We start from the raw sequence: 144,179 nt of genomic DNA, 5'->3' as shown, positions 1-144,179 counted from the left end.
CACAAGCCATGAACTATAAATCCTAATGACACCTGTACTTGGAAGCTGCGTCTTTTTAAATGCATGCTATAGAAAGCAACCGCTAAACAGATACTAAAAATGAACCTGATTTTTGTGACTCTCTGTATCCCAAAGAGCTGCATTTGCATGGAGGGGTTTGCTTTTGCCTGACCGGGGGTGGGAGCTGCCCGTCCCCGCAGGAGAAGGGTGTTCCATTTCCCAGGCAGGCGGGGAGCTGCCCCGTCCCCCCACTTCGGACAGACGTCTCCTGCCCCCGGACACCCGTCCGCAGCTCTGTCCGGCGGTGACCGCCGTCTCACACCACGCAGAGCAGCAGAGCTTCCGAGCTAGCGAGGAACGGCTGCTCGGTGCCAAGCTGATCTCAAGGGCAGGAGATGCGAAGCCGTTTCCAAGTCTGGACAGCCAGAGACAGCCTCACACAAACTGCTGGGCGCGAGGGAGGCCAGCGGTCCCCGCTGCCTTACTTGGTGAAACGAACGCTTGGCTGAGCGCTTGACTGATCCTCAGAGAGGGCAGAAGCTATAGCAGGAGATTGGCTAAATAATTCTACGTAGGAAGATAAGTAAGATTTTGGCGATGTACGCCTGCCTATGAAGAGAAAGCCCACGTGCAAATATACACATGTAGTTATTAAAGTGAAACAAGTGACGCCAATTCTTCTGTATTACAGCCATGGGTAAAACTTGTTCTGGTTTTCCCAAAAGTCAGAAAGTAAAATCTGCATAAATTGGTTTTTGCCTTAAAAACCAGCCCAGGCTCACGTACAAGCTGTCAGTAACAGACAAAAAAAACCAAACCCTCATCTGAAACAAATGCTGGTTATTTCAGAAGATTCATTCTTTGGTATTCCAGGTAGCTACAAATTTATTCTATAATGAAAACAGATAAAAAGAAAGAGCAAAATCATTCTGTGGAAGGTTAACGTTCAAGAAACACAACAGAAAGGCAGAAGCTACAGCAAAAGATTAGATCTCAAAAAAGCTCATGACAGAGGAAAAAGACTAGATGGTAAAAGCAAACAACCAGCCTGGAGAGCACGTGGCAACATCTCAGACCTACTTGCACTTACTGGCATGTCTAAGAAGTGAACTCATCAATAAAGCCCATAATGTTTGCTCTTCATCATTGATTTTGAGGCCAGAACGATCCTGAACAGTCCGACAGATTTACATCAACCGTTAATGTTGAACCTTGGAGACTGTGAAAAACATGTCTTTGTCTCCTAAAACATTGCAGTAAAGACTCTCCCAAAGAACACCATCACCACTATTTGCACTACAAAGCTCTTCCTCAGCAGACATTCATTAGCGTGGAATGCTGGTCACAGCGCTGGACTACCCTCGGGACGGCTGAGCTCAGCACTTCAAATTGGATGCTTATTTGCATCTCCAGAGACAAATTCTTCTTTAGCTTGCAAGCCCCCTGGCTTTAGCGAGGCAAGCGTTTTAGGGTTTGCCCCAGCGCCTGCAAAGCTGACTTGGAAGTCTCTGAGCAAGGCCCCTCCTGTGACTTCCAGCACCCTCCTTTTATAGCTGAGTAATGCAGTAACAGGGAACGCAGTTATGCTTTGGAAAAAATAATTATGCCTAGAGAGGCTACATTGATTGCTTCCACCTACTCTGAAACACTCGGCACAGTGCCGCGTATAAAGATCAATCTCCAGAGGAGATATGCAAACTGCACAGGGGCCATTTAAGGCTCAAGTCGGCATACGAATCTGAAGGTTTGAGGTTATGGCAAACAGACTGTTTCTGTCACCGTGTTTATGTCAGTGACCAAGACAACACTATAGTGAATGACATGAGCCATCATACTCTGGCGGTTACTCCAGAAATAAAACGCAAACAACTTCTGCTATGTCTGCGCAGGATATGGTACTGGGTGTATGACTAGCTACTGCGTGTAGGCAGCACAGAGTCAGGCCCAAGACAATAAAAACACAAGTAATACTACTTTAATTGCAAAATAGGAAAAACTGTTGGTAATTTAAAAAACGTGAAAATCTTTCTTTCTCCAGCTGCTCTTAGAGCTGTTTCTTTTGAAAAGGTAAGCAAGACCATGGATCGCATCTGACAGTGTCCAGGCAATCACACAGATGTCTTTAACAAATTAATCTTTACCGCAAGAACAGGGAGCTGAAATACGTATCAGGTTACTTTACAACAAAACCATCTCCAAGTAGATGTATCCAGAAACGCTCCTTTAACTTGTAATATTTAAGGTCACCCTTCTTCCTTGAGATAGAAAGGTAATATAATAAACAAGAGGGACTGCCACAGGGACAGTGGCCCCACCTGGTGACACAGAAAATTCCCTCTGTATTTTACAACTTCTCTCTCTGCTCCCCTTCTCACTGGCCAGCCAAGAGATGCTGCTATGGCCTCAGGACTCGGAGAAAAGAGATGAGCGGACACGCTCTTCATATTCTTTGTCTTGGTGTAGGTCTCCAGATGTTACAGTGGAAGAGAAACAGCAACAGTTGTGAGAAGAGAGGACAACTGAGCTGTGAAGGATTGTGATCCTGACGACAGTGCTCAGGAGCCACGTTCCCTGTGCTGCAGCACATGTGGCCAGGATCCCCGCAAGGGATTTGTGAGTATGCACTGCTGCTATTGGGCAAGGCAAACATAACGTTACCTGCACAATTACAATCCACAGCTCACAAAACCCTGCTTCACACTTACAGGACCAGCAATGAGTTTTGATACAACTGTCTGATGCAGTTTTATCATCATGTCATGTTCCCAGGAACCTCATTTACAGTGACCTTGCTCAGTTGAGTCCCTTGGTTGCCATGAAGGATCCAATGCTATCAGGGATATCCTTAAACATATCAAGATACAGCTAAGAAACATAAACAGTAAATGAAATCACGTCCTAAAAGAACATATTTGCACTAAGCAGGAGGAATAGTATATACAATAGCTACAGGCTGGATAATCCCTTTGTGGTTTCCCTGCTGGTAACAAAGCAAGGGAGCGCAGGGAATCTTTCCGTGCTGCGATCTGTTGTGTCTGATCTCTACAAACAAGCCTGGCATCTCTTCTTTAACAATCTCAGCATAGGTTTGTCAAAACTCCCCCCACTGAATGCTTCCCAGGGTGCTATGGGCACGTGCCAGCAGCGTTGCCCCAAAGCCTTCCTTGTTCTGGGTGGGCTCTACCACTTTTCTTCTCCCTGGGCTCCTTGGCGTGCTTTCTGGGTGCAAAGACATGGATTCTTGCCTTCTAACTTCAAAGAGCTTAATTGATGCCCCTAAGGAAGGAGCTGAAGTGCTCTGATCTGCCATCTGGAGATACTGATCTCTCCTCCTTGACTGCAGTTCAGACAATCCCTGCAGCTGGCATAGCTGGCCATGCCAGGGGAAGGAGGAGGCACCCGGGGGCCACTGCTCTCTCCTGCTCCAAGAGCCTGTACGACCAGGTGATACCTGGACCAGGGAATGGAAGCTGCTGACAGCTAACATAGGGAGGTGTGGGGGGGGGAGTAGTATTTTCCAGCCAAACAGGTTTCTCAAACCAGCTTCCCACGTGACTGCAAAAAAGCTTGTGCAGCGTACGTGAGGCAGCAGTGAAGGTTTGGGAACAAGCAGCCAGGCACAGATGAGCCTAATCCTTTGACTGGCAATGAAGCACTTATTTCGGAGAAAAAACAAAACAAAAAACCACCCCGGCTCCTTATGAGGTGCCTGAAGCTGGGTGCCAGTGATTCTGCACAGCTTAAAAATGATGCGGGGGCAGATGGCGTGGAATAAGAGGCTCAAGCAGAAATCCAGTTGGTCCCTTGTCTTGACTTGTGGTGTGCCTCCAGCAGCCCGAACGAGCATAATATACAAAAAAAGAAAAATCAGCTTGCATGGTTTGCACTTGCCACACGTGGACTTACAGAGATTAATTTATATTGATGAAATGAATCTGAAATTTTGGATAACATCTCTGTGTTGACAGTATAACCAGCTCCAGCAATTCTGGCTTCAACAAATCTGAGATATGTGTATATTAAAGAAGAATAAGCAAGCCAGTTTAGGAAGTAGCAATAGCATGAAGTTTAATACAAGCTTACTATCCAGTTTTGCTTTGTTTGAAATTTGAAAAATGGAAGGTATTTTTTTCATTCTTTCTTTTTTTCTTTGATTCTTTAACTATACTTTTCAGTTCTACCAGGAAGAACAAATTGAAATGTCAAATTATCATTAAAAAGATGAATTTCAAAGAATAAATTGTTCCAACAAAATGAGGAACCAACGAACATGGGAAATATCAATATACACCTTATAAAATTTCCAGGTTTATTTCTAGAAGATTAAGCTTCAGGTAAGCATCCAAATTAAATCACGTAATTTCAAAGGAGAAAAAAGGAAAATTATGGTAGTCAAGAGACTGCAGTTATAACTGTAAAACAAAACTCAAAAACTTTGGTAGTTTTTGGGACCTTATCATAGCATAAGAGAGAAAAATTGTTGGAAGATTGGCAGAGGAGTGAGAGTAGAGAGGGAAGACAGAGTGTCCACCTGACAGAACAGAGAGATAACATGCTAGACACATGTTAAAATAAAATATATATCAGTAGCAGAGCTAACAATGCCATCTGCTAAGTCTTCCTTGCACATCCCACTACAAAATCAGGTATTCAATTGCTTGACGCTTTGCTATAATTTATTGATTTGAGGTGACAATCTCAGTATCAGGTGCCCGTCTTTTAATGGAAACTTCCATCCAGTTCAGCTATTCCCAAGCCGGTCAGAGAAAGCAGTTTGCTCATGCTAAGTACTCTGGTGTTCTTAATTTTGAAAATAGCTTTTCAATTAGGAACACACCATCATCTTGTGGAAATCTGCCCCAACTCCATTATGCACCATACTGAGGGCTTCATACCGTGCCTAAATTTGCCCTGGCCACTTGCACGGGGCATAATTTTATCATGAGGTGCAGATAGACCTATTAATTTTATTAAAGTGACTGCTTATATAATGCTATTGTAGGTCAGCGTAGGTCTTGGTCTGCTGGCTGTTGTGCTGTTATGTGAGCTGGGAAACCAAACCCAGGAGTGATCCCTTTTGAGTCCTGAGGGCACAGTACATGGTGGCACATGTTGGAAATTCCTACGACAGTGGTAAAACGCTGACAGATTAATCTACACCTGGCCCCTGAACATGCCTAGTATGTCTCACCAAACTATAAATCAAATATGTTTTTACAAGTTTTCTTCTTTTAGAAAGCACTCAGCAAATATTTTGAGCTCAAATCAGGATCCCTTTTCTCATAAAAGCGCCAAGCCCTTTTCAAACTGTGTCAACTGAGGTGCAGATTAAAGTATCAGTTGCTTAAGCATCTAGAGGAGCACCACTACAAAGAGAGAGCCTTGCAAAAGGTAAGTCAAAGAGCTATTACCCATTATCACTGCAGAAAGCCTGTAAACTTCTTCCAAACAGCTGCCGTCACATTTGATAGTAGTGGATTTGCACGATAGGGCTCTCCGAGCTCCGGTCTGCCCTCACCCACTTGCACTGCGCGACTCCTACAAGAGACTTAACCTCAGAGGATGAAACCAACGTGGTGCAGGGCACAGGAGTGTATGTACGCATGCATGGACACACATACACATCTCTTTTTCCCCCATTCAGTGAAGCTGGGAAGGAAAATGACTTCCTATCCTAAACTGTTTTCAGACAAGGCTATCAAAACAGCTAAAGAACAGATTTTTTTAAATGATTAAATAAGCTAGGACTTTCCAGCCTGGAAAAGAGACTGCTTAGTAGGGAGATCTACAAAACTGGAAAGAACAGAAGAGATGACTTGGGATTGATTTACAGGAAAAAATATTCAAAGGTAATAAATATCAAGGCACCGACTCTGGCTCCAACACCATCCCGCTGTCCTGTATTTCCACCCCCACCCCCCTGCCTCCAAGACACACATCACTGGAGGAAGGCAGAATATTCAGTGCTTGCTCCATTTTGAAGATACAGGAGACAGGATGCAAGGCTAAAGGAATTTTAGGTCTTCCTTGGCACAGCTATTTCTGTTTTACAATGCTTTTGAACAGAGAAGCCTGAAAGGAAGATAGACATAAGTATCAGCCAGTGGTGGTTTAAAATATTTTTTCTACTACAAAATAAATTTGAGTTTATTTGATCAGTCAGCCTAGTTTTGTCATCTCTGGTCAGGAAGCGGCAAACTTAGTAAGACTTGCTATGTAACACAAACATAATGCAAACTTTCTCTTCTACTTTTAGGCAAAATACTGGGCAGGCTTATGTCATTTCATAGCTCTGTGCCAAAAACTGCTATTCCATTTTACCCCCACAAGGAAACCCGAGTTACATATAATGCATATAGAGCTATCTCAGAAAGAGGAGTATGGCAAGGATACCATGAAATTCACAGTTTAGGAAGGTGTAAAGTCCTGTCCTCTTCTCTTGAACTCTACCCTGTCTCCTGTCTGTTAACAACACCTCTCAGGCTCGCTTAGAAGTTACTATATAAGCAGCAGTCTGGGAGCGTAGCCAAGCACGGGGCGGTTGAAGTTATATCCCCTGTTTAGTCCACGGGCACAGTAATTTCTTTACTCTTCTTTATAAAAGAAGGCAGAATGTTGTAAGGGAGGATATACCAAATGGTAAGGAAAGGCAGCTCAATAAAACCCTTCAACATGTAGCCATTTAGCACTAATAAGACTGATATACCTGAACTTGTGAAAAAAACTCTTATTTATTTCTCAGTTACCAAAATGCATACAGCACTCATGGTGGTTTTTAGCTTGCTCCCCAGGCAGAGCTGTGAAAAGCAGCAGTGACTTGAAGAACCGAAGGAACAGAATATTTCCTGAACTTTTGTCATGTGTTTATTCTGCTGCTGAGACTGTACCAGAGACAGATAGAAAAATATTTATTTATTGCAGGTTACGGTCTTCCCCCCGCCCCTCTTGCAAATCTCACAGAGCAGCTAATACAGCATTAACTCTCTCTGTGAATTCTATACTACACATGAAGATAAGGAAGAGGATGCACAGCTTTTGGGATCCAGCCACTGATGATGTACCACAATCAATCTCAGAGGTGAATAGGAAGACTGAACACAGGGAAAGGGCCACTGTGGTTTGTAAGCCTGTACACTGTGACAACAGCCAAAAATACCTCTCATTTTCAAGCTCTGAAGAATCAAATGCATGGTATTGTGTGTGAACGATGTGTGACAGTGCAGCAGAGCCAAGGACACACTAGCAAGAAAATGTGATTACTGGAATAATCTAATCCAAGTGCACAATTAACTTGCATACATTTCAGTGAAACCTGAGCATACTTGGTGCCAGGGTCCTAGGAAGGCAAGAGTCAAAGGAAAGGCAACATTGGGATTTCATGGACTTTTTATAAGTCCAGTTTGCAAAAAGATAATAACTAACATTCACATGATGGGAAGTTCAGGGAACAAATTCCCTTTCATGCTGTTTCAGAGCACTGAGGATCTCAGATTTTAACACTCAACCTAGTGAGAGAAATCCTTTTGCACTTTCCATTTTCTCCTTCTTGTTTTTTTTTTTTTTTTTTTTTTCATCCTGTCTTTCCCTCCCTGAGCTCTGATTAATTCCCTGCCTCCTTCCTCAAGGTGCTTTCCTTCTACCTTTATTGTCTTTCCTTTTCTTTCTGATTTCCCACTTCTTGACTGCAGTTCTGAGTCGATTTTCAACATCGCTCCTGATGGGTGAACATGGAAGTGTGCAACACACTGCTGCTGAATGCCCAGGAGAGCAGGCTGCTGCCGAGGGACAGACCCCAGTGCGGTCCCATGGCACAGCTTTGTTTTCTGTTCCCAGCAAACCTCCTGAAGTGGGAGGGTGGAAACTGGCTAGCTCAGCTCAATCCAGGAGAAAAAAAAAAAAAAAAAAAAAAAAAAAGAAGGGTTCTACCTTGGCGTCTTGAAGTAAGACAATTAGGGTGCATCCGACAATTGTGCTGCCTGCTCCACGGGGAACACTGAGCTTTTGCTATCGAGACAACAAAACTCAATTACCTAAAAAGTCAGAAAATACATTTTGGCAAACATTTGTGTGAATTCTGCTTCGCAATTTGAAGTCCAGAAGGGCCCACGAGAACTACAGCTCTGCTATGTGACCATGGGCACTTATCAAAGCATGTTTAAAGACTGCAAGAATAAACACATCGAATGAACCTCACAAATACTACAAATGAAAAGGTATCAAGTCCCCAAAATACTGCAAAGCTACCTCCAAAGTGCTGCCACAGAATCCTTGTCATCCTTTATAAAAGCCTTGTGTAATGCATCTGTTTCAGCATTTAGCCATTTGTTAGAGAATTTATAAATGGATTTACTTTTTGTCGCAGGCATCCTGGTGAGAAACCTCTTGTTAACAGAGACAATGGCAATTTCTTCTATGAAAACCATCTTTTAAGTTCACATCAAAGATACACTGAATAGACATTAACATTTCAACAGCTTTTTAAAAAGCTGGCTTATAAATGAAAAACGTCAGGATCACAGTGACTCCTGAGCAATTTAAGTCCTATCACTCGCACTAAGAAAAACGCACATTCATTATGAAATGAACAGAGGGTGGGACTGGTTCTACCAGGCTTAGTCATGCTGAACAGGGTGTACCTAGACAATTCCCCCATGGGACCCTTCTGCAAAAAGTAGTACAGGCCTGCTCAGATTAAATTGAGAAAAGAAATGTAATGAAACGTTCCCTTTTTAACGCCTTAAAATGCTAATCTGTTGCTTCTAATGAGACCAAACTGGTGCACTTCTGGTGCAGTGCCTAGATCAATCTCAGTCACCCGCAGATCTGTGTTTTCCTTCTGGAGCTCTAGTGCACAGTGGAAAAAAGACGTATGTACATAGGAAGAAAATATGTAATAAATATGAGCCAGCCTTCCTGAATGCCAACTGCAACAACACTGCCTGGATGGGAAAGGCCTAACTGCTGGTGCTCCGTAGCTGGCTCAGACGTGCGCTTGGCCAGTGAGATTTGCGTCTCTCCGGTATGAAGCAGCAGACCCATGAGACAAAGAAATCCAGTTCTAATTCAGGCTCTGGAAGAAGGTATGCTGTAGGGCTCATGTGGAGCTTTTCTTTGCCAGTGTCATCCCTTGTGTCGCAGTTTCACAAACCTGTCATTTGCTTCTGACTTCCTGTCCTTACCCCAGTTTCCAGTCTCCAAACTCTTGTGCTCAGCCCCACTTTTTCCATTCAGACAACCCCAATCTTTTCTTCGCTTGCCGCAGTGGTCCTCCAACACACAGCAAGCTGCTGTATAGGTGCCTTCTCCTCCACCCCGTCTAAACCAGCCCAGCCTAGCTCCTTGGCTGCATACCCATCACACCTGCTGTCCTGCACTGAAGCATGCCCCTGGGGGCAGGCTGTCAGCCAAACACGGACCCTGGATGCTTCTTATCTCGTCTGCCCTGAAGTTGCCAGATCACCTTTAGGGAATATCTGATGTTAACAAGTCAGCAGCAACTGACACAGGTAGAGGCTGTACAGAGAGCTGGATCCAACTGCACTGAAGGTAAGCTTATTCTAAAGGACTATCCAAACAAAATTTCAGTACTTTCAGGAAGCTTCTCCTGGAATATGGAGAGGGTCACTCCAGGAAGGAGCCCGAAAGCACGCAAGCAGCTAAGTAATGCAGACAGGCATCCACTGAGAACTCCTTCAGCTCACGTCTACGCAGCTGCATAAATACAACCGTTGTCCGTACCCCTTTCCCCCAGTTTAGTTCTCGTCCCCACTGAATTTGAACCTATTTGCTCCTCCACACTGCCTTGGCACCAACAAGCGGGTCAACTGAACACGCACAAGAGAGAGGCTTCCTGCGCTCCTCTCCAGGGCTTGGCCAGGTCCCAGCCCGCAGCAGCTGGCTGTGGCCGCCAAGAGGAACTCTGCTTCGTCTCCGCAGCCCTGGGACAGAGCGTGCTCAGACATCCTCTGTCGGCAGCACTTGCAGGCTCGTCAGAGCTAATTGCTAGGAGAGCCTAAGCAAACTGTGATGTCAGGGTCTTTGGAGATTTTAGTTACTAAGAGCGAGCGAGTTTCTACTGAGCACACACACACAAAACTGAGAATTCTTGTGGGAGTACCAAAATCTGAGCACATTTTCACAAACACAGTAGAAGACAATTCCCCAGCGAGCTACAGGCAACTGGGAACATTTCAGTAAGAAGACTTAGGCAGTGTTAGCAGCACTGCCTACAGCCATTCTATCATCCGTGAGCTTGGAAGCGCAGAGGAGCACACAAAGGTGTGCTTATTTATGATGCATTTATTTATGCAAATGACAGAAAAACTGAGGTTAGGAGGGACCTCTGGGGGTCATCTAGTCCAACCTCACAGTCAAAGCAAGGCAATCTTCGAAGTTAGATCAGGCTGCTGAGGGCCTTGCCCTGTCTTGCTTTGAGTATCACCACAGATGGAGATCCTGAGGTGTCTCTGGCAAAACCCACTCCACTCACACAGGAAGAATTTTTTTCCTTACACTCAAACAGGTCATCTTCTGTTGCAGTTGGTGACCATTGCACCTTGCTATTTTGTGTGCACCTCTCAGAAGAAACTGGCTTCTCCATAAAAGCTCCTGTAGGCAATGGAAAACAAACCCAGTTTCTTCAGCTTCCCCTCGTCTATTGTGTGCTCCTGCCGTCTGTCCATCTTAGTGGCCCTCCACTGGACTGCCTCCAGCTTGTCAGCAATATTTGTAAGTATTTATAAAGCTCTCTTGATTGCACAATCCCACAAGAACACGCTGACTTAACAACAGTAAAATAAATATTATGAATACATTTTACGGATCCTTCATGATTCATTAAAGAAAATGACTGCTAGCAAAGTAGTTGATCTGGGCAGTAACAACAGCAGAGTACAGGGCAGTTTCTGCAGGCGTGTTCTACAATACGGTTAAAAAATAAAGCTTGTGTAAGAACGTAAATATCAGGCAGCAAATGTCCTGAGGAGTTTGGTAACCCTAAAAAGAAATAACTGAAAGCACATCTGGTGTAAGTGCAGGTTACAAATTTTCAGTTGCAATTTCCTTCTGTTACCACTGAAAGCACAGCTACACATTTCCGTGAACTGAGACGATTTTGATGCACTTCTGAAAAATATTTCAGAAAAGAAGGCCTCATTAATCACTTTCTACGCTTTGGCATTGGAAACCCTCCATGTGACTGAACGCCGGTCAGTTTGTTTGAACTTGTGGCAACAGAGCAGCTCTCCAAATTATCCAACCCCCGCCTTGGGACAAAGCAACTGATGAGAACTTCTCCAGCATAGCAAGGGCAGTTACCTTATCCTGTGGCATTATTTTGTAGCCCTCCTTTTATGGATTTGTCCGTCTACAGTTGAGTTCTCCTTGCCCTCATGAAGCCTGTCTCCTCTCTTTTCATTATGCAGAGAAACAATGGGGAAAGCGGGGACCATGTGGCAGCAGTTATGATACTCCCAAAGGAGAATAAAAATTATGTATCTCTGACAACGCTTGCCATCGCAAGTAGCAGGGCTGCCAACCTCACTCCCATATCCATAACACCAAAAACTGTGTTAGTGGCTTTGGGGAAATGCAAGTCCAGGTTTCCCGGAAACAACCTTCCTCCACAGAACACTTGAGGAGGGGAAGCGGACAGAGGAGCTGCATCAATACTGCTGGATGCTACTTATCCGCATGACACCAGAGGTGCCACTCTACCCCTTTGGTTGTGCCCTTGTGGGTCAAGTGCCCATTGAAGGCTCTGCACTCTGATGTTCTTTCACGACCCGTAAGATTGACCCTACTTCTCCAACTATATTTAAAATAATTTTTTTATCTAAAAAATTAAATCTTAAAAATTAGACTATTTTGGATTAGGCTACAAAGGCTGGTAAAAGAAATGCACTGAAAACAGTATTTGTAAATCACAGTCTGTCTGGTAGGTAAAGGACTGTAGTCACGGTGCTGAGCAAGACTGACAGAAACCTTGCGATGTAACTCCAAATATTTATCGGTGGTACTCTTCTAAAATAATAATAAAAACCGGCAGAACAAAAGAGTACTTTTGAGAACTAGCAGTACGATGCATTTCAAATTGAAGGGCTAAGTATGTTGACGTTGGTGAACAACGTTGTATGTAAGTATGTTGACGTTGGTTTTGGCTGGATGAGGGGAAAGTCGTGGATGTCATCTACCTTGACTTTAGCAAGGCTTTTGACACTGTCTCCCATGACATCCTCATTAGGAAGCTGAGGAAGTATGGGCTAGATGAGGTGACAGTGAGGTGGATTGAGAGTTGGCTGCGGGACAGGACTCAGAGGGTTGTGATCAGCGGCACAGAGTCTAGTTGGAGGCCTGTAACCAGTGGTGTCCCCCAGGGGTCAATACTCGGTCCTATTTTGTTTAATATATTCATTAATGACCTGGATGAGGGGACAGAGTGTATCCTCAGCAAGTTTGCTGATGATACCAAACTGGGTGGGGTGGCTGACACCCCAGAGGGCTGTGCTGCCATCCAGCGTGACCTGGACAGGCTGGAGAGCTGGGCAGAGAAGAACCTAATGAGGTTCAACAAAACCAAGTGCAAGGTCCTGCACCTGGGGAGGAAGAATGCTAGGCACCAGTACAGGTTAGGGGCTTACCTGCTGGGAGATAGCTTGGAGGAGAAGGATCTGGGGGTTGTGGTAGACAGTAAATTATCCATGGCCCAGCAATGTGCCCTTGTCGCCAAAAAGGCCAATGGAATCCTGGGCTGCATAGGGAAGAGTGTGGCCAGTAGGTCGAGGGAGGTCATTCTCCCCCTCTACTCGGCACTGGTGAGGCCACAACTGGAATACTGTGTCCAGTTTTGGGCTCCCCAGTTCAAGAGGGACAGGGAACTGCTGGAGCGAGTCCAGCGAAGGGCAACTAAGATGATTAAGGGCTTGGAGCATCTGCCTTATGAGGAAAGGCTGAGAGAGCTGGGACTCTTTAGCCTGGAGAAGAGAAGGCTGAGGGGAGACCTTATTATGGCGTACAAGTATCTAAAGGGTGGGTTGAAGAAGGATGGAGCCAGGCTCTTTTCATTGGTTCCAAGTGACAGGACGAGGGGCAATGGGCACAAGTTAGAACACGGGAAGTTCCGTTCAAATACACGGAAACAGTTCTTTACGGTTCGGGTGACAGAGCACTGGAACAGGCTGCCCAGGGAGGTTGTGGAGTCCCCTTCCCTGGAGATTTTCAAGACCCGCCTGGATGCAGTCCTGAGTAATGTGCTCTAGGCAATCCTGCTTTAGCAGGAGAGTTGGACTAGATGATCTCTTGAGGTCCCTTCCAACTCTGATAATTCTGTGATTCTGTGATTCTGTGGTGTAAGTACTTTTAAGGGCTCAATAAGATTTTCCATTAAACATATACTGTCTACTACTGTATTTTTAACATCATTAGAAATAATAAAAAAAATAATAGTACAGAAGCAGCATTGCTAAAGAGGTGATAGAAAAATATTTTCTCTTTCATTTTGTCGGCTTCTATGTTCTTTGTAGCAGGAAGTTTTTCTGTCTGTCTTGGTACAGTCATTAATATCTTTGCAGTTAGTCTGCCTCTTTTACACAATAATGCAGAAGAGAAAAAAATGGAAGATGAAAATGTGGACATTACACTGCTAAAAAGCTTCTGGATTTGGGGATAGAAGGAAAATCTGCAGATGTTTTAAACATATTTTTGAAGATCAGTTATGAAGGTGTCTCTTCTAACTCCTATGCATTTCTGACATATCTAAATAACAGATGAAGACTGCCGCTGAAGAGAAGCAGAGCTCGTGCTTGATTTGCAGCGTTACCTAAAAATCCGTAACAGCTGTCCCATCTCCCTCCCTATCTTTGCAAAACAACTGTTGAGCTCTCCTAACAACTCCCTGCTTCAGCTTCACATATTCCTTTCCTATCTGGCACAGTACCTTCTGCTATGATTTCCAAATGTCCTCTTGACACACGCTTGTGCACGTACTGCTGCATCTGCTACTAATTAGGGAGGGAAATATCTGGATTGAGAATGAGGCTCTTCAGCAGGGAAAGGAAGCCTGCAAGTTAAAAACACCTTTTCACTCCATTTCTATTAATTTTTATACACACCGAAACAGAAAGAAAAGAACCCGTGAACCTTCTCCAGAAGGCCAGCATATCTGTGCAAACAGATTCAGGTTTCTTCCCCAGATGCTGGAAAGTGATTTCTTCTGCTTTCCTTTGAGCTCCCAGTCAGATTGGCATTTTTCCACATACCTGTCCACGACGGACCTTTTCTATCAACAGTTGTTAAAACTGTCTAGGCTTGCACAGACTGAACAACAAACTCATACTGCCTAATCCAGCCAAAAATTATAGCATGTCACTGTGGAACAGAAACAGTAGACAAAGTTATCAACATGTCAGCAAATACGCACAACAGCCGAGAAAGCCCTTATAACCTACATTAATTTAAAAGGCTTTGAAACATTTCAGAGCTCAGGAACAGGATATTTAGTGCCAATAAAAGTGTTGTGCTAAATTAAGGTACATTCTTGTTAATGTCAAAGCAGTAAATATGGTGCTGTTAATGCCACAACATTCCCCTAAAGGATACGTACTTCAAAATACAGCACCCATCATATTCAGTAAGTTTGTACCCTGACTTGTAGAATGGATTTCAGTATCCACAAGCAACAGAAAGATGTGGTCGTCTATGTAACAGTCAGCAAAGATGAGATTCATTTAATCCAGTTTTAGATGTCCACAATGTACACAGTACAGGCAACAGCCCTTGCAATCAGTGGAGAGAAACAGGTGCAATTCACATAACATTGTACGGACATCTACTTTAGGATGAGGTGAATCATGGTTGAAGTGTGCCTGCCATTCCTGTGTTACTGTCGATCCATCTTCTAAAGCATCTCTAGCTACAGATGTCTATAACTTCCCCAGAAATGTTAGGTAAGGAAGATTTACTTTCAAAATCCAGGTGATTTGAGTCCCAAGGTGACAATTTTTTACTGCAGACACTGGACAGACCAACTCAAGGAAACGCTTTGCAGGACCTGCAATTATGGAAGAGCTGGTAGGGAACGCGAAGACCTACAGCAGCTTCGGCATGAGAGTTTCAGAACAGGTGGAGACAACACAAGTTGCTGTATGGGAAATTCTGGTTAGACGTAAAAATTGTTTTTTTCCCCCATAGTGAGGGTGGTCAAGGACAGCAACAGGTTTGCCAGAGCGTTTGTGGAGTCTCCATTGCTGGAGACATTCAAAACTTGACAAAGGCCTGAGCCACGCAATCTAACTTCAAAATCCGCCCTGCTTTCAGCAGGCGGTTGGACTAGAGACCTGAAGATTTTTCTTCTGATTTAAATTATTCTGTGACTGAACATTTCCATGACTCAATAGGGACCATGCAGAACAGCTGCTTAGCTGTTAAACAAGCAGGCTGTGGTTCTTCAGTTTAATAACACGGGGTTCAGAGATTTAACTGTGGATAAAACCAGTAGTATCTGGAGATGTGGTGCGAACTTCTAGGGCTCTTCAGAAGTAAGTTTTCCTCACAGAAAATCACTCCTGACACATTAAAAGACCCAAGATGTATTCTTCCCTGCTGCTGCAAAGGAACACAGAATTGGTAAACTCTAAAGTAAAAAAAACATAAGACAGTCTTACAGACTCTGCCCCTCTTGATGAGCCAGCATTTTGCGGCTTTCATGGTATACAGCATTTTTTAGAGCTTTCCTGAGTTTGATTTCCCTTGTATTGGTATTCTTACGCTTCCCATTCTTCAGCTCTCTTTTATGCATTTTTAGTCTCTTTTCCAGACATGGAACTGCTGTCCAGTTCATTCTTGACTTGAACTGCAATACTAAAAATTAATTTATTTTATCTCTCTATATGCATGTGAAAACAGATTAAAATATTAGGGTGAATATGCAAAACCATATAGTTAACACATACATATACATATACATACTTGCTGCTTCTGTTTCCATCTAGTGGCCAAATGATGTTTAATTTTTCCTAATCTTCCATACACTAGTCTTCTTGTCCTATTCCAAAGAGTTTTACCCAGTTCACAACTGAGCTAGAAGATGAGTATTTGTAGAACAATGTACAAAATTCTGCTGATTCACTGCAGGTTTTTCACCATAACATTTGGAAACAGGCTTCTTAGACATCTGGCAGCAAGACTAGGAAAATGATAGTTGCACATCTCTAAACCCACTAAGAGCGTTTCCAACAGTAAATCTTACTATCTCCCTGGAACATCCTACTATTCCTCATAAAAGAAAACAAATCTGGAAAACATTATTTTAAATGCTTGAGTCTCTGTCAGTAAAAATGGTGCCACTCATTAAGAACGAAAGGCCATAATTATGAGAACTCTAAGTCCTGTTGACAAATGGAACAGCTTATCACGTCCAGGACGAATGTTATAAATCAACAATTAGTTACAACAGGCAGAGTTAGGGCCTACTATTGACATAGAAACAAACATCTCCAATTTCCATGACAATACTGCATGCAGATTCCAGTTGTGTCAGCTCATAAGATCATGTCAAGGCATCATGAGCCTGATGGACTTAAGCCATGATTTGTTTTCACAGTGGAATATGTCTACGTTTTAGAGAATCATCTTAATAAAGACCCTTATTCACTCTCCAAAGCATAAACAAGACTGCCCAGCTTGTGACTGCAGATAGAAAGGTCAATCACACACTCAGCATGGTGAGAAACTTTACTATTTCCTAAATCCGAACAGAGTTTGTTTGCTTGTTTCCGGAGGAAACCTAACTCAAAGCATTAATACATTTTATGTCTGGCAACCCAAATTTCAAAAGTGCAGGAACAGGTTCCTATGCTGACTGTGGTAGGGATAGACTTCATATATGGAGCTTTGGATGTTCACCAACTAAAGAATGTTCCTTGCCTTGTTGTCACACTGTTTTATGTTAAAAATACATAGTTGCTGCAAATTACTTTTTTCCACTAGAAAAGAAAATCCTAAAATACTTTTTTGCTGGAACCCATTTTGTATTAATATGCAGGGAAAAGCAGCATCAGACTTTTTCATTTACCCCTCCTTTTTTCCAAAAAAGTTTCATACTCAGTTCACCTTTTTTAATTGCTCTGGTCTTCCAGTATTTTCTTTGTTTGCATTTCCATGTTTTGCTCAGAGAGCACTCGGAGCCATGGAGCTGGCAGAATTGGTGTCCTTCAGCACAGCTTACCATTTTCTAACGTTAGCTTCCCTGAACCACTTAACAATCCTGGCAATTTTCCCCCAAGCAGTAAAATAAATCCAGGAAGAGCCTTTAATTTTGAGTGTTGGTGGGTGCAAAGGGTTCTCATCTCCTTACAGAATGAAATTAGGGCCTAACAACCATACTTAATCCTTTGAAATGTAAATGTTCTGTCAGAGATTAATAAATTACCTTTATAGGACTGTAAACTGCAGTACAGAGCATTTATGAAAATTTGCTCCTACAAGAATTTAAATACTAATGCAACTGAAAATCAGTAAACTCTGAATGTTGTTCATTCTGAATACAGATACGCTGTTCCTACCTTTCAATTTAATACGTATCAGATGATGTAATTGTCATTACAATCACCAAAAGAGTACTGCAACCTGTGTGGGCACACCTACATACAATTCCACCTTGTACAGAGGGCTTACTCTCTGTTTATGAAATGGTTGGGTATCAGGTCCTCAACTGAGGTCACCTCTGACCACCCACCATCTCAGCCCACCTAGGATCACACAAGCACAGAACAATTTAAATGGGAAGTCTCTTTGGTGGCTATCTAGTTCACCTTCAAAGCCAGCCCAACTTCAAAGTTAGATCAGCCTGCAAAGGCCCCTGCCCAAGACCATGTTGAATATCTCCAAAGACAGGGCTCTGGCAGCCTCTCTAGTATGCTCCAGTGCTCAACCACTTGCTGGGGAAGAATTTTCTCCCTATGTCCAAGTGGATGTTTGCTGTTGCAGCTCATGACCACTGCCCCTTGACCTTCTGCGTCTACTTCCAAGAGGAAACTTGAGTCATAAGCCCGATCCGCCGTCTTCAGGTTAAACACGTCCTGTTTCTTTAGTTTCCTGTACATCAAGTGCTCCAGCCTTCCCGTCCACATAGTGGCCATCCACTGGGTGCTGGTCTGTCTTTATGTCTTCTGCTGGGGTGTTGTGCACCGTAAGAAAACCAGGCACAACACAACAGCGTGGAACAGAGGGGAATGATATCCTCCCTTGACCTGCCTGCAATGCTCTCGATAGCGTGGTCCATGGTGTGGCTAGCCTTTAACCTCACCTCTTCTCCTTTGCTGTTTTCTCCTCCCTCATGTAGCACTGAACAATCTTTCAAAAAGCACCCTGGTGTGAGGATCTGTAGAGAGCACACCCTCATGAATTCACCATTGTTAAACAGCATGATCCATACTGTAACACTTTTTTCTTTGCACATTTTGCATATTTTTTTCAGGTTTCAGGCATCCTTCATATCATTCCATAAACGCATCTCTCTGTTTCAGAAAAGCCAAAGTATTCTCATAAATTATATATGGTAAATAAGTGAAACTGTCAAGATGTTACTTGCCAGGAATTTTTGATCTCAGCAGACTAAGAACTAATAAAATCTGAAGAGTGACATAAGCACCACAAACAAAACCTCTCTACTTCATTCTTTCAGTGAGGCGAATAGTATCCGAAGTTAAGTAAAACACAAAATAAAAACAAACACAAGAGAACTCTTCTTCCACCACTTCCCAAAACACCAGATTTGACTTGAGTTCACAGGGATCTATTGATCTTCCCTCCAGTAAATGAAAAGGCTGTTCACAGAGTTACTGGATCATAAGCTATCAGTATAGTGCATACTTTAAAAGAACCACCTTTATTACTAATATGATATAAAAATGCAAAGCCCAGTAAAATGGCAAACCTGTCTCTCTATTAGGATTTTAGTCTTGTTCTCTGCCAAGCCACCACATTCTCAACTATCGCTTTCCCCTTAAGATTTCTGCAAAATTACTGTTTCTCTCTGTTTTCTACAGCAGTTAAATGAAAATAATACTCGTGAAACAGGTTGTTGTGTTTCTAGACCAAATCCCTATTAAGTATTTTGATATTCTCAAATGCAAGGTCCTCTATAAGAAGCATGTTCGGCTACCACATCTGCACTGTATATGAAGACACCAAGAGCTTTCTAAAGATCATTTATCATAACATGCTGCACTACCACTACTACTAAACTATTTTACTTATTTTTAATGAAAGTGTAACACTAGTATAGGCTAGGAATTATTTGTTTTTAAATTATATTGCATCTTGCCTTGGATGGGTGACCAGGTCATAATCCTCCCACAGCTGTGGCTGGTGAGATTGCTTTAAATTAATGGGCACTGCTAACAATTATTTGAAAGCAGCTCGCCCCGTTAAAACAGTGTGGTGACTCAAAGCCCACAATTTTTTTTTTTCACCAAATGTGCTAAGGTTTTATTGATAATTATTTATCCAACATTACAGTTAGCTGTACAACTTTGCCTTTAACATAAATGAAGAAACTGGAAAATTAGCCAGCTGCACTTACGAAAAAGTATGAAACGAAGAGTGAACACTGATTTCAATGACTTTTTTCCACATAATTCCAAAAAGCAGAGAGAGAATTTGGATTTCATAAGTGATGGCAGGTTTGAGACAATTCATTATGTTCCGTATTATCTTTGTGGGTAAACTGTTCAGCTGCTTATTTTTGAGGGGAAAGAGAAAAAAACAACACAAAACCCCACCCTTAACCTCCAATTCTCTAATCATACAAAATGCACTAAAAACATTAGATAGCCATGCCTAAAGTCTTTTCTTTTACGCCTAAAGTTTTTCCCTTAGAAGAGTTATTTTCAGTTCTTCAGCTACATCAGACGGCACCAGCTTGCTGCCAAGACCCTGTGTTCTTGGACGTGGCTGCAGTTCCTGAGGAGGGATAAAGACTCCTCAGCTGGAAAAACCTGTCTGCAGAAGGAACTACCAGAAAAGACACTGAGTGCTGCCCATCCTTGTTCTGAAATGTTCTGACGTTTTTCTTCTGGTGTTTTTTCCTCCATGCTTTTTTTTTTTTGTTGCTTGTTTTTTTTAATTTTTTTTTTTTTTTTTACTCTAACTGGAATGGTACTCGTTTCATACCAAAAGCAGAAAAGGAGCCAAGGACTCCCTCAAGCTGACTAGAGACTTGACTATTTCCAGTATTTTCTGTGGAAATAGCACAAATACCAGAATGCAGGAGGACATAGCAACACAGGAGCTGCCCAAATTCTGCACTATGTTTCTATTACTCCCGCTTAATAACTGAACTATCATTTGGGCATATAATGTCTTTAAACTCTAGCATAAGGTTGGCAGACAAAGGAAACATCCATTGAAAAGTAAGACTTTTGAGACCCTGACTCTTTTATTGCTTTCTTTTAAAAACTGGCTGTGTAGTATTTCTCTCTATTAACACTATTTTTGACCATATTACTCCAGACAACTTGCATCAGATGCAGTAATTAGTACACAATGGGCTAGACCCAACCAGAATGGCTTTCAGTGTGCTGCATGCACTGGGACACAGTGTAAAATTAGCAAGGCCAGCGGGCTTCTTACCTCCAGGGTTTGGCTTGATGCAATCTGTGCACTGCCATCAGATCATATCTGCACCCATCATCCCAGCTGCGGCCTGCGAGAGCGCACGACACCTTTGTTGTTGGGGCTGTTGGTTCTTCGTTTCAGGACATCGATTTGAGGGGCATCTGAGTAAAAGCTTGGGGAAGGCCACACCGAGGGAGACCTCCACAGAATCCGTTCCAGAGCTTTGCTCATCCTTGTTGGCCCTTCTCTGCATTTTTCCAGCTCTGCTGCACGTTTTTGGGGTGGGGCTGAGTGGAGCTGCAACGGGCAGTGAGCTGACCCAAAGCCCAGCTCTGAGTCATAATGTTTGGAGCCCATGAATTTACATGCCACATTAGGGTTATATTTTGCTTACAAGCATCATTTTACATTTATCTACACTGAGTATCGCTTGCTGATTTATTACCCAGGCACTTGCCTTGTAAGGACTTTCTGCAGCTCTTCAGCTGGCCCTTCGTGGTTGAGCAGAGCATCAGCAGACTTCTCGTTTTGCAAACCTCAGCATTTGCCTCCTTTGCAGAGTTGGTTGTGAATACGTAGAAAAGAACAGGTCCTGGCACAGATGCCACCTCCCCTCACTGGCGCCTGCTCTCTGTTACCTGGCCTGCTTGTCCATGCAAGTACTGCTTCCCTTATACCTCAAAGGGATTACCTTTTCCTTACACAGATTTGGACGGATTCGCTCTTCCTATGCTTGCTTCTTAAATAGGTACTGGTTTATGTTTGCACACTAATAGTAATTCAAGATGAAAAAAAAAAAAAATCTAATCAATCGCATTCAATGAACTAGATTTTATATATTTTCCTGAACTGTTGTACTCTCCCACATGGCTTGGCTTGGCACACTGTGCCTGCTTGTTTTAAGGAAGAGCTTTCAGCCTCTGTCCAGAAAGATGGCTCTGTATCCAGCCCAAGAAATGTAATTTTGGGGGCTTTATAAGTTTTGTAAACACTTTTATTCACTTGATTCTGCATGCAATACGAAATTAAGCTGGAGGTCTCAGTAAGCAACAGAAAGAGGCGAGAAACTAATTCACCAGGAAGAATGAATCCTGGTTTGTGAAATTGTTGTGATCTAACCCTCTCCTGGAAGCATATATTTTAAACTTCCCATACTATTTCATTTTTGAGGACAAAAGATGGTTTTCAGTTTCCACAGCTTTCAACACACACCATTTCAAGTACACCAAAAATAATTTTAAATAAAAACGAAAACACAAACATGGAGAAAACCCTAGCCCCTTCCAGTAAGAAACCTCCCACAACACCAAACTGAAATGCCCAATATATATTTGTCTCCTCTAGAGAGATTTCATTTGTTGTATTTTGCTGTGTTTTATGAGCAACAAACTATTTTAAGCATCTAAATTGCCAACATGATTCACACTGATGATAAAAGCCAGCAGAACACATTTGAACTTTGCACACATCCATCTCCTCTTGTTTTTAATGGTTTAGAACTGCCCTAATGTATTTACACAGGTTAGGCAGCTTAAAAAGCTGGAACACAGGAAACCTTTGGGCTAAGCTCAACATGATTAAAGTTCACAGTAATGGATGAAAAAAAAAAATCAGAACAAGCTACAACAAAAAAATTCAAAACAACTGCTTTGCAAACCCTTTAAATAGAAAAAATTTGTTGTTGAAAACAGAACTAAGTGCAATCTTCTCAGTTAAATAAAAAAGACTGTTTTACTACCAATTATTCTTCATGTTCAAAAAGTAACTTCAGCAAAAGGATTAAATATGACAGCTAGAATATGTTCTTCTGTATTACATTTCATACTTTCAAGTAAACCACACTCCTAAGAATGCATCTTTTTCAATAAGGTATTTTACAAAGTGAAAGAAAAATGCAGTCCATTAGAAACTCCCATTGTGCCCATGGTTCCACAACTGCAATTATAACACGACAAATACCTGGATACTTTTATGTAATATAAAGGAATTGAAACCAGAGATTTATCTATTTGGAGATCTATAAAAAGAAAAACTTTTTAAGTGGCCCACACAGCACATACAAAATATTAAGGTAAACACCAAAAATACAGATAACAGACAAGCTACTTTGAGGGTGGAAAAACAATTAACATTATTTTTCTATTCAATCTGCAATATTTGTATTTCACCGAGAAATATACTTTCTAGGATCATTAGACTCTTTGGTAGCATGACCTGTCTCCTGCTTGCATGTAAGCAATTCATGGAATCACAGAGTTTCAGAGTTGGAAGGGACCTCTAGAGATCATCTAGTCCAACTCCCCTGCTAAAGCAGGATTGCCCGGAGCACATTACTCAGGACTGCATCCAGGCGGGGCTTGAAAATCTCCAGAGAAGGGCACTCCACAGCCTCCCAGGGCAGCCTGTGCCAGTGCTCTGTCACCTGAACCGTAAAGAAGTGTTTCTGTGTATTTGAACGGAACTTCCTGTGTTCTAACTTGTGCCCATTGCCCCTCGTCCTGTCACTGGGAACCATTGAAAAGAGCCTGGCTCCATCCTCCTTCAACCCACCCTTTAGATACTTGTACGCCATAACAAGGTCTCCCCTCAGCCTTCTCTTCTCCAGGCCAAAGAGTCCCAGCTCTCTCAGCCTTTCCTCATAAGGGAGGTGCTCCAAGCCCTTAATCATCTTAGTTGCCCTTCGCTGGACTTGCTCCAGCAGTTCCCTGTCCCTCTTGAACTGGGGAGCCCAAAACTGGACACAGTATTCCAGTTGTGGCCTCACCAGTGCAGAGGAGAGGGGGAGAATGACCTCCCTCGACCTACTGGCCACACTCTTCCCTATGCCGCCCGGGATTCCATTGGCCTTTTTGGCAACAAGGGCACATTGCTGGGCCATGGATAATTTACTGTCTTCGGTTTAACTAATTCTCAAAATTCTTTAAGACCATTTAAAAAGAGTAATTTTTTTATAAAATAGGTTTTATATTCACATGCTTTTAGTAATATCTTTTATTCATTAGTAAATTACTCAGACTAGAAAGCAAGGTAATGTGCAACAGGCAGCTATATAAGGAGATGTGCAATTTGCTACTTTCACTTTCAATATTGTTAGTTGTTACTTTCACAATGATAGGGAAATTGTTTTAGTTGGATGTGACATCTCTTAGTTTAAATTAAAATTGTAATGTAAGGAAATACAAGCATACAAACACTATGACAATTAGATGTCTATCAGTTCCCAAGTATCTAGTCATCTGTATTCATCTTCTCATCCTTGAAAATCCAAGTCTACATTAGTACATCCATCATAATGAAATTAGATGAATAATACATATAGTCTCCATCTTTTCAGAATAAACAAACCGTCTCAAAGCAAAAAAGGGAGCGGAGCAGGGGAGCAACCTCAATCATAGAATCATGGAATACTGGGCTGGAAGGGACCTCGAGGACCCTAATAAAAGATGCAAAGCCACACAGTTAAGGGAACACTAGGGCCCACGCTCATGTGACACCTGCGGCTTATTTAGGAAAGGACCTGCTGGTGCTAAAGGTACCCACGCACGACACAGAAGTGCCAGACAGGAACAAGCATTTGCTTGCTGTCCTAAATGATGTTATAATTGACATTTATATTAATCCAGTCAGTATTTGGGTACGCAGAAGGAATTGGCAGGTTAGGCTGTTTTGAAGGCAGGGAGGAAGCCAAGCATTGTACTCCAGTGCTGGTGTTTCTTTCGTCTCACTAAATGGTGCCAAATTCACAGTCCAAAGCAAATGTGCAGCTCAGCCAGTGACAATGCAGCCTTCTCCACAACATTTTATCAATATGTTTTACCGTGCTTCACACAGACCCTCCCTGAACGGAAGGTGCTGCAGCTACACCTTGAGAAGTCCCAGCTCTGCTGTGGCATCGATAGCGAAACAATTACATTTCTTGACCCTAGTGATTTTTCTAATGCAGCTTGCTAGCAAGCAGCTGGGTTTCAACAGCATAGCTAAAAGCTTTCAGAAACTAAGCAGCTTAAAAATAAGTCAGATTTAACCTGCCAAAGAGTGTATCTGGAACTGATACAAACACCTGCTTGTACAAGCACCTTCCACGAGCACCTGCTGGTTAGCAGGAACCATGGACCAGTGGTATCCCTTCCTCTGTCCCAGCAGAGACATCTCAGTCACTGCCTGCCACCGTGGGCGTCTGGGTCACTTACAGCTTCTCCAAACTTCAGTGACCTGAGCTGAGATTTTTCTAAACCAGGTGTGCATCTCATGACAGAAATATTTTAGAAAACTTCACACAGGACAATAAAGCCTTTTCTGAGCACAAGAAAAAGGGAAAGTAGGTTCATAATTCAAAATAAATACTTTCTTCTTTGAAAAGCTCCAGGTTCTCCATGTTTATGTTTGGATGATACGATGCTGTGGGGAGAAGAGCTGCAGGGTCACAGTGGGCAACAACTAAAGAAAGGAAAGTGAAAATTTCTTAGGACTGTCTGTGCCTTTCTATGTGCTCAGAGCAGTATCAATGAATTGAAGCAATACCAAGCGGTGCTCTGGGCATCTCACCTACTTGAGCAGCACCACAGACACAGTGTTCCAGGTGCTGCTGATGCTACCAAAAATCTTTAACATTAAAAATAACCTTTAGTACCTCAACTTGGCTATGCTATACCAGGCAAGAAACATATACACACGCTATGCGCATATGTTGACAGGCAGATTGAAGAGTATGTCTGAACACAAGCTCCATTCAGATATAAAAGTGTGGGTGGCCATTTCAGAGTTTCCCATGGCAACAATTAGTTATGGGCCCACATTCGCACAAGTCCTTGCCTGTTGGAAGAAAAGCACAGTTTCTGGAAGTATGCAGGTTTATGCAGAAAACAAATATGCGCTAGAGGAAACGTCAGTGTTTTCTCTGCTTGCTGGTGGTGATCCCTACCTCCTGACAAGCACCACAGCCACCCTCCCCTGCCCTGGCAGAGGACACAGCCCGCCAGCTTCGTGAGCACTGGAAGAAGAGATATATTTTTCTGTTGTTCTGCTCTGCACAATAAATGCAATGCTGTTGACAAGAGGATATTGCACAACCTCAGCAATTTCATCACCATAATATCTGATCAACTCAAACTGATTAAGGAGTTCATCCTTAAAGTGCCTTCTCACTTTACAGCTGGGGAGCTGGGACAAAGATATTAATCAATTTGCCAAGGACACAGAGGAATTTCTGTGGCACAGCCAGATGCTGAAAGCTTGTTTCAAACCAATGTCATTATTATAGAACTATTACTCTTCCTGGAGTCACGGGGAGTTTGCCCACTTTAGGACAGGCAAGTGGCTTTGGAAGCTCACCCGTTCCTGTCAACATGCCTCAGCCTCATCTGAAGTGCCCAGGCTATTGCCACCCCTTTGCCTTTCTGCTGAGACCCATGACAGGTAGAGCTGCTAGTGACAACTCAGGTAACCGGGGCAATGTTTCCTCCAGGAAATAATAAAGAAATTAAAATGGTAATTTCACACCAATTGTGTGGGAACCACCAACTAATAACCCCCTCCCCCACCCCCAAACAGGCTTAATCAGTAGAACGAATCTCACATCTTAGCACTGAAATAAACACTTAAGAACTCAGGACAGTCTAAGGGCTCCACACAGCAGGTCTTCTAACATGTCCCATACGTTGGGCTGCAAGGATTTGAGCACACCAGCTCTGTTCCTCCCAGGGACATGTCCATCCTGGAGCCATCCCAAGTATGGAACAATTTTTATTCCTTATCTATGACCTAAGCATTGCCCTGATTTAAAGGAAGGAGGATTTCTTCTCAGGAATTGTTGAAAAAATCACGTCTCTTTCTAACATGCTGCATTTAAAAGCTACGGTGTATTATGTTAACAACCGGGAAATGCTGTGGGACCACAGCATATAAGAAGGGGGGGACCCCCTTATATGGGGGAACACCCATATAAGAAGTCTGGGCAGCTCACTTCTAGTAAAGTAGAGGTATGATGGATTCAGGGCTCATCTAAATGTAATTCGTTAGAAGACTAGAACAGTTTTTCATAAACTGCAATTGAATGCATGATGGGATTCCCACAGGCAAGCAGAACAACATGCAGAGACCACTTCTCTTTAAATCCAGGAGTTCTATCAATGTAAGCCATACGATATTTTTACTGGTCCCCACTTTTGTTCTTAAAGAGGGTTAAGAGTCACATACTAAGTCTAATATTCTATCTCATTTAGGGATAGCTATGACTTTAGGAAAAATAATGCTGTTTCTAGAAAGACAGTGTGTATACACAGGTGTCTTGGGATTACTGGAGATCTAAATCGTATTTCACACATTTTTGCAAGTTGCTGAGATGTAAAATCCATGAAGTGGGAAGCACTGTCATGGTCATAACTTATGTTTCTTAAGGGATTTCAAGGGGATATAATAAAATTAAATAGCAAGACTTTAACTGTTGACAGTTCTCTAAATAAGAAGAAAACAGAGCCTCATTCTCTCTTAAGAAAAATTGCACTTTTAACAACAAATTGGAAGAAAAAACATGTTGAATTCCAGTGGTAACAAGATCTCATAACTGAAAAACAGCATTTAGCAATAATTTACAATGAAGCCTTCTGTTATAAAGTTGGGACAACACAGACCAAATGCTAACTCCAATAGATTTAATCCTTGCACAGTCTTTCCTGTAACTAGAACTGCTGCTTAAGTCTATTAACTAGATAAACTGGTGTAGCAGAATATCAAGCCTGCTGTACAAGGAGGATAAGATAACATGTCAGACTGGGACCACTGCAAGAAGAACACAGTTATTTTGAGATGGTCAGCACTTCTGTAAAGAAGCCCTCACCTCCTGCAGAAGAACAACTGGAAGCTGTCACTCACTTATCTCAAGAAAACAGTCAGAAGATTGCACCACATGCAAACGTGCCAGATTCCGTAACGCATGTTCCTCCTGGTAAAAAACAAATGTTTCTTCACTTGGGGAGGAAAGAAAGGGCAACCCAGAGAAAAACCTACTTCAAACAATGAGCAGTGCTGATGGCCTTGGAAAAGTAAATAACAGCAGCTGGATATTTTGGGCAACCACATTAAATTCTGCTTCTTTTGTTTTTTGCTACCTCTCTTAACATGAAGTCTCAGTCAGGAGGGTTCTGCAATATTATTGCAAGTATTTTTGTAGACATGGATGTAACTCTACTTAACTGGCTTGGCCAGGAATGGGAGGTTAAACAGTCCCAGCTGTGACAGCTGGATAACTTGAAGAGATCCCAGTGCATCTTTTCAAGAGCAAAGTCTTGCCTTCTACCTCTGTAAAGTACGGCATAATCCAGCCAGGACTTTAATTTAGTTCCGAATGGCCCTAGGTCTGTTGAAAGGCACGTGCCAAGAGTAATAGGAGATACCTTGGGCTTTTCTGATTAACTTCTACAGCTTCCTATTGCGCAAATGCTATGGAGTCAGAAAGGGAAGATAATAAGTTATTGATCTCACGTCTATTTCATTACTTGTGGAGCTGCCCTAGATGCAAGTGTTTTTCCTGTGAAGTGGCTCGATAGATCTTCGCAGCATGAAGAGCTGAGCTCTGGAGCCAAGTGGAGGCATCCTTGGATAACAGGGCAATTTCTGACTAAAACAGATGAGGCAGTTACATTCAAGGCTAACTAAACTAGATAGCAAGACCAAATATCCCCTAAAAATCCACTGAAGAATACACTGGAGAATGAAACAGTTCACTAGAAAATAAATTATGTTGTTTATGTATGTACACCAGCGTTTTGCCACATCATTCACCAGTGTTTTATACCTCGTTTTAATAAACCACTCATATTTCCTTTGCCCTATGAGATAAATGGACTTAGTTAAGCTGTGAACAATCATCAGACCAGTGACTTACACTTCCAAACACCTCACTGGGGTGAACCCCAAATATCAACACATAGCCTATGACAGAAAGCACTTCTGCATTACACTCCACCCTCAACCATTTCTGGTGTAGAAACCCTCTAAAATAGACACTAAGAACTTAAAAAGGCATTTCTTTTCCTTGCCAAAGCACGAACCACTAATAATTTCCATTCCTTTAATAATTACTTTTAACTTCCAGAAAAAAACTTCACTGCAAGCAAAGATCAACCCGGGATATATGCAAATGGATGAAAACAGATGGTTTGAATTAAATCCTGTACAACAGTAACTATAATTGACATCAGCATTTTCATTGAAGTAATTATATTGAGTATTAACTATTTGATCATTAACAGCAAAAAATAAATAACCACGTTAACCTTTATAGTTATTACCTATATTTGCTTCCCCAACACTTGCAATTTCCTGTTCAAAGTCAAATTATCACATTATTCTTTGTTTTGTGCTTTAACGATGAAGACACAAAACACAAATTGAAGGGGTATAATGACATTATTTTACTTTGTAGATTTTTTTTTAAAGATTTAATATTTATTAAATATTAACAGTTCTTCCTGTTTTAGAGTAGGCATGGGTGGCAAATACTAAGTTACTTTTAAAAGGAACATAACACACATGCCAGCCAGGCACGTAATTGTTCAGGTTATTTTGTCTTCACAAAATAAAAAAAACAGGGGGTTGTGGCAGATAGAGATTCAAGGGTAAATTCTTGATCCAAGTGAGTTTTCAAATTTTCTTCTGAAGTTTCTACGTCAGCCCTAAAGCCAAGGCTACACATTGCTAGGGGAATAATAAACAAACAAAATCCCAGACCAAATACAGAATAAACATATTTCCTTTCAGCATGTTTCTTAGGGACAGCCCACAAAAGACACTTCTCGGTCTGGGTGGATCTTGCGTGTTTCCCCAGCCCGACAGCGCTCCGTCACTCCAGCAGAGCAGTGCCCAGCGCTTGCACGCACACACGCACGTGGGGCTCCAGCAGCCCCCGGAGGGCTCCTGCCTGCTCACATCCTTCTCCTTCCCTCCCTTGCACCACACAGGACTGCGCTGGTTTCTGTCCCATCCCAACACAGCGCCTTCCAAGCAGAAGAGATCTTGTCAATTTAATTTCTGCTTGTACGGTCTGTAGAAGGGAAATATCCTTGGATGTTTCTGCTGTGGGAGCTGTTTGTTCTTTTTGTGTGTCCCATTTGTTCCTTTGTTTCCCCTCTTTATTAATTTTTAATCCATGGAAATCCTTCCATTTTATCCCCTGGCATTCTTTTCAAAGAACCTTTTCTATGGTGGTGTATCAGAGGCTCTCTGAAAACCCACATTGTGGGGACAGAATAACCATACATCCGTGTGTATGTTGAAATTTTTTTTTGAGTCAGTAGCTATGGGTGACAGACCATAAGCGTCTCTTGAAAGAAACATGACTTACACATACTCCCAAATATATCAATTTCTCCATGCATTTACCAGTATATGCTTTTTTCGTATTTCTTCCGACTTGCCTCGAGCAGAGGACAAACTTTCTCTTGTGCAATTTCCTTGAGTCCTTTTCAAAATTGGTGTCAGGTTTGCTACATCCCACTTTGTTGCTGCCAAGGTTGATACAAGTGATAAATTCCCAACTACACAATATTTAACAGTTTCCTGTTGAATTCTTTGAAACTCCCTGGAAAATCTCCTTGACCAACTTAATGAGAAGAAAAGATGGGACTGAACTGACATTATGCATGGCTCTTTAGATAATATACCAACTCTATCAGCCTACCTTATGGCTATTCTACACCCCTTAGCATGGAATTACCTACTTTGTAAAAGATTTTATTTATCTATAAAAAAAAAAATAATCCTGTACTTCAGGAAAAAGAAAGCTTTCCCTGCATTATACAAGAAGAACTCACAAACCTTAGGAGGGTGACAGTTTTCTAGAAGTTCTGTAGAAAAATAACCGTTGCTGTTACTACTTAATTTTACAGCATGCTTCTACGATGGGCTGGAAGAGAAAGCAAAGTAGAGAAACCTTTGTCTTGTTAAGTACCAGGACTTGTTCCAGATTCAGAAGCTAGAGAGTCCTTACTGGTAGTCTGTAGCTCTTCCTCTCACCTACAGCACCATTCCTAGGCTATTCTTTTTCCACAGTTTGTTCGGAGCACCTCTCCAGTAGCAGAGCGGGCAAACAGCCTAGGCCAAGTATTTTTATTCCCCAAGGGGAACTTTGCCAGACATTTGTTGTGGAGGGTCACAATGGTAAAGCTCCCCAGCACCACCTCATTCCTGTTCCCTTTCCATCATCCTCGGAAGTAGATAATCACCTGGGTACCACTACTCTCCAATTGGGAGACTCTTTGGAGCCCAAGTGACCAAGAATTCTGCAAGCCTGAACCCAGCCATCCTCCAAATGGTGGCTCTGGTTCCTGAAGTACCCAACTGTGCCGGAAGTGCTGCTGCAGCCCTGGGAGTCATCTGGTTCTGCTGAGGGTGGTGACCAGCGCAAAGCTTTCAGAGTCACTCTGTGTGATTCAGGGATGGGATCTTGTGAACTTCTAAAGTGTTTCTCTTTCACTTCTGATCCCTTGGAACAGCTGAAGAGAACACCCAGGTGTGCTGAAATATTGCTGAGGTGCACACAATGCTCCCTCATTTATACTGGTAGGAACCAGGTCTGTTCAATGGCAATTCTCCAATTCCCAGTCACACTTTTATTCTGTTTCCAGTCTTATCCTGACACTTTTGAAGAGCACAGCATGGAAAGAAAAGGTGCAACAGTGCAGACCGCCTCTCGGTTCTAAAAACCTCTTGTATTTTAAATCAGGCAGTGCAAGTTACTGCACAATAACTGTATCATTGTTTAAATGAATGAAAAAATGTTACCCCTTCCCATGGTCATTTCATTATATGCTATGAATGTGCAATAACAAGGGTTTCTTCTTCTTTTTCCTGTTACAGATGGGTGGCACTGAAAGCAATTTGCCCTGTGTGCCCCACTGCATAGAATGATTCATTATAACTCATGGAATATGCCATTATAGTATGGATTAGTGTTTGTTTGCTGGAGGTACTCTTCCTTCCCCGATGCACAGTCAGTTTATTAACTGAGTTCATTTGGCTGGTGCAGTACAAACTGTTTAAATAATTCACATGAAATATATGACTACATTCAAAATATCAAAACAGGAGTTAAAGTAAAAACTGTAACCAGCAATTCTCTCACTTGTTAGCTTATTAGATGGTGGTAACAGACCGCTGTGCACATTTTTGCATCATCTCCATCATCCGGTCTTCCCCTTTCAATGCATGGCCGTAACTGCACGTATGGTCGAAAGTTCATGTTTCAAACTGGCCTCTCTGCTTTTCCTCCAAAAGCAAGACACCAGTGGCCACCGTCAGCCGGCAGTTTTGGGTGGGTGCAGCTCAGCCCTGGTAAAGGAGGAACAATTCTGGCTCACAGGAGGACCAGCTTGAGTGTTGGTGGCTTGGCTGCAGTCTATGGGTCTGCTTGGGAGAGCGAAGATGTATGCTGGGAATAGAAGCGTTGCAGCTGAGAGGCAGAAAGACTGACTTCTCCTTCTGACTACACCTGTCACTAACTACACAGGTGTGGCTGATTCTTGCAAATGACCTCAAAACCCAGCAATCGGAGGACAGCAAATTTGCAAGTTTGTGTTCAAAACAGAAGAAAATATGATGGCAACTGAAAACCAATGAAGGAAATACACGCAATAGCAAGAATGTTAACAGAGATAACAGGATGGGGGAACTATGGCATGTACATTATTTGCAGGGTGTCTGACTGAAGCTGATTGTTCATTAATTGTTTTTGGCAGGCTCGTGGGGGAAGATATCCAAAGTTTTGAAAGTCTTCAGTAGATGCTGGAGTCACAGATGTGGTTTGGAGGAAATGACAAAGGAGACAAGTCTCTGGCAACCCAGGTTAACATTTGAACCATTGAATCTATTCAGTTACAAGCCTAAACGTGGATTTTTTGGGGCATAATTTAAAGCTACTATACCTGAAAATTTCAGCGTTATGTTTTTATTTTCTGTGTTTTCTTAAAAAGTATAGGCCTGTCTGCAATTCATTTCCAGCATTTGTCTTCCACTTTTAGAAATCCCAAATCCCTTCCTGTTAAAATACTGTGTAAGCTCCCAACACAGAAGAAAGACAAGGTGAAAGCCTTTCTCCTCCCTGTGAGAGCATAGATACAGTCACATTGGCCCTGATAAATGCGTTATCTGAAATATATACTACTGGCTAGGAAGCAAGAGCTGTAAAAGTAACTCAGAAGTGCACAGACTCAAGGACTTCCCTTGGATTTTTCTGCCAGCCATCAAAGCCATGCCTAATCACAATGGAAAGTGATGATGGAAATACTACTTTGCTGTCTGCCAAAATGAATCTTCCCTGCAGACGAAATGGCTTAGCCAGATCAGAGTGGTATAACTTGCGCTTCCCCGTGCCAAGCTTTCTGATTCTGCCTCCTGGAAAAGCTCTATAGCAATTCCTTTACATAACGGAACCTATTTCTTGCTCAGAAACGCTTTGACGCTTTGACTGAGGCAACTACTCTAAAGGCTTTGTTCACAGGTAAAAGTTTTAAATCCGCATTCTCAACAGTTCTGGCCTGGTCCACGTAAACCAGGATGCACTAAGCCGATCACAGTTTTGAGATTTTCAGGTTTTACTGCCAGCTCTGCTTTGGATTGTGTTCTGTACTTAGATAGCTGCATATAATTGAGAAAGTAGGTAACACAGAAAGGCCATAGCAAAGACACACCAATTAGAAGAATTAAGAAGAGAAAATGACCACAATGAACAAATCACTACAATCATGGCATTATTATTTACAAAGAGGGGGCAAGAGTGTTTGCAGCTTAAGATAAGGAAGATTCTGCCCTTTCCCATTATCTTTTGTCACTTACTAACAAGATTAGGATTGCTATATATGCAAATATGTCCTTTGATTCCTGACTATCAAAAAAGCCATTAAAAATAACAAAATACCCTTCATGTGTGAGAAATGGTTTGTTACTACACTGACTGCAATCTATACAATTTGAGTTCCCCTAAATCACAAAACATGTTTTCAGCCGAGACCCCACAGAGCTATTGATCTTTTTTCGCATATTTCAAGCCAAGCAATGAAGTCCCCGGTACCTCCTGACTCCACGAACGATGGACTAATTTCTCTTTCTCAGCAGAGGACATGCTGCAATTCAAAGGCATCTTCCTGCTTAGACTAAGAACTCCTCTGTGTGTAACAAAAGTGAAATCCATGTCTTTAGACAACATCTGTCTGCTACTTAACTACATGGTGACAGCAAGAACCCAACTGCTATCCTGCCAGTCCAGTGAGAAGACCCCCCACCTTGGCTGTAGCAGAAGACTTACAGCACGTGGCTGAGCAGCTACGACACTATCCAGAAGAAAGCACACAGAATTACGCACGTCCAAACAAGGCAGCTATAAGGGTGAGGATCAGTTCAAAATGAAGACACCTATATTTAGCTCTCTTTATGCAAGGTAGGGCAAAATCCAGTTGCCTAAACATCTGTAGCTATCTCAGGCTGCCGAGGATATTTCAGCCTCTGCTTCAATAGGCACAAATGACCTATCTACAAGTTTCAAGCAGACTTTTGGGGCACCTAGAGGATATCCATATGATTCACACACAGATGAATCTCATCCTTAGGTGTCCAAACTCCCAACAGACAATGGAGAGCTAGTCAATACAGTCCCTAGAAGAAAGAACAGGTGATGGAGTTGATTTAAATGCCTGAAAACAGATGTTCAGGTTCATAGGAGATGCCTAGCCTTAAGCTTTTTATAGAGCTCTTTAAGCTTCTGGCCATTCCAGAATGATGCAGATGTCCTGCAGGTCCTGCATCATCACTGTGAGTCCCATGCAGATGCCTTCGGTGCCCATGGGTGCCTTTAATGACATTAAGGCCCTACATATGGGTTATGGATTCAATCTCCAGCTCTATAACTGGGAGCTTTGATATCCAGGTCACTCCTATACTTAGATGGTATAATCTGGATATGTAATGCACTCAAAGCATCCAAGTACAATAAGTGAGCAGACACCAGCATAACAAAAGGACATTTTGATGGAAGTAAAACTTAGATTTGATATGTCTCAGAAGGGAAAAGAATTAATCCCACTTGTTACATAAATGTGAGGAAAATAGAGCATTTGAGCATAACAGCTTCATACAATACATTTCTAAAATCAGATTAGATAAAATGAACAATAAATTCAGGCTTGTAGCTCTTAAAATTATCATTGTATAAAAACAGTTCACTCACAAATATTTTTATTGTGCTATCATTAAATATGAATGTCTCTCTAAACTTGCTTCAGAGGATGAATTAGCATAGTTGTAATAGTCTAGAATGAACTTTGATCTAGTATAAAAAATTCTAAAAGACATTTCCCACTTCTTTTCACTGGGAAGAAATTAGTTTTGGAACTGCTTGAGCTTATGTATTGTTTTATTAACTGGGACTAATTCCCAGTTTATTCCTCTATGTCCTTATATGACCTACACTCATCAGCTGTAGGGAAGGAACAAGCAGACAAAATTTATTTTGCTTCCTAAATATTTTGCAATCTGTGTCTGGAGCAATTCCCCTCAACCACTTCTGATGTCAGCAGGTACAGTAAACCAAAATACCTTAGTGTATGCTGGATATGTATCTGAAACACCACAGTGACATTAATCTAAATATCTCAAACACAAATCGTGTACGTGTACATGAATGTAAGCTCTTATTTTTTTCTTGAATAAGAATTAATATTGCACAGATGTAGATGATCTACTCATGAAGCAGTACTCTTTCTTGTTCATGTACCAAATTAACTAAACTAAACTAAACTTCCAAAATCACACAATTCCCCATCTTCAAAGCAACCTAAACTCTTAGAAGTGTAAGTTCTGTAGACTTCAGAAAAATGTCTTCATTAGCTGTGAAAATGGGCCATAGGTTTTCCAATCCCTAGGGCACCAAACCCATTTACCTATGGTAATTACACATCTATTAGAAATTACCTTCCTGTTATTGTGGCCCTTACACTTTCTTTCTACCACTGCCCCTGTTCTGCCCTTGCCATTGTAGGCACAGGCACCCCAAGGACATGGGCAGCATGTGGGTCATTGTCCCCTGGTAAAAGGCTGCAAGTCCCAGACCTGCTCAGTTCTGAATTAGAGCCAAAGACCGGGTGCAGTACACATGCTTGGTCACATTTAGCATCACCATCCCAGACATCGTGGGCGCCCGGGTCACGTCGTGCTAGCCTCAGATTAAGGAGCGAGCAAGCCAAAACTCTTTGCAATAGGACAGCATGAAAACAAGCTAAATCTGCCTCCAGAAGAACTTGGCACCAGCCTGGAGACAGCAAATAGGTGACTAAATGTCCAATATCTGGTCTCAAATGCTGTGCAGTTGCCTGGCCGACTGCTGGCCTCACACCCTCTCTCTCTCCAGGAGGAAGGACGTCTGCCAGCAGCGGACCCGGCCCCACGGCACAGAGCCAGCTCGAAGCATAGGCTCTTCTAAGGCTGAACGTGAGCTTTACTTACTTTCAAGACATAAAAACCTTCCATGTATAAGTCATTATTACACTGGCTCAGTAACACGCTTTGGTGCAAGACTAGCAAGCATGTGTAATTTTCTCACGCGCCACCAGAAGAAATGCAATGACTGAAGTGGACTTCTTAGGGAAGCATGACACTGTAAATCCTCTCCCTTGGGCAACGTAGCAGATACGGTACAGGCACGGAGAACATCTAATTAAGTTTACAGAAAGGCCTGAGCAAGACTGTGCTGGGCAGAGCTCTGTAAAGTTGCCAGGATTCGTTACCTGAGTGGGGCTGGACGCTCATGAGAGCTTTTGCAGGTACATGCACATTCACATGCGGGGAAAAAAAGAACAAAACAGCTAATAAACAGATCTCATCTAATACCCTGTGCTAAATCATGCAAGAATGGCAAATGGATATTCTCTCATGCTGTTACCTCAAATATTCCTGTTCGACTTATACTTTCTTGTCTGACTTTCTCAGCTGAGCATTTCCCTTACTCAGAATAAATGTGTTACAGCATTAGAAGCAGTTTAGTGGTTAGAAATTTATTCTTGGGACAATAAAGCTCTGTTCCCTTCGCACACAAAATTTTTTAACAGTGCAGCAAAACAGGTCGTATATATTTAGTAATGTGTCTTGGATTTAAACACAGAAACACATCTAAAATGTTCTTCATTTTTTGATTCTGAAGGTAAGCTCATGGAAGTTACTATTTTATCAGTATAGAAGAAGTCATACAAAGGTGATGTTGTGGTTAAGTTTTATTTATAACACATATTTTTACTGAACTTAGGACATTTGGAACACACCTCATCTGCCAAGGATCAAAAAATCCTCATGTGCTCTTACACCCCGAGAGAGAAATCAATCGGTCCAGCAGACTGCATCTGGGCAGGGATTGTATTTGTCTATTGCACGAATGTACTGTAAAATGCAGACACTGGGGGGGAAGGATCAAGTCAGGACACATCCATTTTTGTTCCACTGACCATTCTGTACGAGGCAATGAATAGGAGCTGGTACATGTATCATATTTCACTGTGAAATACTGACTTTCCACATTTCAGCAGAACCAAGGAGGAATTTGCAAATTTTATTTCAGCTCATAGGTCTAACTGAAGAGGTTGGTACACAAAGAGGGGAATATGAGTATACAGCTTGATTCTGCAAATTCCTCTTCTTTTAACCAAACCAGAAGACAAAGAATGATTCAAAACACATTTAAAGCTCCACATTGTTTCAGCCCAATTCTAATATGAAAATAAACACTTCACTGCCTCACACTTCCTTATTCACTTCTTAAATAGGCACACTCATTTCCCGTGGGACATGTAGGTAGCAGAATGAAAGTATTGCTGCAAGTAGGAAATGAAAGTCGGGAACAAAAGGGAAAATGCGATTCATTCATCACCTTCAATGGTAAGATACACTAGGAACTCAAATAAAATCTGGTAAATGCTAAAAGAAAAGCCTTAACTAGCAAGGGAGAGGAGAATCTTGCAGATTCTCTTTGTGACAATAGAGGACAAGCATCTGAGCCACACATACAGGTGTAAATAAACAGAAACTTGTGTTTTCCGGAACCAACCCCTTTTTTTATTAAGCAAAACAAGCTTTATGGAAGAATTCTCTGAAAACTGATCATTTGAGTTCTAATTATTTCTTATTTCAGCCTAATGTCTCCATTAACAACAAAGTAATACACCTTATCTCTCCAGCGCTTCTGCAGATATGAATATCTAGAAATTTAGTATGCAACTCCAAGAAAACACAGAACTGATCAGGGCGAAGGAGGATGATTATACCTTTAAACTGTACAACAGTTATGACTACAGGCAACTATGCACTAGCCCTTTGGTTTAGTTCTAAAACAAACACTAGAAAGGCTAATGAAGCACGGCTTGCAACTCTATAGGTATTTAATTTGCATTCAGTATCACTTAAGTATGGAGCTAAAGAAAAAAAAAAGAAATTGAGAGATGTCAGAAATTTTCACTGAAAATTTTATCCGTTTATTTACAGTTCGTTGTGGAAGCTGTTTCCACCTCACTTTTTCCAAAATCACTCGTCAAACTGCCCTCTCTGACTTTCTCTGCTAACACTGATTTTGGCTAGGAGGTCAGGAGGGGCGCCTGCTTAAGGAATCAACCTTCTGCAGCTGCTCCGTAGCTCTGGGAGAAGCAGCGACATGCTTGCATAAAATTAGTAATTATGGCAAACTGTTACTGCTCTCTGCAAAGGCCAGAACAAGACAGTGCAGACCAGGTTAAGCTGCATTTGTTAACAGGAGCAGATCATAACCAGCCTAAGCACAGCAGTCTGACACAATGTAAAACTTCCACAGGAGTTAATGGGAATTTTTTGTTCTAAATGAGTAAAAGGCCAGTCCCTGAGGATCCACCAGAGTCAGAACAGGCCTCCGGGTGATACAGAAGTGGTTATAAATCATTGCTGGCTGCAACAACAAAAAGCATCAGGGAAAGCTCAGCTGGACCAAGTAGTTTCCAGCCTGGCATTTAATTCAGAAGATGGAAGAACTGAGGTGAGTAAGGATGGGAAGGAGAGGAACTGTGGAAAGCCAGAGGTACATCCAGTGGATGTGAACCCTGGGCACATCTGTTGAATCATGAGCACTACAGGATGTGCATTCAGAGCTTCTCCTCACTAAAAATGCTTCTGCTGGTTACCCACAGCCAGCTGGCTGGTTGAGGGTACGTGTTCTTTTCAAATCCCTTTTATAAGCTCTACTCAAGTATGTCTAAGTGTATTTCTTATGAAACTTGTTCATATTGGCCTCAGACCCAAAGTGTACAGTCTTAAAATGCTTCCTCTGTACTTCCAACTAGTTCTATACTTAACTTATGAATATACTAAAAAGACTTGTTAAGGGAAAAAACTCACCAGTTACCATAATAAAATTAACCTCATACAATTCTTTCATAACTTCAGTACTTCAGCAAAGAAAATCCAGATGTCTAACACCAACATTGATCCAGCTTGTTTACATCGCACACGGAACTCTGTCTATGAAATTCACCTTCGTTCTCATCCTCTATCTTTACGACAAGATTAACTGATGTATTTTTCACATTTCAAGTTATGTACCTGGGTTACTGCAATCAAGGAACTTGCATAGTCCTGACCCATATAATATAAAAATACTCTTTACATAAAGCTATACATGTATGTACACACACAAAGGCACAGAAATGTACTGTAAAACTTACCATCACTTGCAGAAAGTGAGTCATTTGCACAGATCAGTGCCAAAGTAAACAGCAGATGCCGAAGATCCATACCTCTAATTCTGTAATAACAAAAGACAATAAGAGAGTTTCTTTATAAACTAATATTACTACCTAGTATGATGTGACATTTAAACTATCACCTAGTTTTATTGAATTCCTGATTGGATTTAAACCAGAAGTGTATTTAGTTCACGGTTTACTGCCTCGTAAAGTCATACATCATTTTGCAGTCTGGGACAGAGAGTAAATACTATTTTTACAAGAGAACTAGCTTATGGGTTTCTAGTTCATTTAATACAGAGAGAGAAAAAAATCAAGCATCGTTAATTTCTAGCCTGCTTCCAGGGAGCAGCCACACTCGCCCTGCAGCAGCCTTTGGGGGATGGATCCCAATCACTTGCCTAGGTTAAATGTGAAAGTAGGAAAAGAACAGTATCTCTTTCAGGGAACAAACATGTGATGACACCTTTTCCAGTTCATGCTCCTCTGAAGCTGCATTCATCTTCACATGTCATGTATAACCCTTCCCAGGTCTAGGACCACATGCAGTAAAGCTGAGAGGCGTGATGCAGTTTAATAAGCCAGTTCCCACACCAGAAACCCAAATGGCTGTTAGCAGAGCAACACCGGCTTAGTACCGATGGACACTGCCCGCGGCAGGCAGCACGGCAGGCAGCACGCCAGGAGCGGGGAGGGCAGCAGTAGCTGTGGAGCTGCAAGAATGAGAGCAACCCAGGCTAATTCTCCCCTGTGTTCCCTCCTGGCACCCTGCACAACCCTAAGCACCTGCCTCGGTGCCCCGGCTCTGCTGCGCCGCTCTTCAGAGGCTGCCGTGGACCCTGCGTCACTTCTGAGAAGGCACCTTCCGATGGACCTGAGCCCATCCACACAAACCTTTACAACCCAAGCATAACCCAACAAGCCTTTACAGCCTCCCGAAAAAGCACACTCCTTCTCCTGAGTTCACCTGTGCCACATGCACATAGCCTACAACCCCATCACACGATCCTGTTTGAGGGACACTACTCTGCTCCTGCCATTATCACCAGCATCTGAGAACAATGTGGAAGGGCAGAAGCTGGGATACGCTGGACTTGTGGGCAGCACAGCCTTCTGCACAAACTTGTACCATGCCCCCAAAAGCTCATGAGTTCTCCATATGTAGTAGGGGGAAAAAAACATACATACATACCGGGGATTACTACCTGATTATTTACAACCGTGCCCGTGGAGCACACAGATTACTGGAGGCCTTCAAAACCAAAGGTACAACACCAAAATGAACACGAATGCTGAAACAACAGTCAGGCAGCAGTTTCTTGTTCTGTGGCACAGAATTGCCAAGATACACTGACACCGCAGCTCAGTGAGGTAGCATAGCAAGAGAGAGACTAATAGCTCCACTTTCACAGTTGACTGTAAATTGGCATGACAAACCTTGATTCTACATTGGAGTGTTTTCAATTAGACATTTTCTTTCTTCATCTGACAGGAGATTAAATCACAAGTGTCCAAACAACCAAGGCCACTAATGAGTAAAAATCTTTAAGTGGGTGTTACCGATTACCAACCGATGCTGTCATATCTGGGTATCAAAGACTAGGCAGTCTCCTAGTAGAGCTAGCAAGGTTTTAATTTAGTCAGAAACCGTAAAACACAAGCACGCTGAGTATGTAAAACTATGGTAACAAAAGATAATTCCCTCAATTTTCTTACCCCAAGAGAACAGATTGAATCGCACTACAGAAAAAAAAAACAACCCAACCAACTTCTACCAATTCCAGATTTCTCATTCATGCTGTTTAGTACAAAACTTGAAAATCAGAAGGCATTTCTCACACCCTCATTGACACAAGTGCTCAGTAATTCTCAAGTTTCAGGGTCTGTACAGGAGGCATCTATTCCAACCCCTCTAAGCTGGCATAAACCAGACCTGCAAAGACAAGCCAGGAGAGATGCTCCCCACGGCACCCGCACCATGGTGGGGACACCCAGCTGCACCACCCGGGCACCCTGCGGCCAGTCTGAGCGGGCACGGGGCAGCCGCACAGAGAGGAACGCTGGGGGAGCTCTGGGGACCTGGGCCGCGCCAGGCAGGGCTTTCCCCTGGCCAAACAGACACGGGTTTCTCCAAAAGTGACTCCTCCGTTCTCAAGTGGCCAGGGAGGAGGGAAGGGTAGGTGGAGGCTGGAGGCGCGTTAGTGAGGATTTGGGGCGGTGTGGGAGCGAGGCAGCCTGGGGAGCAGGACCAGGAGCAGTGGAGGCTGCAGCTGCTGGAGTGCACAGGGCTGGGAAAAAGTTCATGAAGCAAATCACAGGCCAACAATCCTCCTGCTCTCGGAGAGGAGCTACACTGGCACAGCACGAGGGTCATCTGAGATCAGCTACGTTTTCAGCTAGCTCAACTGTTCCCCTGCTCCATCTGTACTCCTGTTTAAAGGATCCTTATTGTCTCAATTAGAAATCTTCTACAGAAATACTTCTCTGTATTTGCCAATTCTTCTCCTCTTACATGATTTCTACCTTGTTGAACAGCCCCTCCTTCCCTTCAGCCCTCCCAGTTTCTCCCTAAAGTTTTGTTTTCCCTTTCCAGGCCTGAGCACAATGTCACTTTATTTACAACCCTCTTGCTCTATCTCTGTTGCAATACCCAGGCATCCCATGCTGCCTCCGTATTCACACTTCCTTGTTCTCCCACGTCCACCAGCCTCTGCTGATCTTCCTACCACTCTTCTCCAGGCTTTCCCACTTCTTCCTGCCTAAAAACAGCCACAAGAAAAGCCCAAACCCTCACAAGAGTTCTCCTGTGTGATCGTATGTCATCAACAGAGTCCATCATTCAGAGCACATCTGTAAACACTGTTCTGTTTTCCATAACCACATGAAGCAATTCTCTGGTGGGACCAGGATCAGCCCCGGCGCGCAGCCATCACAGCACGGCTATCCTGTCCACCCCTGCGCTGTGACCGCAGCCATCTCAGCTTCCTCCAAGGACATGTGGTTTGACAGGTGAAGCACAAGCTTGGAAATACATGCCAGAAGGTCAACAATCACGCTGAACTTCAGTAAGGTCTTGCTGCTGCAGGCAAAACCGATCCCATCCCAGTACTCCTCTTCCTCTTGTGCTGGCAGACTTGTTTATATACCCGCACGCAGCGGACTCCATCAGAAAATTGTTCCAGTTCAAATTAATCCATAAACGTTTATTGTAACAAATCTGTTTGCTGACGGGTTTTATCAGGACTCCACAAAGTCGCGCCCCAGGAGCAGAGCCAGGGCAGCACAGGCATGGCAGTGAGCACCCGGGTGGAGGGGAGGGCACAACCACCCCTCCAGCAGCAGCTACTCCTTGTTTAAGAGCAATCTGGTAGTTATTGTGAAAGTCCCAGCTGAGCCACAGACCCTGACTAAAATACTGAGCTCTCTGAAACAGGGCACAGGATTAATTTGCGTTCCTAAACCTCAAAGGCGATCAGAATTGCTGTTTAATGCCTTGCCTTTTCGCTAGTAAAATGTGGTATAGAAGCAAATAATGCTTCTTCTGTGGATGCTCAGAAATGCCACTACCTTAGCAAAGCAAAGCAACAGTGTCTGCTCTGCCTAAATCCACACAGGGCCCTCCACTGAGTTATCTGTGCAGACAAGTTGCACGTGGGAGAAAAATCCAACCGGTGTACTCTGAACGTGCCCAGTAGGGACAGGACTGAGCTCACAACCGGTAACTGCTCTCATTTGAAAATATGGATGGGCCATGCTCCACCCTTTGTACAACAGCCTCTGGGAAAGGGCATGCTGTGCTAGCCTCTTTGGAGCTCAAACCCAGAGCCCTTGGGGCAGCACTCACGCAAGGACTCTGCCAGGCAAAAGGAGCTCTGCAGGGACTACGTGACCTCTCTGCATCCAGCACATATACCGAAAGCTCTGCCGAGCTGCGGGTACAACTACCACTTCTAGAGGTATCGGAGGCCAAGGGAGAGCTACACTGCCACGGGTCAGGTCTCATGGGAGACAACCTGGTGCAAAGCAGGAGCTGTCCCATCATGATAATGCTTTTGGTGGTACAGAATAAAATTTCTGAGAGAAGAGTCTTCTGAAGTGCCCTCTGCCCCACCATCAGGCAACTACTGCCTTGCAGAAAGTTCTCACAAATCTGTCTGGTAACATCCTGCTGCTGTTCCTCTAAGACATTCTTGCAAACTCACTGCCAACAAGAACAGTATTGTTCAGAGGCTGCAGTGTTAACCTAGCAAGAGACAGCTTCTCTGTCAGCTTTAGGACAAAACCGGCCTTTTACAACCTAGTAATATCCACCTCCCAACACCTACCCCTGTATGCATATGAGAGGCAGATGCCACTAATAAAGTCCCTGGTATTTAACAGAAAATGAATTTCAGTGTCTGTAATACACACTATTCTAAGGAATAATAGTCTATATCTTACCCAACTCCAGCAGTTTATAAGAATGAACAGAGCTAAAACCAGAAAAAAAAATTACAGCAGCTGACTGTCCTCAAGCCAGCTGAAACTTGACCACAGGAACATTTGGCTAGAGGTCAGGTCAGGCTAATTGCTTCAGTACAGAATGGGAGCCAGGAGTTATAAAAAGGATGAAAAAAATTCTTGGCCCTTTTCTATAGCGATGTTGGAGTAAGGTCAATCACAAGTTAATTTAAACATGACATCTCTCCAGTGGGACGTGAACATAGTCAGCATAAACAGGAGAATCCGGGATAAGAAAATCCATGCAAGAAGAAATAGTTTAGTCACAGCTTACTGAGTGGTTTGCATTTACTCCGGTCAGGTAACAATGTTAACACTCAGAGTAAACCATAAGGAGTTTTGCTTATAAACAAAACTGTTGTTTGAATTAGATAGCTCCCGAACCTGAAAGGACCCGATGAAGGAGAAGGACATTACACTTCATTAAACTGTGCCTATGAAGGGACTTCTGCTCTTGCCATCTCCATTAACTCACTGTACTCCAAATATGAGAGCTCTTTTCCCCTGTAACCTCCTCCAGTTTAGCATTGCTTGCCAAAGCAGCACACGTGCAGCTAGTGCAGAACCAAAGGTGGCCTCTCTGCTGCAAACTAAATCACAAAATCATTGAGCGAAGGATTAATCTGAGGTGCTTTTTTGTACGTTGCTAGATTTCATCATTCCATCAGATTGCAAACAGCCAAGGACACAAGAGCGTGCAATGCAGATGTATACACACCAGCACATCCACCACCGAGTAAGAACAAGTTCTGAGAAGGAAATGTAACTCCAGGGTCTCCAGATCTGTCCTGAACCTTGGATGCAACTACCAAATACAAACGTGCATAGCCTTAAAGAATTTTTCTGGGTGAGAGACCTTTATTTTTCACAGTGTGGCTACTCCTTACAGGCTATCTCACGGCAAGATTTGTGATACCAAGAGGAAATCTTCTTTCTTTGCTTGCGTAAAAACATTCGCACCGGTCTGGCTGATCATGCATAGCTGAAATCACTTTGCCTGCTTACCCTCATTCCCCTGAATGCCAACAGGACACCGTCATTCTGCAGATGAAATGAGTTACAGCCCTTCCAATCAACACAATCTAAAACTGCCAGGAACCTAAAGACTTCTTCCCCTGCTTGCTGATATTACAGCTTGATTGAGTCATCAGCAGCACTTGGACGAACGCCTGTTTTTATAGAACCCTTGTCAGGGCTATATACTCAGCCCTGTTAAGAAACAGAAATAACAAATTGTCACAGTTGATATGAATAACACACCATCCACCCAGTGTGTACAGTTATCTGGGATATGAATAGAACAAGGAATAATACCGTAGAAGCAGAAATAATGTACTGCAAGCTAAAAAAAAAAAAAATTAAAATCTTATAAAGGGCCTATTTCAGAAAAAAAAAAAAACAGAACCTAAGAACAAAAGGCAGCACCACTGGAAAAGAATGGGGGACTCTGGCATAAAGCTGCATTTATTATGCATGGTTTGATGCAAATTTGAGGATCATTAAAGAGTACATCATTATGAGAAACTAAAACTATGGAACAGAAGCAATTTTATATTATTTTAGAGCTCTACATAAACTAAATAATTTATAATAGTTTTAAGTATTAAAATTAAGAATGGAATCTATTAGAATAACCCCAAGGCTCACTTTGGATTTAGAAAAAAAATTGCATTTTTTTTTCCCCTAAACAAAATTTTACTTTTGGAAAAGAGACTATATGAAAGCTTCATTTTAATACCAAATGTATTTGTATCTCCATTGTAATAGACACCTTCAATACTTTTACCAGAGCTGATTTCTTTTTGCCATGGATAGAAGCGCTAGCTAATTGCTCTGATTTAAACTGGTAGCAAGCCAAATGGTTATCAGTTCTTGGATGTGGTTAAGGAGCCCTTCAGTGAATCCAGAGTTGGGACACTGCTCTGGGCTTGTGCTGAAAGCTGTTCTAGGTTAATCCAGCCATAAAGTCATACTCCAAGAACTGGGCTAGGAAGTAAAGGGATGGCTGTGGCATATGGCGTACGAATTCTTTATTTACAATAAAATCTGTTATGCTTTGACAGCAGTAACCTAATGGACAAGGTAGACAGAGGATCTTAGCTATAAGACTAGCAGATTATCTCCATCAGAAGGTAATTGCTAAAAGAGAATTGAAGTTACAGTCTTAAATTGTAACAAATTGATACAACGCATCAATTCAACGTCAAATATCATGACAAGAAATGTCTGAGTCTGTATCTAGAACAACTCCCTAGTAATCGGTACTAAAAAATGTGGTTTTACTCAGAGGAAATAATGTCACTGAGATAATTATTCACACTTCACATAAAGAGATTAAATGATAATTCCAGTGCTGTAAAACATTTCCGTGCCAGTGTAAAACACAACAACAAAACTCTTCAGTGTCTTGCTAGCATTAAAGTTTAAATCCCGTCAGGACTCAGCAGCATGGCCCCAATCCAGCAAAGAAGCTAAAGGTATCTGATTTTAAGCAAACAAGGTTATATATTTAACATGAGAACATGGCAAAGCAACTCCCCTAGCACAGCCAGAGCGCTTAGCACCTGGCAAAAACTATGAAGAAACAACGAAGCACAGGAATCGTGGTGGAAAGCAACCTATATGACGTTACTGGGAGTTTAGGCTGGAACATGAGGGAAAACAAACAGGATGATTCACATGCTTCATATTAAATAACCTTCTTATATGTGCTGCTGGATCGCCACTGCACAGCAGTTACAGTTGGCATTTTCTTTGCAAGCCTTCTCCTGTGTGCCCGTATCCGTGTATCACTCGAATTAAAAAGCATACTACCTCGTACTCGGGCAAATGTAGTCAGTCAGTTAGGTTTCAGCACACATTATAAACGAATCTGCATCAGGTTTCTCGGTGCTCTTCTGTAACGCAAAAACCCTCCTCCCCCTGATTTCCCGAAATCGCTCTTTGAGGTCTGAAAGGCAGGTTTGTTGATTAGAAAAAACTGAGGATGCTTTGTTCAAAAATGCTTGGCTATAACCAAACCCTGTTTCAACATGACACAGCTCCTGCTGACCTCAGGTGAAACACGGTTTGGTTAGAGACAAGTGTTTTTGAACAAAGCATCCTCAATTTCTGCTAGTCACCTTGAACCCAAACAAGCCTTTTAGACCTAAAAGAGCAATTTCAGGAAATCAGGGGGAGGAGGGTTTTCATTTTAAACAGTATTTGTATATAAAAAACATTTTTTTCCAGGAAAAACATCTTCAAGAAGCTGTAAAATTGAAGTTCAAGACCCTGGTATTTATCCTAGACTAATGGAACTACTTAACAGTCCATTACCATGGGACAAATTAATTACATGGTTTAATCGTATGCTAAATTATTCATGTGCTCCTAATCAGATTAAAGACTACATAACAAAGCCTGTATGGCATTTAGGAAGTCATTAACTTAAATAGTGGATTAAGTGAAAGCTGTTAAATGACAGACAGAGGACTTGAGCAGCATTTCTGGATGGCCACTTGTGACTCCAAGTACTCGCATGTTTACTACCACTTGGTCAACATACAAAGATTAATCAGCTTGACAGAATGTATAACAGTAAACAACTGCATTTTAAATTGTTGCCATTTTCTATGTCCTGAAGTTCCTATCAGATTAAGATATGATTTATATTGACTTAATTTGCGTCTGTAATTCACAGATTGAAGCTAACTTTAAATCTTGTTTCAGCTGACGTAGAGTTAGCATATAAGCACATCTATCCAACACAACTGTTTTTCAAAATAATTGCAAGTAAAATTTCCTGTTTAAGAAGTTCTGTGTTAATGAGAAACGGTATTGATTGCAACTGCTTTCCATGTATCCTCTGTAAGATCATACCAGCACCGTCCCCTGGCCCTATTCTCTGCTGATTTGGTGCTTTAAGTCCATACAAATCTGAATATATAAACTGTGGGCACCTGCCAAAAAGTAGCATACTGCATTCAGCAACTGCATAAATCACTTTGTATAGCCATATACAAAGATTTTGAGTTAGATCCTTGAATGTGTAAATCAGCACAAAGTTGAAAGAGATACTAAGTGAGACCAGCAACGGCAGAAGTTTATTCAGTACTTTTAAATGCAGTGTTGCCAAAACAAGTTTTCACAAGGTGAGTAATAACTTGTGAAGAAAAGCTGATCTCTGTTCAAACCTTTCATAAAATCTTAAAAAGTCAGTTAACTTCTCCCTCCACTTGCGTTGGGAAGATCTGGAAATTAAAGTATCCAACTTTTGAGTTTACAGTAAGTTTTGATGAAGCGTCTCACATACAAAAGCAGGTGATGTCCACACTTATCAAAGTGACTTAAAAACATATCAACATTTTTATATACTATCCAAACAGGATCTCTAGAACCTTTATACTAAACCAATCACTTCTGATACACATTTTTATGATACAGCTGTTGATGACACCTTTTAAGCCAAGAGCTATAGGAGGGATGCCGTTAAGTTATTGTTTTAATTGGAGATTTTTCCAAGGTTAGCATGTCCTGTATTTCCAAATACAGGGAGACAAATCACTAACCCACCCACCATGACACTTACTAATCACACTTGAATCCTGTGTAAGCAACCACGTTCACAATAAGCATGATGAAACTGATTGCTCTTAGGTTCTACTGCAAAGCGTATGGCAGCATTAGATAAATCACCTCTGCATAGATTATAGTTTTCCTAACATTACTAAAACTGGGGAATATCACAGCAGATGGAGCTTTGAGTTTTGAATTGCCCTGATGCATAAATTAGTCCGGATTTTTAGCTCACTTATTGCATACAAGTTTTTCTTCAGCAATCAGACTTCACAACAGGTGACTGGACTCACGCTAAAAAGAATGACGACCGGTATAGTTCATTCAAGGAAGATATTTTTCTATTGCTGCTTTCAGAGGTTTCAGAAGTGATAGTCTGCAAAGATTTCCGACAGCTTACCAACCAGTTAGCTCTGAATATAAATCGATACAGTTGGCTTTAATCAGATACAAAAAAAATCCCCAAACCCCTCAAAGCCTGTAGTCATTTCATAACTTAGAAAGTGAATCCAGATGTCAGCTGTTCTATGAGCTGCCGAGAACAATTAATTGCAGGATTACTCGGTGGTCTATAAATTAGTTTCTTGGCTAAGAAGAATCTGGTTTTGGCTGGCCTGGAATGGAGTTTTTATCTCCCTAGGAGAGCAGGCTTTCTTCCAGTCTCAGACACGCTCTATGGCAGACATAAAACTCACAGAAAAAGCACATACTGTGGGTCAGCCAGGTTCCTCCTGAATAGCTCAGCTGGTAGCGAGGGACCCAACAGCTGTACCCTTACGGAGTAGGAAAGTCCTCAAAATTTAGAGCTTGCGGTTGTGTTTTATTTCCCTGTGTCTTTTTGTTCGATATTAAAGGGTTTTTTTTTAAGATTTGAAGTCTTAATTAAAATACGTGCTTTCCTTTGATACAGATACTTGTTCTAGATCTCGCTATAGATACAAGGTATACTTATATATGTTTGATAAAGGATCTAGAGAAGTGTTTTGAGCCTGAGAAGCTGAAGTATCATACTACAGAAATGGTAGGAAACTTGTATCATGCGGTGTGTGATTTTTTTAAGCAACTATCTTATTTGAAACAACCCAAAAGCTAATTTTTTCAGGAAAGATTTGTCCTGATAGGAGTAGTACATTTAATTTACTGGTGTGGCTGAAAGTCAACTGATATGGTAACAAGCATCGGCTACTAGGACCTGTAGCACAAATTAAGAGAGATGGTGGTATAGCTTTACAGAGAAACATCTGAAAAAGAGGACTAGCATTTCTCTCTTTAATTGGATTCCTTAAGTAGGTTTTTATTTATGGCATGTAGTTCATAAACCACATCTAGTCCATGAAACTATGCTATCCAGCCTGTGTCACTTCTGCCTGGAGGAGATGAGAAATGGCTTTTAAAGCTGTGAAGGCTGCCTGAACCTCCCAGCTTTTTCTGCCAGCCACAGCCTAAAGGAGCGCTTGGCTTGGTCCTATTGCCATCGGCACGGGGAGCTTTGGGGGGCTGTGCTTTCCCAGCCCCTTCCTCCCCTCCTTTCCTCCTTCCTGTTTGTGGTGGTTTGGGCTGGGCTGGCCGCTAAATGAATGGCAGATGCTCTCTGTAACCTCTCTACCCTCAGAGAAGGGAGAGCATCTCCCTTCAGACGAGGGGAGAAAGAATGACAGAGAGAGAGAACTTATGGGTTGAAAAAGAAACTAAACTACTTTAATGAAATATTAATAATACTAAAAAGAAAAAATAATATACATATATAAAAAAGAAATATATACAATATATACAAAACCGTATCAAGCCCCCAGGATGACAACCATGTCACTGGCTGGCACTGGGGAAGTCCCCGAATGGACTCGGTGATGGACGGGAACTGGATTCTGGATTTGGATTCAGCAATACATACAGATCAGGATCAAAGGCAGACAAACAGACAGAGTCCTCCCGGGACGTCGGCCACTGAAGAAAGAGGGCAGACCCTTTGATCCCTCAGCTTTATACTGAGCATGAGGCAGATGGGATGGAATACCCTGTGGGTCAGTTTTGGGTCACCTGTCCTGTCTGCTCCTCCCCGCAGATGGGACCCCTCTACGTTTTTCCGCTTCCGACCCTCCAACGGGGCAAATAACAAAGTTCTCTGGCCTTGGGGGTTATAGCAGTAAGTATACGCAGGAGCCCCTCTGTATACCATGCCTGGGCATCATAGGTCTGATCACTCCGAGAGCAAACAGTGTCTGGACCACATGCTGTTGATTTCAGAGTGCCATTAGTTAGAAGAGACTTAACTGAAAAGCAAAATTACTGAAAAGAAAATCAGTTCTGTTTTACCTCAAACCAGGACCCTATTTCTTCACTATCTGCTAGTGATGGAAGCATGAGGGCCTTCGTGAGGAAAAAAGATGGGAAGAGGGCGTTGCTTCCACGTGCTTGCGCAGTGACAGGGACGAGCTGCTTCCCCGGGGTAGAGGGCGGAGGGTAGGGGGTGGATGGGGTAAGACCATCTGATGTTGCTGAACTAACAGTGGGACCACTGCAGCTAAGTGCGAATATTAAGCTTAGCCTTTCCAAAATCCAGACTTACTCCCCACTACTACTGCAATGATTGGACCATATGGTCGTATTTTTACTAGTCACACATAATAAACCCTACAGTAGTATGTACAGTGTAAGACTCTATTTGCTGGAGTGCATTTTTAAAGCACACTGAGCCATGTGTGGGAGGATAGGTTTCCACAGATTTATCTAATCTGATTCTTTTCACTGGTTCAGTGTAGTAGATTTAGTCTGGAAAATCTATTTTTCACATGTAATTCTCAAACAGCATATTTATGAGACACTTTACTTGGAAGCAAGAGCCAGAATACAAGTGGCTACCAACAAGCGCAGAGTATTGTCTTTAAAACAAAAAAGACCATTAAGTAAATACTTTGTGCAGTATATTTTAATGCTAACATTACTAGTTTCTATTCTATTTTATGCACAGTAGTTAATAAAATATGACTGCCTGTAGCCCCTTGCCAGGACATAATACCTGACTTTGCCAGACTTACTTGTTCAAACTGAATCTTAACTTTGATTTCAAATCTGCAGTAACATATGACTCAACAGCAGCAGAATTTAACTCAATTTATTTAACAGCAAATTAAATTGTCCTTCTGATGACTGTACCATTAAAGGCTAAAAAGCAAACCCTTCAAATCGTATGATGAACTGATAAAGCAGAAGTATGAGGTACAGTGATAAAGCTAATAAAAAAAAAAAAAAAAGAGTGGTTTGGTTATTTTTTTAGTTAGGTATATAGATCTCTGATCTATTCCTAACACTAGCGATTGAAGGATTTGGATCTGATCCCAGTCACAAACTAGCGGACATACCCCACACATGGTGGATACCTAGTTTGTGGGAGCCTTACATCACCAAACAAGTTGCCTGATGAGAAAAGTATTACAGCATTTTGGTATTAAACAGATGGATACATTTACTGTATTATTGACATTTTCAGTGTAGGCAAGTCCTTCCCTGAACTTAAAAGGCAGTTCAAAATGAGAAGCCCTGTATTCCTGTAAATTTTTTCCAAACTGTGGAGGAACAGCCAATTTTATTTCCATACTCTTAGCTTTTCTCGGGCTCTCACAGCACCACAAATGGTTTCCATACTCTGTACATTGTATTCCATAGTAAGAAACTTAGCAGTTAGTTTATTTAAAAGACAGAGAGGTGTGCTGACCTGGTGGCTAGGTAAGTGTTAATAGCTAAAGAAATTACGGTTACTGGAATACTTTGCAGCAGTTATTTTACGAACATCTCTGCTACTTTTGGCCAGATATTAATTTTTTTTCCAGCATATTCGGCAGAACTACCAGCACTGTCAAAATCTATTTAAAGCTGTGCCTCATGTGTTATCCTCCATTGGGACTGTAAATGTCAATGAGGCACAAATTACTCTTGCCGCATCTATGGGTCACTTTCAGTATCCTGGACTTGAAATAACAAGGCATCTGTTTAATTTTTAAGGAAAGAATGCGACACATTCATTTAGGATAAACAAAAACCTCATTCAGAGTAGAACACTTTATTAATCGCAGCCTAGAAAATGTGCAGATGAACATTCCCCGCTGTCCGTAATGCATTAAATGCCTCAATTTCACAGAAGAGCTGAGCAGTAAACTTGCCTCCAGACGGCTGAGCCTGGGGCTGGTATTGCCAAACGTGTACTGAAAGGCAAATATATGAAGGCTAAGCCATTAATTGATCTACACGGGGACAGTTAGCACATTTCCAGGCCTTATTCTAAAACTAACTTGGCACAGGTAATATAAATTACAGACATGTCATTTTCAAGATACCTGGTCAGCACACTCTCCCCTCCCCTATGATCACGTTATCATTGGATTTACTTAGCTGCTCTTCCCTGTGCCAAAATGTTCTCTATCTCCAGTTAGTGGAAAATACCAGCCAAGAAAGCACCACAGAAATGATTTTTACCACCCAGGGATCCACTATCAATTTCCAAGCCCAGGGTCACACTTAAAAGCAAAGGGTTTGACCTCTCCCCTGGTAACACAGCGTCAATATCACACCAAATATGACAGGCGCTTTGTGAGTAACAGCATTTCCTAAGGACTGGGATGCTTTATTCCCTTCTGGAAGTTAAGAATTATTAGCCTTCATTCACAAATAGGAAACTGAAACACAACGAGGTTACAGAGGGTGGCAGAACCTCTGAGCGAGCCCGTGGTGGAGACCCCACATCCAAGCCGTGTGCTCCCAGTGCTGGGCACACGCTTCTTGCACGCTGCTCACAGAGAAATCGGGAATGGGCAGCTTAGCTAGGGATCAACCGGCTCGCTGGGCATGGAAAGCCAGGAAAACAGAGCACAGAAGCAGCCTTCTGCATGGCTGTGTTGCCATGCTTCAGCTATAAAAGGAGAGAAGTCATTCATGAATTGTTTTTCCGGTGTGCTTAACTCTGTATGAGAAGGCACGGTAACAACAACAAAGGCAGCTGTGCTTGAGGAGGTCCTGGGTGACTCTAAGTTATGCCTACTTTACAAGCATTTTTAAAAAATAACTTTTCACTATTCTGACCTTCTTATTTTCTTAGTGGAATTGGTATATTCTTAGACAAGTCTCCCAACCAGAGATCCATGGTGTAACGATTGCATCTAGAGTTCCACCATCTGGATTCAGAAACATTAAAAACATGGACATCGGGTGGCAAGTTTTACCTGTTGTTATCACAACCAAAGCAAAAAGTCTCCAGAATTGTTCTTCTATTTAATGACACGACATTTGTGTACACTTAGACAGGATCAGCCAGTTAAGTCTCATGAAACTGCTATAGTACACAGATAGCAGCTGTGAAGTCTCATGCAGCCATTTAACACCAGGTAACAGCTTTCCCGTTCCTCGGCATGAGCAATCGCAGGTCTGAATCCCTTATACCACAGTGTATTTCTGTGATATTTGATTCCAATTTATCCCTCTGTAATCTGATTAAACGCTCCAGATAAATGACATGTAGTTTGAATGTATGCAAGTGTCATTTACACCAGGATTTGTTATCTACAACATTCCGATATGCTTTTTCGTGTTCTCTCTCCCCGGAAAAACACAGATTTCTTTTTCACTATTTGTTTCAATATTGTGCATTTAAAAAGTCAGGCAATTAATACTTTAAATAACATTATAAATGAGAAATGGCTCATTAAAATACAGTATAATAATTTTTTTCTGACGAGGAAAAACAGCTTTTATGCACTTCCACCAGTTACCAAGCCCTCTGTCTCAAATACTGGCTACTGGAGATTGGCAGAAAAAGGCTTGAAACTATCGATTTATATCAAGCTTGAATTTGACAGCCTTAATTCAAATATCTCTATTGTTTGAGGTAATAAAATATGACAACTGGATCCCAATCAGAATTCTGTGTTCTGCATATATAGTTTGCCATAGGATACTACTGCAGGAACAGATTATGGGATCTGTGCGGATTATCTGCAGAGCGCTACAGGATACTATTGATCGCTCTGCTTAGCCAACATTCGTAATAAAGTCACGTGCAGGCAAGATAAAAGTTATCACGCTACCTCAAATGTCAGCAGGGGATGGATGGTGCTTCACGCCTCCCTCAGCTCAACGGCAAATGGCGACCTTCTCCAGCCATCCCAGCACCTACACAAAATCAGGGGAAAGAGAGACAAGAGATGAGTGCTGGAACAGCAAAGGTCACCGGCGGTGGGAAGGCGACATAACAAAATCCGAACGGGCGTCCTGGCACTGTTGTCCCTCGGGGAAGGACACCTCGGGAAAGGCCACCAGCCGGGCAGTCCCCACAACGGCCCTGAGCAGAGCACCTGGGCTTCTCACTCAAACAGCACCGGCTGCCTGAAACCCCTTGTGCCGCTGGGGGCTTGCCAAGCCGCAGGATCCCACGCTAACCTTGACATTAAAATGCACGAACACAGATCTAAACGGCAAAGAGAAATCAGGGTGACTGATCAAGACTCATTTTCAACGCACATCCACGGTGGAAATCAGCCGGACTGGAAGTAAACTCTGAATCAGCAAGACGAGGGTGTGGATGAGTAGCATCTCACTACTACTACTACTACTTCAGACAATAAATTACAGTGTAGTAACTTATAAACTGGTAAATTTAAGAAAGTAACACTTCCTTTTTCTCTAAAAAGACAGTGCTTAAAGTCTCAGGAAGATGGCATGCTGTTTAAAAAAAAAAAAAAGAAGTACAACATTTGTTATGTTCAGAATTCCTAAGCGCATTATCACTCCCATGAAATTTGGCACAACAGTAGAATCTATGATGGTTCTGAATCAGTAGTACTTCTATATTTAAATAAAAATAACATTAATTCAACATGGAAGGCTACTTCTTTCCGAGGATGCAAATCAGCTTTTTAGAGCATTTTAAAAAGTCACCCATGGTGCTCACCTGAATTGAGTAATTCATAACAATTTGGTTTCTAGTGGGTGGAACTATGAAAAGAAGACCCCATTTCACAGTATCGGGCTCTCTAAATAACCAGGAAAATAAAGCAGTCTGCAAAAACCCACAAATAACAACTAAAGAAATGCTCTGGACATTCAGATTGTATGCCCAAGGCTGCACTGCCCTAGCCTTAAGAAGAAGAAAGTAGTATTTTAATACTTAATTTTCCCTGACTAAGTACTAGCACTGGCTTAAGAAAGAGCAGCAGGAATCTTGAAATCTTGATTTGTACCCCTAGAATTTTATTCCTTTTATGTGTATCATTATAATGTATGCATAGATCCCTAAACAAGAAGTAATTGAATGCAACAGGTGATTGTGAATGAAAATTTCATCATATTTCTCAGGAATGCTTTTCAATGCAACATGTAAAAGGCCAAGTGTCACCTCTGTATTTATATTAAAAAAACCCACTCCCCACACTCACCCCAACTACCAAAAGAGAAAATCCTTGACCTAAAGAGAGAAAAAAATTAAACAGACATTTGAAAATAATAGAAGGCATTTTCCATCCAAAAGCAAGAATAATATGCAATAGGAATCAAGGTTAAAATAAATCATTCTCTGTGTGGTTAGCTGAAGTCTGTAAGCAGGTTTCTCTCCTGGATCACGTGATGAAACAAGAGGACTAGACAGGTCCCTACACGGTAAATCTTCACTTAATCTACCCCATAATACGCACAGTCAAGTTCTAATGTCCCACTTTTCAGGAAGAGCCTGCTCACATTTCATCAGACTGAGAACCTAACTGCTTGTGTGTCCCATTTATATGGACTATAAACATCTTACATTGATTTAATTGCTGATTTTCAAAATAACTCTTAATTTCAGAGAGAATAATTGGCCAGTGAGCCACAACTCTCTTTTCCAAAAACAAAGGAACAGTTTAGACTGAAACAAAGTTGTAAAGTCTAAGGCAGCTGTTTACTGAAGTGAGCTACCAAGGACTACTGACAAATTCCTATTTCAAAACACTTGGTAGTGTATTAGCAAGTGGAAATGATCTCCATGTGACAAAGTCAGAATCCTACTACAATAGGACAAGGAAAATTATTCCAGTAGTCTTTCCAAAATATTTCGAAATCCTGCTCAACAGCAGAAGACATCTCCTAGCTACTTTATGGGTGACAAGAGGGGAATGTCCTAACTTCTGATTACCTAATTGTACTCAGAACATTTTGTTTCATTCTTGGTAGCAAGTGGTGATAGCACAAAGACTGCATGCAGTGACACTGTTTATTTGCAATATTGCAGCTTAGAACAAGCCACACAAGCATGAAGACAATTACATTTGCACTTGGCTCTGACACTCCATTATGTGTGGAAAAAAAGGCAGTACTGCACATAAGGTAACGAGCTAGATGTTTAAATGGCAAGCAGCCACCTTTTCAATGATTCTTGGAAAAACTGCAACTTCAGCAAAAGGAGAACACGGATTCATGTGAATAAACTATACAGGTGAAGCACTTTCAGAGACATGTATTTTCTCAGAAACACATTTGTTATTCTAACCCACGTGGCAAACAAAAGGAATGCAGCACGGAGTTAAGATAGGGCCCATCTAGGACTAGTTTGCTTCATGAACTAAGAAAAGACTCAGAATCATCACTCCCTTGATTGGGATGTGAGTATCTGTGCCCATTATATCTTCTCAGTATGTCCCATGCTAACCTACCGAAAAATAATAAACTGGAGAAGATGAGATGGATCTAAATGTGCCAAAAGATCTTTTGCTCAGATGCTCTTTTGAAGACCAAAGGCCCAGTGTTGAAGAAAAGTTAGAAAGGCTTTTGACACCGCCCCATGTAAAATCCTCATTGACAAATTTATGTTGTACAAACTAGACAAGTGGACAGTGAGGTGGACTGAAAACTGTCAGAAACACAGCTCAAAGGGTTTCAATCAGTGGCATAAAGTCCAGCTGAGAACTGGTCACTACTGAAGTACTCCAAGGGTAAATGCTGTTTAACATCTTCATTAATGACCTTTCTCACTGAAGAGGTGATCAAACAGTGGAACAGGTTGCTCCAAGAGGTTGTGGAGTCTAGAGATACTCAAAACCCAGTTGGACACGAACCAGAGCCACTGCATTAATGAAACTCTACCCTGAGCTGGAGGCTGAACTAGATGATCTCCGGGGATCCCTTCCAACCTGTGATGCTGTGATTCCATAATTCTGTATGTTTGGATACAGAACTGAAAAATTGTTTGCAGAAGACAAAAGAGAGGAGGATATAAATGACATGCTTTGGAAAAAGATGGTAAACTATGGACACCCTATGATTGCACAGGCCATTGAGGAAGGATGAATACATGACCGGCATTCACAAGTCTTAACAGATTGTTCAGAAGTCCTGCCCCTCCATCATGCTGGGCTACCAACAGATGCATAAGAGGATCTCTGGCACCTGTGATAAACTGCTTCCAGAGTGTCTGTGCTTGTAAGATTCGGCCTAAGGAATCCTAACGTTCTCTTCATTGTATTTCTCCTGTATTTTACTTCTTTCTATTTCCAGTTAAATAACTCCTCTGCAACTAAGCTCAAAGGAAGACAAAACACAATTTTCCTGAGTTTTACTCTTACTGTATCTGATATGTGTTTTAGCTGTCTCTCAAGTCTGCATCAATTGTGACGCGTGGCACTTGCTGAGAGTCACAAACAACTTTCTCCTGAACCTGTTTTGAAAATATTTGCTTGAACAGAAGGAAAAACAGGCTCTTCACATGCATTTTTAAGATTTCTCCAATCAAGCCATTCCATCCATTTGATGGTAAGTTGACTATGAATCAACAGTGTGCCCTGGCCACCCAAAGGGCTAAACGTGCCCTGGGGCACATCAAGCACAGCACAGGTAACCAGTTGAAGGACGCGATTGTCCCACTCTACACTGCACTGGCACTGCCCCACCATGAGTTCAGTGTGCAGTTTTGGGCACCTCAATGTAAGAAGGACATCAAACTATTCGAGGGTGTCCAGAAGAGGGCGATCAAGATGGTGAAAGTTCTTGAGGGCAAGACTTGAGGAGTGGCTGAGGTCACTCAACTTGTTCAGCTTGGAGAAGACCGAGGGGTGCCCTCATGGCAGTCTACACCTTCCTCGCGGGGGGCAGCAGAGCGGGAGGTGCTGACCTCCTCTCTCTGGCAACCAGTGACAGGACACAAGGAAATGGAATGGAGCTGCGCCAGGGGAAGTTCAGGTTGGACATTAGGAAAAGGTTCTTCACTGAGAGGGTGGCTGGTCCCTGGAATAGACTCCCCAGGGAAGCGGTCACGGCACCAAGACTGTCAGAGTTCAAGGAACATCTGCACAATGCTCTCAGTCACGTGGTTTAGTTTTAGGTGGTCCTGCAGGGAGCAGGGAGTTGGATTCGATGATCCTGATTGGTCCCTTCCAACTTGAAATATTTTATGACTCTGTGATCCTTCTTAGGTTCAAACTTCTCATCCTCAAACTCTACTTCTCTAGTATAATGAAGTTTCACGTGTCCTCAGCTGAAATACTGTTTTGCAACTGTGAACTCACTCCTTAAATTCTCTCATCAACTTTTTTCTCTGCACAGGAATTCCCTTATTTTTTCAAGAAAACACTAACAAAATCCATCAGAACCTTCCATGATCTTTCCCCTTCCCCCCCCTCTATTCAGACAGATAAAGCTTTTAACCTATTTTCCTCCTTTAACCCTTCCACTTGCCTCACCAGCATACCCTGGACATGGGGTCACATGTTTCAAATCAAGAGCCTTTTTTTCACTTCTCAATCTCTTCATATCCTTAGGAGTCTAACAATAAATCTTGCCCTTCATGTTTCAAATACCTCACTGAACCACATTTCTGTTCTTACAGATTTGGCAGTCTTTGCCTCTTTGACATAACAATAACCGGAACATTTTCTTAGCAGCACTAAGCTGAGTAACAACTGATATTTGTTTTGGCACTCGTATTAGGGATGAAAGGTGAATTTATGTTTTCCACTGCATTGTGCTTACAAGTATATCTGTGGACAGGATAGCTCAGGAGGTCTGCACTGTAGCCCAAGGCCAAATATAGAAATTAATAAACCTCTCTGAGTTATAAAAGAAACCATCAGCATTGTAAAGGATATAAACAGATAAAAAGCCCAAACTTTCTAAGTAGGTAGCAATTTCACTTGACATACAAGACAGCTCTTGTGGTATCCAGAAATTCAGGCTCTCTTCCATGACTGAAACATGTCATATTCCCAGCTAGAGTTAATTATCTACTTGAGCTGGAGGAATGTTATGAAGAATAGTTTAGTCAATGTTTATGTAAAGTATTTTGAGATCTGGGCAGCTGGAAATCCAGAACTCTACTAGCTGAAACTGTTGCTGACATATCAGTAACTTAAAAGGGAAGTTTTCTTGATAAATTAACAGTGAAATACCAAGTATAAACTGAGAAGAAAGATGTATTACAGGATAATGGTAGCCAGTTCTCATGTCCACACTTAAGAGACCAACAAACTTCAAAAGAGCAAGGACCTAAAAATGTTATTTGAAGTCTAGGGCATCTTTTTATAATCAAGATAATAGCCCCAGTTTATTTGAGAAATATACGTAATGGATTGCTCAGTTGTACCTGATAATAACCCATATGTGGAAGAAGCTATAAGCAATAGGTTGATCTTAAATGATGAGGAATCAAGAATAGAAAGAAAGAAAAAAAATCTTTTACAAGGCTGAAATTAAGTGAAAACTGGAATTTACTACAGGCTGAATTAAAAAAAAAATCTCCACCAATTCGACTTGCTTTTCAAGCAAAACAAATTATTGGGTACAAGTAACCAGTGACCTGCGTAACAGAACTACAGAAAATATGGCTGGGCACCGCTGCAAGGCACCATCTGGTCACCCCCACTCTTCACAGCCAGGTCAATCAATTCTTGCTTGACTTTCACCTCTGCCTACTGGATTTTTCTAAAGACCAACAAAGATTCTTCTAAAGACCAGCAAAGATTTTGCAACCTCCCCAGGCAATCTATCCCAATACAGACCACTCTTGCCACTAGGAAAGTTATTCTAATATGTACCTCAAGCCTCTCTTGATGTAATTCAACTCTTCTACCTTCCTCCCTCCCCACCCCGAGAATGAAGAATAGGTTATTCCCTACACTTTTTTCATAGTCTTTTACCTTCCTGGAGACTGTTATACTTCCCTTCCTCTCTAGACAAAACAAAACCATTTTTTCAACTAAGTTTTCCAGATCACTGATCATTCTCATAGCTTTCCTCTGGACTCTCCTCAGTTAACCTACGTCTGAAATAGCAGTCTGTCTGAGGCTTTATCAAAGCTAAGATGAAAGGATTACCTCAGGTAGTTCTCTTTCTGCTTTATACATCCTACTACATCTGTCTTTTTGTAAGAGGACGGCATTGTTGACTCGTGATCAGCCAGCTCCAGATGATTTTCTGCAAAACTGGAAAGCCTGGCTTTTGAATAATATGATTCCCTTTCTTCTCACTATCTCCCACTCCTTTTTGACTAAACATTTCTAAATATGCAAATAAAGTTTAAAAGGGTATAGGCAAACAAAGCTGTTAATTTTAACTAAAGACTAAAAGTATTGCAAGGATAAAAACTGGTTCAAGGAACTAGGACTGTAATAAGGTAGAATAAAACGTTTTTCCAAAAGGAAATACAGAATATTAAGAAAATCACCTATTAAATGCATGTTGCCAAAATTGTCACCACTCTAAGAAAAAACAGCATATGGGATAATTTGGCAAACTGTTAATTCAGAAACATACAAACAAAATTTACTGGATCAAAAAACCTCGTGACTAACCAGCACAGTAGGTGAACGTTTTAGTGCTTTAAAGCACAGCGCTTAAAATTCAGAGATACAAATTTTAATTTTAGGCTTTACTGATGCCTTAGTATGTAATCAAGGCAAACTTAAAACCTCCACTGCTCTCATTTCTTCCCCACTTTTGGAAATGGTGTAATCTACACCTTAGGACAGTGCTCTTGAGGACAAAGGAGGGAGATTTAGCAGCAAATTCACCTCTTCTCCATCACTGATACGTTTGAGTCGAATTTGGCCATTAAGCGTTACAGCTGCTATCCTAAGCATCATTAAAAATCTTCATTTTTAAGTAACGGGCTCTACAGGTTCCACAAATGGTTCACATTCAAACAACGCATTACCTGCAAACAAAGATGGTGGCCACTTTCTGCAACTCAACACTTCACTCAACAGAAAATCCAAAAAGCCCAGTTTGTTGTTATATCCCCAAACAGGTACTCCATTTCCTGCGTCACTGACTGCTCACTGAATACTTCATCACACTGTTTCCCAAAAAAAGCTCACATTTATCACTGCATAGGTTCAATTTCAGTCAAGCAGGGGTCAGATGTCCCCAACACAAGAAGCAAATACAACTCTTCACAACCACCCAAAATTATGTAGCAAAACCGACTGATCTCATTTCTCCATACTTTTGAAGGTTCTAAGCTTTACAGTCCCGAACTGCACTCCTTCAGCTCTTTTGCAGTCAGGGACTGTCAGATGGACATCACTTGGCTATGCAGAGCAGTGCCTAAACCTACACCTCTGAGCATACAGCTCCAAGGCCAGCACACCTCCTGCTATCCAAAGGCGCGTGTGAATAGATCAGGCATTAAATAAAGGCATTTACAGACATCTGCTGAAAAGGAAGATGCTGAAGTCAGCCAGGAGCGAAAAGCGCAGCTGGGAGGTGCACACACATGTAGGGCTGAAGGGCTGAAACGTGGCCCTGCCACCAACTCTAGATCCCCAGCCACGGGTTCTTCCCCGAGTTATGCATCCGAGCCTCACCAGCTGTTCCTGCAACATACTGAGATACTTGTAGCTTCAAATACTACTGGAATATGAGTGAATGTAAAAATCACATTAAAAAGAAACATTTTATTAATATCAAATATTGATCTTATTTTTATTCAACAATCACTAATGCGGTCTCATATAGAGGTGAAAAGAGTCACGAAGATTTACATTTTAGTTGTGGCTAGTCTGTCGGCTTCTGTTAGTTTTCTGGGATGAATTACTTGCAAGCTACACATGTACTTTGTGTATTTTCATACTCTAAATATATTTCTCTTCTGGCTCTCCTCCACAATTTTGTATAACAAAGAGCCTTGATGTTAGAGAGCTCTCTGTTTAACAAAACCACAGGAGCCATATACACTATAACTTTTAAAAGTGGTTTTCCAAATTTTATGAATTGCTTAAGAAGAAACATCTCTTGTTGATTTCAGTCTTCCTTCTCTTCATGCTTTCAAAAATTTCTAGTTTCTAAAATATGAATCTGAAGAATGACCATGCAAGAAAAAAAGCTACTAGATCAGAAAAAACACAATCTTTTTAAGCTCTCGGCTGAAGGCACTGAGCATTTTATTTCAGCGTCAAATACTTCATCTGGGGAGATCTCAAATCCTTATCTCAATGAAGATTATACATGGCATTACTGGCCCATACTACCCATGGAAACAGAGACCAAGAAGAGATTTCCCATGTCACAAATTTTGGCCCCTACGCAGCAAAGACACTGTAAAGTTGCTTTCGTCTTTTTCTTCAGTTCTATTTTAAAAGCAGTCCCCATTCGCTTTTGGCTAACGCTCAGATCAATAAAAAAAGGAACACAGCCCCAGAATACCTCCCTGCAAGCTGATCACAGTGAGGCACCTGGGGAATCTGAGCATTTAATCCGAACCCCTCCATCCATCTTCCGTAAGACTGCACGGACTTGCATATATATATAAATTTAAATTATAGGATTTATGCATATGATGTATGTGTGTATCGCACATCTGTTTCACGCTGCGAGTTCTTGTCATGGCTGTCATTTATTTTCTCTTACGTCCTGCTTCTGATTTTCATGTATATTTTGCACCCCACTGCCTCTTTAGCTTGAAGTCTTTCTGATACACCTCAGGAAAGGTGCAAGACAACGTGCTGCCCATCTGATGCAAAACAGAGTGCAAGTATAAGAGCACCGGTATCAAAAATCAAGGTTTCTTTACATATGGTTAACTAGGGAACAGAAAGTATCTGTGGTAGGAGGTTTTTCTGGGAGGGTGGGGTGGTCAAAATTAACACAGGAGTGGGGTGGGGAATTCCTCTGGAGGGTGTTTTCCCTGAGGCGCCAAGTTTATCTTGTGCAATTCACATTTTCAGCCAATTATTTCTCTGCTGATTTAGGCTTGTTTTCTCTTCTAAAAATATTAAATCAACGATCTTAAATCAGACTCAGGAATTCAAAGAGGCCTATTTTCAGGGATTGGCAGGAACACCACTGATGGCAAGATTCAGACAGCTTCCAGCCTGTAGCCAATAAGAGACTATATTAGGAATATAAATGTACTTATGTATTTACATATATACACTTATGTAATATAATATATAAGTAGTTCTTAGCAATTCTCTCATCTTTGGTTATAACGTACATGACAGAAATGCCGAGTAATTGCAAAAGAGAATCAGATAAACTCACTTAACACTTTAAATGAAAAGAAATGGAGAGTGCTTCCTCTTCCCATTTCGGTATGCAGATATCACAAGGCATCCCTGAAGACACCACCATATGCCAAATCAGATAATCTCTAATAACTTCCTTATGAAACACTTATAATGTGACGGTAAATGATATCATTAAGAAATGAAGGGATCTGCAGTTTTCTTGCATTTCTAAGGTATTTTACCAATGCGTTTGTAAAATTAATTGCCGCTGTATGAAAGAGAGCTGCAAGTTATCAATGCCTCTCAACTATTTACACCAGGAAAAAAAACTAAAGCAAAGAGATTTGGGTTCTTCATCTCTCTTTAACCTCAGATCATTTCAGAAGTTTTCATCATAATGGACTAATTGATGCTGACAGTAACTGAGTGGGAGATGTTACAGAGAATGCTCCTGGGCATAATTACTGTCTCCCTACAGAAAGCATGTGCATTTATACAGATGCAATTTATGATTCATTGTTCTTCCACTTAATGGTAAGTTTAATGAAGAGTTCATTTATACTTCTTCCATTCTTCTAAGCCTTTCCTCTGAATCCTCCTTTTTAGTTATTGAATCATTAATTTAATGAAGCTCTAATTTATCTTGTCAGTGTTTAAGAATCTAGATGAAGGGATCAAGGGTTTCATTTTGTTACACTGTGAATCTTTGAAAAGATTACTGACAAGTAGTTATTTCTGTAAGCAGTTCTGCACTGGGCATAAAGAACAACAGAGTCAATTTTCTGGAAATAAAAACTGAACATGATTTTAAAAAATAAATTACCAAACTCAAAACGAAAACAAGTGATCTATACAGATAAACAACAAAAAAAAGTTATATTGAAAAGAAACATTGCTTTAAAAAAAAAAAAAAGCATGTTTCAAACAAATTTCATTTCAACTTGTTCTTCGTAACTCCAGCGCATGCTACCTTGCCTTGCCAAAAATAATGAATCAGAACAGTGGACAGCAGTTAGATTGCCAGGGGAGCACGAATTATACAGTAGATCACTGTCAGACTGAAAACTCACAACAATGGTTCTAAAGATAAGAGAAAAATATCATTTCAGCATTTGGTCACAGATCTGAAAAAAATGTATAGATAAACTAATGCAATATTCAATCTGCATATTGCTTTGTTTCCTTCTAAAGTAGCACTAAGTCCTCAGACCACACCTTGATATCAGAGCATTTTGATGATTTTATGACTTGTAACTTTTGAGCGATCAAGGATTTCAGCCTTTTATGAAATATATCTTACTTTGGTAGCTGATTACTCAGAGATCTAAAAAAAAAGAAAGAAACTCTCTCCAGTGACTCAGGTTGCAACTGCGGTTTGAGAAGCTGAGAGTGCTTCTCACCGCAGTGAGTGCTTTTCTCCAAACAGCCTCATGAATTGTGTATGAAAATTATCACATATAGTCAGACTCAAATACCAAAGTAAGCTGTAGTTACCCGTGCCACGAATCTGTTGTTTCTGAGTATTTGCCTGCAATACGGAGCCCAGCAGAGAGACTGAATCAGCTATACCCATCCACCTGTGAAAGCCAGTTCACAGAATATTGAAGCAGAATGATATTTTTCTTGTGCTAGTTTTTCCTGCCAGAAGCAATCCATTCCTGTAACCACGGCTGAAATGAGGACCATCAGGAGAAATCCAAAGAGTTTCACCCCAACAAAGAACTGAATTCCTTTGATAATTTACATAGGCAAGCAATTTTCAAGCATCAGGCTAACAGCACATCCTCTTTTTTCTCAAGCATGCCACAGACACTCTCCTTCAGTACGTCCCAGCTGCCACGACGACTATAGGATACGTCAAGATTGGCAAGTACAGTTAAATGTCATGCCCCTCAGGCCTGTCTTTCAAAAGGAGTTCATACTCTTGATGAATGTCTCCTAAGCATCTTTCAGCTGCTGGATGAATAGGACTTGGCGGGTAGGGACCTATCACATTTCCAAGAACTACACCTGTCAATAGGAAAGTAGCGCATGAATATGGACGTAATTGAATGAGCACAGATGGATTCAGCTGTGACAGTGCAAGAAAGAGCTCAAATGACACTCACTATGCTTTAGAAAAATCAAGAGTGGAGGTCTAAAACAGGCCAGAAAGAGGCTGGAATGAAACACGTGGAGAGAAATTAGGAGATTAATAGAACATTATTCACTACGTACATTTAGTTCAAAGGGACAAGGATGACTGCACGGGCAGGGTGGGAGGGAAGACAAGAAAAGCCTGGTAGGGTAGAAATGTCAGAGGAATGTCAGGAGGCTGGATGTCATGTACCAAAATCAGAACATCTTATTCACCATGAGCCAGCAGAAAGTCCACGGCAAAAATTTCAAAATAACCAAGAAAGATCCAAAACAGAGCAACAAAATTTGCAGGACAGCACAGTCTGTACCAATCAGCAGCCCGTCTCCAGGCCTACCCACAGGTCAGCTCTCCCCGTGGGGGCAATGACTCAAGGATAGCATCATTCAGACAGAATGGGTGGTGCTGCTCTGCCGAAAAGTAAGGACACCTCCTTTGCCAGGCTAGCCCATATGAGGCCCAGCTTCTTTTCTAGGTATCCAAAAAATGCTTCAGGGGCATTAGGCAGAGCACTGAACAAAGTCAGTGTTCACTTTATGTCCCAACATTCAAGCTGTTCTACAGCAAAGCCCCAGAAAGAAAAGGTAATTATAAATCACATCAATCTGCTGCTTACCAAGAGATCTCCGAGCAGCACAGATGAAAGATACTGGGGAGTTGCCCAACAGCTTCTCCACTTGGGCAACCATCCCAACATGGCCAAGAGGTCACCACCCATAAGAATTCATCTAAGACTTTTCCCCTCTGTTTTCTTTTATTTTTGAGGAAGAAGTGGATTGATGCTGAAACAATCTGAAGATTTCTCTCAAGTATTAGGTGGATGCATGTATTTTTTTGTGCTGATGATACAAAACTGGGAGGAGTGGCTGACACACCAGAAGGCTGTGCCGCCATACAGCAAGACCTGGACAGGCTGGAGAGCTGGGTGGAGAGGAACCTAATGAAGTTCAATAAAGGCAAGTGTAGGGTCCGGCACCTACAGAGGAATAACCTCATGCATCAGTACAGGTTGGGGGTGACCTCCTGGAGAGCAGCTCTGTGGAAAGGGACCTGGGAATCCTGGTGAACAACAGGGTGACCATGAGCCAGCAATGTGCCCTTGTGGCCAAGAAGGCAAATGGCACCCTGGGGTGCCTCAAGAAGAGTGTGGCCAGCAGGTCGAGGGAGGTCATCCTTCCCCTCTATTCTGCCCTGGTGAGGCCTCATCTGGAGTACTGTGTCCAAATCTGGGCTCCCCGGTTCAAGAAAGACAGAGAACTACTGGAGAGCCCCCATGCAGAGGGCCACAAAGATGAGCAAGGGATTGGAGCACCCCTCTTATGAGGAAAGGCTGAGATACCTGAGTCTGTTTAGGCTGGAGAAGAGAGGGCTGAGAGGGGATTTCATCAATGCTTATAAATATCTAAAGGGAAGGTGTCAAGAGGATGGGGCCAGACACTTCAGTGGTGCCCAGCGACAGGACAAGGGGCAACGGGCACAAATTGGATCACAGGAAAATCCATCTCAACATGAGGAAAAACTTCCTTACTTTGAGGGTGGCAGACCACTGGAACAGGCTGCACAGAAAGGGTGTGGAGTCTCCTTCTCCAGAGACATTCAAAACCCACCTGGATGAGTTCCTGTGCAACCTGCTCTTGGTGAACCTGCTTTGGCAGGGAGTTGGACTAGGTGATCTCCAAAGGCCCCTTCCAACCACTACAGTTCTGTGATTCTGTGATTGTTTAACTCCTTCAGCTCCTTCCTCTTGCCCTCTGTCCTACTACTCCTCTCTTCCTCTCCTTTGGCCTTGCTTCTGACCTTCCACTTTCTTCTGTGTCTCCCTTAAAAATGTGCTCAGTATTTCTCATCTTAAAAAATCCTCCAACCTCTCAGCCCAGAACTGTCACAAGTCTTTCTACAGTTTTCACCTCAAATTCATCAAACACCTCAAATTCAAAAAACATGCTTTCACTCACTGGAGGTCTCATCTGCCAATGTAGGTCCCTGATTCTGACGGATGGATCTTTTACACCTCAACAAAGTTTATCAAGATCTGGTTTTGGACAAAACTCAGCATCTGGATTCCATTGTCAGTCTCCTTCGCTCATTCTTCTGACTGCACTCCCAAAATGTTGTTTTCTGTGACTTCCATGGAGCTTCTCACTTCTCCACTCAGTGATCCCTCTTTCCCCCTTATCTTTTGGAAATCTCACCCAGAAATACAAGCTTCACTTGTGTAAAATCCACTGGCTGAGGATGCTTCTCCCACCTCTTACTCCAAATCCATTTCTCTTGTCACACTGAAAAATACAGTGTGGGACAAGTTGAAAATAACTGTAAATTCAAATCGAATTTCACAGAACTGAGACACAAAAGTGTCTGCCAAAAAAGCTTTTTTTTATTACCCCTGAAATTAGCACCCACTGCAATGTTATACAAAAAATGAAATGCTTTTTAAAAAAACATTTTTTATATTTAAAATTTTATCTCAATCTAAATCTAATTTAAAATTTGATCTAAATCTAATTTTAAAAGGTTAAAGGACATCTGAAAGTGAAAGATAACATTTAAAGGCCAAAGCAAATTTACATTAATCACACAGCCCCTTTTTTAGATGTTTCAAGCAAATCAGAATTATTTTTTTTAAAGAAAATTCTTGCCAGAAAATAAATTACTTGAACAGCTCTTGAAGCTACACTAAGCAGAAAGTCATCAAGTTAGAGGTCATAAGCCACTGATCTCATTTTTAGCAAAAAATTTCATACAGCCGAAGCACACATGTAATTTCTTTTTATTGCCATGTCAACACAAAAGAACGCCAAGGCAAATTCAGTTGGCATCATATTAGAGACATTATCAATTTCAAAAGTCTCTATCTGAAATAAAGAGTTCTTTATTGAAAGTTACTTTGTTACTTTTATTTGATGCCAATATAACAGCAAGTCAGGGCAATTGGAATGGATTTCACCACCACCGCTTATAGTTTGATTAAGCATAAACAGCTAACGCTTTTAAATGATATTAGCCTCTCCACGCTAAGAACAAAATCACACTGGCTTCTGATTAATCTAAACATATCAGTTACTGTACTGTTTACTGAATTGAGTTACAGCTTCTTTGGAAGCTATTTCCAAATATGCATTTATGAATATAAAAATGCAATTGCCTTGTTTTCATAATAATTTGTTTTTACTCTAAGAATGATTGCTGTATTTTATCCTCTGAGATGAACACGTTTCCATGCCATGTAGGCATATGTAAATTCCTATAGAGTACCATTTTAATACAGATTTTCTTCTTCAAAATCTTTAATCTCTTTTCTTTTAGGAAAAGAAGAGTGGGTACAGTGACTGAGTCAGTGAAGCGCGGTAGGCAGAAACAAGACAGTAGGAACCCGACAACATTTCACATATTTGTGACAGATGTAGACACTGGCATTTCAGAAATCCTTCATACATATGCACCATGGCGATATGATGTGCACAAAATACAAATTTCACAGGAAGGATCAGGGCAAGGTTAAGAAGTAGGAGCGTCTTATAACTGGCAAGAGACACTAACCCAAATACCATGTGCTTCAGCCGCAGGAATAGTGATTTTGACATTACTCACATAAGCTTCCCTCATTTTTAGACAGGGAAAACAGCGTAGTACGGCTATGTATTGAGCCAGCAATTCAGTCACTTACCAACTGAATTCTTCCTTTTTCTTAGTTCAGAACTCATTAATCAAGAACTGATTATCTTCTGATGCCACTCTGTTAAACACCCCAGGAAGAAATGAGCCCCAAGAAGCAGTGTGAACCCCTGCAAAGCCACTGTACAGCGAGTGCAGAGTATCTACAACCGGAACAGGGCTTCCCGGGAAGAGCCTGCGCCTTAGTCCCATGGGTAACAACAACATGGATAACATCCGAACACGTAAAATGAGAGGTTTGAAAATGGAAGCTATTAAGCCTTCGTTTTTAAATTAACACATTTCCCTCTACGCACTGCTCGAAGTCTTTAGAGTGTGACATTTTCCCCTCCTGATTCTCCGAAATGTTTACACAGGTAGCTCTGGGGTCCTGTTCCACCCACCAGTGACGGTACGTACGTGTACTTACACAAGGGCTGAGAATATGTTAGTTGGGGTACGCTGGAGTTGGATTCTACTTTTTAAAGGTAAAAAGGAGAAACGTCTCTCATACAGCAAAGAAGAGTATATGTAAAATGCTCCTTTCCAGTGCTGACTAGCTAATCATGCACATGTGTAACATATGCACCGTTCCTAAAATGGAAAGCTGCCAGCGCCCCCTTATGCAGCAGCTACACGGAGAGGCGGACTCAGATCTTAGCTACAAATCTGTGCACTAAGCAGCATAACGATCCCAGAGATGCTGTGATATTCGGGATGTGCCTTCTTCCCACTCATATTCTCCTTGAGTGCTTCCAGTAACGGTCTGTAAAGCACCACCTCAACCTATTCGACAGACGGCTGCGCGTTGTTCTCCCTTAGATCATTGGACAGAAAATGGGGGATTTGTAATGAAAAGCTGAAAGCTCCATTTCCCACAATCCCCTCACATGATTTACAGCAATCATCATAATTTAAAGCTGGCGACCGCAGAGCGGAGTGCTGCACTACTATTGTTTTAGTAGCACAATCAAACTACCCATTTTGGGCTTTTACAATTAACTTGTTACATGCATATGTTATCACTTCCTAAACAGTAATATTACCAGATGGAGAAATTCAGCAGGGAATAGGAACAGGAACAATATTCTGAATATAATTCCTAATCCGAGCCCCAGTGAGAAGTCCTTTATCGTAATACGTATTTAATGCAGAAATACAATTTTAGAAACCTTTATGGCAATCCGTTCTTTCCCATTCCAATCCTAGAAGAGAAATGAAGGAAGGTCTTTCAAAATAAACATGTAAAATTCCTGAACACCAAGATAATTGCACAGATGTTTAAGTAATCACTCAGGCCCTTTAAACTTTAATTAATACTCCAAGCTACAAAGACACCTACTGCCAAAGCTAATACCAGCCAGCTACCTGCTTCGTTCCCAAGTTAGGATGGTGAATTACAACAAGAACCTTTCTTAAGTGTGTGTGATGAATCAGCCAGACCTGTAAAAGGTCATTCTTTTCTTACACTTATCTTACGTTCACTTCTGTGGAGAGATTTGTCAGCAACATTAATAAGTTAATTCCACATGACTGACATGCAGCTGTGAAGCATACAGAACAGCACCATAAACATCACTTCGCTCCTGTGCACTGTGCTATTACACACAGCAAGAGGGATGCAAAAGAAAGGGTTTTTTATACATCACCTTGAGGGAAAAAAAAAAGATGAATCACGCCAAGTGGGCAGTCTAGCAGTATTTACTCTGTAAAATAACTATAAAGAAAAAAGGAGGGTCACCTGGCACTTTTACTACAGAATCTGGATGATTAGTGAACCAGAGATTTAAGAATTTCAGTGAAGAAAGTTGACAGTTAGAGAAATCGGATCCTTTTCTATCTAAGCAAGGGGAACCCCAAAATGGCATCACACCACCGGTAGACATCAGCCACGTTTACACACTGTCCTGCACAGCGGTGGATGAAAAGTGAGATGAATGTTGTACATAGTTCCCCCCTCACTGCTCAGATCCTGCCTTCACAATCAGTTTGTTTTGCTGTGCTTCTGACCCTGGAGAGACACCAACTCCTCAGAGGTGTATTTGCAACTTGTTTACTCTGGGCTTGAGATTTCATCCAGCCACCCTTGTGGCTTGCTCTTGTCATTCCCCAGTTACATCTGCCTGAAGCGTTAAGGGGACATCCCAGGCCACCAATCCCAATGCAACTGCAGTTGCAGAAATGGGTCTTGTAGCAAAATGAAGGGTTTGCAAAGAGAATCACTATTACCCACCACCTAAATGCAGCAGCAACTTGAAAATTTGTCTTCGGATGGAACAAAACTGAGCATTTACAGTATTGTATTTCTTGAAAATTTGTCTTCTAATGGAACAAACTATGAGCACCCAAGAGCAGCGACCTCACTGCCATGAGGAGTTACCAACGCCCAGGTGAGCAGCACCAGCCTCTTCAACTGCCTCCTCGCTGATGATGGCTGCATGAGCACAGGGGTCTGCTTTGCTACGAAAATCAAATTGGTACTTGAAACCACCACTGTCACAAAGACAGTGCTCATTTAAAGAGTACTGCTATTCTTTCAAAGCATCAACAGATACTGAATTTGGCTTTAACTGTACGAGAAGCCCAAAACGGTCGGGTTTACGCTAGAGGGCAAATGTGTTGTGACCAGATCCCTGCTCAGTTCAAATTATAGTGGAGACACACAACATCATACAAACCTAGCTGGCTTTGCTACAACAGTCTTCAAGTGAAGAATGAAGAATTCAAGTGAATTTCCCTTATTTTCTCTAAAGTTTAAATATATAAATACTTAAGTAGTTTACACGAATGTCAAGTTTAAATAAACCAAGTCAATATGGGAAAAGAAGAACAATACTTCCACCACTCAGATAAACATCTTATGATGAAAGTAAGCTTTGCCTCTTTTTAAGAAAAGATGAACATACCCCTTGCACTTGTGCTTCAGGGAAGAAACTTGAAGATAGTCACTTGGCATGGGTGCGCATGACTTTTCTTCCCTTATTGGAAATAAGTTTAACTGCATATAAAATCTATTATGACCACAGAAGCACAAGTTCTAACTTTGAAGCTATCAGAATTGGCATGTAGTAAAATATATTTTAAATGGTCTGATAAAGTACATAATAAAATGGTTCTACATTAAAAAAAACAAATGACAACGTTTATGTCAGCATCAGAAGTGGTGAGAATCTTATCAGAAATACATTTCCAACCCAAAACGTTCCTTTGCCTGCAGCAGTGTAGCGCACTGGCTATTCACCCGAGTGCACATCGGCTGATCTACGGACTGAATCCGCCGTGGCCTCTTGTGTCACATTGAACCATCAGTCCCCTCACCTGCACCTCACTCTTCTCCTATGTCTCCTCTGTCCTGCCTGTCCCGAGGCTTGCTATCCCTGACGCTGTGCTTAGCACACTGCAGCTGTAAAAAACACGCTTCAAAAGCATAACACGAAGACCTCTGGGTTATGTTACTCTAGCCCTTGCTTTGAAGGGGGTCAGACTGTAATGCCATAATTCCAGACTCAAAAAAAAAAAAACCCCAAACAGCAAAAAACCAAAGCCAAAAAGCAAACAATCTGCATGGCCGTCAAAAACATCCCTATTTACACAGCACTATTAACCCAAACTCTTCTACACAGGCACAGCATCTCCTAGGACTCGTCAGCAAAGGCACAGACAGAAGATTATGCACTGGAAGCAAAACAGATAATATGAATGAGCGCAAATATTACATTATGTTTCTGCACTAATAGATGTTTAAGCAATCATATCACTGTACTGAACTTTCAGTGAGGTTGAAATAATCTATTATCCCACTGTTGAAGTAATTAACCACCGCCCCCTTATTTAGAAAGTGCCATTTGTTTTTCTGGTTATAAAAAAAGTGGAAGGCTGAAGCTACCAGCCACAGTGGCTTAAGATAAAGCAGAGGTCTGAATTTCCATTAGTTTAAGATGAACAGGATCACGCCATGAAGTGTGTGAACTGGGTCAGTCTTTTCCTGTTCTTCTGTATCTGTCATACACTTATTTCATTCTGACTGAGAATATCAGGGATCCTTAGACGGTGTTTAGCTAAAAATAAGAGTATATAATATTAAAGAGGAAAATGTCTCACAATTGTATGCATTATACAACTTAGGTGCAGCTGACAAATAAACAAACATTTTTAGGCTTCTGGAGACAAAGGTTTCATGTCCACAGAACCATCTTCTCCCTGGCGACAAGTGATAGGACAAGAGGAAATGGGTTCAAGTTATGTCAGGGCAGGTTTAGATTGGATATTAGGAAGCATTTTTTCACTGAAAGGGTTATTAAACATTGGAATAAGCTGCCCAGAGAGGTGGTGGATTCACCATCCCTGGAGGTGTTTAAGAAAAGGGTAGATGAGGTGCTTAGGGACATGGTTTAGGAGTGGTGGTGTTTTTATCAGGGTAGGTTAATGGTTGGACTTGATGATCTTAAAGGTCCCTTCCAACCTCACTGATTCTATGATTCTATCAGCGGTTTTCTAGAGCAACACTTGCAATTCTTGGGCTTGTTATTTCTGGGCCAAAGCTTGAAGAACCTCCTGATGTTTATTCTTTGCTGAGAACATGTATTTCAGATATTTCAGAAGCATATGAAAAGCGTTTCACAGAGATGCAAATTATTATCCTTCGGTTTAATATCAGACACTACTCTTTTCAGGTGTATTCTCTTCCCTCAAAAAATCGTGGTATTTCAATATTATATTAATACAAATCAGCTCCTTTTATTTAGATAGTCCTTTCCATTTAGGCCACCCTGCTTTGAAAGCAAATTACTTGCTACTTGCCATCTTCAGAAACAAAACACTAGTTACAGAAAATTGGAAATTAATTTGCTTTTCATCAGAGCTAAACAAAGACAAAAAAACCCTTTCTACTTAAACAGATAATTGTTCCTTAAATGCGGGTCTTCAGTATGAATACACTCACAGCTTTTGTATCTTGCATCTACCTTCTGTGCAACTTGAACCAGCTTACTGAAAGGCAGAGATTTATCACCGCCTATAGAGCCTGGGCTTGTGGTAACCAAACAGCTCCAACAAGAACTGCATGATTTCTTTATTATTGCTCCATCCTCCAAATCGCTCAGCAACAAAAATCAGTAGTAGCACCACCTCCATCGGGGCACAGTGATCTCTCCTCTCTCTAGGCTAGGCTGGGGGATAGTGGAGACAGCACTTGTGTCAGGTACCAGAGAAAGCATCAAGAGCGTACCAGCTTCCACAGCAAGTGGCCCACACACAGTGTATCAGGATATGAGTCCCAGTAAGATTTCTGCACAATTTTCCAAGGAATTTTGACAGGCCTGCTCCACAAACATGACTGATTTCAGATAATCTCCCGCTGCAAACTCACGCTGCTGAATACAGCTCACACTTAATACAGCCATGATGTTTTAAGGAGCATCCTGTTACGTTCAACATATATCAAGGGTTTTTTTCAGTTCAACATATGTCGAAGGCTTTTTTCACATAAATGCTATGTTTGCATATTCTAATAGTGGTAGTAGCAATCCTAGACCCAAAAGCTTATGCATTGAAATCCTGGTCCATTAAAGCCAAGCGTGGAGATTTTTATTTTGCATGTTATTTTATTTTTAATATAAGTTGGACCACCATGGATCTTCTGAGGAAGCTGCTACGTATTTATAAGCTTTTGAATCCAATTATGATTTGTCACTCTAGATGTAAGTACTGCCCAGTCACGCAGTGCTGGTAATCAAAAAGTGATGCAAGCACTACGTATTCCGATTTGAACATGTTACGGCATTGTGTGCCAAAACTACAGCACCGAACATGACTCAAAGCATCTCATTGTTAAATATGACATTCTGGGAAAGCAGACCTTGCTAAGACTGAATTGTAATATTTAGAGATTAATTATGTTACCAAGAGAGACTTCCTAGTGGTTTCATACTAGCAGAAACCAATTACACACTAGTAAGCACAAGAAAAGAAAAAGAAAAACATTGGGTGATGACTGTATTGGAAAGCCATTAAAACCAGCAGTTTTCTGTGATTATGAAATTGTTGTATAACCATCTTACTTACAAAACTGCATGTAAGTTCCTAGGTTACTACAAAAAAGGAACTTCTTGAATCATAATCATTCTTTACAAGTCCTACGTAAATGGAAATACTTTGTAAAAGCACACTGAGCTATGCCTCAGCGTTGTAGTAAAATATGCTTTGAGTGCGAGATATTGGAGATTGCTTTAAAAGGAATCTACACAGGAATTTATAAACTTTGCATTTTTAACTCGATCAAGAGTGTAGATGGGATCAAGAAATCGCAAAAATGGGATGGAAATTAGGTGAAATTGGGTACTAGGTGAAAATGTCTAGACTATCACAACATGCCTTAACAGAAGCCAACTCCTCCTTCTCTAACAGCTCCCTCATTAGTCCAACCCTAATATTAAGTACATGAGCAAGCGACGTTGAGCAGCCACCCAGATGTTTCTGCAGTAATACTGACACTATTTAGCTGTGGCTCACCTCTAGGCTTAATCAAGAACAAAAAATGTCAGAAACGTGGAGACAATTTTTTTTTTTCTTATTTCTTGAAGCTGATCATTTGATTCACTGAACACTGAGTTAAATAAATTCAACATAGACATTTGCAGTATATGCAAAAAGCTAATTTTCTTTCGATGCCTTCTCACAGATACCAGGAAATCAAGAACTCTCATGTTCAACTACTCGCTGTCAAGATGTCACCAGAAATCTGTAGATTTTCCTATTTAATGTTCTTAGCTTCAAAATTTGTAAAATGAAGGGCCACGGTAGTCAATCTGATTTTTTAAATTCAGGAAAAAAAAAAAAAAAATCAGCAAGGTTCCAGCTGGATCCACGTTTCATGTGGAGAAAGTTCTTACAGCAAACCTTTGGAAAACAATAAAAGAAATTTAAATAAAAGGGAGGGCCACACATAGAATTAATAAGAATATTAGGCAAGCATACTCCAATTACCTAGTTTCTAAATATAAACCTCTATTTCTTCAGTGTTCTCTCTCACAGGATTGATCGGGTGACATCAGCAGTGTAAATCAGCAGCACCACCATCCTCTGTGCCTCCACTCCAGGTCCCTGCCCCGTAAATTATACCACATGTGACGATTCAGAAGAGATTTAGAGGAAAAAAGATCCTCAGTATTAAATGGTGTGCACTTTCAGGTGGACTATCCGTACAGAAATCCACATCGGAGAGGCTGCAAGAAAGCTCCCATCACACAGCAGGTCACTAGCAGCGACAGTTTTCCACATCTCTCCAGGCTTTCTCCTTGTTACTCGCTTTCTTTAAGTATGGAGCCAGGCACCGTCAAAAGTCAAAAAATTATTTGTAAAAGAAATTAAAATTAAAATGCTGTTCTCTGCTATTCAAACTAGACCTCCACCAAGTCCAGACTTCCCTCCTGTTCAAAACCCTTGGCCCATTGGGCCTTAGCATCCACCTGGATATTCCTTCCTCCACCACTGGGACTCATGATGATTCCTGCTTTTCACTCAAAATGTCACAGGCCTATCCACGTCTTGACCACTGGCTTGCTGAAGCCATGCTGACCTCTGTGTGGAAAGGCGGAGGAGGAGCAAAAGGACTAGTATCACACCTCCCCATCCAGGTTGTGTCTAAACCCAGTCTGGGTCTAAACTAAACAGCACACGGGAGTGCTCCCAAGCACGTTGTCCCTGGAAGAGCACTTATCCAGTCCCCATGAAGTTTGGTTGCCTCTAGAGCTAAACTGTTGCCGTGATCCCTGGTGGACCCCTGGCTTGGGTCAAGCACCACCATTAAAAACAATTCTTAAGCACTACTTAAGAGCAAAACATTTTGATTGTAAAGAGGTGGATCATCCTGTACCAGCTGGTCCCAGTGCCGGGAGCAGTCCCAGGCACGCTTAAGGTACCAATACTTAGCTCCCAGGCGGCCATTTCCACCCGCTGAAGAAACCAATCTCGGAGGGATGCTGCAATGCCATTTTTAAGAGGTTGTGGTACCACAGCAGGAATGCTGCAGCCGTGCCTCCCCTCTCCCAGCCCTCACTCCCAATAACCCCGCTGCTGCCCAAAATACATCATCCAATGAGGCTCCCACGCAGAAACGACAAAAGGATGACAACCAAAAGCTCGTGTTCAGCAAATGCACTTGTTGCAAATATTCCTGGCATGGCAGGACACGCTACTGGACAGTACTACCTGGCCCTGCTTAACATCAGCACCATCCCATGGTGCTGTCAAGAGGGGATCCTAGTGAAGTCGTGGGGAATTGCAGTGTGGAAGAGACAAAAATAATTTTTAACATCTTGGGAAAAATGCAAGTTTCTCTACCTGCTTTGAATGCTGTCAATCAGACCAGCTGTCAAGCCATTTTCAGCAGAGATGCAGTGTCATTAATAAACAAAAACTATTAGCAAAGACCAAAACTGTGGAGGTCTGTAAGAGCGGATGGTGGGAACAACAGACAACAGAATATGCAGAATGCAAAATTTTTAGCATGAAAGCAATTACAGTCTATAAAATCCCTAAGTTCAAAACTCTGTTTACCATACTACTGGATGTTCAAAAAAGCTACAAAATGTTTGTAATTTGCTATTATATTTTAAGTACATTTCTGAAAAGGACGGGATATTTTATAAATCACATTTCTCACCAAATATATTACAGACTAATATATTAGTCTGTAACAATACTAATACAGACTAATATATTAGTCTGTAACAATACTGGGAAAGAAAAGCTTAATAATGTTTATTATTTGTACAGAGCAATGGTAAAATAGAGGTGCATTGTGTAATTCGTTCTGCTGGGTTTACGACTACGTACACCAGGACAAGGACCTGTTGGAGCAGGTCCAGAGGAGGACCACAAAGATGATCTGAGGGCTGAAGGACCTCTCCTGCGAATACAGCCTGAGAGGGTTGGGGTTGTTCAGCATGGGGAAGAGAAGGCTCCGGGGAGACCTTATAGTGTTTTTCCAGTATCTGAAGGGCGCCTACAAGAAGGCTGGAGAGGGACTTTTTACAAGGGCATGCAGTGATAGGACGAGGGGTAATGGCTTCAACTGGAACAGGGGAGATATAGATTAGATATGACGAAGAAATTTTTCACTCTGAGGGTGGTGAGGCACTGGAACAAATTGCCCAGGGAAGCTGTGGATGCCCCATCCCTGGAGGGTTTTAAGGCCAGGCTGGATGGGGCTTTGAGCAACCTGGTCTAGTGGGAGGTGTCTAGGTGGGGGTTGTAATGAGATCATCTTTAAGGTCCCTTCCAACCCAAACCATTCTACAATTCTATGATTCTGAGACTTCTATACTATACTAACGTTTAATTTTTAATGGACTGGCTGCAGGCTGAATTATTTTATTGCACTCTTTGTCCCTTAGAACACTTACAACTGCAGCATCTCTCCATCGGTTGGATTAGTCACTTGTAAAGCACATGTTGAGCTATAAATTTTGAACCACTAAGCTCACATCCATTTCAGATCCAGGACTGACAGTTTATTCCAACTAGCTGATAAACCTGTAACGAAAGATTCATAGTACAATTGTTCTGCCAAAGTAAAGCTGGGATGCATGAAGTGAATAGGGGCACAAACCAGGCTCCAGGGCAGCACAAATGACTCCTTCATAAGGGGACACATTAAAATCAGAATCTAGCTCACTAAAAACTGTCACTTAAACTTCAGTTACATCAACCGAAGTATCCTACTAAATCGAAGAGCTATGTTTCCTTTTTTTCCATATCGTATTTGTCTCCCTTGTTGGTGCAGTGCCAGATAAAACTGTGCCAGACGTACTAAAAATGATACTAAAATCCAATCAGAAGCACAAAGCAAAAAACACCCAGCAATAAAGAGAGAATAATATTTATTAATTATATCTTTACTAAGAATCAACAACTAATTCTTTTTCACACATTCTTTTAGGGATCACCATTTTTCAGGTTATTTCTAAGAAATCTTATCTTCCACTGAGCGTTCGTACAGTGCCTAGTGCAAATCATATAAACTGTAACTACATCACTTCTGAAGCAAAAATACACAAAGGGAAAATAAAAAGACGTATCCCTTCAAAGGCTGATTACTTTCCAATCATTAAGTAGTTCAGCACTAAGAATACAGCTACTGAAATGCATGCAAAGGGAGACAGGGAACAGAAAAACATGAGGGGAGTGTCACTGCTGGATGATTTATGTCTAACATTACCCATTCTCTGACAATGGCAATCAAACCAAACCTCTGACTTCTAAGAGAATACTAAAGGTAAGCTGGATCAAAGCACTACTCCCATCCCTTTTGTACACAGCAGCAGAGCTGGCTACGGTCTGTACCATGGGACAAGGGTTCATTACTTGATGTCTGTACAGCACCATGCAAATATAAAGTACTAATGACTCTGAGAGCAGCGGAGGGGAATGCCATCTCAGCCTTGCAAATAAACCCCATTTTCTGCGCAGGTAAATAAACAAGAACTGATGATAAAGAGAGTTAGGCAAATTCTGTGTCTCTATTTCTGGACAGCCTTTGGCCGATCCACATAACCCTAATTCCTAGGGCCATAATCACATGTAAAATCAAAACCACCAAATGCTTTACAAATAACAAGGCAGGCAGGAGGTTTGAGACTTTAATCTCACCCACTCCATCAAATAAAGAAATAAATGATCAGAAAATTGAGGCCAAATTATTGTTGTTTTTGTTTGTTGGGTTGTTTTTTTTGTAAACTAAATTGATTGCAGCAATCAATAAATAAGTTTCAAAGAACTCTTTTAGTAAAGGCCAGGCCTAGCCAGCAGGTATTACATTAACTGTCATTATCAATCAGGACTCGCCGGGAGCAGACCTTATTTACAGAGCAGGAGTTCTGGGAATCCACTCGTGTGTTAAAAGAACCTCTGTATTGCTCCAGAGCGATAGCAGCAAAGCTAAGTGCTGCTTCATTAAGTGCAGTGCACACATTTCTTAATGGAGATCAACTCTAACAGTTCGAGGGAGTTCATCTTCACCATCTAGTGTGCGATATACACATTCATCTTAGCAACTTCAGAAATGAGACAAAACACTGTTTGTTCATTTTTCTTTCTTTTTTCCTTAAAAAAAAGGCATGATATCATAAAGAATTAGTGTAAACTAGACAAACATCCTTCACAGTTACTAAACTTTGTCAGCCTTTAGCATGGTTAACGTAGCAAAGGAAGGAAGGACGTCAAAACTGCAAAATATTTCACCTTCTGAGAGCTATCTCACATCCTCAATCCCATTCAGAGAGGCATTGATCACCCCACAGTTTATGATGGAAATAGCTGAATACGGGAAACAAAACAGGACAAATATCTCTGATGAGTCATTTCTCTCAATATCTCTATCCCCTCCCTTCTCCAAATAACTCTACCAGCAGACACAAACATCAGAAACACGTATTGATTAAGGCAGCTGTACTTTCCAAAAGGTTGTCTTGTAATATTTTCATGACTACAAAGCACGGAGGTCGCACAAACACAGAAGTATCACTGCATCACTGCAGCTGCATTCAACTGAAACCCACAAAGGGAGCCTATTAGGTACCAATGCTGACGGTCTGCGCAGTAAGAAACCAAACCTCTATTTTGGGTAATCGGTACACGCAGGATTTGGGTTTGGGTGCAATAACATGAGTCACAGGTGCCAAGGAGACAAACGACACCATTGCCTGTGAGAGGAGAAGGCTCTGGAATGCTATCAGCATTTGCACTAAGACACAGAAAAAACATGCAAATGGATGTATCGGTCTCTTTAAGGAGCAAAACAGCTTAGGTAGTACACTTAAAAAGGCAAAAAACTCTCCACTGCAATCAATTAAATGTAATTCTCTCTCTTTGTAACAGAAGCCCGTTTATCACCACCCTGAAGGTGCCTATAAACTGCAAAGAGCAAAACTGTTTTCTAGCTCTGTGTTCATATCTCTCCCAATGATAAGTGGCCTTAAGAGTTGGGTGGTTTAACTGTTGCTTAAAGACACAGTAGAAAGAACAGAGGGCAAGACGATTTTTTCACTTTTAAAAGCAGCTTAACTCTGAAACGCTCTGTACTTTGGTAAGGTTTGGGTAACGTCCTATTAATCAGGAGCACGCTTTCTCCTGAAATAACAATTTAACTCAGAGAATTCTAGCAAGCAAACAAAACTGCTGCTTATTTTAACAAGAAAACTCATTTTTTATATATAAACAAGTATGACTTAGTCCTACACAGTAGTTTTACTACTAAGAACTTCCTGTCCCTTCCCTGCCCTTGAAACTGTCTGTCCAACATTTCCATGCTAAAACATGCCTTGTTGCTCTCCCTCAGCACTGCCCAGACATGAAACGAGCCCTTTTCAGAGACACACACACCGCCTCATCCTGCATTGGTGATTTTAACAGCGGCTTATGCTTAGAAATCTCAGTGCAGGATCGGGACCTAAGTAGCGTCCACATAGAGAAAGCAACTAATATACAACGTGTATATCTCTAAATCAGTTTGATCACGGGTTGAGAAATAAGATGTAGAGAAAAATGCTGTTTCTACTCTCTTTGTTTCAAGTAGCTGAGACATTCATACACCAAAGACAGTGAATAGGATTGTATTAAGAAGCTACTTGACTTGCCAAGCTTACCACAGGCATTCAACATTCATGAGGTTGGCTTAAAACTGTGTTTAAAAAATGAGTTCTCCTTATTTCTTCTGGGGCCTCAGCCTTTAGGATTCATATTTGCAAAATTCTGTAGGCATCAAGGAAGGCTACAAACTTTCATTAAAAGCAAGAGAAAGGTATACTGCACCTCTTTAATAATTAAATGCTTTCAGGCGATTTATAGCTCCATGTATAAGATCAAATCTCTCACAAGTTGCTAAATGGACATGGAGGCATTCAGGGGGTAAAAAAGACAGAATGAACCTTGCTATATGCATTCACCTCTTTTCAGCTCCCCCCCAACCCTCCGAAGATAACATTATCAAGAACTAAGCGGGACCAACCAGAAATGGGAAGCTACACCACTGCTCAGGCTTTTTTTTTTTTTTTTAAAACAACATTACTGAACTTCACAATATTCAAGTGGACAGTGTCCTTTTTAAAAAATAAACTCCTTTATTACAGTCAATCGGCTGTAGCAGAAGCTCATACTCATCACCTCTCAAAAAGACACCAGGCTTCCCTTGACTAGCTTTAACATAAAGGGTAACATTGCTTTTGCGTACACTCTTCCCTCCTGCCTGGTTTGCAAAATTGTAATTAAAATATAAACAGTGTTAACTTTCTCCATGTGATTCGTTCAGCAGGTTAAAAAGTTCGCTTGAATATACAGAACTCACCTAAGCAGCCCATGGTGCGGAATAATGATATTTGCGCTGCCAGGGTGAAAATGGGATGCAAATTGATTAACGCTGTACAAAGAAAAAACATTATTCCTCAATACCAAAGAGCCCCACCTTCACAGCCTCTGAAAACCAGTCCTTATAATCCAGCACTGCCTTCTGTCCTTCCCATCTCCCCCAAACCAAGAAAATAACAATTAAAAGATAAGATAATCCAGCACCTGGACTGGGAGCCCAGCCAAAACAAAGAACCGGGCTGTTCAACGGGAGCTCACCTTTCGGCACACGTGCAGACAAGGTCAACTTTAAAGGAACAGAGAAGCTGCGATGTTCAAGGGAAGGAGACAGGCGGGAGGACAGAGGGGGCAAACCGTGCCAAGGAGAGCGGGTGAAGGTCAGGAGAGCACTCCTGGCAAGCATTGCCTGCCACAGCCCCTCCCAGCTACCACCCCTTCCCACTTGCCCTACAGGCAGAAACTCCCAGGTGAGCCCCACACCCACGTCCTACCTGCCAATCTCCCTCTGTAGGTAGGCAACCCATCCATTCATCGTCTCTGGTAATTCAAATATTCCCATCCGCGGTGCTAAAAAAAAAATAAATCAGTAACACGCAAAACGTCCACAGCCTGTCCCACCCAGCGCTCTCGCAGCGAAAGAGAACGATCACCCTCAGCACAATTTGGAAACTGTGCTCACGTTCGATTTTCCAGGAACAAGCCCTCTGACAGAAAAGGGAATAAACAAGAAAATGTGTACAGGGATCATCCGGAAGTTTAAGGGCAAAACTGCGCCGAGCGAGAGCAACAGCCCTGTGTACCCAAAAGTCAACAACCAGATTCCAAGTATTTTGGAATACGAGCTCAGTATTTCTTTGGTTAACAAACTTTACAAACCTGAGCTGATGCCAGAGACAAAGGGAACATTCTCATTTTGCAATAAACCTCAGGGAGAGCAAAAGCTCTTAGAAGGGCTCACCCTCCAGTTGAAGCAAATTAAGACTGCCAGATTAGGAGCTGTATTTGCGAAATTTTATAAGTAGCAGTTAGGGCCAAAGGGGAAACTATACTGTCAGAGGCTTGGTTTGGCCACCACAGTCATCACCTTAATCCATGAAAAAAAGCAGTGCCAGGACCTTTACTGACCAAAAACCAAACAGGACTTTGAGCTTTTGCTCTGACAAAGGACATTGCCAGCAGCAGGGCACCAATGTCACCCTAATGCAGCCATGGGACCTCTCCAGATCCACAGCAAAACCTCTTACGCCCACCCCTAACCTGCAAATAAAGGTGGATTTTGTGTATTTTGCTAAAGCATTTTTCGGTCTGAGCTTCTTCTAACACACATTCATTGTGGGCAGCGTTTAAGCAGAAAACAAACACCCCCCCCAAAAAAAGTTATTTCATCCATGAATTTCCCATGATTCAAGGCAGTTTTCTCATTGCTTTATTACGAGATTAAATGTCAGAGTGTCATATTCTACCACTGAGCAGTGTAAGTAAGGAGTAATGGCTAGACAGCAATTTAAAAAAAAAAAAAGAAAGAAAGAAAAAAGGAAGAGGTGTTTGGGGTAAACCAAAAAACTGAAAGTGAGTGACAAAATGCCATTGTCTCAAAGGCACCAGGGATTCTGTAGCGCACTAACAGGAGCAGCACAGGAGAGAGGAGTGATTAGTCGACCCACTCCCAGGTGCTGCCAAACACCTCTTTCCCTCTGGGCTGCTCCTCCTTCCCAAAGCTGTGGCCAAACCAAAGAGAGTGCAGAAGAGGGCAATGAAGATAAGACGTCCAGAAAACCTGACCAGCTGAGAAACGTTTAGAGAGCGGCATTTGGCTTACAGTACAGACGTGAGACATTTTGGGGGAGCAGGATTTGGCAGGCAAGCGCAAAGCCCCGCAGCCTGGGGAGGCTGCTGCAGGGGAAGCGGCGGTCGGTGGCTCGCCGCCGCTGCCGTGCTATCCCGAGCACTGACCGTGGTGAAGAAGTTTTGGGTTGGGTTTGGTTGTGGTGGGGTTTTTTGGGGTTTGTTTTTTTTTTTGTGTGTGTGTTTTTTTTTCCTTAATAACTTTCCAGCTAGGTAATTAAGAAAAGCCAAACAACCCCGCAGTGCCGCAGAGCCTCTGCAGACCCTGTGGAGCTCACTCGGCAGTGCTCTGGGGCTCCGCTGTCCCGTCCACAGGAGGGGTGACATCTTTCCCACATGCCCCCTGCGAACTCTTCGAGGACAGGGAGGTGAGTCCACTCAGCACCTACCACGGTAGCAGCAGCAGCAACATGATGTCTACTGTAATCCTTACCCAAGATTATTATCTTGCACAATCAATACCTGGCATCAGTAAATAATCATTTAGTAAAATTCTATCTGTTTCAAGGCATTTTAATGTCTTCAGGGACATCACAAAAACACTGGCTTCTCTATGAAAGAAAACCGACAGCAGTTAGCCTAACAGCAAAAACACAGTTCAGCAGCAGATCCTTTTGGTATGGTGAAAAAAATCCAGCTGGCTCCATTCATGCTGATATATCAATTCTATTGGAGGACTGAAATTTTTATTTCTAGTCAATTTGTATTGTTTTATGCAATACAAAACAAAATGTATCTTCATTTATTGGAACACACTTGAAAATATTTGAACTTGTTATTTGCATTTAGTTGAAATTACTTTTGTTTAGCTATTTTCAACTCATAAAAATTATGCTTCAGACTGAAAAACTGATTTTTATTTAAGATGTGTTTAACCAGTCCAGCATTTGTGAGTTATATAGTCCCAGCTACTTTTAAGAGATGAAACTATTAGTCTAATTCAACCCAAAGTTATTAACTGGCTTGGTTTCTTGAAAACTTTGTTTTTCCAGAAAAAATATTACTTTATTTCACCCAGTCAGAGGCAAGCTTATAATGAAAAGCTCATATACTTCATTGCACAGAAGAGACTAATTATCTTCACTCTAAATTAAATATTCAAGGATTCCTTCACTGTCATACCTCATCAGGCCATATTCAAAATTCCCTTAAAACCTCAGATTTCAGAGAAACATGTTCTTACAGCTACTTTAGCGAGGCACAGAGAGGCAACGAATATCCGGGAGTGTCAGGTTTCAGCAAGCCTACGGCCAACAAAAAACATATTAAAAGCACAAGTAATCAGCGCACGGTGCAGCCTCATGCGACTGTATTTGTTTTGTTTGGCACCGTAAATTACCCTGCCGTTCCTGAGCGCCGCCTGCCAGTTCTCCAGGGCAGGTATCTTCGTATTTGTTTAGCATAGTTCACTGAATTGCAAACTATGGCTACTGTATTAGTAATGAATTATTGCCACCTGAGGCAAGAGCCTTTGCTCCTGTTTATCACAGCAGCCGGCGCATACCGGGGAAATTCTGCGCATACCAGCGAGGAGCAGGCACCGAACTGAGGTGGCTGAATCACGGTCTTAGGCTTATCGTAGTCAGTAGAGTCTTTACGGAAGGTGAATAATTCAGGAATCTAAGTGCAGGTACCTAGTATTACATCATGCAAATACTCTTCAGAAACTTTAACAAACATACAGTATCCCCCAGACAGACCACCCACCATTAGGTCACGTTTCCCATCTGCTGCTACAGCTAAATCCTGCCCACCCCTGCCTAAGATTTGGCTTTGGTTGCAATGCCCAGGCTGCAGAGCTCCTGGATCCCTTTTCCATGGATACAGAAGCCTTTGGGTCACAGGATGAACGTGGGCCACCTCTCAGGTGACCGAGAGCAGGTCTCAATGCCCCGCTCTGTCCAGGGCTCCAGCGGTCCCAAGGCTGCCTCCAGCTCCAGTGCTGCAACGAGACTGGCAGCACTGGGGAGGTGCAGTCAACGAAAAGCAGCTTCGTGCCTGGCCAAAACCAACCTGGCTGTGTGCTGCTGCCAAAAGGAGCTGACTAGCCTTTCCTGGTGACAAGGCAGCCCACCACCATGGGCTCCCAACATCTCCTGCTACCAGGCAGCTGTGAGACGAGTTGCATCAGCCCAGTGGAAAACCTGCTCCCAGGCAGGGATGCAGCTCAGGCACCCCACACCACGGCGGGCGCTGCAGCCCCCACAGGAGAGAAATGAGAGCCTCCCCAGCTAATCAATATTATGTAGAATATATTTGCCTTTTAATCTCCAGCCACAGCCTTTGAACGTATTTCACATCCGAATCTATCCTAAGCAGCCTGTGTATCGGCACGTGCTCCACAAAGCTGCGTCACTCTTAACTGCAGTGACTGAAGAGTTACCTTCAGACTCAGGAATTGCAGCTCTTTTGGGAGATAATAGGCTTCTGATATTCCAGCACACTGTCAGGGTAGTCAAGTTGTCAAACGACAATCAAGAGAGAATAAAATCCCAAGAAGAAAAGGGAACGTCAGCTGGGAAACTCTTTTTTTTTTTTTTTTTTTTTCACTAACGCAGTTTCTATTTACCACCAGCCTCAGGAGTGTTGTTGTAGGTGGCTGGTAGCATCTCTCAAGGGTCAGAAATGCAAATCTGCTTCTGTGTGCATAGAATCATAGAATGGTTAGAGTTGGAAGCAGCCTTAGAGATCATCTAGTTCCAACGCCCCACTAGACCAGGTTGCTCAAAGCCCCATCCAGCCTGGCCTTGAACACTTCCAGGGATGGGGCATCTACAATTTCCCTGGGCAACCTCTTCCAGTGCCTCACCACCCTCACAGTAAAGAATTTCCTCCTACTATCTAATCTGAATCTACCCTCTTTCAGTTTAAAACCGCTACCCTTCGTCCCATCGCTACACTCCCTGACAAACAGTCCCTCTCCACCTTTCCTGTAGGTCTCTTAAGTACTGAAAGGATGCTATAAGGTTTGCGTGTATAAAATCTGTTATGCAAACACCGCATTTTCCTTTGGTAAAACATGCCGCAGTATATAGAATACCTGCAGGGAAAAATCAGAGACTTACATCCTCTGAAAATAACCAAATATGCTTGATGACTAATTTCCAGTTATGAAATGCAAGAGTCTTATTACTTCGGGACAAAAAGCTTACTGATAGTAACAGACAAAGCAAGTTACCCTTTCAGAAAGGAACAAGTTAATATATCCTCACACTTATTTCTCCCAATAGTTTTCCACCTCACAGAATTTTTATTTTTTTTTTGTTAGCCTAGTTATGGAGGCATTTCAGCTCTGTGGTTAAAAAAAATAATCAAATATATTTTCCTGTCTACAAAACACACAAGAACATGCCAGAAAGTAATTAGGAATGACAAGCATATAATGAGATGTGAGCTGCAAGTATTCAGTTTTTAGTATGGAAAATAAAACACTTAACAACGGATACGGAATGCTTTTGCCTCAGCTCTTTTATGCATAGCTGACATGACTAATTTGAAAAATAAGAGAACATGTGCCAATCTACTTTTCAGGCAGAGTTCAAACAACAGAGAAAGTCAAACAGAGAAAAGAAGATCAGACTAACCACACTAGCTGCCGGTATTAACTTTGCAGAAGAAGAACGCACATATCAGAGGGCCCGTGGGTAAATCTCCACAAAGAGTCTGGTTTGCACTTGGGGCCTGCCAGACCCCCATTTTTGCTAAAGAGTGAACTTTTAGCCATTCTGAGATTGGTGAAGATGTGCTTGTCTCCTGAAGGTAGTTCATCACATGGCAGAGACCAGAGTTAGAAATTAAGAATATGTAAGAGGATACCTACTGGTGTTGTTTGGTTAAGTTTTTCTGGATCTATGAAAAGAACTTCTAAATAAATTTGACACCACAATCTGAATTTTCTGAAAGTATGCTGGATTTTGAGCAAATGCCTAGATTTCTACTATAGTATGGAAAACTTCAGAATAAGCAGATTTGCTAGTGAGTGACAGGATGTGCTTACTGACACCTTGACTAGAAACTCTCCCTTAAATCTTACCGGAAGCGGAGTTCCTCAGGCTCAGGATGCTGATGAACAATGCAGGAAAAATTTATGAGGGAAAAAAGTTGTTCTTTTTATCATGCAACTTGGCAGCAAGAGGCTATCGAATACATATCTGTCCCAAATAATGCTGGCACTGTATTTCAATTATTTAGCAAAGTAGCTGTGCAGGATATTACTGTCCTGTGCCGCACAGGGCAGGCTGGCTGCCAACTGGGTCATACAATAATCAACAAACCAGACTCCAGAAAGGATGCTAGATTCCTCCCAGCAGCACCTACCATTGAAGCAATTACGTATATTTAGCCAGTATAGTGCTGGACTTTCACTTCCTTATTAACAAAGTGCTCAAGGGGGTCTGATCAGCAGATAACTTTAATGGCCTGACTTCATACTCATCCATGAACCTTTAATTCACGTTAACCTTTCAGCTCAGGCTACTGCCAAAGAGAATGGCTTAAAGAAAAGGAACAGTCTGTTTGTAGGTTCCCTGGACTCTTGGGTTGGATACATCATCCATGAAATACAAGCAGCACCTGGCTTATTACTAAGTCCAAGACTGCATAAAAACTAAGTACAATACATTCAAAACAACACCCAACACTCAACCAAGTATTCCCCTGTTCTAAGAGGAGGAAAAAAAAAAAAAAAAGCATTAAAATAACAGAACAGCTGTAGTGGTTCTGCTATGGTTTGGAAACCAGTGCCATGAGCGCAGGCTCTGAATGCTCAAGTCTGGCTGAGGTCTTTCTGAGCTCACTGCAGAGCCTCCCTTGCAGTCACGGCTGGGGATATGGCCCTGTTCCTGGCCACAAGCTGCCTGTCGCTTCCAGGAGCTACTGCTTGGGAAATGCAGACCAAGTCTTTCACTCCTATCCTACAATCTATGCTACCAGCCCTTTTTCACAGCTACATTAAACATCCCAATAAAAGATGCTGTATGCATTCCCAGAGCTAACAGGATAGGTTAGAAACACATTCCTCATAAATATCATTTCTACCTGCTTGCTTGCCATTCAAACTGTAGGGTACTCTACAGAGAATTAATAAATCCATACAACTGGACCGATAATTCACTTTGAGTAATTTCAGAAAACTATCCCCAGTGGTGGCTGCCGTTCTTTCTCATTCAGCATCAGCATCTGGCCACAAGTGATTCCACCGAGTAATCTCAGCAAAAGTTGAAGAGATTATTTTGAATTTCCTTCACAACTACTCAATGCCCGACTGTATTAATAGCTGAAGACGAAACACTGCTGTTGTGGGTCTTCTTAATCCCATGATAATTATTTCTAATGGTCCATGTGGCACTTCTATACCATTTCAACATTTGCCTAAATTTATTTTTATTGCAATTAAATGACTGTGTTCTACCCAGTGACTTCCTGGTAATAAGGGGAAGAAGAGCAGCCAGCATTTAATGTCCATGGATACATCTTTGAGCCAAACAATGGCCAGAAATACTAACACTACACAAAATACATCCAAAGGTTTTAACACTATCTGCAGAAAGTGCTCTACCTGTAGCCCAGTAAAGTCTCATGTCACTCCTCAGAAAGAAGTTACCAGGATGGTTTTGAAAGCACCGTCCCTCACCCAACAGACACACATGGGTTTGTGAAGAAAAAGTCAAGGGAATATGAGTGGTTCTGTTTGTTTTTACTGTTTTGAATGACAAAACAACAGAACAAATGGCATTAGTACTTTTCTGTACTAACTGAAGTGCTCTGCTAAGACAAAGGAATGAATGGTAAGAGCAGCAGGGGTCAAAAATCAAGGCCCAAAGCCAGAGCTGCCGGTCAGCAACTACTTACAGTGTAGAACATCCAAAAAGGTCCGTGCTGTTCACTTAGAAGTACATACGCCCCATCCTTGATCTGCTGTGCTAGAATTACTGTCTGCTCTTCATGTCTCAGTCCCTTAATGCACCCCAGAAAGCTTATGCACGGTAAAGAATCAGTGTTAGTCTCTTCAGTGTGCTTTCAGTGCTTTTTTGTTGTTGCTTTTCAAATGTCTGAATTCCTCCAGTATTGTTTGCGTGATTATAGCACCTACAAATGATCGCCAGCCAGCTGCATCACTAGAACAAAATGCAGATTAACATCCATCTTACCCCAGAAGATGCCTTACTTCTGTCCAGCCATTGCCATAATGAATACGGTTGCTTGTTCAGGCTTCCTTCTGTTCTCTATTAGCTAGTTTCCACCTCCACCGGTGTCACACTTCCACCAGGTTCCACAGCTCTGTTCTCTTAGGGAGACTGAACACGTGGGCTCTATCCTCTGCTGCTTCTTCTGTACTGGTATCAGAGGAACCCGACTGCTGCGCCCACGTACGTTAGCGCAAACTCAGAGAGGCTTCAGTTTCTGCTCGGCAGCAGCCCAGGGGGGAACGGGGGACGGCGCACAGGCAGTGGTGCTCGCAGGCTGCTCAATGGGCAATTGAAGCCTCGGCTGCCGTCTCCTCCGGCCGAGCACAGCTCAGCACTTTCCCCGAGCTGGCTTCAATCTGCACTGCCTGGAAGGGCTCCACAAGCCACAGCTTGCGAACAACTGTGCTGCTTCTGACCGGGAATGTCGGTAGCATTTTTTAAGAGCACCTATCCGTATTGTTAAGGTAGGGAGCAGTCAGAGCATCTGGAAAACACCCATCTGCAAGGACACGAAGCAACACCACAAACACAGGGTTTTGCCGGTGCCCACCAGAGCCACCCTGCTAAAGCACAGTGACGTGGCAAGATATAAAGATTGCTTATTCGTCCTGTAAAAGCAGCTTCTGTCAGTCCTTCCATGCTTTCCCTAAGCCACACAATTGAGCAAAGCCTACCCAAAACCGAAAGCCAACTTTCAGTCAGAAGAGCTGGAATAAAGCGAAGGAAGTAACTTTGCTAGGTCTATTAAAGACAACACGAGGCTCAACAAGGACTGTAAACGACAAAGAAACACACAGTTCAATAACCTAGATGCATTTCTCTTCTTTATGGATTGTCCTGTTAAAGATGTGCTGAAATTTGACTACACGTCCAGTAAGCTGTGGATCACCATTCTGGTATTTGGCTTTGTCAATTATTTAATGCAACTACTCAAAAACAGTCAGAAGAACATAAGGAAGCCTCTTACAGAAGCCTCTGCAAGTAATCTGCTGCTTTCTCCCTCACAGCCGGTATTGACACTGGCACCGCAGAGTTTGAGAGTGTCCTCCGTCCCCTCTCCATCTGTTACTCTGCACCCTCTCTGGCAGGCCACCTCACCGTAATTTTTCCACGGAATAAGAGCCAGTAACTCTAATGACTGTCACCCTAGTAAGTCAGACAGGCTTTCAACCTAGACAGCCTATAAAAAATGACAACACACAGGAGGTGTATATATATACTGTAATACAAACATAAGAAATTTCTAAAATGGTTTGTACCCCGCTAGAAAGTGTTTAAGTGTTCAAAATTAAATAAATAAAAAAAAGAGAATAAATTACATGCCTAAGCTTATTCAACTCTCGCTCTCAGCTAAGCAAAGCTTTTGCCACGTGGCTCCAGAGGCAGAGGAGCCTGGCCACCCCCAAAGGGACAAACGAAAAGCCCCAAGAACGGACAGCTGTGTGACATGCGGATCTACAAGCCGCAGCTGAGGCCGCTGCTCTGGAGCACTGCTCAATCTGAATGGGAATGAATGTACTTCTCATGCCCGTTCTCAAGATCTCTGGTGGGTGCAGGTGTCCGAGATGTAGAGGGTGGGAGGGATGATTCTTCTTTTGCCCATGCGGGCACACCGTTGCCTCACATGAACAGGATTACCAAACCACAGCCTCTTATCAGATCAGGCTCCTTGGCAGGAACCTTTTAAAATCAGTTTAAGAAATCCAGACAAATGAATAACTAGTAAGAGATACCTCTTGTGTTTCAGCCCTAACAACAAATGGTGCCAGTCATTTTTATTGACATCTCGCTTTTTTTTTTTTTCAGGCTTCAGCATCAATAAATAAAACCAAAACTGCAATATAAACAAACAGTATTTGTACCAACTGCTCACATATAAAATGAGTTGGTGAAAGACATCAGCTGTTTGATGCAAAAATACCATCTTTCTGTTCCCCGTATTTTTTACACGCTGTTACACTGATAGCCTCCTACAAAACACTACAACCAATAAACCATTTGGAAAGCACAGCAATGCGAGTCTCTGGGAAAACGAGTCTTGCACTACCAAAACCATTTCTACTCCTACCACAGCTCTACCCATAAAGTGGCATGAGCATTATAGTAACAGAAAAGTAATATCTTTAAGAAAAACAGTAGAAAAATGTACTTCTGGGTGCAATTCAAGTAGCATTTGAATTTTTAAATCATCTTGAGGTTTGGGTTATTTTTTTACTGTGTTTTAGTCCAGCCATGTCAAACATCCTTAAACAAATCATTACACTTTTCTTAAACTTGTCCTTTTGATTACTGGTCACGTAATGTTCGGTTTTCCCCTTAAGACAGTGGAACCAAGCAGTTCAGAGCCTATAACTTCAGTCTTTCTAATATTATCCAACAGTTCCCCAGGCTTTCATGTCCTGGTCCTTCTACTTACACATATTCCATTTTGTTTCTGAAATTATCTACAGTCTGTATTCAGTCCCTGGCTCTTGATTCCTCACACCACAAAACCTCCTCTCGTTTTCTGCATGATTTAGCAAACTAAACACCTGTAGAACATGTTCACCCACCATGGAAAACATCTTCCCTCTTCTACTCTGAGATCTCCTGTGGTTAACCATGCTCTCAGGTTCCTTAGGCTTGAAATAACATTCAAATCATAGGCCATAATTCGTTAAAAAATGAATTATATCTGAAATTCATACCTTGGCACACAAAACTATGATCCTCCACAACTCTGTATGACTATGACCACAGAAGCTCCTGTATGAAGATTTCCATTATATTGTTCAATGTCAATGTGAACAATTAGTCAGGAAGAGTCTCTCTTCCTAAATCCTATGTTCTTTTTGATGGATGGACTTTTTATTCCCACTGGATCCATCAAGCTCCCCTAGGGCTTTACAGAGAGAGCCCTCCGCCTGCGGTAGCAGAATGGAATAGGAAAAGGGACCTGCAGTGATTCTCACATTACTTTTGGTTACTTTAATAAAACATTAACTTTTCTATAATTGGAAAAAAAGCAATAGAACAGGCTACAACAAATGCATGGGTGTATCAGCAAACAGCATTACTTTATCTATCACAGCATTAGGTGCATTCATCTATGCCACAAGCTGGATCAACGATACAAGGGCACAATGTATTGCTTATTTTCCCTGAATATCAGATACAGGTTCCACAGTTATACACAATAAACCTGAAAAACCAGCGATGTATAAGGCATCTTCATGCAAGTATTCTTGCTCTCCTCCCTTCTTCGACGCAAGTTAGGCAGTCCCCCTACACCACTTAAACAAGTGAATGTGATCCTTCCTTAATGTCTCTGCAGGTTCCCCTGTGGTCAGACAAAGCCTTAAGAATGATCAAGCAGTACCCACTGTAGTTAACACACTTGTGCGTGCCTTGTGGTGGATAAATTACATGCCACTGAAAAAAGTGCGTCTTGGACCCCGTACAAAGAAATTCATTCTCTCAAAGCTACCTATTATTTCAAGGAAATTAGCTATTTAAGCAAAATACTTAACTAAGAACCAGCAGCAACGAGGCACAGGCTGCTTTACAGCAGTGACTGCTTTATCTGAAATGGTTTCTGAACTGATATGGCCACTCTTATTAAATACACCTTAGTGCTGGAAGATACCAGAGCTCATCACACGGTTCCACAAAAATAGCCTTCCTCACAGGGAGGAGGAGGGGCCGTTTCTCCCTGTCCCAGGCTGCAGTCCCTCCATGCCGTACACGCTGTCCTGCACTGGCAGATCTGGCCGGCGTACAGGAGGCCAGCAGTGACCGTATCACGTAACAAGCACCTCTCTTGTGCAGTGTTTGTTACCACCACCCAGCACGTGCAAACCCAGAGGCTCACTCCTGCTCTCCAAAGGTCAGAAATCACAGCTAAAGAGTGTAAAGCACCATCTCACACACTCTCTCTGATCCTACTGCAGTAATGTTGCAGCCACGAGCAAGAACATCCACATGTACTGGACCAGCAGGTTGGCACTGTCTGGAACACGCACAAGTCAAGTCTGAAAAGTTTTAGCAGTTGCATGTGTGCCTGAGCCAAAAACTGCAAACGGATTAAAGAAAAAAAAGCAGGATTTCCCACTGCACGCTGCAAATCATCCCTTCTGGTGGCTCAACTCACGGCAGCAAGCATGGCCCCAGTATATGCCCTACAAAAGCCAGGACTCAGCCTGGAAGACCGAAGCCCCCACGCAAGGACAGCTCACCGGGCTTGATCTGTGTGTGCAGGGAAGTACAGACGGGCTCATGGAGTCCTGACCGCCGGGTGTTCTGCTCTGTTTACTTAACATCCGACTTAGTCCTGTGAGTGGCTCTGTGCCCAAATTCAAACTGTCACAGTCATTACAAAAGTGATGGTTTTCTTGGGGGTTTCTTTGTCAGTAAAAATTCCATAGCGTTCCCCGGAGATACCTTACTAGGCTCAGCCATAAAAAGTAATCAAAGCCAAAGACACAGCAGCTCATCGCTTCTAACAACTTTTCTCCTCTTGATCCGCATCCCAGACGTTCCTTACTCTAGGCAGAAAGATAAAACTTGGCCCCAAATGTAACCACAATCAGTCCTTTTTCAACTCATGAAAAGCAAGGGACAAGAACCACCACCTAGAAGGAATCCCAATTTCCTCTTCACTCTTTTTTACAGCATCGCATAAAGCCACTTGTCAAAACAACAAACAGTTCAAACTTTTTTGGATGCAAACAGTATACAAGGCATCACTCAAAATAATTATAAAGTAGGTTCATAACATGGTTCTCGAGCACACAAAATTTAATAGGTATTTGGTACCAAATTCAAAATATATCTGCAGTCATGCAATAAAGGGGAGCCCACTGCACCAATTCATTCTCAAGGTAACACTGACATAAATTCCTATGTGTGTGTGAAAAAGGCAGGCAAAAAAAAAAGAAAAAACACAAAATGTAGCAGAAATCAAGCTGCTAGCTGAACATTTGAGAGCAGCTGGGAAAAAGGCACACAGTTCGTGAAGTGAAGCAAAAACTGACAAGCATGCTCATTTAACCGAGACAGCTGAAATGGAATTTGTTGGTTCTTTCAGTCCTTCTCCTGGCCCACAGGCTCCCTTTCATGGGCAGACTATCGCTACCCAATTCCCAAACACCAGCAAGCACAAAAGGGATTGTTTGACTATATCGATGAAGTTCTAGAGGTGAACCACGTACAGATGAAAACCCAAAGCTGCTGCATACTGGTCAGGCACACAGACATCTGTTAAGAGAACTAACACAAGTACCGTTTCTACTTACGGTACCATCAATGCATCCTAGACACCTACTGGAATATGCAGCCAGCCCACTGGGATTTGAACAAACCCAGCATTTTATAGGTGCAGCAGATTTTCCAGGCTAGAAACAGCCACCGGGTGTTTCCACCTGGAGAAGAACAGGCAACAATACCTCCGTTCTCCCCAAATTCTAGGCTTGCCAGACCTGAACCGGCACCACTGCAAAAGCTGGAGTACTGACGGACTAAATCGGGCTGCCCAGGACCACGATGCCACAACAGCCTGGGGTGCAAGCCAATAGCCAGTGAGCACGACGCTGGAGCAGCTCCTGATAATAGGTCAAGATTTGACTCTTCTCCTACTTAAGAGCCAAGTTTTACGAATCTCTTTTACTCTTGAGGCAGTAAAACTTCAAACCCAATTTACGTGGTTGAATGATGCAACGTGACGGTTGTTATTAATAACCTAACTCTTTCCAACTACCCCTCGGTTGTTGAGTGTCAGCTGCTGACAAACCTGTATTGCATAAAATTACTCTGTAGAGCATATGAAATACTACTTTATGTTTGGACTGACTACTCACAAACTGAGTTTGAAGACTGTAATGGATTTATGACAGTATTTAAGCAGCTTTTAAATTTCTAAATGTTAATCATCTCCACCCCTGTTATTGTCCGGTGTTTAAACGGCACTCAAATGGAACTAATTATTCATATTTAAGTCTTCAAACATCATCTTTGTTCTAGGATTATGAGCAATAAGCTTATTAAGTGATCAGAGACAGAAGCCTTCTGCCTTAATGGGTGTAAAGCCTGTGAAGCATCTCCTCTTTGCACACTCTGAGTCCAGTTTCCCACATTGCGCACTCACGCCAGGTAGTCATCTGTGCTAGGTGCACAGGCCCAGCAGGTCCAGCACCGTGATACCCTAACGCTGCATCTCTCTAAACAGCTACAGCAAAGGAAAGACAGGAAAGCGTAACTCCTTCCACACCAGAAAAAGAGGCGCTGCGTTTAGTCCCTTAATGCAGAGAGGTTAAAATTTTCTGCTAAATTTACCAGAGCTCCATATCCTCCCACCAGCGTTCCCCGCACAGAGTTCATTGGCTCCACCACATCCCCTGCATCCTCCATGCGGCCCTCTACGACCTCCCCCTGTATGACCACGACACCACCCCGTGGATCGCTTCCATAAAATGTAACCGCTAGCTTGGACACGCAGCAGGACAAAAGACTATGTTGCAGACTGCATCACTACAAATAAGACTGTCTTAATAACACAAAGTTGTAAAACTGAGCATGATTTAGAAGATACGGATGTCGGCATCATGGTCAGCGGATTTTTTTGGAAAGTCAAGAAACTAACATAAACGTGACTAGCATGATAAGTATGAATAGTATGACAGATGGAGCTTTAAAGCTCATCATAAACGCTTGATTTCTGCAATAACCCTGCAGCTGCTGACTATATGGATAACAAATGAAGTGGGACAACCTTACACCTGAAAGGTTACTCTGCGCTGAGTACCTGTGCACATGCATCCACACATTTAATACACGTATCTCATGTGCCCGTGACCATCACTGCTTGAAGCAGAAGACTGGACAAGGGTATAGCTCAGCAATTATTCCTTCAGTAAAAATAATTTTAATTGTCTTTTACATCCTCACAGCATTGTACCTCCGAAACGCTCAGCAAACAGTAAGGAACGTTACCTTATTTATGTAAGACATTAAGTCTCATCCTATTGCAAAACACCCTGTTACCGTGAAACATTTCTGAAGTTTCTGTTAAGTTTTTATTAATAAAAAAATAAAGTTTCTGGTGATGCCTTTCTTTTCAATAGAATACCTGCTTGCTAAAGGTTAATAAAATACCACGCTTAAATGTATTTTCATTTCATAATCTGCAGTAAATGTGATATGGGCAACATCCATCTCTGTCAGGAAACAGGCTTTACAATCTACTGGGAAAAACTGTTTCTCATACATTGAAAACCAGCTCTTTGGTAAGACGATGCTTGTTACATCTCTCACAAATTAAAATGATGTGTAAATAAACACCCACCTCATACAAAGAACTTAAGTTGGGATTCATATACAATAAAGAAAGATTTCCCTTGTGATAAACAATTTGAGCACAAAGTGTTCCTTCAAGTCCTGATATAAATCTGTTCCTGCCAAGCTAGTATCTCCTTGCGTCAGCCTTTCGCCATCGCCACAACTGAAGGGGCAGCCTCGCCGACTCTCTGCCTGCTTTCCTCACACTGCCCTCTACTCAGAATTACCATCCCAGCTGTGCTGGGCCAAAGATTTGTCTTTCCATCGCATAAATGCTTGGTGAAAAAACTAAGGAAGATCCTTTTAGTTAAAAGGAACACAACCCTCTAGCGAACCCATCGTTTAGGGACTCCCACATGGACTGAGTGGACTCAGTACCGCACTGCTGGTATCCTTGCCCTTCCTTTCCCCACCAGCTATATCCCCTCTTCTTGTTATTCCTATCATTTTTATTTATTTGCAAGGCTTTGAAAATATTTTGACACCTACCTCGAGCTTGCAAGAGCTTCAACTGGGCTGAATGCAAGTGCTGTTGTGTCTGATAAAACATTAAAAAAAAAAAAATCAGACCAAAAAAATAAAAATCAAAGCTTCTCTGGCCATGTTGCTTTCTCAAATACAAATATTCATATCTTCTATTTTCTCCATGAAAATTTGGTATTTCAAATAAGATACAGAATGCTATATTTATTCAGCTCAGTACTCCCATTAGTAGCGCAAGATAAATACAAGCTTTGATAAAAAAAAAACAAATTCTGCAGCACAAGGAAGCTTCATTTGATAGAAGCAAGGCCTACGTCTAGTTTATATATACACATTAACAGAAATGTACATATAGTCAAGGAAAAGAGACCCCGTGAGTGAAAGTTATACCCTGAAAGGACCAATATATATTGCACTTCTGCAGCACCCAGATCATGGAAAAGAGAGGTACCAACCCAGAAAAAGGGCAATTGCCATCAAAGATTTATTTGAGCTTTCGGTACTGGGAAGGGGCAGAAGAGGTCACATACAGTAGCACATGCTACTTCCGTTAGTAAAAACACGCAGAAACGAGCTCCGTACATCTCCCCAGCACACCCAGCAGGGCACAGGCACCCAAGCGCTCCGTGGGAGCAGCGCTGCTGCGCTGCACAGTGCTACAGAAAATAGAAGCAGCTATAGAGCCCCCAATTTTACATATCTGCACGGCGCTACACTGTGCTCTGTGGCTGTATCAGCACCAGGAGATGATGAAACAGCCCATGGTAATGAAAACAATGCCTGACCATACTCAGAGAATTTGACTCCAAAATATTCGGGGGGTATCTATGACTCCTCTATGCATTAAAGTAAGTTTAAACAGTTATTTTCATATATTTAATAGAAGTACCACTACCATTTACTGGCAGTTTTAGAAATTAATCCTCAGAAGCATTGCAAGCTGTCTTGTTTGTCAACCTTTATAATTCCTAAAACATGCTAACGTCCTGAATTAACACAGCAAGTAGCAGTTCTAGTAACGCGAGACTGAGATGTGGTGGAGATGAAAGACACCACATTCCAATTTAAACATTTCAAGCTGTCTGAATAACTTTCAGTAATACTTATATTTATCACTTAGAGCCACAAAACATCTCAATTGCAACCTACTCTAATCTCAATATTTAAAATAGCATCTTTTAAATAAATGCTGGTATTTAAATGATCTTACCAAATCTCCTTATGCTGATTATATTCCCAACTACATTTTCATTACCGACGTGAGCAACCAAGCCTCTGCTATAGCCAGAAGTGTTTCAGATTTAAGTTAAGCACCTCTTTGCCTGGTAAATAACTTCAAATTTTCCTATCAGTAAACACTTGCTTAAAGCATTTATAAAATGGGAATAACACGCAAGTGGTATGCTACGGTGTTTTAATTACTTTATTCTTATTTCCAATTTAACCATGAACAGAAAGACAACCAGGTGTGGGTCTGCTGTAAATGCTACACAAGGAGGAAAGCGAAGCTGTGGCTGAATCCAGTAAGTTAATAATACACTGGATTCTGAACGAGGTATACACTACTGAAAGGATGAGTAACTAATGCACATCCACACACTTGATCCCTAGAATTAGCCCCATGAGAGTCTGCAACAAATAGGACCGAAGACGTTGCGGTGAGAAAACAGTAGTTATTCCTCCGCAGTAACACCCTCTTTTGTGTACCTCTGCTCAGACTATTTGCAGTGTTTGTTTTAAAAAGTATTCTCTTTTTTTCCCCCCCGTGCACTACTTAGAGCAGACCACACGCCAAGAAATGCAATTAGAGATGGCATGAAAAGTTAAAAGAAAAAAAAAAAAAAAGGAAAAAGAAGAGGCGGCGGGGGGAGCGGGGGGGGGGGAGAATTGGGGTTTGTATAAACTGGAATAAAGCACATAGAAGAGACACTCCGACCAGGTCCACCGCAGCAGGGAGGACCGAGACGCTGGCAGCTCATCGGCCCTTCTCGCTCTGCTTTTTAAACCCAAGTCCCCACAGAAAAGAAGGTTTCTCCGAAGAACACACTTTCTCCAACACCTCCAAGGCCACGTCCCCCCACCACACACACCCCCGCCGCCTCCATCACCCACGCCACGCGGGCTCACGACACTTGTCGCCCCCACGCCCGCCGCCCACCCCGCGGGTCAGCGCCACGGCCACGGTCCAGCTCCGCCGCCGCCGGGGCTGCGGTGCGAGGAAGCCGCCCCGCGGCCACCCCCCCCCTGCAGCAGCGCGGCGGGCGGCGAGCGAGGCGCGGAGCCGCCGCCCGGTACTCACCGACTCCCTCAGAAACTTCCCCCAAGTTTGGGCGGGCAGCGGCGGCGGGCGCGGGCCCCCCCCAACCCCCGGCGGGCGCCGGCACCATGGGAGCGCCTCAGCGAGCGGCGGCCGCCGCGGCGGCGGAACCACCGCCGGGCATCGCGCTCCCTCCGCCCTGGGGACGGCCCACAACTTCTGAGGCGGCAACCACCGACGGCGGCCGGCCAGCGCGGCCCGGCGCGGGGCTCAGCCCGCACCCCTCCCGCGGGGCGGGGCGGGGCGGGGCGGGGCGGGGCGGGGAGCTCAGGCCGGGGCGGGCGGGCGGCGCTGCCCTCCCCTCCCCTCCCCTCCCCTCCCCGCACACCCACCCCACCTCCGCTCACCGGCGGCGGCAGCACTCACTTCGCTCCCCGCCGCCCCGCAGCCCCCTCCGCGCCTGCCCTGCCTGCCGGGGCGCGGGGCGCTCAGCGGCCGCCGCCTCTTCTTCTTCTTCCTCGTCTTCCTCCTCCTTCTCCTCCCATGGCCGCCGCGCCCCGCTCGGCAGCTGGCGGTCCGCCCGCCGCGGGGAGGAGGGAGGGGGTCAGGGAAGGGGACCGGCGGCGCGGCGGGGGAACATGTCTTTCGGGGCGGAGCGGCGGCGGGGGCGGCTCGGCGCCTCCCCGGGAGCGCGGCTGCCTGCCCGGCCGCCCCGCAACCCCCCGGCCCGGTGCCTGTCACTTTCACTGCGCCGCGGGGCTCCGTCTAGGGGAAGGCGGCGGCTACTGCAGCGCATCTCCCTGCCGGGGGGGGTGTGCTGGTGGTGGTGGTGGTGGTGGTGAGGAGAACGGCCTCCCCACCCGGGACGCCGGCTCCGTGCGGGGCACTGCGCGGAGGAGGTGTCCCGCTCCCCCGGAGGGGCGGCGGAGGGCTCCCCGCGGCCATCGCTGGCGGGGGGCGGGGGGCGGGGGCGGGGGGACAGCCCCGGCCCCGGCGTGTGCCGGTGCTGGCGACCGGGTTTGCTGTCGGGAAGGCGGTGAATCCGATTTTAGGGAGAAGGGGGTGTCAGCGTGCCGCGGGCGCGGCTGCCGGGTGGAGACGGAGTGGTTTGGCGCGGCTGAAGGTGCGAAGACCGGCGCCTTCCTCCACCAGGTGTGTGGCGGGGCACACGCGGGGCTAAGTTAGGTGAGCGCAGACGTGAGCTACAGCAACAGGGAGAACGACTGCTTGGAGTTTTGTTACAATAATAAAGATTTCTCTTTTGAGGAACGCCTCAGGGAAGAAAACGGTCGAAATGAGCACAGTGCCATCAGTTTATTTTATTTAGGTGGTGTTTACGTTCACAAAGAACGAGACAGACAAGACGTGCAAAGGTGGCCTCGGCAATGACACACTGATCTTTAAGGCCCTTGCAGCAGCCCCCCCCCCCCTCCCCCCCCCATGCTGGCTCAGCATCTGGCTTCCTCACGCAACAGAGGTGGGACAAGAGCCACACAAGCCAGTGTCGCAAGAGTTTCGCAATCATTTGGTAAGCCATGATGCAAAGTCCCCTCTGAAATTAACCCAGAATAGAAGAGAATTGTAGCTCACCCGAGTTCCCTACTGTAGTTCGATGAACACGAATGCTGGTGCCACCACATGGAAGTTCTTGGGTTACGGTGGCCAGGGACAGTACAGCTCCTGGCACCTTTCACCGCTCACGTTGGTGCTGCCCTTCCACCAGGAGCTGTGCGACTGGGCGCTGCTAGGCTTCAAGGAGCTGGTGTGCCTCAAAGACTGACCCTGCGAACAGTAAGTGATCAGTCCACAGCCAGGCTGTTGCTCCAGGCTGGCTCTCTGCCCACTCCCATGACCGCCAGACCAAACGGCAGGGTGGTGGTGGGGGGGGTGGAGTAAGATCACGTAGCTGGGGCAAGATGGACTGTGAGATGTGACCTCATCAATTTTCAGTTGGCTTCAGGGAATTGAAATCTGACAGGTGGATGGCTACCTGCCAGAAGTGTCGCTGAGTTTTTAAATTAAGGGTGCACAGATACATCTTTCTGATTCCTACACCTTTCTGATTCCTACACCAGAACCATCTCTTGCCTTTTCCTCACTTAAAAAAATCATGGAAATGGAACTCTACAGTCTTTCAACAGTGTCAGGCACTACCATAGCCTTTCCGTTAATATGCATGCAAAGGACATTAACTTTCAGTTCTTACCACCAGTTACAGGATTCATATCCACATCTCCCGGGAGATGCCTGCACTGCCAAACTAGCTGTTGTTCCTCAGGCCTTTCATTCTTACCTCCTCCTACTGAAGATATGGCAGAGCATGATTAGTAACTCGTTGATTTCAAAACTGCAACCACAGACCTGATCCTGACTCTGTGGTTTTATGGTTGGACCACTGTGTTAGGAGAGGAAGACTCATATTCCACCTCCAAAGTGGTTTATATTGTTTTTTTAATACAACATTGCTGTAACATAATGAGATCTGAGATTATTACAAACTCTTTTGTATTGGCCAAGTAGCAGCGAGAGTTGAACATCTAAAATACCACATACATAAACCAGAGAATATGCTTTGCTGCTGCCTCATTTTATGTACGAATAAGCATAGATAATAATAAATCAGTAGGTTTATTATATATTCTGCATTTATACCTCCCTCAACTTTCTGTATACTAGATAACGTTTTTTACTTCTTCACATGGCAGGTGGTTTCATTTCATGGGAATTAATGTCAAACACACTTCACTGCCGACAAGACTGGATTTAGGCAAAAGCAGCCAAAGCGATTTTCAATCAGAAATCTTGTGGGGATGTGTTTCACACTGTCTGCACTGAGTCCTGAAGCTTCAAAAGCACAAGGGTGTGTGTAACTTGTTTGTAGGATAAATATTTTGAATTTTCTTCATTGCTCCAATACAAGTAAATAGCATAATAAATGGTCAGTGAATTCTTGACATCTCTCATTAAAAAAAAAAAAAAAAGCCTGTCTTTCTTTTAATAACTAGTATACTCAGTTTCATTGGAGGATTTGGGGGGATATTACAACATACTTGTGCTGCTAGTCTGTCACAGTATTTTAATCATCAACAGAAACTAGCTTCAGAATACTTGAGTTTGGTATCTTATGAAGCATGAATCTTAAATTTAGGTCAGCAACAAAATTTAAATTTAAATTTTAACTTTAAAACTATGTACCATTTCAGGTATGCCTATATACTTCACTTTTTCATTTACGCTGTATTAGCACTCCTCGGGATTCTCTCTAATCCCCTTAAAAAGCATGGAAAAGCAAGTCTGGCTTGAATACCCTCAATAAAGATACCTGAATTCTGACCATTTGTTCTGACATAATACCCAGTGATACCAACAGCAGCTAATATAAGTACTCTTTTCTCTGCATGCACAGTTGCCACCTCAGTTCATTCCAAAGAGCGTATTGAAAGTCCTTTCCTTTCTGAGAGTGATGTTCTGGGACCAGGTGCAGAAGACAAAATGATGGCCGAATCCATTTTTGCTCTCTATTTAAGTTAGTGAGCAGTGTTTATCAACAGGATATCAAACAGTATTCCAACAGCCCAGTTCGTAATAACTCTTCGTCTGAAAGAGGTTCCTTCCCTTTAAAGTGGCTACAGCTGGTGCACATTATATTATGATTGGCAGTAATTTCTGCAAGACTACATGTGAATGCCTAGTGTAAGCACTGGCTTAAGTCTGGGCTTGTACAGCATAGAGGTAGCTATATTGGTAAAATTTGCCACAGGTGGAGTTACACCAGTCAAACTCTGGTTGCTTGGTTTAGCAGGCAATAGTTTCTTATAGCCGGCAAAATCTATGTTAATATATACATTTCTAGGTCAATCTACTGGGGTCCACGTGCAGGGTCCATGCTAGGAAAAAAAAAAAAAAGTTTCTTTGGCTAGTCAAGTTTATACTGGGAGGAAATAAAGTGACTTTTTTGTTGATGGGCATTTTGCCAGTACAATATCGCAAAACGCACTCTTAATTGATATTGCTCTACCTGCTGAGCTTTTAGACAGGGCCTGAGACTCCGAGGTCTAGTCTGAGTCGTTAGAAATTCCATATCATTTGCAGCTTAAGTGAGTATGAATGTGTTTCTCTTGAGTGAGGAACTACTTATATTAAAGTAGAAAACCAGTTTTTATTTTTCAAAACTGCATTAAAAACTGCAGGAGACTGAGATTAAATCAAGACATTGTTCATATTCCACGTTCTTACCTGCAGCTTAAATCTATGCTTTTTATCTCTTTTCTTTGCTTTTTGTTTAACGCAATCACAGAAGCGCAGAAAAATTCAGTTTGGAAAAGACCTGAGGAGCTCACTAGTCCAACCTCCACTCAGTGCAGGGTCAGTGAAGAGGTCAAATCTTGCTGCTCAGGGCTTTACCCAGCTGGGTTTCAAAAAATTCCGGGGATAGAAATTGAAGAACATCTTGGATCACCTACTCCACTGCTGCACTGTCCTCATGGGGAAAAAGGTTTCCTTCCTTCTCCAGTCTGAACTTTTCATTTCAACTTTGTCTCTCCTCCTGCCACCATGCACTGCTGTGGAGAGCCTGGCTCTGTCTTCTCAATGACCTACTTGTAGCAATCTTAAGGCTGCTCTGAGGTGACCCCAAAGCCTTCCCTTCTCTAGGCTGAAGCAGCCGCATTCTTCAGCCTCCCCTTGCAGGGCTGATGGTCCAGCCCCTGAGCATCCTGGTGGCCCTCCACTGGACTCACTCCAACTTGGCAATGTCTGTCTTGTAGGGAGGGGGAAAACGATGCAGTACACAAGATGGCATCCCATGACTGCCAGGTGAAGGGGGATAATCGCTTCTTTTGATCTGCTGGCTGTGCTTCTGTTCACACAGCCCATGATGTTGCTGGCTTTCGCTGCTGCTGGGGCACACAGTAGCTTGCTGTCTACCAAGTCCACAAGGTCCTTTTCAGCGGGACTGCTCCCCACACAGTCAGTCCTCAGCTTGTATCGCTGCGTGGGCTTCTTTCTTCCCAGGGCAGGATTTTGCTTTTGTCCTGGCAGAATTTCACACGGTTCCCATCAGCCCATTCCTCCAGCAGTCTAGGTCCTGCTGGAAGACAGCCCTGCCCTTGGGCATATTGACTGGTCCCTCCAGTTTGGTGTTTTCTGCAAACTTGGTGAGACTGCACGTTACCTCCTCCAGGTCATTGATACAGGTGTTAAGAGGGACAGGTACAAGTATTGATCCTATGGTACTCCACTTGTTACTGGCCTCCAGGCACGGGGACAATGAATCCATGCTTTTTTAGTAATACAGCTTTTTTTTCTCAATTAATCTCCACTGATCTTATTCAGATGGCAATAAAAAAAAATATGGGGGAAGTAAAAGGAACACGTTTGTCTTTTAGAAATAAGATAGAGAATGATTCAGATGAATGTGTATTTCCCCCTTTATGTCATGACTTCAGAAAACTTAAGGAAAAAAAAGTCCTCTGGTGCTGTGTGAAACTTTTTAAAGTGATCACCTTTATAGGGAGTAAATCAATCTTTTAAGCACATATTGTGCTTTCCATCAAAATTTCCATTCATTGGATAGGAGCAAGTCAAAATCTTGTGCAGTGGGTCGGTTAATGCCTCCTCTTTCCTCACTTCACCTTCTTAATTTTCTCTATTCATCTAAGAAGTAAGAATAGCTGAAAGAAGAGAAGCACTCTTAATCTAAATTTCCATCATAAATTGAATTGCAGAAAAAAGTACCATTTAGGTTATTTTGTTACGGCACACGATTGCTCGCCACGGAAAGAAACCACACTAATAAAATGCATATTCTAACCATGATCAGACTTGTACCAAGAGCTGGGAATGCACAGTGCTTGCTGTATGCAAAAATAAAAACAATATTTAATAGCAGCTCTGCTCTCAGCCTCTGAATATGTGGAAAATTTTAGGTTGTGGGTTGTCTGGGTTACTTCCTTTAAAGCTACAGAGTAAAGCTCCCCTGAATACTTTATATGAAAGCAGAATAATTACCTAACCAACAAATATCTGTGGAAACAGAGAATTTTCTTTAAGGAACTAATCTCCCAGGAATCAATATGAACATGCATGCAGGATAAGAAGGCACAGGCAAAGCGAGAGAGGAAAATGGAAGAACACAGCCTGCAGTATCTTGCTCTCTCTTTCTGTTGTTTCTAAGGCATCCATCATGTCATCTTCTACAGCTAATATAAAACGAACACCCATCTGACAGCGTAATGAATACATTGACTTTCTGGTTCTCTGGGAAAAGAAAAGTGACAATGGAGATATTTTGCTTGCTTTGTTTCGGAAGAAGGGAGATGTAGGAGAGTAGAAGTGAAGGTTTTGCTTCAGCCAGTGTATTCATTGCTTCTTTTATTTAAGGTAAGGAATCTCAGAGCTGGTGTCGTGGCCTGCGTCCAGTGCTACAGAGGCTGTCCTGCATCCTAGATGTTACATTAGCCAGAAGAACTACTGCAAATGAATAATGAAAAACATTAATCAATTTTAAGATAAATAATGTGCAAGTGTTGCCCTGTGGATCATAACGGAATCCCATCCTTAGTCTTTTCAGTGCTTACTGAAGATTGCGACCAGGCACATACATCAAAACTGGAATCTAGAGCCGGAGACCACTTGCTGCGCCTAAGTGTCCATGTTGTCCTCTGTTTCCTTCTGCCAACAGCACAAGTTCAGGTGTCCAGTGAAGGTTCTGCCTAAAATGCTAGTGTCTAAAGTGTCTCAAAGGCTTAAGCACATAGAACAAGGCTTTCTTGGATTGCTTTCCTGCACTTAGAATCCTAAATTCCAACATGTTAGAGACCTAACTGGTTCATTTTTCAAAGTATTTTACATTATATTTCTCATTGTCTACCCACATTTTATGAGCATTTTTTTGCAACTTTTGCTACATATTCCCCCTCTCCACCCCAAGTTCTTTTGTGTGTCAGATATAGGTGGAAAGGAGATCACAGAAGCTAGAGCAGAGACTATGTTTGATTATTTGGGTACTCAAATTCACTTTAAGCTCAAACACTAGTGTTACCGTGCAAACGACAACAGACAAGAATTTGACCAAGGTCACAGTGCATAAAGCGTGAAATTTAAAATTCTAGGGCTAGTTGAAGAATGTAAACAAGACCACAGAGTAACTTTGTTTGTTGTTTTCATAAGTCTGCTAGTTCCAGGAACAGCAGCATCCTTTAATTCACGATTCAGCTGAAAGTCTATAATTGACAGGTCTTAAGCGTATGTGACAGCAAGGGATTTGAGACAGACAGGCTGATAAAATGCGTGTTGTTGCCTTTTGTACATAACTGGTATGCTTTCTATTGAGGTTGACATTAACCTTCTTCTGAAGAGCTTGTTTTTTATATCAACTCACCATTTTGAGAGAAACATAACATCAGTAGAGGTAAAGATTGTCTTAATATTTGTTAAGAGTGTCATTCAAATGCTGCACAGAGAAGTGTCTTTCAAAGCAGCATAATGTTATATACATGAAAGTTTGTAAGATTGTGTGGGATAGCACTTTCAGTCTTCAAAAAGGCCATGTTCATTCGTGTGCTTCCCAGTCCTACTCTGTATCATCCATCTAATCTGATGTAAAAATCAGACCCACTGGTCTTTAGTTCCCTGGTTTCCCTACTATAGAGTCCTTTTTGATGACAGGATTGCACTGGTAGTTGTCCCTTCAGAAACCATTATTGAGCCATAACTCCCTTGCAATCAAAATGCAGATCTCTGGACCCTTTTGTTCTTGTGTGACAAGTCCTCCTCTCCATGGGGTTATCCCACGGACTTTCCAATCCATTCATAGAAAACGGTTTGGCTGTCCATCCAAATAATCTAATGTTCTTTGGCCCTCAGCCACTGCTGCACGCAATTATTTCAAACTCTTTTCATCCTGCATGCTTGTACTTTGATGATTCTCAGTGCTCGTAACAGTATTTAAAGGCAGTGAAGGCAAAAGTCAGCTGGCAAAGGAATGACCTCAAGAGTCATCCTGTCCAGACTTTCTGATTAATGGAACTGCATAACAATGCTTTACCTTGGATGGAAACCTTGTGATGTGTATCATATGGCTTGGAGGTGCCAAAGAGCAGGAGTCCTATGAACAACAATGTTCTTACAGGACTCCAGAGTTCTGTCATAGGATGAGGAGCAAGATGAATATAAAGCTGGGTTCCAGGAAAATAGGCGACTTCACTCTAAACAGGACCTGATGACTACTTTTTTTCAAAGGTGGAGACTCAGATTGAGCAGTAGCTCCCATACCAGAACAAATCACCTGCTCATCATCTGCTTGACGTGCTTGACATGTCATCATTTTGACATGGTACCCACATTTGAATTACTGAGGAGCCAAATGCAGCTGAAACCTACAAGTTACCTACTCCTGATGTAGCTCATTCATGTGTCCCAGCGCAGGATTAACTGTCCTTACCTAATTCTTAGTATTTTCTTTACTAGCTTTTTTAATAAGTCTCAGTGGTAAAGACCCCTCTACCTACCAAAGCCACTTTTATCAGAAATTCTATCTTAGGCCAAACAAGCTCTATTTTTAAAATATTTTGTCATAGATCACATTCTCTTTGCCTCTAATCACTTGCACTGTTTTGGTCTTTCTCCAGTTGGTCCATGTCTTTTATGAAGTATAGAGCCTCAAAGGGACCAAGTCCTCTACCAGTGTTCTAGTAGTGCCAAGGAGTGGAAGGCTTGAGGGCTATACTGCTATTTATAGATCACAGCATGTTCCTTGTGTCTTGCATTTGCAATAGATTGTTATTTTTGATATGTCTTTAAGTTGTGATCTATTATCTCCAGGTATTTCTCTGGAAAATTAATTCTTAAAAAGTCATTTCCTGACCAGTATTTTTTAAATTTTATTATTCCCACTTAAATCCAATACATCATCCCTGTTGCATTTCATCCATTTTTCATTCCACTACTGCAATTTCTCATGATGATTCTGAATTTGAATCATGTCTTTCCAAACGTTTGTATTTGAACTTCTTTCCAAGTTTGTCTCACCTGCAAGTTTAATAAGACTGTTATCCAGATTGTTAATAAAAAGTTGAGTAAAGTCATAGCAAAGACAAGTCCCTGACAAATCCTAATTTTATGATATGACAGTATCAAAGTAAAGTAAATGGGTTTAAAAAGACATGCATTAGCTAATTAGTTTTTATGCTATTACTTTTCCTCCTATCTTTCAAGTGTTTGCAAATAGTTTGATTGATTCTAGATATTTCTTTTTCTGTGAGTTGAAGTTAAATTGATTAATTTATTATTTCCAGGCTCTTCTTCCTCTGCTCTTTCCCCTCTTTTTCTAAAAGGCAGCTGTTATTTTTGTCCTTTCCCAGTCTTATGTCTCTTAGGCATCTTTCACAAATTCTGAAGTAATAGCTAATCTGACTAATTCACCTCATTCTTAAAATATCCCAGGCCATGGTCTATCTGGTCTGGCTGACTTGAGAACATTTCGTAATGCTCTCCTGTCCTATTTCTTCCTTGTTTTAGATTGAGTTCTTAACCCTTTGTCATGAATGCTAATTACGCTAAGCATGTGCCTGCAGCTGACATGCAAAAAATACTCTGACCTCCTTGGGATCATCAGTTATGTCATCGCCTTCCCTTCGCTCCCCCAAATAGACAGGAAAAACAATCAACATTTTCCTCGCTCTTCTGTATTATTAATGCACATGCTTTTTGATGGAGTTTTCTAGCTGTATGTTGGTTTTGTGCCTTAGTTCTCTGACGGGTTTTTGTTCGTGTGTTGTTATTTTATATGTTTTAGTATTTCATCTGATTTCCACCTTCCAGGTGGAACTTTGTGAGCTTCAGATCAATTAAAAGCTTCTGGTTTACCTAAACACATCTCTTAGTACTTTTCCCTTCTGATAGGAATAGCTTATGTTTTCTGTCACAACAACTTAATTGCATTTTCCTTTGACTTTGTTGTTGACTTGAGCTGGTGGAAGTTTGCCTGCTTCAAGTCCGTGATCTTCTGCTTTTCCCCTGTTTTCTTTCTTAGGATTGCAAACTCTGTAATTTCATAGTCACTGTCTCCAAGTTGCCTTTCATCATCCTGTTCTCAAACAACTGCACTTCACTGACTAGAACCACATCCAGAAGAGCCTCTCTTCTGTCTGTTTTTTCTACTGCAACAGAAATGGTGACCAATGCTTTTCAGCTTAGAGCTTGCTAATCGATCTCTGTCCTGAGGTTTTCCTTTCCTACCCATTCTTTGGACAGTTAAAATATCTTGTGACTCTCTGGTCCTTTATCGTGTTATTCATAAAAAAGGCTTCTGCAACAGATATTCTGTTTAGATGGTTTTAGTCTAACAACAGTAACAGTTGTATCCTCCTCTTCTTTCACCATCACCCAGAGGCTTTCAACGAGTCCAACTTCCCTGTCTGGAGTTCAGAACCAGTGCAGAGATATATCTTTTACTATTAGATAGTCTTATTATGGGAGTTACCTTACTCATAAGTCTATGTTCTGCCAACAAGGTCATTTTTGTGGTCATATTTTAGGTATCCTTACTCCTCTTGCTTTCCTGCATTTCCTCATACTTTTAACTTGACTTGTCACAATCCTCCCTAGCCCACACTTTTTTTTTTTTTACAATTAAATTTGTTCAGATTTGCTTTAGGCACTTGAAATGATCACATACAAACAGACTGATACAGAGGGACACATACAGAGTGACGCGTTGTATATAAAATTAAGTCTAAGCATGTAACCTTTTCCCTGTTCTTTTTCTTTGAAGTATTTTTTTTTAGGATTTTTGTTACTGATGGAGTGAGCAGAAAGAACAGAAAGATCAAACAGCCAAACACAGAAAAGAAGTCTTTTACCAAAGTTCTAAGTTGAATCGTGCTTTTATTTGTCATTGTTGACTTAAGCACAGTGCAGTTTAGATATCAGCCCTGAAGTAATTTGCAAATGCAATGTTTAAATGGCTTCACACAACGGCAGTGACATTTACCTAGTGTGGCTTTTTATTTTATTTTATTTTTACTCGCAACAGTCGTAGGCCCAAAGTGGAGCACCAGCAGATGTGTCCTTTCGAGTTCCCTTTGACTGTACTTGATAACATTCCATCCATCCTGACACTTGTAAACAGATGCTTAGATATCCAGCCAGCCGAAACCTCTGACACAGGCCACATCTAGAAATAGCTTGTACAGAAATAATCCCATAAAATATTTGACACAGCCAAGAGGAGGGCCCTGTAATGTTGAGACTTGTGCTACTTGCATACATGCTGTTTAGCAAGAACACCACCAACTTTCACCCTAGCAGTTGTGCTCATGACTTCGCGTGGGCTGTATTGTACACTTACTACACATCAGGTTTACGTGCACTTCTTCTGGTAAGAAACTGTCACAAAACTGACGTTTCCCATTTTCATAAATTCAACCTTTTACTTTTATAACTTTGAAGTAGTAGTTTCCAGCTGTTACCCCATGGGCAGACGTAGCCCTGACACAACGAGGAGGCCAGCAGCTGCGGACAAGTCTCCGTCGCACATGAGGGGCACAGCATTAAAGGTCTGTTTGTCTCTGCCCTCACTCCCATATCAGTCCGTGCCTGGGCAAAGCCTCTGCACAGGCAAGCCACTGGAATACTCCTGTTGGGTTCTTGAAGTTGAATTTAAAATATGAAACAAGCCATTAACTTTCCCAAGGGTAGGGAAATGTAAGAGAAGTTTGTAATTCTGGAAACATATCATGTAAGAAAGTATAACTTCTGTTACTTGTGGAGCACAGACACTGTTTCTGACACCCTGCAGAAGAGGAGGCTCAATGCTGAGATTTCATAGCTGCCTAAAGGGCTGGGACCTCCAAGCCCTGTCCATTTATCTGCAGTGGAGAAATTCAGAGAAACATACAGCTGGGTAGGGTGGGCTGCGGCAGACAGAACAAGGACTACAACAGTAAGATTACTGTCTTTGGTATGTAATATTTCAGTGGTTGCAACAAAATATTGTCGTGGTTGTAAATCTACACATATGTTGGGACTGACTCATTTATTTTTTCCGCACATCTGCCAATTTTAATCAAGTTGACACAGACAGCAAAACCAGACACGGGCAGAAAGTTTTGAATAACTGCTAAAAAGCGAACCACAGAGACATCCCCAGCCCATAGGATCAGGCATAGAGCCTGCATGCATCCTGACAGCTAGCTGTCATGAGATACAGGTACACACCATTGACTCCCAACTGCTTACTCACATGGGCAGAGAGGGAAGGGTGATGGTCTTCAACACATCCCCTCCAGCTTATATGCAGAGGTCTAGTTCACTATTTCCAGCTATTGTGTCGTCTGAACATCTTGAACTCTCTTAAACCCCATCTTAAGCAATACGGCATTGAGTTTGGGGCATCAGAACTCAGCTTCTCTAATGGTTATGAGTATTCATCTCTTTTCATCCTTAAATATATTCATGGCCTTCAAAAATCCGTTTCTTTGTGTGTCAAAATTGTCCTTTACCTGAAATTACTCACCTTTTCCCCAGGATATTGATAGTTACTTTATTGCCTCTTGGCTTTGACTTTGCTTTTATCAAGCTGCTTTACTCCCCTCTCAGTTCTCCCTCTCAGGGAGGAGGCTGATACAATAGTCAATTCTAGTACGAATGGAGATCACCCTGATTGTCCTTTGTACTTCATTTTTTTCTAATAATCCTGCTGCTGAGCTGACCAAAAAGGAGAGAATTTCCAGTACAATTGAGATACTTTTATTTTTTACTCCTTTTTCTTTGCTTTGTTTTGATTTGGATCAAAACCCAAATATTTTGAAATTTCCTGTGAACTGAATTTCTGAGAATGTCATTCAAGACCTGCCCACATGAAGACCAGCTGTCACCTTACTTTTGCTAGCCAAGGTCCCAAGCCTGCAGCTTTGGCTGTGGGGGGAAACACAGGCGCTTGGCTCCCTTATATTGGACCTGACTTCCCTGGAGTCACAAAATCTGAAATCCCAGTCACAAAGCACCAGTCCTGGTGCGGTCCATCTGCTGAACCTAGTGTGAGGAAAGTGCCTGGTTTCTGGGAGGCTTCCAGCAATTCAACCCCGCCTTGGCTTCTGCTGAGGCTCCTTAGAGCCTACACGGTCTAGATCACACATTTCAGTGTGTGAAACAGACTGTTCAGTGAATTGTCTTTCTTGCCTTATTAATACTGCCTATCTCTGTACAAAGTCCCTTGTCTGATACATCTCTGCCCATAGTCCCTCCTTTAGAGTAAGCCATGGCCACTACAGTGCTGGTGGTTGCTGGGGGAAGAGAGGCCACGTCTACTGGGGAAGAAGAGAAGCCATGCCACACAAGGAGCAGGACAGGCAGTGCATTTGGAGATCCTAACAGGAGTATGTGCATGTATGTACCCTGATTCCCTAAGCATCGCTGGTTAAGCTGCACCAAGTCATCAGTTCTGCACTCCCTCTTTCATCTTGTACTAAATCCCATCTCCTCTATTTTAATGAAAATATTTTCACCATAATGCTAAATAAAACACAGCCAGGTGATGAGCTTCCTCACTGGGCCCCAAATCACCCCTATTGTTTAACATGCTCTTTTACATAATTTTGACCTGAGTCAACAAGTCCTAAATAATGCCAGTGGGATAACACTGGCTGGGGACTGCTTCCATTAGACAGTATGGAGATACCTGAAGCACTGACGCTGGCTCCTTGCTCTTACACAGTCCTCCAACACTGTCCCAGCAGCCTCTGAATCCACAGGTACGCAACATAGTACACATCAGGGGTATGCAACACGTGCCCTCAGTTTCATGCTATGAAAACACTGGTCTGGCAGACTGAAACCTGAGCCTTCACACAATTTTAGCTACCGCACTGAAATAATCATTATGCTACACAAGTGCTGGATGGAGGCCCAGAGGAAACCCACGGCCAAAAGCTATGTGGTGTGGGCATTGCCCATCTGTGACTGGTTCTGTTTCACTTAGTAGTACAGATGTAGCCACAGTCATCTGCCTCCTTGAGCCGTCTCTAATTAATTTCCATAATTTAAAACTCAGTAGGGTGAAAACAAGGGGTTTTTTATTATGCTCTACCCAAACATCTACCAGTTTTCTGTCTATGTAACCCAACCGAAAGCTTGCTTTAAGCCAATCCACTCAGCTTTTAAATGGTGCTTTGTGTAAAGTTCTGAGAGTTTTCCTCCCAGCTGGTGATCTTCAACCACAACTCCCCTGCCCCCCACCCAGACATGACTTTTGGAGATCACAGTTCAGAAGTACACAGTTGGAATTAAAAATACTAGAGCAGCTGTCCTCATTGTCTCAATTGCCCCTTTCAGCTGCTGCATCCTACATCAAGCTTCCCTTTCAGGAGTCTGTTCCACGTAAAAGGAAAACATTAACATTTGTATATATATTAGTATTCTTTCCAAACCTTTGCCAGCCTTCTCAGATCCCACCTCTCTCCTTCCCCACTTTCAGCTGCACAGTTCCACTTCAGTTCAGCTTAATATTTTCAGAGAGACTGAGGTTCCTTATGATCATTTCCAGCCCACTCTTGTAATTAAACTATAAATTTCAAAGATTTGATGGAGAAAGAGTCTCTTATCTCGTCACTGATTTGATTATTTGCCTCTGCACCCATGATTGGGGTACCTTGGACTCATGGGCTTTTCTGTTATCTGAAGTCAGTTAACTCCTTCCCTATTGCATATTGGGGGAAACTATCTTCCTTTCCCCACTTTCATGATTTATTTATTTTCTTGCAATTTTTTTGTAGGTCTATGGTTGAAAGATCCTTTTGAGTAAGTACGTTAGAGGAAAGGAGACAGTGAAGATATGTGTCAGAAACAAAGCTTTAATGCTATTCTGAAAGGATTTGTTCATTTAGGTAAATAAAATAAAATCTGTGAATTTTTAAAGCTAGGAGATGGATACTGCTCTGAACTCTACTGTTTAAAATATTCACTGCTTTTTATCTGCCAGGCTCAAATAAGGGCCACGCCACAAGGCCTGACCATTCACATGCTCGTGAGAGCTTGGCTATCCACAGCAGCTGCGGCAAGAAATGCAGTACCTGAATTCAAGCAGAATGAAGGTATTACACTGAGAACTGAGACATTTACTTAATGAGATAACTAATTACAGGGGTCCTTGCTTGCCAACAGTTGAGCTCTCTTTCCACAGCCCACTGGATCTGGTCTGAGAGCACCAGCTCCAAGAATGGACTCGGTGTCTCATAATCAAAGCAAGGCTAAGAACTGTGTCGAGCTCTGAAATCCCAGGGCAACAGGACTAGAGGGAAAGGAAACAAAAACTTTTGTGCCGGTCTTGTTTGCGTAATATCTAAGGAGTCTCCAAGCCAGTTTGGTCATGAATTATTCAAACAGAAGAGCTAAGTTTACAAATATACACAATATTGTATATAGTAGAGTCTAATCCCCATCTGTCCCCATTGGGTGGTAATCATCACACTCCTTTTTCCAGCAAAATGAAGACCACGATTATTGTTTCAAAAGTAAAAGTTGAGTCTAATGGGAACATTTGTCATTAAACTAAACAAAAACCAAATATTGATGTTAAACTGTGCTTTCATTAATTGTAGAATGAGCTAACGAATGCTATTAGTTACAGTTTTGCTGCTTGTTTTCTCCTGCTGTTTTATTCATAGACCTTGTGTTTTTGCTAAATGGGAATGATAAACAGCTGCAGACCGTTCTGGGTCACAAACTGAAATGGCCTCTTTCAAGGAGTGTGAAGCTGATAAAACTGCAGAACCAAGTCTAAATCAAAATCCAATGCGGGCAGGCTAAACCTGAAGTATACTCACTTGCTCATTTTTTACCTAATTACATTTGATTACAGCAGATGAGAATGACTTGATTCTTACTGATACCAGTAGAGTAGATGCACTGAATCACTTAGTCCTTTGTCCTGCTATAATAACCTGGATCATCTTCATGTAGCTCAAAGAGAAGAGGGTCAATTTGCCTCTCGATAAGGATGATAACTTTTCCTCCGTATTTCCTAGACTCTTTGCAGCATTCAAACACACACCACTCATCCTTTACCCTGTAAGTGTTGCCTCACTACACTCCAAAGTACAAATTTGGTATGATCATTATATTTCTTCCCATTTTTAATATTAAGGTCTCATTTATCTGCTCTAGATTTATCTGGTTTACTTCCTTCTGCGTTTGAATGCTGCCAGCCCAGTTCATGGTTACTTCCTCTTCTCCCCTCCCCCAGATACTTAGGCATTTGCAGATATGATGGAAGTCCCTCCGGACATTATACTTGGAAGTTTCCTTTGCTGTGCTGATGTGTCTCTTACTGCTTTTCAACTTCCTTTTAAAGTATCCAGCTGTTCTTCTCCCCATCTCTAAACTGCCTCTTATATTTCCTTATAATTTAAAAAAAATAATTCCTCCAAGTTCCCATAATCTAGCCTAACAACACGTTTTGTAATGCCTTGAGCTATTAAGGGAAATGTTTCCCTTTTTTCTGCATGCTAGCTGTTTATTTGTCAGTGTCTTGGACATTTATAGGAAGCTGAGAGTGCAGAACAGCTGACATCCATCTATTGATGTAGAGTTTTCATTGTCTTTTTTTTAAAACCAAATCTTCATCCTCCTCAAGGATTAGACTCCCCTCTTCTGCTTCAAAGGCAGAACCCAAGAAATTTGTATTGAATGTGAAATGCGGTTTGGAAGAACAGAAATGAAGTGCTGCTGTAACCAGCACAGTACTCATTCTTTTTCTTACTCTATTTCATAAGCATCAAAAATTGTCCCTACAGCTAGGGCTCAAGGGGCTCAAAAATAGTTAAGCAACACAGTGTTTAGAGCGGTTATGTACCTACAAATGTTGGAAGCAGCAAGTCTTGCTAAAGTTATGCTGTGACCTGATAATCTTGCCTGTAGGGACAAAGGGGATGTTGGTCCTGTGTATCCTTTCCTGATAATCCATGCTATTCCATAATATTCTACTTATTTCACAATAAGTTAATGAGCCTTGTGTGTTGCAACTTCACCCTAGAGCTACTTAATTCACTGGGCTGGCAAGTGTACTGTTTGCTGGAGTGATAAATACCAGCAGAGCTCCCAGGTCAGCAGGGTTTGTGGCATGACCTCAGATTACAGTCTGGACAGGGACTGGGAGTAGCATGAGTGCATCTCTGCCAGACTCTGCCTTGTGACCAAGGCACCTCAAGGTCATTTAAATGAGGGCCTTGTCTTTCCAGGTTAGCACTTGTTGACTAGCTCCCTATTTTTCCTTACCAGAAGCTATTCCACACAATGGTCCTACAGCATGTCTGACAGTTACTGTGAGGGAATGATGAATACAGTGATTTCCCCTGGCAAAGTAGAAGGCCTCAGAAGGGGGTTGCTGTTTAACCTTAACAAACATCATCTTTGGATTTGGCTCTACTAGCTCGGGTGATTCAGTTTGCCCTTGCTCTTTTCCAAGGCTTAGGTAACCCAGGAGGTGTGTCCTACCACACTCACACCCCACATCACCACTAACAGCATTTTACTCTGGCCAGTTATATTTCATCAGCATCTGAACTCTAGAAGTATAGGGTTTCACTGTAGGATGCTGCTGTTCAAAGCTCCATTACTCTGCTAGTGTAGAAGAGGCTTCCATCCTCTCTGACCAGACAGGTCTTTGAACACACTACATGGTGAGGAGAAGCCCTGGATCAAGATTCAGAAAGCAGAATGGGCAATGGAAAGGAACACCAGAGTCCATAACACAGATCCTATCCTTAGCTTGAATAAAAACAAACAAGCAAACAAAACAAAACCTGCAACCCACCAAAAAAAAAAAAAAAAAAAGCCTGCAATAGCATAAAAGTGAGGCATAAATGGCTTTCTGATGGTAGGTTGGGTCACTCATCACTAACAAAATTACAGAGAAAAGCCTTCTCTTCTGTGTCCAGAGAGGAGAAGTGCTGTGAGGTACAAAGCACTTGGGATGTGGAGGAAGTGTTAATGGGTGACTTGCTTTGATTAAGTCAGCCTGTGAGCTTTGAGCACTTATTTCTGAGGCAATCTTCAAAGACTACATTCCCTCCAGATTCCTCTGAGAGTCAAGCCGTTACATGGGGATGTACTTGTCTTTGTAGTGAAGAGTTGTTGTTTGCTCTACTGTAATGCTTGCTTTCTACTCGGCTTACTTATTGCTGTAAACCCTCATTAGTGCCTATGATCAGCTGGCACCACCATTCATTTTCCCTTTTAGTGTTCTGCTTGAATTCATCTCCCTTACAGACCTCTCTGCTCATATCTGAGCACAAATATGCTTTCAGTTCTTCTCTATCTGAGGAAAGTAATTACTGTCCTCACAGCCTCTGTGTCTTCTTCAATAATCACAAATGACTAAGGAAATTTCAGAAGCACAGGCCAAGTCAAACTCCATTTCCTATCACACAGTTACCCTGACACAGTAAGTTTTCTGACCATTTTTGTTGCGAAGCTTCCGTAACATGGTCCGTCTCCAGCACTGACACAGCTGTAGTGTCAAAGTGCAAATGCCTTACATTCTTCGATGCATTTATCCTCAGAATACATTTCCCATGCAGCAAAGTGCTGTTTCCCTGCTTGTAGATGGGAATTGAGGCCTCCAGAGGGTGACTTTTGAAAAGGTTCACCCTCTGGAGACATTTGTCTATCCCCACTGCCTGTGGAGAGACCCTTGATAACTGCAGAAACTAGAACATCTAAACAGGAGTTGATCCTATCCTGAATTTCTCACTGAAAACTGCAGAGGAAGTAGTTAGTGATTCAGGGAATTGGGCATGAGTATTTTGCAGCCTGAAATATCAGTGAAGGTATTGGGTAATTTTTCCTGTTAGTATTTCCACTTTCTCTTTCAGGGGAGAAAAATAAAAAAAAAAGGACTTGGTTTCAAGAAGCAGCCGACATATTTTGTGCTCAGTAGAAAGACTTCTTTTCCCTTGCATGGATTGGTAAAAGGCCAAGAAGGTGCAGTGCATTCCAAAAGAAGTTAAGGGGACAATCAGTGCACCGTTTGAGAATGGATGAAAAGGGAGGATTGTGATTTTGCTGGGTTGTTTACTCTTACAGTTGGTTGGAGTCCAAGCAAACAAGAAGCACTTGGCAATGAGGGACATTTACTCCCACTGCACTGTCAGTATAAATCGATGACAAACTGGAAATGGACAAATAAATACACAGACAAAATTTGTGAAGACAAGCTTACCCTAAAACAGCAGCTGAGGACTATAGGTTAAAGTCACAGGCAACCTCTAGCACACCTTGAAAGCCGATCACTTAACATTTATCATCAGCAAGACACAATATTTGCCATTCAAACTTTACTATGCTGTAAACTGAAACTAGGACATAAACCAGTTTTGGGTACAGCAGTAATTTTCAGGATTTAACCATTTTTTTTCCCTTCTGAGGTGGATTTTGAAAGAAAGAGGCAAGGTAGACGTTCCCGGGCTCCAGCCTGAGGACTTGCACGGGGACACCAACCTCAAGGTGCCACATCACCGTTGAAAACTACCACTTTAGTGATTTCCAAGGTAGCAATAGCATCAGCCTCATGACTGGACCATAATTATCTTTCCTGACTAAAAACAGATAGCAAAACTGATTTATTTCTGATCATAAGATTAAAATGGGGCAAACTGTTTTTTTGGACAGCTGTCAGAGAATCTAGGCATTTCCTATTGTAAATACCATAAATCAAAAATACAGCGGTACAGTAACATTTCTCTTTTACAGATCCCCATGTTGATACTGCTGCTCAGATGAACAGTAAAGTTCAGAGCACAAAATACAACTACCTTTAATTCAATAAATTCAGTAAGTAGACCCCTAAGTTCCCAGCTGGAAGAGGCAGAAAGTTGTCTGCAAGAGAAAGCACTTGACTGACTGTTGCAATGTTTGGCATTTGGGATTTTATTGGATGGCATATACATGGAAAGTCTCTATAATTGGTTAAAAACATTACAGAGATCGTTTAGCTTATTTTAAGACATCCATCCCAAGGGCTTTGACAGAAAAAAAAAACATCAAAACCAACCCCAAACAAACAAAAAAAAACCAACCCAAAAAATAAAACCGCACTCTGGAAAAGTTCGAAGTTCATTCCAAGTCAGACTCAGATGTCATGTATATTGAAACTGCAGGAAAAAAAATTAGACTGATCCTGTGAATTGAAGCTTCTATGGTTTTGAATGGCTAGTCTTGCAAGTCAGTGAAATTCATTTTCAGAAATCAGCTACTGGATTAATATAGCAATAATCTCATAACTTTCTGATAAAGGACCTTCAAATGGTGGGGGGAAAAAGTCTGTTAAGCAGCCTGGTTGCAACCAGTTGCTAGAGAGGTTCTATTTGAAGGTGAACCTTAATACAAATTTCAAGGGGTCCATTTTTTTTTTTCAGAGGAAGGGCAGTGGGCACATCAGCCTTGCTATTTTGCTAGTGAGGAAAATAAATAATTTTTTCCTGTTAGTACTCCCTGACAGTAAAGAGCCTGGTGAGAGAAAACCCTTTTTCCTGTGCCATTCTTTCATCATTTCATCCTAGCCTCAATCTACTTGTGCACACTTCCACTGTTTCTTGTTCAACATACGTGTGCCCCAGCTAGCCCACAACTTACATTACCAATTGTCGCTGTTCACTCCTTCTCTTGGTGCTCCTATCCTTCCATATGTCTTCCCCTTTGAACACCATAACTTCCAGACTTCCCATCTTCTTCTGGTCTGGTTCCTACTACCTGCAAATTCCTCCCACATACTTGAAGCCTAACCATTCCCAGAAATTCCTATGGCTACAGATCCAACTGTGTTCTCAGGTTCTGGGTTCCTGGTACTCATAGGTTCAATTTTAGAATATGCCTTCTGCCTCACAAGAAAAACACAGCATTGCAAGAACAGAAACTTCTGCTCCTTTATAGACAGCAGGCAGTGAGCCTTCTTTCTTAGTCTCATATACAAAGATTTACAACATAGAATCATAGAATCATCTAGGTTGAAAGGGACCTTTAAGATTCTCGAGTCCAACCATCAACCTAACACTGCCAAAACCACCACTAAACCATGGCCCTAAGCGCCACATGTACACGTCTTTTAAATACCTCCAGGGATAGTGACTCTGCAACTTCACTTGGGCAGCCTGTTCCAATGTATGATAACCCTTTTGGTGAAGAAATTTTTCCTAATAACCAATCTAAACCTCCCCTAGCATGACTTTCCTCTTTTCATATCGCTTGTCACTTGGAGAAGAGACCGACCCCCACCTTGCTACAACCTCCTTTCAGGCAGTTGTAGAGAGTGATAAGGTCTCGCCTCAGCCTCCTTTTCTCCAGGCTAAACAACCCCAGTTCCCTTAGCTGCTCCTCATAAGATTTGTTCTCCAGAACCCTCAGCAGCTTTGTTGCCCTTCTCTGGAAACGTTCCAGCACCTCAACATCTCTCTTGTAGAGAGGGACCCAAAACTGAACACAGTATTTGAGGTGGGGCCTCACCAGTGCCAAGTACATTTATCTGCTTCTGAAACTAAAAAAAGCAGTACAAAAAATGCAACAAAAAAGCATATGCATGAGATTTCAAATGCACTCACAGATGCCCACATTCACTGATTTATATCCCCTTATACTGATACTTCTGAGGATACTTGAGTGGAAGTCAGATGCTACAAGAGCACCTATAGACAAACCTATTCATTACCACCAGATCAGTATGCTGTAAGGCAAGAACTCCCTTCCATGATCTTGATCTAAAAGCAGGTTTTATCCTGTGGGAATTTCCGTAGCCTCTGTCAACCCTGTTGGGGGGAGCGATAAGGTACACCTTGTAACAAGGATGTTTATAGCAAGGATTTAATCACAAATGAAGAGATGAACATCTGTTCCTGATGCTGCTTTTTGGTATCTTTGCACACACCGTAAAAAGTGCTCACTAAATATGCTGTTCATTTTAATCCCTGTCAATCTTGACCAACATTATTACGGCCCCCATATTATTTCTTTATTTCAGAATTTCATTTCCCCCATATGTTGCTGTAACTGCCTGGTTGGATATCCAAGCATGGCACATTTGCCGTTAAGCACATCCATAGTACTCTGTTTTGAGGATCAATTTAAGAAGATAATGATTAAGTGAGCCAGGAAAACTTGTAGACGGGCAATACAAAACATCCCCATAAAAAAAAAAAAACAAACGAAGGAGTACTGCAAAAGGATTACTAAACGTTTCATCAGAAAGAAAGGGGGTGTTGCCTTCTATGTCAATGACCATCTGGAGTGCACGGGGCTCTGTCTGGGCATGGATGAGGAGCTGACTGAGATCTTAGGGATCAGGATCAAAGGGAGGGCAAAGACAGATGACATTACACTGGGGGAGTCCAGTGATGAGTGGTATTCCTCAGGAGTTGGTACTGGGATCAGTGCTGTTTAACATCTTTGCCGGTGACATGGGCAGTGGGATCAAGTGCACCCTCAGCAAGTTTTCTGATGACACCTAGCTGTGTAGCGCAGTTGACACACTGGAGGGAAGGGATGCCATCCAGAGGCCCCTGGATAGGCTTGAGAGGTGGGCTTGTACAAACCTTATGAAATTCAACCAGACCAAGTGCAAGGTCCTGCAGCTGTGTTGAGGGAATCCCAAGCACAAATACAGGCTGGACAGAGAATGGATTGAGAGCAGCCCTGAGGAGAAGGACTTGGGGGTGTTGGTTGATGTGAAGCTCAGCGTGAGCAGGCAATATGCGCTTGCAGCCCAGAAAGCCACCCACATCCTGGGCTTCATCAAAAGAATTGTGGCCAGCAGGTCGAGGTGATTCTACCCCTCTACTCTGCTGTTGTGAGACCCCGCCTGGAGTACTGCCTCCAGCTCTGGGGCCCCCAACATAAGAAGGACATGGACCTGCTGGGCTGAGTTCAGAGGAGGGCCACGAAGATGATCCAAGGGCTGGAGATTCTCTCCTATGAGGACAGGCTGAGAGAGTTGGTGGTGTTCAGCCTGGAGAAGAGAAAGCTCCAGAAGACCTCTTAGCAGCTTTCCAGTACTTAAAGGGGGCCTACAGGAAAGATGGGAAGGGACTCTTTATCAGGAAGCGTAGTGATAGGATGAGGGGTAATGGTTTTAAACTGAAAGAGGGTAGATTTAGATTAGGTATTAGGAAGAAATTCATTACTGTGAGGGCAGTATGACACTGGAAGAGGTTGACCAGAGAAGCTATGGAGGCTCCATCCCTGGAAGGAGGCCCAGTTGGATGGGGCTTTGGGCAACCTGGTCTAGTGGGAGGTGTCCCTGCCCATGGTAGGGGGGTTGGGACTAGATGATCTTTAAGGTCCCTTCCAACCCAAACCATTCTATGATTCATTTGTTCTATGAAATCTGTCTCCCTGTCAGATTAATCCAGCTTAATTTAGTAGGCATTATGCTGTTATTTCTAAACAACTCTATATTTTTCATGTATACTTGACTAACTGGTTTTCAGGCTGCAAGATGAGATCCAACTCCCACCAGTCATGAAACTTTTACACTGATTTCAGTTGGGTTGGATCTTGCCACAAAACCATGCAGCCAGGAAAGCACTCACAAAGGCAGGGGAAGGTACTACAATGTCAAATACAGCTCAGACTAACATTACATGCTGCAACTGCACAGACCTTCTCCGAGAAGAATTGCAAAGAGAGGAACATTCTGTGCAAGTCCTATGCAGTGAGAGTTTCTAAAAACGCAAAGAAATAATGCAGTACAGAAGGTGTTGAACTCAACTCTAGGTCTTGTCATGGAAGATAAAGGTGAGTTGAAAGTTTGTGACTGCCTAGGCAGTAGCAACCATAAACTGACTACGTTCATTAACACTTACAAGAAGCCAATACAAGCTCTGCTGTGCCTTCTGAAAGCTTAAGAAACTGCGCTTTAGGACTCCCTTTCAGAAACCTGGGAAATAAGGCACAAAACAATGAGGAATACCTGCACGGGTCAAAGTGGTTTGAACAAAGGTAACTTTAATAAAAGGATAAAGAAACACAATAAAACAATAAACCAGTAAGAGATAAAAAATAAATCTATGTAATGCTAGCAGCAGGCAAGATTACTAACCCTCTCACAGGTCCAGGGCAGCAGTCCAAATGTAGGCTAACCTCATTGTCCCGGCTAAGAAGTATCTGAAATAATCAATCTCTGAAGTGTGTGGCACCCTGGAGAATGTATTGCTGGGTGAAAGGCAGCTTTTGTTGTTTGTACTGCTGCTCTTCATCTCAACCACTGCTCTTGCTGCCTCACTACCCACATCTGTCATCATTACCACAGCACTTCCCCAGGTTCTGTTGATCTTCAATATGTGAGCTCCTCTAGGCCCTCCAGGAGACTACTTCAGTGCTTCGTTCTTAAAGAGAATACAAACTTACTCTTTACTACAAAAATGGACAGTATTGACCATGACTTTTTCTTGTCTCAAGCTCTTTCACCCTACCACTGCCAGCTGCAGCTGAGTCAGGAAAACATTTGCTTACAGGAATATTTGTCAAAGATTTAGTCTCTGTAAGTTTTCAGACATGAGTTGCAGTCCTACAATCACTTCAACTTCATAATTTTATTTTTTTTGTACTAAAAGTGTCCTAAGTTATTGCACATCTGGTACATAACTGATGTCTGGTGCAGCTGTTCACTTCCCCTCTTTGTTAACAGATGCTGAGAGAGGACTTTTCACTCAGGCAGGTCCCTGCCCACATCAAGTACTTTGGTAGCTATAAAGTATTTCTACTTCTGTTTACTTTGAACTGAAGAACAGCTCCAGGAAAGAGAACAGTGAGCTGAAGTTTTCTTTCAACATTCCATTTCTTTCTGACACTAACTTTCAGATAATTAATTCTGAAGCAATTTCCTGGGTAATAGAATACAAAAGAATAGTGTGATTTGACCCTCATTCTGCTAGATACATATACCATATACCTTCAGCAACTTTGATTGCTTGAAACGCAGCATATATGTTCAAAGGCATAAATTGTCTATAACAGCCTGTGGTGGAATGTAGGCATCTTTGGATGGTGATTCTTAGCACCTAAATTAGATTATGTCGCCATAATTCAGATTATGTCGCCACACCTTCTATAGAGTAATCTACAGATCAAAGAGAAAGGGGTGCAGGAATGCCCTGTGTGAAGGAGGTATAGCTACTGAGAGAGAACATGGTGCAAAGCACCACCAGTGTTTCCACCAGGAAACAAGCAGACTTTATTAGCCCTAGTTTAATGACAATTCACCTTGACCCTGTCTGGCTTGCACGCAGCAACTACAATGCACTTCCGTACTACCCCTGGTACTCTGGGTGGGCTTGTTGCCTCTGGCATAGCACAACACAGTGCAAATGCAAGACCTAGCATGGAACCAGGTACTGCATTCAAGGCAGGACTTCCTCCTAGAAGCCTGAAGGTGTTAAGACTCAGGTACAATAAGCAGCAGCATGGAATGAGCCTTCAGAGGAAAAAGGACATGGAAGATGATGTTCTCTACAGGAGCTAGCCCTTGGGATGAGCTTCAGCATCAGCTGTGGCATGCCTGGGCTGCCATCCAACAAAGTGTACTTGCATTGCTCTCCTAGCTTCTAGCTCATTGCTGGACTCAACAAAGTACTAAGATCAGCCAGGTCCAGGTGCTCACGTGGGGTTGCATCAGACCTAACAAGCTCCTGGGACTCAGAGAGGCGTGAGGCGGGATGTATTTCTGCACTATACACCCCAGCAGTCCTGGTCTTCAAAACAAGATCAGGAGGCACCTGACCTGAATGGGTGTGTTGGAAACCAGATTGCATCTCCCAGGGTTTTTAGGTTCTAGTCTTTTGCTGCACAGCAGTGATAACTCTGGTCCTGGAGATGAATGGGTCTGAGAGACAGTGGAACTGTGCTCATGCCCTACCTGAACAGTCTTTCTCTATGTCACACAAATACTCTGTAATCCAGATAACTGAAAGTTGACTGTTGTCAGAAACACAGGTTCTAGAAATTTTCAGGCTAACAGAAAAAAACTCCATACGGCTAGACAATATTAATATAAAAATACCTACTTAAGTAAAAAAAAATCAGAAAACCATTAGAAAACCCTAGAATACTACTGCTATCAAAGGTGGAAAATTAAAAGGATCGTTTAACGAATCTTCAAAGGAAAAAGGATGTAAAATAAAGTTCTTTACCTGTCAGACCTGTCCCATGAGAAAAGTTTAATTTATAATCAAGCATTTATAATCTTTTATAACCAAGTGCATTTTCTGTGCAAGTGATATGTACCACAGCCTAGATGCAATCTAATGATTCCTCTAATAGAAAATGCAAATGTTCTGACTCTTCATGTTGGTTTAGTGCAGAAAAAATCATTATTAAAATATGTTTGTTGACTCCCGTTCACATAATAAGTAAGTAGATGTTAATCACAGCAGCTCTCTGGAGCTTTATGGGAGTCTTCTGGGCGTTACACATGAGAAGACTGACATACTGACGTTTACTGGGGCACATATGCGAAGAATTCAACTTGACCGGCACACCCTGTCCCTTGGAAGGGATTTCGCTACTATTTTCACTGTGAAGCTCCTGTATATATAAAAGAACCACGTGCATTATTTCAAAGGATGAGGTTTACAATAAGAATTTAAACATATAGCTATAAACTTAGTAAAGTGAGGATTAGTGCAGACTGTGGTGCAAGTTGATTCCAGACTGCAGCTTTGTGGATTTTCATTTTATACTAAGAAAATAACCACACTGGACCGCTAATGATACGTTTCCTGTTTTCTGGGTCCCCAGCCTGAGACAGCCGGAGTCTGATTTCATAGATGCTGACAAGGCAGTACCACTGAAGCCAGCAGATGCTGTGAGTGACTGGTAGCTATAGAACAGGTTTTGAGCATCTGCAGTGAAGTACACAGGTAATGAAGCACTCGGTTTAGAGGCTGCTTCTGTAAATACTGGGATAAATATTTATGAATTTTACAAAATACTATGTCAGGGAGCTGAGATGGCCAGCTCGTCGGTGTTTGTAGGCTACTCTGATCCTATGGTAACAAGCATCAGAGAGAAACCTAAGATGAAAGAATTAATTTCATTGTGGATGCAAGGTTGAGATCGCATGCAATAAGTAAGACAAAGTCACACAATGACTGAAGGGAAGGAAAATAAGTATTCTAACATTATCTCATCTACTCTCCACTTTTCATTCACAACACAGAAGTACCTTTTCTGGGGGAATAAGGAGAAGGTTCAAGTGGTTTCTTCTGAGCATCTAAGTGACTTATTCAGCTGAATAACAATGGTGCTTGTGCTTTGCCAAATCCCGTTCTGTATCACTATACTACAAACTCTGGGCAACATAGAGGTTAAACATACAGACTTCATTTTGGCATTTCTGCTGTTTCTTAACTTTTACAATTCAGAGTAACACATTCAGAGAAAATAATCAATATTGTAATGAAATAAGAGAGCTGGATCCTTACATGCAATCTCTTATCCAAAAATGCTCCACCGATAACAATAACCGCCTAATCCATGTACTAAGTGTTAACTAATATAACCATTTCAATTAATTCTTAATTATATTGTCATGTAATTTGTATAAAACATGTAATATATATATAATATGCACTATTCATATACTGAACATTTAATGTTATTATAATTTTATAGAAATGCATTGATATTATTTATAATTATAATTGAATACAAAATATTAATTAATATGTTCCTATTTCCTTAATAATATTGTCCTCTCAGAATACACTGTGTACAGCACTGGATACATTTGTGTTTTAGTTACATTACTGTTCTGCTTATACCGATGATCATTTGAGGGCACTGAAAGGACCTTCATTTAAAGACAGAAAAAATATCCATACCCTTATTAGTGTCAAAACAGGAATTGTGACCAAAAATATCTCATCCTGTGAGATCTGAAAGATGCACAGAATTGAATGCAAAAACCAAGGGAAAAGTAATACTGTTACAGAGATCAAAGAATACAAAGACCAAGTCTGTCAGACTATTTCTAGGCCATTCATATATAAAATTTGTATACTAAAATCAGTTCACTTTTCTACATGAACATACTGCTTCAGTGAGAGTGCCTTTTGCTGGGATGGGAGACAAAGAAAAGTTTTATTCTTCATAAAACTAGGTGAAAATGCTAAAAAGGAAGGTGGTTTACCAGTGAGGGTTCTCTGGAAAATATTGCCCATATGCGTATTTGCAGCATGGGAAAGCATATATACAGCTATTTACCTAGAAACATCTTAGCCTTCTCAGGACTCAGATGCTGCCCTTCCAGGCCCTTTCTTGCTCTTTAACCTCTTTTTTGACCTTAATCTGCATAATTCTCCATTACAACTCATATAGGATTCAGTTGACAAGGCCTTCAAAAGAGAGTCCATTCAAATGAATAGTTCTTTTATTTTTATACATATATATATATATATATATATATATATATATATATGGCAGTTTCACACTCAGTAATTCAGTTAAACCGAATAGTTACTGCCCTTTTACACTTAAAACACAAATCTTGTCCCAACTTTATGGTCTTTATGATGAAGCTGGATTCTGGCCTTGTAATGTCCAAATGAGTTCATAACTGAATATTCAGTAACTATATGTCTGTAGCCATGCAAAATATTCACCCCCAGTGAAAATAGAAGAGGGAATTTCAAGATAGAGCTAAATTTAAAAAAAAAGTACTTCACCTTCAAAGACTACATTTAAAACTTTTTTCCAATTATCCAAGATTTATAAGAAAAGTCAGCATATGTATGCCAATTATAGTAGTGTTACAATTATCAAAGTAGCATTATTGATTATGATGTGTGATAAAAATTTTTCATTGGTCATTTTTGGGGGTTGGGGGGTTTTGTGTTTGTTTGGCTGGTTGTTTTTTTTAACTAGCATGCACAACAGAAAGGACTTGCATTTTTTTTCTAAAAAACATTTTGAGACAACTTCAGAGATGACATGCTGACGTATCAGTGTCACCAGCCTGCACCCTCCTGATGACTGGGATTTTTGACACATGAGCACATTTTTCTCATAAGAGTTTGCAGATGTTTGAGTGGTGCTTATATTCATGTAATAAAAGTAGTGCAACATCAGCTGTGGCATGTGTGTATTTCTCCACTAGAAATATTTTCTATTCAATTGCAGCCATAAATATTGCCATAACAATTCTCAAGGCAGTGGAACAACTGCAGTGCTAATTAAAAGAGGGATCCTGAAGGTTTCTTGCAATCAATAGAAATGATTGCCATAGTGTGTTATTTAAACTCATACTTGTCAATCCTTCGACTTTAATCCTGCTACACGGCAAAATATTTGAATTCTGAAAAATTAGTGTTTCTACATGTTATTGGAAGAAGGAAATTTTCAAGCTCATAGGAGGGTGAAAGACTTGGTATACTGCTAAACAATGGCATCAGTAGGATTTTATGAATATATTACAACGCACAGCTTGGCATCTCTCAATATTGCTGAATAGTCTTCTTGCCTAGCAACTTAAATGACCACAAACGATATAACAAGCCCTGGAGAAAAGCCACTATCACTATCTTCTCTGCATAACCTACGCTGTGCATGGCATGGATTTGTGCAGTAAACAGTTGAGGTATTTCAGACATAAAAATTACTACAGATATCAGCAAAGTAATTTTTTGCACTCAGGTATTTGTAATGACCAACTAATTGCATGTAATATTGGAAGACAGAATTTGTTGTAATATGTCGTGCCATGACTTGGAGATTCTTTTGGAGATCCATGTGTTTCATTCGCTGTCATGTGTGGTTGGTCACTGCTGTGCAACACATGTAAGGGTCTGACTCATTGCAGGATCAAGAGGAGAGCTGCCCATAGGACAATTACTGTGAGTCAGATTAAGCACAAGATTTTGTTTTCCTCCTGCCTGGAAATTTTATATCCTCTAAAATCTCGGTAGAGAAAATTTAAAATTCAAGCTGTGGTTAGCACTGTAATAATACTCAGTAGCAACAGATACAAGAAATAAGGCAGAATAAAACCTGGGGCTCGATCCTGCATATCAATTCATGCCAGTGGACTCCCCCATCTTAGAGGAAGCCTTTTGGCTGCGCATGAAGAAATAAAGATGCCAGCTTAGGGTGAAAGAGTTCAATTCACCAGGGAGGCAGAGGCTTCATAAAGACTTTATCAGAACAGTCCATCACTGCTGTGAAACACTAAAATAGCTAATGGACTGATGAAAGACATTTGTGCTATTTTGATTGCTGCCCTTTACTATGGCATATGGTTCTCCCTCTTGAAAGCAGAGAGTAGCTGTGTTCGTGGCCATATACACAGAATGGGTCCGATTTAACTACTTAGCTAGGGGGGGTCGTAAACCCTTTCATAGACTCCCAAAGAAGTGCCCTATCAATCAGGTAGTCAGCACTATTAAATGAGCACCAACATCTTTTCTTAACTCTTTTAAGAACAGTAAGTGATGATGAAACTGCAGAATGAAATGCAATTCTCTGTTACTGTGCTATTTTAAAAATTCATCTCAAGGTCCATCACAGATGCTAAAAATCCTCACTGCACATCCGAAAAAGATTTTTTTTTTCTAATGTACTTAATGGATTGTCTGCACATGTTTTGAAGCTGTCTTGAATTCTCCCAGAACACAAAGAGCTTCAGATTGTATACTTTCTCTTTTCTTAAGTTTGAAACATTTTTTTGTGTGTGTTTCCATAATATGTATGTTCATATCTGTTTATGTTAGCAATAAAGTTCAAAGACATTTTCAAAGTTACTTCAAGGGGTGTAATTCTCTTTTACTGTGGATACTCCTTGAATCCTTCATGTTATTTTGTGCTATGGCTTACATAAAGAGAAGAGGCACGCTGGATCCTCTTATCTCTTTTTTTCTTGTATATGTCTTCTTAGCTACACGGCCACGCTAGAGCCAATTACTCCAATTATCTGAGATAACAAGATTAAATTTTGCATATTCATAGTCTTGGGAAGAAGAGGAGCTCAGGAGGATGACAAATGTTGCTTATTATGAGAACAGGTGATGTTCTCAACCTTGTGCACAAATACAAATGAAGTAACCCATTGTTCCGAGTGAAAGCTTCAATTGCAGCTGGAGTTTTGCATTAGAAAAAATAAGCACGAAAGCATTAATTTACATTGCTGACATACATCTGTCATGTTTTAAATTGTAGAAAGTGTGTAAATATGAGATAGACCCTGTTCTTTGTCGTTTGTGTGGGTTTTGTTTTTTTTGGTTTCTTTTTTTTTTTTTTTTTTTTTTTTTTATTTTACATTTAAAGAATTACCATGGAACAAATCACATTTCATATATAAAATCCAAGTGAGTATTTGCCCCAGAACACAACATGATCCAGCAATGTGAACACTGAAGCAAGCCAGTGACTCCCCTCGTGACATAGCGTTAGCCTGAACTCTATATAATCCTAAGCCTTTCTCAGCATAATAATTCATGTTACTGCTTCACCTCATTCTGACCATGTGCTCAAGCATGTACCTAAACCAGTTGAAGCCCCCAAACATTAAACACCCTAACAACACCCTAACCCATTTGGGACTGGGGAATGATTTTCAAAGATAGCAAAATTACCTAGCAAGGTAGACCTGAAACACTGCAACTCCTCTGGTCGATTCTGCATGATTGTGTGAGCTTAGGAAACCATCAAGGTGAAACTTCAAGCACCTTACTGTGTCTGCCCACGGGATCAGAGGAAAGCTGGGGCAAGCCCCATGGGTGCTCAAGAGGAAGAAGCATGACCAAGCAGCACCCTAAATTCGTTGGTCATAGAGGCTGCTTCTGGCTATCCTTGCCCAGGAATAAGAGAGGACCCAGGCGAGGTAGGCATAACTGAAGAAAATGCCTCCAGGTGTGTTTTATAGACATTTTTCTCCAAGCAACAGAGAAGGCCAAATAAACTGTAATCAATTTATTACCGTAAAAGCTCAAAACCAGAAGGTGCCTGGCTTGAGGACTAATAGAACAGTAGAAAAATACCTTAGGACAATAAAAAATGCTAGGCTAGCATTTAAATTAATCGATAGAGCCTGGGGCCTTGGATGTGCTTGCCTTGCGACTCATGCAGGTCAGCGTAAAACGGAAATGGGATTGCTCTGTGTTGAGGCACGCAGAGACATATCAGAGACTCGCTTACTTCAGTTTTGTGTGCTCAGGAGGAGTCCACGACACTCAAATGAGAGGTGCTTCGGTGGCAGTAAGGCAGTGATTTTTAAGTGTACTCCTTGTAGCCTATCAACTACACATGAAATAAGGGACATTATATAGACATTCATAAGCAAAGGAAAATTAGTCATAAAAAAATATGAGACTGCAAGGTTCAAGTCATGTGTAAGTCACCTCTAGTAAGCTTTTTTTACCCCTAAAAATGTGCCTCACGTTGTAGTTTTGTAAATAACAGTAGCAAGGTCCCCAGCTGTTGGTCACCATGTCCAGGCAAAAGTACAAAGGGGAGACATTATGTTTGGCTTATATGCACATAAGACACCAGAACCGGGTTAGGTAGGTAGCCCCTCATTTTGACATAACACAGCTGTTCTGCTGTTTTTCCTGGAAGATGTGCTCCATGTGCAGCAGCAGTTTGGCTCCTCAGCCCTATGGGCCGGGGGCGGTGAGTTGGCACTATCTTGTTCTATGTGTTGAAAACCCACTGAGAAACTGGTGCTGCAAAGGAGCTGGAAGGTGACACTTGCTCCAGCCGTAGCATGGCCAGCCCCATGCAAGACCTGGCTTGGAGGGTGATCTGAGAGAGACTGTGCTCTCAGGGTGGTCCTTGCATGTCCTGATGGCTCAGCTGTCACCCTGGGGCTTGTAGAGTCCTCACACAGCTTCTGAACTACGCTCTCCGCCACACCTTCAGAAAACAAGTTTTGGGAGATACTTAGCATTTCACAGTCTACTGTTCTGGCTGTAGCAATTCGTTGATAATCTGCTGGTCCACAAATGCAGCTAAGCCACTGCCATAAATTTAAAATAACGGGGGGGGGGGGGGAGGCAAGATACATATCCATGCAGATTTCTGCAAAAGAGAATAATTATCTTCAAATATTTTAAAGTGATAGTTTTCACTACACTGAGACCATACGTGCTAAAATTAAGCAAAGTTGCAGGTCTTATCAGACTTGCTCCATTAGTATTTATGAAAAGAACAAATTTTAGCAATTGTAAATATGATCTTTCTTTCAGACAACTTTTTACACTAAGTTCAATATAAATATTTTTTCATATGGAATGAAATCAGAGCCTGTCCCTCAGAAGACTCAAATACCTGCAAACTCAGGGGTATTCAAATTTATATACACTTATATTTGAATGAATCACATAGGAAAGTGTCATCAAGATTCGTTTCACTATTTCCTCTGAATCCCTCCATTAGGAGGTAGCTGAAAATGTATCTTCAGGTTGGTGGAGCACACACGCTGTCAAGAGCAGCATATATTTGTTGAATGTCATAAATACTGCAAATCAATTAATTACATAGATAAATAATTATACTCCTACCAATTCTGTTATTGCAAAGATTAAACACAGGCTGATATAACACTATTTCCTGAATATTCAGGCAAATTTAAAGGATTCTTATTTCCTCTAAAATTAGGAAATGGTATTATATTTAAATTAGGTTGACTAATACATTTTATTTCTATGAAAAGCTAACCAACAATAAAGTATGAAAAACTAAGCAACAGTACTGGAATGTCTGATGTTCATCAACTGCAGATTCTTGTAACCTAAAACATGAAACCTTTCATTTATGCATAAGATTAGTACTACATCTTTTAAATATCCTGCCACAGTTACGGTATTTTCTTGAACACTGCAAGCAGTTAGAAATATTCTTGTCCAGAAATGAGACAAATGTCTATTTCTCTCTTCAATTTATTCCACTCTTTTCTGTAATTCTCCCATTATAGTGTTCCTGGATTATTTCTTATCTCTTGATTCATTGCAATTAGGGTCACAGACTTACAGATCCTTTGGGTCCACCTCATCATCCTTTTTTCTCAATTCTTTGTTCTTCGCAGTGCAATAAATGGCTAGTTATATTAGCAGAGGAGAAAACTACACAGACACCACCAGCTGTACAGTGCAGAAAAAATTAAGAGCATATATTTGTTCTGGCATTGCATACGTAGACAGAGAAAAGAGAATGGCATCAGATACTGAAATATCACAGCCAAGATTTAGGCAGAAATATGGTTTAGTAACAAGTGACATGAAAATGCCATTTCTTCCTCATTGAAAGGTGATATATCACATTTCTATACTATCTTCCTACCCCAAAATGGAAGAAAATGTTCAATTTTAATTTAGAATCAAGAGCTCATACATTGCTAAAGTTGCTGATACCTGTTCTGTCTGATCGCATTCCATTGCATACATTCATTCTTTAATTATATCACAATTTTAATTTTAAATATAGAATCACAGAATCACAGAATTTTCAGAGTTGGAAGGGACCTCTAGAGATCATCTAGTCCAACTCCCCTGCTAAAGCAGGATTGCCCAGAGCACATTACTCAGGACTGCATCCAGGCGGGTCTTGAAAATCTCCAGGGAAGGGGACTCCACAGCCTCCCTGGGCAGCCTGTTCCAGTGCTCTGTCACCTGAACCGTAAAGAAGTGTTTCCGTGTATTTGAACGGAACTTCCTGTGTTCTAACTTGTGCCCATTGCCCCTCGTCCTGTCACTGGGAACCATTGAAAAGAGCCTGGCTCCATCCTCCTTCAACCCACCCTTTAGATATTTGTACACCATAATAAGGTCTCCCCTCAGCCTTCTCTTCTCCAGGCTAAAGAGTCCCAGCTCTCTCAGCCTTTCCTCATAAGGCAGATGCTCCAAGCCCTTAATCATCTTCGTTGCCCTTTGCTGGACTCGCTCCAGCAGTTCCCTGTCCCTCTTGAACTGGGGAGCCCAAAACTGGACACAGTATTCCAGTTGTGGCCTCACCAGTGCAGAGGAGAGGGGGAGAATGACCTCCCTCGACCTACTGGCCACACTCTTCCCTATGCAGCCCAGGATTCCATTGGCCTTTTTGGCAACAAGGGCACATTACTGGGCCATGGATAATTTACTGTCTACCACAACCCCCAGATCCTTCTCCTCAGAGCTACTTCCCAGCAGGTCTGCCCCTAACCTGTACTGGTGCCTAGCATTCTTCCTCCCCAGGTGCAGGACCTTGCACTTGCTTTTGTTGAACCTCATTAGGTTCTTCTCTGCCCAGCTCTCCAGCCTGTCCAGGTCACACTGGATGGCAGCACGGCCCTCTGGGGTGTCAGCCACCCCACCCAGTTTGGTATCATCAGCAAACTTGCTGAGGATACACTCTGTCCCCTCATCCAGGTCATTAATGAATATATTAAACAAAATTGGACCAAGTATTGACCCCTGGGGGACACCACTGGTTACAGGCCTCCAACTAGACTCTGTGCCGCTGATCACAACCCTCTGAGTTCTGTCCCGCAGCCAACTCTCAATCCACCTCACTGTCACCTCATCTAGCCCGTACTTCCTCAGCTTCCTAATGAGGATGTCATGGGAGACAGTGTCAAAAGCCTTGCTAAAGTCAAGGTAGATGACATCCACGACTCTCCCCTCATCCAGCCAACCAGTTATAACATCATAGAAAGCTATCAGATTGGTCAAGCATGATTTACCCTTGGTAAATCCATGTTGACCACTTCCAATAACTTCCTGTTCCTCAACGTGTTTGGAGATGACATCCAGAATGAGTCGCTCCATTACCTTCCCAGGGACAGAGGTGAGACTAACTGGTCTGTAGTTCCCTGGGTCCTCCTTCTTGCCTTTTTTGAAGATCGGAGTGATGTCAGCCTTCCTCCAGTCCTCAGGCACCTCTCCTGTTCTTCATGACCGTTCAAAGACGATGGAGAGTGGTCTAGCAATAACATCCGCCAGCTCTCTCAGCACTCGCAGATGCATGCCATCAGGGCCCATGGACTTGTGAATGTCCAGCTTGGCCAAGTGGTCTCTGACACGGTCCTCCTCAACTGAGGGAAAATCTTCCTCTCTCCCGACCTTCCCCTTTGCCTTCAGAGTATGGGATTCATGAGGGACAGCTTTAGCAGTGAAGACCGAAGAAAAGAAGGCATTCAGTAACTCTGCCTTGTCTGTGTCCTCCACCACTAGGGCACCTGTCTCATTCACCAGTGGGCCTACATTTTCCCTAGTCTTCCTTTTTCTATTGATATACTGAAAGAATCTCTTCTTATTGTCTTTAACTGCAGTGGCCAAGCTGAGTTCTGACTGAGCTTTGGCCCTTCTCATTTTCCCCCTACAAAGCTTTGTTATATCTTGATAGTCCTCATAAGTTGCCAACCCCCTTCTCCAGAGAATGTAAACTTTCCTTTTTTTCCTGAGGTCCAGCCAAAGTTCTCTATTTAGCCAGGCTGGTCATCTTCCCCGTCTGCTCGTTTTTCGAGACAAGGGGATGGCCTTCTCCTGTGCTTTTAAGAGCACCTGCTTGAAGTATGCCCAGCCTTCCTGGGCACCTTTGCTCTTCAAAACTGCCTCCCAAGGGACACTCTCAACCATGCTCCTAAACAGGCTAAAGTCTGCCCTTCGGAAATCCAAGGTGGCAGTTCTGCTGGCTCCCCGCCTTACGTGATCAAGAATTGAAAATTCTATCAATTCATGATCACTCTGCCCAAGGCGACCTCCAAACCTTTACATCCCCCACAAGACCTTCTCTGTTAACAAACAGTAGGTCCAGTAGGGCACTTCCCCTAATTGGTTCCTTCACCAGCTGTGTTAGGAAGTTGTCTTCCACACATTCCAGGAACCTCCATGACTGTTACCTCTCTGCTGCGTAGTATTTCCAGCAGACGTCTGGGAAGTTGAAGTCCCTCACAAGAATAAGGGCAGATGATCGTGAGACCTCTGCCAGCTGCTTATAGAATACTTCATCGGCTTCTACATCCTGATTAGGAGGTCTATAACAAACTCCCATCACGATGTCTGCCTTATTGGCCTTCCCCTTAATTCTTATCCATACACACTCAGTGTTGTCATCCATACTGTTAAGTTCCAGACGTTCAAAACTGCCCCTAACATAGAGGGCCACCCCACCACCACCCCACCAAGGAGTTCCTTGCCTATCCTTTTTGAAGAGTTGGTAGCCATCAATTACAGCACTCCACTTGTGTATGTCCTCCCACCACATTTCTGTGATGGCAACTATATCATAGTTTCCTTGCTGTACAATGGCCTCCAGCTCCTCCTGTTTATTTCCCATGCTGTGTGCATTAGTATAGATGCACTTCAGCTGGGCTAATTGTCCTGTGAAAAATATGTCAAATATGGTTAAATAGCTTAACAAAGCATTTAAGAGATGGTTAAACACTATGACCTTTCCATTTGTCTGGTACTCCTGTTTCAGAAATAACGATTTTGAATAGCAATAGATTATTCAGTTAAAAAAAATAGTTAATAGGGCAAACAGAAAACTCCTGACTTTTCCAGTAGTTATTTACATGACTTTGAATCAATCATGGACTCACTGTGCTTCCCTTCCTCTGCGTATAATACAAGGCAGTGTATCTTTAGCCAGTGACTGCCTTCCAGCCTGTGTTCTTATGACAATGTTTCTCTGTCACCTTGGATGCCAGTGGGCACTAAGGATGGACCTTACAGTTTGGGATGTCTGAGCTTTCTGAAACCAAGCATTACAGAAGAGTCAGAACTGATGATTTACTACAGACCAGTTTTTCTAACTTGCTAACTGTCACTGAGGAAGCACAAACAAGGACATCCAATGTTTTAGCAATTTTAATTAAAAATACAATAATGTCACCACTTAATGACAAATGTCACATCAGCTTGCTGAACATCGCAACTGGTCTTCTAATAGTGTAACAGTATTTAGGCTCATAGTTAGGAAAAACTGGGATGTACCATTTTAATGCAAATTCATTCACTTTGGAAAAATTAACCTACTTATTATTTCTATTTTATGAGGCAATAACCAAATCAAACATAGCTATTCAAGCTTTCATTCTAGCCACTCAATAATCTGTTTATTGCTTCAAAAAATAACCTTAATATCATCATCTGATACCACCATCTTGTTGTTCAAGTAGTTAGTAAGCTCTGGGCAAATTCTCAATATCCTTTCCAAACCTGAGCTAAGAAAACTATGTGGTAATGTGAGTATTCATAGCTGAGTGTCTTTCAGATTCTGGCATACTGAAAGCATATTCCAGTTGCTAAGATTTGTCACAAAATTTTAAGGCCAGATTCCTAAAGCCAGGTAAAATGCAGATTAAGGGTTCTTGGGAATTCTATCAGGAGTCGTACATTCTACAGTGTTGGGACTACACAAGCTATACAGACTTGTTTTCACCAGTTTACCCTCATTGTAGGCAAGAGTATAAATACGGACAAAAATACCACTGAAGTCAGAATTAATCATGGTAGAGCTTATGAAGTTTTCAAAGGGTTTAATGATCATTGTCACGTCAATGACCCTGCATAGTTTTCAGTACACTTGTGTAAAATCTCCCATAGAGTTAACTTTTGTTTTTATGACAGATGTTTCGCAAAGATGTTTGATTGTACAACCAGAGGATCCATAAATAGAGATAAAATTAGAGCTCTGATAAAATGTAGCTTCTCAAGAATGAGTAATCCCAAATATTTCAGACTTTTCAACTCTTATAAAAAATAACAAGCTCTGAGGTAAATGTGACTTAAACGGTATCCCACCAAAACCAGTTCCAACTCCTACAGAGAGCAGCAGCTGTTTATAAATATAGATAAGTCGTTTTAATCATATTTTGACAGTGAATTCACAAAAACCAGATTTGAAATATTAATGAAAGTGAGATTAATTAAATAAACGATTTGGATTAGAAAAAGAAACACAGAGGAAATTTACTGCAAATGAAATATCTGATTTCAACACACCTGAAACATCCTTTTCAATTTTTTAAATTTGAAATGACATTATATGTTTACAAACTGATCCACATTTTTTAAAAGGAAAAAAAAACATAGAATGTTTTATAAAAAGAACGAAGTAGACAAGAAAGTAAATGAAAGTTTGTGAATACAGAATTTGAATCAATTGATGTTGATTCAAAATGGAAATTTTGTGTTATCTTTTATTTGTAAGAAATCATAAAATTTTATTTTTCAGTTTCACCCAAATAAAATCTCCCTTCTCCCTTTTTACCTCTCCAAATGTCCTTTCTGACATGGAACAAAACACAAAGATTAAATAAGTCAGATTCTAAATGTCAAAAAATCAGTTGTCGAAATGGGAAATTTAAGTATAAAAAGACAAAAAAATACACTTGAAACATTAGATTGAACAGATGCACTGCAAGACCTTCATGAAACCCAGCTACTGTTTTCAGTGTGCAGAGAGACTACAGTTTCTGTGTACTTAAAATGAACTGTAAATACTCAATCAATGTTTAAAAATGTCTGGATATACAGTAGTGCAGGCAGGGTTTTTACACCGAGCAGTAGGTTTGACTGAGCCAAGAAATAGCATTCCCGAACATATCTCATGTTCCAACACTGACCATTCCTGGAAGCACTGGATTTACCTTATGTCAAGCATATCACACCCGTGCAGCCCCACCATGGACCTTAGCGCAGGCAACAGTGTGTTACTGGGGTAGGTCAAGATCAGTTAAATCTTGGAACGAACACTGACAGGATCTCCAGAAACTGATTTAGAGAAAATCATTTTAACATGATGTGATTAGCAAGTAAAATGCGACATTTATTCCCTCAAATGTAACATCATCATACCATCTATTTAACCACCATTGGCTCTGTGTAAAGTGGAATGCAATTATGAGATAACTAAGAGGTTGCCTGTGCTGTTTACATAGCAGGCTAATGCCATTTAAATGGCAAACATTTAATTTAGTTTTCTTTCCCAAGTAATACCACACATACACATCACATTTATGTTTTCATTTTTTGCTGCTGATTCAAGGGCAAACTGCTATGCACAATCACAAATCTAAAATTATTTTCCCAAAAGGAAACTTTCAGTGAAGAAAGGGGGAAAAAGAGATTCTGAAAATTAAATGTCAGATTTCCAGGCATATTACAGAATTGTTATGAAAAAACAACTTAAAGGCCTGCTTTTTCAGCTTCCTGTACTGTTTTGAAAACAGAAAGTATATTTTGATCTGCAGAGATACTTTGTGTTTTGCAGATTTGTTAAAACTTCCTCCCTCTGACCCCTTTCTCTCCTCACCATCTGCAGTGCAGAAGAGAAAGAAAAAGAGCATGTAGGAATTAGAACAGAATCACAGAACTGTCTAGGTTGGAAGGGACCTTGAAGATCATGAAGTCCAACCATCAACCTAATGCTGCTAAAACCACCACTAAACCATGTCCCTCAGCACCACGTCTACCTGTCTTCTAAATACCTCCAGGGATGGCGACTCCACCACTTCCCTAGGCAGCCTGTTCCAATGCCTGACAAGCATTTTGGTGAAGAAATTTTTCCTAATATCCATCCTAAACCTCTCCTGGTGTAACTTGAGGCTATTTCCTCTTGTCCTATTGCTTGTTACTAACGAGCAGAGGTCAACCTCCACCTTGCCACAACCTCCTTTCAGATAGTTGTAGAGAGAGATAAGGTCTCTCCTCAGCCTTCTCTTCTGCAGGCTGAACAACCCCAGTTCCCTCAGCCGCTCCTCATAGGACTTGTTCTGCAGACTCCTCACCAGCTTCGTTGCCCTTCTCTGGACACACTCCAGCATCTCAACATCTCTCTTGTAGTGAGGGGCCCAAAACGGAACACAGTACTTGAGGTGGGGTCTCACCAGTGCCGAGTACAGGGTGATGATCACTTCCCTAGTCCTGCTGGCCACACTATTCCTGATACAGGCCAGGATGCCATTGGCCTTCTTGGCCACCTGGGCACACTGCTGGCTCATCTGCAGCCGGCTGTCCACCAACACCCCCAGGTCCTTCTCCGCTGGGCAGCTTTCCAGCCATTCCTCCCCAGGCCTGTAGAGCTGCATGGGGTTATTATGACCCGAGTGCAGGACCCAGCACTTAGAAGAGTTAGCCTCAGCCCAAACAGCAAGTCAGATTGGAAGTGGTGGTTTAGCTGGCTTAACTGCAGGCAGTGCAGTCTCTCCTATCTCCCTGGATGAGGAAGAAAGTTTTCTGATGGGTCCATGGCTCTAGCAATGCCAGTTTCAAATTTCTCATGCTTTCCTTTGCAGCCTCCAGTGCTAAGTACCATTAAGTTCAGGTTTTGTAGCCTGAGCCTACATAGAAATCTCCATCCTCCTACCTTAACTATGCAGTGCCGGGCAAGACCGATGGCGTATCTCCAGCAGCAGCTGCAGAGCCGTACATCTGTCCTGTGCCCGCTTGGGGCCTGACAGATGGAAGCTGGCTCCTGCTCAGAAGCTGTACAGCAATGCTGGAGTGCTGTTGAACCTAAAGTAGAAGTCTTGAAAGGGATAAAGTATATTACCTTGGGCTCAGTGGCATGTTTACAGGGGTTCAAGGGTTCCTCACCAGAGACAGTCTGTGTTTGCCTGACCGGAATGGGAGCGAGAGAGATATGCCCTATCTGCATCCGCCTATGTCAACATGCCCCCTGCATGGCCTTGGAGGGGGGATCAGTTACATGGTGTGACACGAGGCAATTATTTCATCTGAGGGTGCCCTTTCTTTGGTTGCTTCTATTTTGTTTCGAGGAGTTAGAAAAATAAGTAATTTCTCTCCCAGGATTTATGAATCCCGTCAGCTTTGCTAATCAGTGTTTGAATAGTCTCTGAATGACATCAGGATTTTATCTCTTGCGAGTCGAGGTGTTGTCAATGCAAAGACACTGGCCCAGAGGCCCAGTCCAAACATATGCTATTTGGGAAGGGCTCTCAGTAGAGAGAAACTGTTTGTTTTGGTTAGTTTTACACTCCAGATAAAGCCTTCAGGGGTCTGTTGAGACAGAAATGTCCTGCCAAGTTTAACATTTCCACACCCTTGAGAAATCTGAGATGCTGAGAGTCGGGTAGAGAAGTAAATGGCTTGTTTGAACCAACATGGACACAGATCTCCGGTTCCAGGGATACCTACTGGCTTCGTGGTCAATGTATGTCAGTTGCCCACTATGTTGTCTTCAAGTGTCATCTGCTTTGTTGCTTTGACACAGAATGTGTCTTTTTCAGAGGCTAAACTCTTCTGCCAGACCTTAAATGCTTGTTTACACACTGGAAAAATCCTTTTGAGGTAAATGGTATACATGCATATTAAGCATTTGTTCTGACAAGGGAAGGCTCATTCTTTGATCAAAGTCCAATCACTTTATACTTATGCATCCTATGACAGAATGTTAATATTTTGAAAGCAGTAAGACTGTGTATCTCCCTAACACTTGGATCATTAAGGAAAAAGAAAAGTTGAAGTGATCTCCCTCAAAAGCAAAGTACATCAGGCGTGAATATTTCCAGAGGGTGGGTTTTCTCAAGAGTTTTGGCCATGCAGGGGGAGAGGTTCAGGTAACGCAAACCTCCATGAAGCCACATCTGTGAGAGTCAGAGAATTTGATCCCGATCCAAGCTGCTGTCAGAATAGTGTTAATTCACACAAAGTTTTTGTATTTTGGTTAATGAATAAAGAATCATAAGGTTATAAAAATGTTACATAGAATATCAGGATATTAGTGGCAATCTCTGATTTCCTCTCTTCCTTGGCTTTTTCTGTTTTAATTATTTGACTAAATTCATTCTCCTCTGGATGCTGAAATGTTAAAAGCTCACCTGGTTTCAGAAATGTGTTGAACTTTAAAAGAGAAGGGTTGTGACATATTTTAGACAAAGTATCTTGAACATGGGAGAAAAAATATTTCTCTTCCTTGAAGTGATGGTTTATACATATACCCATTCAACACTGGATCCATCACAAGACTGTTACTTGGGAGAGATCTCAGGGGCTGAAAGACAGACTGCCTGATAGGGCAGACAATCTACCTTTACAACAAAGATAAGAAAAGTATTTTGAAGTGAGTTAATGAACACTGTCACAGCCGAATTATACGTAGATT

The 144,179-nt window shown here is 42.1% G+C and overlaps 1 protein-coding gene across 1 annotated transcript; it reads right to left on the bottom strand.

The window, feature by feature from the left end:
* Nucleotides 1-39,332: 39,332 nt before the first annotated feature.
* LOC309683687 (uncharacterized protein) lies at nt 39,333-102,044 on the bottom strand (the record flags this gene model as incomplete). Its single annotated transcript, XM_082498010.1, has 6 exons — nt 39,333-39,412; nt 54,485-54,569; nt 83,507-83,582; nt 98,849-98,897; nt 101,142-101,368; nt 101,960-102,044. 5 exons carry the CDS (start codon nt 102,042-102,044, stop codon nt 54,515-54,517), a joined length of 492 nt encoding a protein of 163 aa, XP_082354136.1. The 3' UTR covers nt 39,333-39,412; nt 54,485-54,514.
* Nucleotides 102,045-144,179: the final 42,135 nt, after the last annotated feature.

This window comes from Vanellus vanellus, assembly GCF_965231255.1.
Source record: "Vanellus vanellus genome assembly, chromosome: Z".
In the NCBI taxonomy this organism is placed as follows: domain Eukaryota; kingdom Metazoa; phylum Chordata; class Aves; order Charadriiformes; family Charadriidae; genus Vanellus; species Vanellus vanellus.
Note: the sequence above shows the minus strand (reverse complement) of the source record. Positions and strands in the feature narration are given on the sequence as shown.